This window comes from Nelumbo nucifera, chromosome 6 (assembly GCF_055504915.1).
Source record: "Nelumbo nucifera cultivar China Antique chromosome 6, China Antique-T2T, whole genome shotgun sequence".
Taxonomy (NCBI): domain Eukaryota; kingdom Viridiplantae; phylum Streptophyta; class Magnoliopsida; order Proteales; family Nelumbonaceae; genus Nelumbo; species Nelumbo nucifera.
In genome coordinates this window covers 28116862-28261040 of record NC_142654.1, presented here as the reverse complement: position 1 = coordinate 28261040, position 144179 = coordinate 28116862, and the positions used below count along the sequence as shown (strand labels likewise).

General features: G+C 38.1%; 8 protein-coding genes, 2 non-coding genes and 1 pseudogene across 19 annotated transcripts in view; 7 read left to right on the top strand and 4 right to left on the bottom strand.

Moving 5' to 3' along the window:
• The window catches only part of HINT4 (histidine triad nucleotide-binding 4), a 13700-nt gene extending 5691 nt beyond the window's left edge, over nucleotides 1–8009 (top strand). The window contains exons 5-7 of one of the 4 annotated variants that reach the window (XR_016077062.1): nucleotides 4348–4425; nucleotides 4548–4704; nucleotides 7400–8009. Coding sequence is in view for 2 of the 4 variants with exons in the window: in XM_010260643.3 (XP_010258945.1) it covers nucleotides 4348–4425; nucleotides 4548–4641 (172 nt within the window). In the remaining 2 variants the exon portion in view is untranslated. The other 3 variants (XR_735389.3, XM_010260643.3, XM_010260644.3) reach the window with 3 other exon arrangements.
• A 17717-nt stretch (nucleotides 8010–25726) lies between these two features.
• Nucleotides 25727–28512, top strand: LOC104598529 (putative aspartyl protease At4g16563). Its single transcript, XM_010260647.3, has one exon. It carries the CDS (start codon nucleotides 26885–26887, stop codon nucleotides 28328–28330), a length of 1446 nt encoding a protein of 481 aa, XP_010258949.1. The 5' UTR covers nucleotides 25727–26884; the 3' UTR covers nucleotides 28331–28512.
• Nucleotides 28513–45781: 17269 nt separating this feature from the next.
• Nucleotides 45782–48360, top strand: LOC104598530 (polyubiquitin). The gene is made up of 2 exons (XM_088889610.1): nucleotides 45782–45940; nucleotides 46573–48360. Exon 2 carries the CDS (start codon nucleotides 46573–46575, stop codon nucleotides 47719–47721), a length of 1149 nt encoding a protein of 382 aa, XP_088745736.1. The 5' UTR covers nucleotides 45782–45940; the 3' UTR covers nucleotides 47722–48360.
• Nucleotides 48361–57327: 8967 nt separating this feature from the next.
• On the top strand, nucleotides 57328–62312 carry LOC104598531 (cytochrome P450 family protein). Its single transcript, XM_010260649.3, has 2 exons — nucleotides 57328–57620; nucleotides 60983–62312. Exon 2 carries the CDS (start codon nucleotides 61033–61035, stop codon nucleotides 62038–62040), a length of 1008 nt encoding a protein of 335 aa, XP_010258951.1. The 5' UTR covers nucleotides 57328–57620; nucleotides 60983–61032; the 3' UTR covers nucleotides 62041–62312.
• A 5957-nt stretch (nucleotides 62313–68269) lies between these two features.
• LOC104598532 (LUC7 N terminus domain-containing protein) lies at nucleotides 68270–75472 on the top strand. Of its 5 annotated transcripts, none has more exons than XR_735394.3 (9): nucleotides 68278–68788; nucleotides 68992–69120; nucleotides 69214–69253; nucleotides 73958–74033; nucleotides 74124–74324; nucleotides 74406–74615; nucleotides 74709–75143; nucleotides 75238–75298; nucleotides 75397–75472. XR_735394.3 is itself a non-coding variant. In XM_088889784.1 (9 exons), exons 4-8 carry the CDS (start codon nucleotides 73616–73618, stop codon nucleotides 75099–75101), a joined length of 900 nt encoding a protein of 299 aa, XP_088745910.1. In that variant the 5' UTR covers nucleotides 68278–68788; nucleotides 68992–69120; nucleotides 69214–69253; nucleotides 73455–73615; the 3' UTR covers nucleotides 75102–75143; nucleotides 75238–75472. The 5 variants fall into 5 exon arrangements, 3 of the variants coding, with proteins under 3 accessions (XP_010258952.1, XP_088745910.1, XP_010258953.1); XM_088889784.1 differs by adding an exon at nucleotides 73455–73635 and having other exon boundaries at nucleotides 75238–75472; XR_735393.3 differs by having other exon boundaries at nucleotides 74709–75298.
• A 2222-nt stretch (nucleotides 75473–77694) lies between these two features.
• TRNAA-AGC (transfer RNA alanine (anticodon AGC)) lies at nucleotides 77695–77767 on the bottom strand. The gene has a single exon. It is a non-coding gene; the product is annotated as a tRNA-Ala (tRNA).
• A 7112-nt stretch (nucleotides 77768–84879) lies between these two features.
• LOC104598535 (vesicle-associated protein 1-2) lies at nucleotides 84880–95660 on the top strand. 2 transcript variants are annotated; one of them, XR_016077302.1, is made up of 9 exons: nucleotides 84880–85246; nucleotides 85394–85464; nucleotides 85713–85794; nucleotides 85877–85992; nucleotides 86096–86260; nucleotides 86422–86463; nucleotides 90188–90353; nucleotides 90565–90642; nucleotides 94521–95660. XR_016077302.1 is itself a non-coding variant. In XM_010260653.3 (8 exons), the coding sequence occupies exons 1-8, from the start codon at nucleotides 85195–85197 to the stop codon at nucleotides 94629–94631; spliced, it is 717 nt and encodes a 238-aa protein (XP_010258955.1). In that variant the 5' UTR covers nucleotides 84880–85194; the 3' UTR covers nucleotides 94632–95660. The 2 variants fall into 2 exon arrangements, 1 of the variants encoding a protein (XP_010258955.1); XM_010260653.3 differs by lacking the exon at nucleotides 90188–90353.
• Nucleotides 95661–96303: 643 nt separating this feature from the next.
• LOC104598536 (trihelix transcription factor ASIL2-like) lies at nucleotides 96304–97812 on the bottom strand. The gene has a single exon (XM_010260654.3). The coding sequence runs from the start codon at nucleotides 97461–97463 to the stop codon at nucleotides 96510–96512; it is 954 nt and encodes a 317-aa protein (XP_010258956.1). The 5' UTR covers nucleotides 97464–97812; the 3' UTR covers nucleotides 96304–96509.
• Nucleotides 97813–106165: 8353 nt separating this feature from the next.
• Nucleotides 106166–107373, top strand: LOC104598537 (small heat shock protein, chloroplastic). The gene is given in 3 exon segments (XM_088889334.1): nucleotides 106166–106485; nucleotides 106488–106601; nucleotides 106751–107373. Coding segments are annotated over 3 exon segments (624 nt in total). The 5' UTR covers nucleotides 106166–106394; the 3' UTR covers nucleotides 107170–107373.
• A 3742-nt stretch (nucleotides 107374–111115) lies between these two features.
• On the bottom strand, nucleotides 111116–112773 carry LOC104598538 (uncharacterized). Its single transcript, XR_016077170.1, has 3 exons — nucleotides 112016–112773; nucleotides 111463–111538; nucleotides 111116–111177 (listed from the first exon to the last, which is right to left on the bottom strand). It is a non-coding gene; the product is annotated as an uncharacterized LOC104598538 (transcript).
• A 1657-nt stretch (nucleotides 112774–114430) lies between these two features.
• LOC104598539 (uncharacterized) lies at nucleotides 114431–129299 on the bottom strand (annotated as a pseudogene). Its single transcript, XR_735396.3, has 3 exons — nucleotides 128199–129299; nucleotides 128036–128082; nucleotides 114431–114604 (listed from the first exon to the last, which is right to left on the bottom strand). The product of XR_735396.3 is annotated as an uncharacterized LOC104598539 (transcript).
• Between the last annotated feature and the right edge of the window lie 14880 nt (nucleotides 129300–144179).

Sequence of the window (144179 nt, the reverse complement as noted above, 5' to 3'; positions counted from 1 at the left end):
ATTTATGAGGGGATGCCACATGTCCTATTCTAACAAGAGGGCTATTTTCCCTCCTTTAGCCACTTGAAGTGGGGGGATACATGTCACCCTAGGGGAGAGAAAGTTATCTTCCCTCTAACAACTTGAAGTGGGGGGACACATGTCACCCTAGGGGAGAGAGTTATTTTCCCTCCTCTAACCACTTGAAGTGGGTGGGCACATGTCACACCCTAGGGGAGAGAGTTATTTTCCCTCCTCTCACCACTTGAAGTGGGGGGACACATGTCACCCTAGGGGAGAGAGAGAGTTATTTTCCCTCCTCTAACCACTTTAAGTGGGGGGGACACATGTTACCCTAGGAAGAAGGATTTATTTTCCCTCCTTTAACCACTTGAAGTGAGGGGACACCTGTCACCCTAGGGGAGAGAGAGTTATTTTCCCTCCTCTAATCACTTTAAGTGGGGTGAAACTTGGCACTCTAAGAAGAGAGGGGTGGGGAGTTACTTAACCACCTCCCTCCTCTATATAAACCCCTCTCCTACAAGGAGAAGGGGCTAATGCCTTTTTGTTGGCTATTACTAATTTATTTGCAGGATTTCTAGCATTAAGAAACAAGTGGGAAGAGAAAAGAGAAGAAGATTGGTGTGGAGAGCATAAAAGAAAAAGGAAGAAGGTAGGGAATCTGGTTTTCTTCCTACACCTCTTCAATATGATACTCCTTGTGCTTCCCACATGAGATGGAAGACCATATTCTATCTATTCCTCTCACTCCTTTCTTTTTTCCTTTTATTTTTCTTTTCTCCCTTATTTCATATTGAAATACATGTAAGGAGACAACCATCTACAGCCTTGTTCATGAAACTTGGCTGATTATGGTTCCTTACAACCTATTAACCTATGTGTGAGGGGAAAAACCATCTACAACCTTGTTCATGAAACTTGGCCGATTATGGTTCCTCACAGCATGATAATGCACACAACCACAATTTAAAGGCCATTTGTAACCTTATTGATGAAACATGCTTTTTATGATACCTATTTACTTGTTATGCATACAATGTTTGTTTTTTTATATGCTGGTTTTCTCTCAAACAAAGAGGGAATATATACCAGAATTTTCAAAGGAAAATTCTGTAGAAAAATGATACTTGGTTTAGTCTCTATTCATTGGTACTTCTGAATCAGAATCAAAAGGTTTTCTCTGCCCCTAGCAGAGATGTAATTAAGGGAATATCTACGTTATTCCCGAATGGGGCTTACCCAAATAACAAAAAACCCAGTTATTACTCTAATCGGGTGAATTATGTTATGTGAGAAATTATACTAAAAAAATTTCCACTTACAATCTCATGAACATTTTGGAGTAATTTGATGTGAAATCAGCTATGCCTAATGAAACTGTGAAATCACAGCCTTCGATAGATGGGGGGCTGTTAGAGAATGAAAATTTTAGATTTTCCCTATGAAACTATGCAAAAAATTGAACCTAGGCTACATGGGCTAGAACAACAATGGCAAAGAAACAACTATAAAAATATCTTTGAAACTAAACCTTTCTTTTCTTAAGGTTTTAGTTAGTTCTAAAGCTATCATTCATTTCATTGAAGGGTTTAATTTCTAAAATCCTGAAATCTTAACTTCAAATTCATTGGTCAGTCGTTGTAACAGCAGCAAGCTCATCATTGTACAACAGTCATGAAAACTTATTGTACATATAAAAGGATTCTCATTGTACATGCAAAATTACCCATACACTCCATGAAACTCAAATCTGGATAAAATAAAAATAGAACTACTGACAAATGGACATACATATAGATCCCATCAAAACATGGATTGAATCACCACTCCTCTTAATTGGTGCTTGTTGTTCTTTTTCCGTTTATCGTTCGGTGCATTCTAGTTTTGATCAACAAGAGTTGTTATTACCATAGCAGGATGTAACATTGTTCATCTACCTTCTTCAACCTCCTAATTAAGAACGAGAGCAACCCCGTTCTTCACCTCTCTCTCTCTCTCTCCCCTTCCTTCGTCCGTCTACTTTCTCCCCTGTTTAAGCCAAGAAGCATTATTACAAACCCAAACAATCAGTTTTCTATAGAGGGGCAATATTGGGTTTTTGAAAAATCCATCGATCTAGCCAACCTTTCTGTCCTATCTTCCGCCAGCTTTAGTCCAACTGAGGAGCAACCTTCTTCTTGTCCCGGAGGAGCTACCACTTGCAATGGTGTGACATCCTCCCACTGCAAGTCCCCACCTGCTACCAATGCCAAACTATCCTCTTGAGTTATGATAGGGCTCTCCTTGAACTTCGGCGAACCTGAGATCCCCATCTCTATGGACTGATCATTCCCTAACAACACTTCCTCCTCTACCACTGTGTTCTTCACTTTTCCTTCTGGCACAACTCTTGACTTCCCAAGTGACTGAACCTATGACCTTCGGCCTTCAAAGATTTTAATGTCTCTTGGGGACCTGAGATCCCCAACTCTCGACTTCCCAACTCTTGGGGACCTGAGAACCCATTCCTTCGAATTGGGTTCAAGGAATTGGTTGGGCCCAAGTAGAATTAGAAATTCTAGGCTGGGCTTTTCTCGACTCTTCTAGGATTCTATTTTTATTTTTATTTTTATTAGAATTCCAAGAGAAGACCCTACTTCTACCATGTACCCCAAAACCCAGGTCCCAGGCCGATTCTTGGTTTGTTGCTATTTTGACTCTTTAGATCACCTTTTCTAAACTGAATTCCTTCTCCCGGCCCAGTTCTTTTGATCCAAACCACTTGAGACAGACATCTCTTTCAAATAGTCATCTATCAGGGCTTTGAATTCCCTCATAGTCCTAGGAAAGACCAGCTCATGGTCAACTTCCTCATTCAAAAGCTTGGTTTTCTCTCCTTGGGGTTGTTCCATTACCGGCCTTCCCCATTTAAAATTTGAAAATTTCCCTCCTTAAGTAGTAGGACTTGCCTGGTCAGTCTCCTGACAACCCTTGTCATTCGATCCCCCTATCCAACTAGGCTATTGGACAGCCCTTCTTGGTTGTCCCTGAGTCTGAGATCTTGGTGAGAAGCTATTGCCAGCGGGCAATGAATCTCAGTGACCTTGCAACTTCTGTCTCCTCCTTCAGTTAACTTTCCCCTTCCTTGTAGGAATCGAAGAGCTCATCCCTCGAGGTTCTCCTCACCATTTTATGCCTTTCTGTCGCTGGCCAAACTACTGGTTCAAGTTTCAGCCAAATATGCACTAGATAAACCATATCATCCACTTTAATGTCAACCAAACCTGGTACCTCCCCTCTCCATATCACCTGCAACCACACCCACTCTCACATTGCTAGTTCCTTTACCAAATCATCAGTGCCTAGGAACTCCCCATGGTAATCACCTATCGCTGTAATAATTTTAGGGCTCCAAAGCATCAATGGGAGTCCATAGACTCGAATCCGAATCTTCTGATCTACACTCGAAGCAGAAGGTTCATCGTTGTGCAACCAGCAAACATGCTCCACCGGTCAATGAGCAGACGTTTGTCCCCCAATCTCCACTAAGCTCTACTTAGAATATACTCAGCCTCCACCTCTGTGGAAATGATGAAGGGGAATAAACCATTGATCAATTTTTTCACCTTCACCTCCTCCAAATGGTTCCATGCCTCCTGAACCCAGACTTCGACATCCACTACCTTTGGCACTTACCCCTCAAATTTCCCAACTAGACAGTTCTTCTGGAATCTCCTCCAAAGTTGCACCCCTTTTTCCTCTGTTTCAATAAACAATAGCTCACCATTCCGGTAGAACTGACAATCACCATCCATCGGCCAGACTTTGATTTCTGCTATATCTTACGAAACCCCTGTTTGGTGTGTTGCTTCTCTGCCACCCAACCTGGGATTTTTGGTGTCATTTTCATGGTGAAACTTTTAATTTTTAAGAAGAAAAATGACTAACATGGGGGGGGGGGGGGGGGGGGGGGGGGGGGGGCATTAAGCTCTCTACTAGTCATCACATGAGGGAAGCAATCACATGAGATTGGTGATAAATGGTTGAATTCTATAGGGTTTATCACAACTACCTTAGGGGGGGGGTGGGGGATATTACGACATTGAAGTATGTCACACCAATTAAACTTGATTTAATTTTCTAAAAGGAACTTAAAATAAATATACCACATAAATAGTAATTTCCAAAAACAATGATATATAGGTGTAGTTTCCCCATGCTTAGTATGGGGTCATTCTCTAGTTCATGGATCTAAAGAAACTCTGCCAATTTAATCTTTCATCAATTCCTTTTAATGCAGTTCCACAATTCCAGAAATTGCATTTTGTCTTAATTATACATGTAGTCTTCCATTTTCACCCTTCTCAGGTTTGGCTTTCATGCCCCTCCATTCAACAGCGTTAACCATCTCCATCTCCATTGTTTGGCACTTCCTTTCATACCCAAGTAAGCTTTTGATGCTTGAAAAACTCCTTTATTGCTTTAATATCTCTTTTTGAAACAATAACATAACCTTAGTTTGTTGCATAGAAGTCAAATAAAACTCCTTTCTCTGATTCTCAACAAAGAGCTTTGAACAGATGGAAACATGTAAAATACATGTCTTTGGGACCTCTGGGATTCATCAAGGCTGAGAAGTTGATGGAGAAGATAAAGCCATAAAATATATTCAGTCAATAATGTGACTACTTCCAATTGTTGTTGCTTAAGTTGCATCAAGCAATGGTAAATGGGACTTTACCCTTTTCAAGTATTCTTATTTACTATTGTTGGAAAGCAGGATGCTTGTATTAAGATCTAGGAATCTTTTATAAGCATATTAATACTTGCTATTGAATATTTTTTCAGTTCATTGACACAGTATTATTTTTGGGTTTACGAGACATTAATTCATCCATCTCAGAATTTATGCAATTTATATGCATGTGTCCATGTTGTATACATCCTATAAGTGTGTGGGTAATCTGCTTGGGTTGCTGCTGTTGTCTTGAAATATGTAAAATTCCCAGGTACTCTGGATTATAAAACAGTCAATTTCTACATTTCATCACCATGTGTAGCTTGTTTACTCTGCTCAAGGCTAATATATTAGTCTTCTCTATTTTTATTTTATATTTGATAATGCCGTATGTTTGGCCCTCTTATTGTGGTTTCAGGGATTTCATTAAGATGTTCTCTGTTGCAATTATGCAAACTAAGAATTAGCCATTCTTATAAACCTAACTGCATTATTTAGGCTTTTTTTTTTGACAATTGGTTTTCTTTATTTGTACACAAATAACTGAATACTAGAGGTTTTTTCGGTATCTCTCAGGTTGATATTTTACCGATCTCTATAATGAGGCCATGTGATGGATGTCACAAGTCCTTTACCTTGTAATACATTGAACGTAACAAATTGGTTGCTGCATTTCGTCCTTCCATGATGAACTTAAAGAGTTAGAGGTAAAGTTATCAAGAATTGAAATTAGTGTAGGTGCCAGTTCTTGTGTCATTTTAAAATTGTCAGATTGAAAGCCACTTGAACCATGCTTGATTTTGGATTAGTATGAATTATTTTTGCCACAAAATGGCAATTAAAAGGAATTATTTTTGGTGACAGCCCTTATCCCTTGATCACCCTAAGTGCCAAGGTTCAAAATTTCGCAATGTATAGGACCATATCAGCCGATACATATCGTTCTGGTACAAGTCCGATACACAGAACACATAGAAATTATCTGTAGCGTTCCTTTTCGTATGTATCGAACTGTTTTGGGCCATGTATCGGACTGTTTCAGGTCTGTATCGGCCGATACGGTTCCGAAACAGTCCGATACAGCCTGATACAAGTCCCCTTCTCTCTCATTAATTTCATTAAATTATATTTAGGGTCAAATTACCTCTCATTAATTTTATATTTACTCCTATATTTAGGTGCAATTTCTCTCTCATTAATTAGTTAATTACTCCTATAATTAATGCATAATTTTAATTTTGAATTTCAATTTTAGTGCCTAATTGGAATTCTCTTCTCATTTATTTCATTAATTAATAACCCTCTTTCTCATTAAATTTGTTTTGTTAGTACAAAACTACAAACTTAGAAATAGCAAGATTCGAACCCTAGCCATTAGGCTTTAACAACTAGAGGTTCACCACTAAGCCACACACATTTACTTGTATAGGTTTATGAATTTTTATTGTTAAGTAAATTTTCTCTTTTTCTTAGTGTATGCTTATCTTTAAAATGTTAAAATTAATTATTAAAATTTATGTATTAATAAATATTAAGATAAATTATATTGATTATTTTAAAACTAATGTATATCAATATTTTAGTTTTTTTGTTTTTTCACGTTTTAGTTATTCCATCATTTGTCAATAGTTACTAAGTGTGTCCCGATATCTCGAATTTTATATAGACCGTTAAATTACAGTTTTTTTTTTTTACTTTTAAATAACTTATTTACAATCACATAATACTTGTAACTATCATTATTAATATATTTTTTAGGATTTATTTGAGTTTTTTAGCATATTTATGTGTATATTGATTTTTCATCCGTATCCATACGTATCCAAAGCGTATCCCGATACGTCTCTTAAAATTATCTTTCCGATACACCTTGCGTTTCCAATACTTTAAACTTGACCCTAACTGGCACTATTTGGAATCAAGGCAATAAATGTCATTTAACATCTTTCCTTAGGGCCTTGGTTCTCAATGGAAGCTCATCAAAAGGTGTCAAATTTTGTTGGGGGCAAGTGGAAAAGTTGCTCATCCTAACAGTCGCTCCCAGAAGTGTCTTAAGATTTTTGCATCATGCACTGCCTCATTATATGATGGGGATTGCTTTGCACTAATCTACCCTTGTGTCATTTTCATCAACATGCCATTATCATAATGATCAACCTGATCATCCCTCAAATTCTTCAAGACCATTTTCATGATCATAATTATGATTTCTTTTGTCATCACTGCATCCTTCACACCACCATCTGGATTGTCTTCATTGATATTTTAATGCATCCAAACCCATGGCGACAAATTGGAACTCAAATCATTATTTGAAACCTTTAAGATTACAAAGATTTCAGAATTCTATGTGTTGGATTGAGTAGGCTGTATGTTTGTGGGTTTATCAGTCTTATTTATATTTCAGAACTCTTCATTGTAATGGGCCTAAACTGTTTTATTATTTAAGTGTCTAGGTGTCCCATCACTAATCAAGAGGCATTTTAGTCTTTTTTCCTGTAATTATTCAAATGTTAATATAAGATAGCTTCTAATTCTAGGACCAGCTGAGAACTCTTCTGGCCAACCATACACTCTTCTTTTCTCCTTTCTTCTCATCTCTTCTGGTTTTCCTCTCTAACAAACCAGCAAACACTATATTCACACTGAAGTTGTTAACTTGAGATGGTTAAATATGGCCAGGGTCATACATCTTATGTTTTATGAGCTGGTAACGAGTTGTGGTAAATGCCTGCACATGTATTTGGATGCGTCGATCAGTTTTGGCGCTTCACAACATATTCCATTCTTTTACTTCATTCTGGGTGGCTTCCCATTGTTGTCCAAAGATTTTGGAATTTGATTTTTGTTTGCACTAAAGTTGTTAATATCAGATGGCTAGATATGGCAATATTTGCAGATATTTTGGGTAGATCAGTTATATATTCTTGGTTAAAAAATGAGCATGGCTGAGGATGATAAAATGGATGAATAGCAAGAGTAAGAAAGAGATAATTAGAAAGTAATGCATTAGGAATAACTTAGAATTAGCTCAATAGGATAAGCACCTCAGTTATGCACCCTATGTGGCCGATGTGGTAAACCCACGGGTCATGAATCAATAAACAGGTTCCATTTTGAAGTGTATTAAAGAATAGAATTTTTCAGGAATTACAATATTGTCAGTCTTAAAAGTACAATGTATAGAAATTATTGAGCAAAATGGCAGGTTATTATTTCTGTAGCCGACCCCAAATACTTAGATTGAGGCTGACTTGTGTTGAATACATTAAAAATATTTATGCGTAGAAATGGTATACATAAATGTTCTATTTGGTCATCTAATTGATTGTATTTAATTGTGAGCCCTTTGTTCTATTCAATGTTCTGTTATAATGTCTATTGTGATCACTTGCGAACATCAAACTTAGATCATCATAAGCAATGCTTGATGACCCAAATGGATATTGATTACTATAATCCCGAATCTATTCACATCAATCTCTGAGATTTCCTTTAAAGCAAATAAAACTGCTTGCACACAACTATCAAGGCACCCTTATTTTCAGAGCGCACTAAGAGATTATGATATCATGGGAGGAAGAGAAAGGAATGACATTAGTTGATCCCTTGCAAAAGTGAAATGATAAGCTTTGCAACAGATTTGCTTACACAACAGTAAGTAGGAATGTAGATTTCCATCCATCCATTGTTTTGGGTGGCTTTAGATGCTAAAGACTGGCTCCATAAGATCGGCCCACACCACAATCCATGATTGAGATGTGTGCCTTTACCAGACTTGGTCTTACCTTACCAGGTTGTCTGTCGACATCAAAGGAATTGCAGATTATATATTGCCATTCAAATTCTAAAGAGACTTTACACTTTACAGGACAACTGGTTAAATATTGGGAAAATTCTACTTTAGTACTCCGAACTTTAGGGGTAGTGTGAAGTTAGTAGCCTAACTTTCAATCTTGTCACTGCAGTACCTAAACTTCCAAAAAGTGTCAAATTGGTCCTTGCCATTAATCAACCGTCAGTTATCTGTTAAAAATGTCAAAATTACACTTCAAAAGAAGATACTGTTCATTATCTTCTACCCAATGCACAGTTTCAATGCAAGTCAGATCTGCCCACAAGAATCCTATCCACGCCTACCCACATGACACTGCAGCTGTACAGTGGGAACTTCCCATGCAAACATGGAAGTGTTCTCAATGTACAGCTGTAATATGGCGTGGGTAAGAGATCCGAACTCACTGCAATGGCTTGTTGGTACTAGATCCAAACTGGTTACTGGGGGTGAGGTTTCTTGAAGGGTTGCTTCAATAATATTTGAAAGAAATAGAGACTCATTAGCCTCTTCTTTGAACCTTGAAGGTTCAGAAGGACCAGTTTAAGGCCAGTACACCCCCTGAACCACTTGCTGACCCAAAACACCCCTTATAGGAAAATATCGGGAAGGCTCCAATACGATACGGGTCAATACATATTGATACTTTAAACCTTGATTTGAATGATTCAAAACACCAATTTGATGTTTCTAATAATAACCTCTCTCAAAGGTATGCCTATTTCAACCATAAATAGATTCAAATAACAATCACATGCCAATTCATATTGGTCATCCCAAAACGTTTCATATAGAAACAACAGTGGAACCAAGCAGAACTACATGACCTTGCGGTGATTCATTCTCACCAACTAAGCATAATTAGCTAAGATTTATATTGAACCCTCGAGATCATGACTGCTATATTAGTTGAGATTCATGAACTCCATGAGCTCCAAGGAGAAAATTGCAATTGCACGCGAGAAAAAATGCATTAAATAGAGCAAAACTTGACAGCTGGCAAGAAATAAAAACATGAATTAGGTTGACAATAGAAAACCAGTTAGAGATTTCTATATATGTAATCATCTATGCATACTCAGTTTTCACTGCACAATGTTTTTAATAAAATTTTCAAAGTCCAAAGAGAAGAGGCTGTTGACATGAGGGATGAAGCAGCATTTTTTAGGGCTGAACTTGACCACCTTCCATTGCCCAACTTTTGTATCGTAGATATTAAGATGTATTTCAGTTCCATGGAAAACAATAACTTCACAGTTTCTCCAACTCGTAATAACCCGGAACAAATTCAAACTTACCTCCCAAGGCAATTGGATGTTGTATTCTTTAACATCTCCTGTGTAAAAATCTCTCAAAGTCCACACGTCCATTTGTCTATAGGGATCTCGATCAAGAAAGGACAGACAACCTCCTCTCTCTACTAACTCTCCATCTACAAAAAAGCGTTGTGTAGGGAGCTACACCACATGGAACTTTTCTTCCCTGAGGTCGATAGAAACAATATACCTGGAACTCACATTCCAGAGTTTCACTGAAACTCTTGTTCCCCTAAAGTTTTTATCATCAACTAGGTTTTTTGGCATTGAGTCGACCAATCGCCACGAATTATCACCAGCACTACTTAATGTCAGTATCTCACATCTAGGAGTGAGACCACAACCATAATCCTTATATAAGTGGACCCTTGAAAAAGTAAAATGGGAAGCTGTGCAACAGATTTGCTTACACAACAGTAATAAAGTAGGAACGTAGATTTCCATCCATCCATTGTTTTGAGTGGCTTTAGATGCTAAGGACTGGCTCCATAAGATCGGCCAACACCACAATCGATGATTGAGATGTGTGCCTTTCAGTGCGGGGTCGAGGTGAATGGTTTTTGACAGGATGGGGAGAGCCTTTACCACACTTGGTCTTACTCTTATCAGGTTTTCTGTCGCCATTAAGGCTCAGTTTGAAAGCAGTATAAATGCAAATATGTATAGCATAAATACATACAAAATATAAGGTTTTGCATTCTACATATTTGCATTTGTACTCTTTCCAAACTCAGCCTAAAGGAATCGCAGGTTATATATTGCTATTCAAATTCTTTATTAAAATTTTGAAAATTTCCCTCCTTAATGGTAGGACTACCTGGTTGGTCTCCTGACAACCCTTGTCATTCGATCCCCCTATCCAACTAGGCTATTGGACAGCCCTTCTTGGTTGTCCCCGAGTCTGAGATCTTGACGAGAAGCTATTACCAGCAGGGAATGAATCTTGGTGACCTTGCAACTGCTGTCACCTCCTTTGGTTAATTTTCCCCTTGTTATAGAAAAACACAAGAAAACAGATTCGAATGGCATTCAAAATGAAAGTAAAACAGAGATAAAGAGAAACAAGCATAAAGAATACACAGATTTACGTGATTCGGCTTATAACCTACGTCCACGGGTCAAGGAGGAACAGAAATCCACTGTAAAGTTGGTAATGGAGAAGATATACATAGTTGTGCTCTCACAGAAAACCCTAAGCTTCTAATACACCCAATGTCTCACTCGTCTCTCACAAGACTCAGACTCTGTGTACAAAAGAGAAAACCCCCGAAAATACCCAACTTTTCATATTTGGTTTAGACCTATAAGATGAATATGGATCGCTTCCATACTGCCAGCCCAAGCCCAGCCCACCACATACCACTATGAAAATTTGTCTTCAGGTTTTTTTTTTCAAATTAATTCAGAACGGATTCATGAAACGGGTCGCTACAAAGAATCCAAAGCACAAACACCCTTTCCTTCTACGAATCCAAAAGCTCATCCCTCGAGATTGTCCTCATCATTTTATGCCTTTCTGTCGCTGGTCAAAGTACTGGTTCAAGTTTCAGACAAATATGCACTACATAAACCACATCATCCACTTTAATGTCAACCAATCCCGGTACCTCCCCTCTCCATATCACTTGCAACCACACCCACTCTCACATTGCTAGTTCCTTTACCGAATCATCAGTGCCTAGGAACCCCCCATGGTAATCACCTATCGCTGTAATAATTTTAGGGCTCCAAAGTCCATTGACTTGAATCCCAATCTTCTGATGTACACTCGAAGCAGAAGGTTCATTCGTTATGCAACCAGCACACATGCTCCACCGGTCAATGAGCAGACATTTGTCCCCCAATCTCCACTTAGAATATACTCAGCCTCTACATCACATGAGGGAAGCAATCACATGAGATTGGGGAGAAATGGTTGAATTCTATAGGGTTTACCACAACTACCTTAGCATCAAGCTCAGAGCAGAGCTGGACTCGAATAATCTACCACATAAATAGTAATTTCCCCGTACTTAGTATGGGGTCATTCTCTAATTCATGGATCAAAAGAAATTCTGCCAATTTAATTAATCTTTCATCAATTCCTTTTAATGCAGTTCCACAATTCTAGAAATTGCATTCTGTCTTAATTATACATGTAATCTTCCATTTTCACCCTTTTCGGGTTTGGCTTTCATGCCCCTCCGTTCACACTGAAGTTGTTAACTTGAGATGGTGAAATATGGTCAGGATCATACAACTTATGTTTTATGAGCTGGTAGCGAGTTGTGGTAAATGCCTGCACATGTATTGGGATGAGTCAATCAATTTTAGCGCTTCACAACATATACCCACAAGAATGCTATCCATGTCTACCCACATGACACTGCAGTTGTACAGTGGGAACACCTCCCCATGAATAGTAACATACAAACATGGGAGATATTCTCAATGTACAGCTGTAATAAGGTGTGGGTAAGAGATCCGGACTCGCTGTAATAGCTTATTGGTATTAGATCCGAACTGATTACTGGGGGTGAGGTTTCTTGAAGGGTCGCTTCAATAATATTTGAAAGAAATAGGGACTCATTAACCTCTTCTTTGAAGTAACTCTTCTTTTTCTGCTTTGGGCTGTGGAAAATAAAATTGAGCTAAAAAAGTGTTTTGAGCATTGGATGAGAATTACTTTGGAAGATAAAACACTTTTAAGCCTCAAAGCAAAAAACCTAAAATTGGGGCGTTGTATTTTTGAGCAGTAGATAATGTAGATACAAGAAAATCAGGAACGACGGACCATGTTCGAATATGCGAGCAAGATAAGGCAAACTTGGCCACCTTGTGTGCTGACAAATTAGCAGTTTTAGGTACAAAAGTAGACCTGTTCATGGGCTGGGCGGCCCGGCCCCCGGACGGGCTTGGACAGGTATATGGGCCCGCGGGCTTAACCTCGGGCCAAAAAGCCTGGCCCGCAATAAAATCGAGCCAGGTACGGGATTTGCCAAAATAGCCCGGCCTACCATAGTTAAACCTAAAACCCTACTCGAGACATCTTTGACTCTTCCCATTCTTTTTTCCAGCCGAACCCTTCATCTCCATCTCCACATCCTCCACACTCCACAGACCACAGTTCTCATCCTCACACTCTCAGGCAGCCACAACCGGCGAGGCGGCGAACGTTTATCGGCGCAACAACTCCGACGACGGCGGTGAGCTCTCTCTCTCTCTCTCTCTCTCAGACGCGAACTGATCAAGTGATCATTGTCAAAATTGCAGGTCAGGCTCGCAGCTCACAGACCACAGTCACCGACTCACCGCGAACTCTCCGACGAATACAATCACCGGCGGCGGCGGTGAGTCCTCTTTACCATTTTATTCTATTACAATCTTTAGTGTTTACTGTTTTTATAACTGTTGGAGATAAATGACACAACCCACCTATCTGCCTATCTCATTATTCTTTCGTTTTATTAAGCGCTTTCTAAACTCTAAAAGTGTTTTGTGTTAAAAATCAAAAGTCAAAAAAGGAAGAAGAATACACAAGATTCAACATGATTTTTATCAGCGATTAATTCGTACCCAATTCACAGAATATTTCCTGTACGTGAAATTTATTACTCTCATTTCAATACGTGAAATTTATAAACTTCTGCAACTTCCAGTCGACCACCACCAGGTTTGCCTCTGCATTACAAATTCTGTTAGTATCAGAACTGCTATTAAAAAATATGAAAATGTTCTAGCGGTATAATTGTGTTTGCATTAAATATGAATTCAGTCAACTTCTCTGCATGAGGAGCAGAGAAATGGGAAGCCTTTGTTTAGATAAATGGTAACATGAGGAGCAGATCATTAAACATGCTCTGTTCCTAAATACTTATCATGGTAATATGAGGAGCAGAAGCCTTTGTTTAGATAAATGGGAAGCCAGGAAAGCCTTACAAGAAAAAGTAGAGAAAAGTTGCAAGGAAAAAGAGTCCAAAAGAATCATTTTCTTACTCTGTATACAGTTCAGCCAACACTGAGGAGTGTTTACTACAGAAAAGAAGATTTATTTTTATCAGTTCTGTCAAGGGAAGTGAGATATTATCATTCCTTTCAAAACTGATGAAGCCGAAGTATGTCGGATGAAAGTATGTTATTCTTTTGTGGGTGTCTTGAGATAGGATGAGCTGGTGGGTGCGCTTCTGCAATCCTCTCTCAATGTTGCTGGAGGACCAATCTTCCACACTCTAAAAAAAAAAAAACTCACCCTTTGATCTTTTCCTCATGGCAGTTTGTGCGAAGCTGTTCTGTCCTTCCAGTACTGGGTTTGTCCTTATTTGGAAGCTTTAGGCAATCTGATCTGGTGTAAGGGTGTAGGCTTTGGGCTGCCATTAGCATCTCAGACCTAAATTTATTCATTTAAATTACATTTGGCTTGATTTACTTCAAAATTCCTGCAGTGCCTCAGACCAGGAACAACACATTTACAGCCATAATCTGATCATCTTGATCCCCAGAAGATTCTGGATCTGAGTTTTTGAAGTCAGAAAAGAATAAGATTGCAATTTGGGCAGGTTGAACCAGGTTTAGGGTTAATTGAGGCCCATCCCTGAGATCTAGACTCAATTTAATCAATGCGACACCAGCCTTGTTAAACCTAACAGAAGTTGCTCAGAGCTTTGGATTCGGCAGGTTGATTAGGCAGGTTAATGTAGGGAAAAATTTTAATTTCTTTTATTAGGTCAGGCTTCAGGCTCAGGCTCGGGCTTCGGGCTTTTTATCAGGGCCAAGCTCGGACCCAAGTTCTAGGCCCGTTGGTCAGGCCGGGCTCGGGCTCGGGCTTGGTCTCGGGCTCGGGCCTATTATTTTTTCGTTAATGAACACTAAAAGCCCAGCCCGATCCAGGCCCGACCCGGCCCATGAACAGGTCTATACAAAAGTGACTGAGAAATGAGGCAATTTAAAAAACTCATACAACTGGTAATGAGTGTAGAAACACTCTAAAGAGGGAAAGAATTGTACTCCAACAAGAGTTGAATAAGGAGCTTTGCATTAACATCCAGAATAATAGGATTAAGTCCCCAAGAGTCCCAAAGAATCCGCAAACCTAATGCTTTCCAGTAACGCTGTTTATTACTCGTTGGCATGAAAATCATCAACCTTGCGGTTTTGTATGGTGGGTTGGGCATGAATAAGTAATAGGATTAATGTATTTCTATAAAACCTGGGAGTGAGTTTAGTCCTCCCAAGGAATCATGCGATTGTTGTAACGGTCTTCACCTCATGAAATACTAACGTTGTGCTTGGTACCATCGCTGTTTCTACCTAAAAGGTTTCAGGTTGATCAATACAAATGGTGAAAGATATGTATTGTCAATCACATGGACATGAAGATACTTAAATTAGATGATTAGACCTCACCCCGGACCAAAAAAAGACACTATTTTGATGTGTGGTCACATCAAATGTGTGAGAATTTCAGTTTGAATCAAGGTTTAAAGTATCGGTACCAGTCGATACGTTGGTAGGGCGTATCGGCCCGTATGGGTACTCTTTATTTTTGTTTATTTTTATTTTTTTTTTTCGAATCTGGTTCAGAGGGATCAGTTTAAGGCCAGTCTATCCCCTGAACCACTTGCTGACATGGAACATTCCCTATAGGGGTGTATTGGGAAGGTTCCAATACGATATATATGAACTGATACATATTGATACTTTGAACCTTGATTTGAATGATTCAAAACACCAATTTGATGTTTCTAGAAACAGCCTCTCTCATACATATAATTTTAAGGTATACCTATTTCAACCATAAGTAGATTCAAATAACAATCACATGCCAATTCATATTGATCAACCCAAAACGTTTCATATATAGAAACAACAATGGAACCAAGGAGAACTCCATGAGCTTGCGATGATTCATTCTCACCAAATAAGCATATATAATTAGCTAAGATTTAAATTAAACCCTCGAGATCATGACTTCTATATATATATATATATAGAAGGAAAAAAGGATGCATTAAATAGAGCAAAAGTTGACATATGGCAAGAAATAAAAACATGAATTAGGTTGACAATAGAAAACCAGCTAGAAATTTCTATATATGCAATCATCGACGCATACTTAATTTTCACTGCTAAATGTTTTTAACAAAATTTCCAGAGTTTAAAGAGAAGAGGCTGTTAACATGAGGGATGACGCGGCAATTTGTAGGGCTGAACTTTAACACCCTCCATTGCCTAACTTTTGTATCGTAGATACTGAGATGTCTTCCAGTTCTATGTAAAACAATAACTTTACCGTTTCTTCAAACTTACCTCCCAAAGCAATTGGATGTTGTATTCTTTAATCCAATCTCCTGTATAAAAATCTCTCAGAGTCCACACGTACATTATTCGTCCATAGGGATCTTGATCAAGAAATGACAAACAACACCCTCTCTCTACTAACCCTCCACCCACAGAAAAGCGTCGTGTAGGGAGTGGCACCACATGGAACTTTTCTTCCCTAAGGTCGATAGAAACAATATACGTGGAACTGGAACTCACTTTCCAGTGTAAGACCCCTTTCACTGAAACTCTTGTTTCTTCACCATCAACTAGGTTTTCTGGCATTGAGTCGACCAATAGCCTTGAATTATCACCACCACTACTTAATGTCAGTATCTCACATCTATGAGTGCGACCATACCTATTAAGTCTATAATCCTTATATAAGTGGACCACCTTATACTCTTGTGTACAAAAAACATAGACCAACTCGAACCAGAGGCCATTGGGTTCAGTAGAAAAGCAGGGAGTAAGGCTTAATCATTGACCTATAACAGGATTAACTACATAAAGATTTAAAGGATTCAATCCATCTTGAAACAAAATCATACCATTAGAGTAGCTTTTAAAGAGAGGTTGCTTACATGGACTCAACGCTTTGAGTTTGATGATTCGATTTATCAGTTTACTTCCAGTGCAACGCAATCATGCCTGTAAAGTCGTGGCATCGAAATGATCAAATATGGCCTACCATTGCAGTGTTGGTGTTAAAAAGATATTAAATGTGTCTTAAATCTAAAAAGAGGTATAGTTGCTTTTCTACTTTTTAGAAGATCTGAAATATATTGATTTCACTATTTTACTCCTAAAATATACAATTTGAAAATGTTGAATTCAATTTACATTATCTCATAAAAAATAATTTTCAACCTCAAAATAATATTGAAACAATATAAATAAAAAAATAATAAATTAAGAATTACTAATTAATAAATAAAACAATTAAAATTAAAAATAATAATAATGATTATAAAAATATTAAAATAATTAATAATTTACACAAATAAAAATTAAAATAATTTTTAAAAATTAATGAAATAATTAAAAATTATTAGTTAATAAAAATAATTAATAAATAATAAATAACACAAGTAAATTTAATAAAAATAATTAATGTTTAAAAAAATATTAAAATAATTAATACAAATATTTTATAATTAATAAAAACATTATTATTATTCACCGAAGTAGCGAACCACCATTGCTGCAGCGGCGGTGGCGGCGGTTGGAAGATAGGGGAGGGAGAGAGAGAAGACAGCGGTGGTGGTAGTGGTGGGAATATAGGGGAGAGAGAGAGAGAAGAAGGGAGGGGAGAGAGCCGCCGCTGCAGCGGCGGTGGCGGGAATACAAGGGGCGAAGAGAGAGAGTGAAAGCAAGAGAGAGAGAGAGAGAGAGAGAAGATAGGGGAGGAGAGTCGCTGCTGCAAGTTGCAGTAGCGGTGGCGAGAATACAGGGCGAAGAGCGAGAGCGAAAGAGAGAGAGAGAGTGTGAGAAGACAGGGGGAGAGGCTGGCAGGAAGACAGGGCGGAGAGAGAGACCGAGAGAGAGAGAGGGAGAGAGAAAGTCAGAGATAGAGAGGTTGAATGTTTTGGTTTTCTAGATTTGGGGTATCAAGGGTAACTCAAGTCATTTACGAAAAATTGTAAGGATATTTTGGACATTGGGCCAACTTTGAAACACATCTAAACACATTAAGAGCTAGCCTAAGGTATGTGATTTTCAGATCTGAAAATTAGTTTCAGACCTAGTTTAAGAGGTACAACCAAACAAGGGGTGAGGTCTGAAAAGTAGCATTTTCAAATTTAGACTTCTAAAAGGTGCAATCAAACGGCACCTAAGTCACGCCATCTCTTGCAGACCTTTCTGAACTTGTGAAGAATATCAGTCGGCATTCTGGTGAGTATTTTGAAAACAATGTCTTCACTTACACAAGGATTGGCCATCTTCTAGTTCTCCCTGTACGTTTGGCTTTAGTGATGAACATAATCCTCTAAATCAAAATCAAATAAGGAAAGTTGTGAATTTTTGAAGCCTAAATGATTTCTTTCTTTTTTTTTCCAATTTGAATTTTGAACTCGATATGTGATACATGATTTTCTTTGAACGCAAGTAAAAACTTCTCTAAAAAACGCATAGGAAAAGGAAAAAGAAAAAAAAAAAAAAAAACAAAATTTCCTATTAAGATTTCCACAAGATCCCTCACTTTCCTCTCCTAAATAATTTCTTCTCCTAAAAGTTTCCCCTAAATTACCTCTATTTCCTATTTATCTCCCAAATTATCTCTAATTTAGTAGAGAATTTTTCTCCTAAATTATCTCTAATTCTTATTTATCCTCTCCCCCAATTTTTATTTATTTCCACAAGATCCCCCAATTTCTATTTATTTCTATTTAAATATTCCAATAAAATTATATAATAAATTTAAAATACTTATTCAAAACACAAAAATAATTATAATAGATTTAATAATGTTCATATTATTAATAATTTATATTTTTACAAAATTCATTACGAAATAATATACTAACACTATAAATTATGATTTTTTGAATTATTTTATTTAAATTCCATTCAAATAATAAAATTTAACATTAAAAAATAAAATATTATTTAAATATTTTAACAACGAAGGGGTGTTCTGTAGTGTGGATGAGAAATTGGTGGGTGTGGACTGGTCCAAATCACACCCTATGACAAGGACCAATCCACACCACACCACAGTCCACAACTGTTCTAAACTATGGACAAATTGTGTGGACTAGACCAGTCCACACCCACAGTGGCGTTCTGTAGAGTGGTGTGGACCACACCGCACTTTTTTGACTTCATGTATCTCATATACATTTTATGAATGATATACATAGTTAATCATAAATATCTAATTTTTACATTTTATATGATAAATGTTTTTAAAAAATGCATCAATGAATTAATATTAACCAATAAATCATGGTTTTCAAAATTGAACCAGACCGAAAAACTAGGAACCGATCAGGTGATCGGTTCTGTTTTTCTCCAAAACCAATTTGCAAAAAAACGTTGATTTGGTCAGCAAACCGATGACCCGGGTGGTTCAACCATTCGAAGCGTTCAATGGTTTTGATTGTTTTTTTTTGTTTTTTGTTAGAACGGGCCAATCATTTGGTTCGAATGGTTGGACCATTCAACCCGGGAACCGGACCCTTGACTGGTTTGTTCTCCGAGTCAGTTTTAAAAACCTTGCAATAAATATTAATTTTTTATAAAACAATAGTAAAATAATTAAAAAATTAAAAAATATATTTTAAATATTTAAAAAAATTATTTTATTAATAAAAGCATTAAAATTTTATAAAAAATAAAAATTAAGTAAAATAATTAATATTTTAGATCATATAGCCAAAATGCAATTGTAGGAATTTCAAAAATAAAATTAAAGGTGTAGGGGTCACACAACCTCTGACCCCTGCTCCTTGAATAATGGGATCAAAAATAAACTGTGGATGGGATGTATCCATGAGTTTTTCCTGATGATGATATATTGGGGTGTGGTGTGGATCGGTCCCGTTCACACCCAACCGAAATGGGACCAAATCCCGTGGACAGGACTGAAATGGTCCCTTCCACGAGATATACGCGGTGCCAAACACCACCTAAATATCTTAAATAACAAAATAACATTTTTGAAACAACCAATGGCATGCTCTCTCTCTCTCTCTCTCTATGGACACTTCATTTAATAAATCAGACATTACCAAAAGACCCTACATACCCTAAATCCTTTGCCTATCATGTTTCGCCTTGAAACACCTTAGTTTACCCCTTGATCGAGTCAAGATTCTTTTTCAACTCATCTTATTGACTGGGACCTATGACCCTTGAATCCCTTGTTTCTAAGCTTCTTTCGACCAATTGGATCTCGCCAACAAGTCTAAAAGCCTCGAAAACCCCATCCTAGCAAATTTCACCTAAAAACTCCATCCCTAACCTTCAAACCAAACAAGGTTCTGAATCACAACTTGTCATTCGCTTGCATAATTTTTACCCTCTTCCCCACCTTTTATCTATATACTAGTTGGGACCCGTGCAATGCACGAGAAAATTTGAAAGATTTAATAATTTAATTTTTTATTTAATGTTGATTTATAAAAAATAATTATTGTTAATTGAATATGAATAAATTTAATTTTATTAATAATTTGTAGTAATTTTAATAATTTTTATTATTTTTAAATGAAATTCTGATTAGCTTTAAATAAATAAAAATAAGTATAAAAGCTAACATTTTTATTAATTCCACTAATAATTAACAATTATATAGGAATGACAACAAGGTGGGTTCAGGACAGGGCACCCCATCCCTTTCCCTGCCCCATAGTCAAGACACTCTACCCATCCCCGCCCCGTTCCTAATGTCACGCAGGTTCAGGGCAAGGTAACCACTCATCAATGTTGAGTGAGTTCAGGGGCAAGGCACCCCACTCCTCATCAAGGATGGAGAATCCTCAAATTTCCCTCCCCAATCCTTGGTTAGTAGAGCTTCCCCCGCAAGTCGAGCTCCCTGTGGCTCTGGTATAAGTAGATGACCAACAGACTAATGCAATGTAGCTGTGGCACCAAACTACTGGCCAATGCCAACAATAACATACAAGGGGAGCAAAACGTGAAGGACTAGCCCGGGCAAGTTTGAACGATCTGGCCCAGATTGTCTCCCAGCCTGAACTGCAAAGCCTCACTACTGATCGAGCCCTGTATGGCTCTTGTAAGAGTTGGAAGCGAACTGGATGTGGAATTGGCCTCACAGGTCAAACCCTTCGTGCTTCCCGTGAGAGTAGGCGACCTGCGGACAGCAGAGCCACCAATTCCATGTGAGCCTCCCATGACTCTAGTAGGAGTAGGTGCAATACATGTATGCCATGATCTCCCAAGTGACGACATAGAAGCAACCATCTTTAAAGGCACCACAGAATGACTATCCACCTCGGTGACAACGGAAAGATCGACCTCAAAAGCTTAGCCCACCCGTTTATATAGCTCAAACGCACACTTGAATCAATCTCAAAGGACGTCAACCACAAAAAAAAAATAAAGAAGACCTGATGAGGTTTCAAGCTTCGATCTCTTTACAACTAACCTCTACCTCGGTTTCAAGCTCCGCATCGACCTCAATGGCTACTTTGTCGAGAAACCGGCTCGAAGGACATTGCGTCAAAGTCTACCTAAGTGGAGCAACCTGACGAGGCAATCACACAGTTAGAACCCCCTCTTGAGGACGGCATGATGAGCTTCGCTCTTGAAGTACTTAGTTAGATTGCAAAACCCCTTGATGGTTGCATCCCTAGTAAGGTAGATGTCCTCGGGGTACCTGCTCCACCTCTCCTTGAGCAGATGAATTCGCTCCCATGCCCCGATAGTCAAGACAGCGAAGTCCTACGTAAGGCTGCAAACACTTGGACTCTTCCGACTTGAAAAGCAAATTGGATTGATGCTTATGACTACGAGCTTATCGAATCAGTCATTCTGGGCCAAAGGGAACAATCTACTCCCTTCGCCAAGCTACTCATAGCTTGAGAGTGAGGGGCAATTGACGAGGGCAGATTTGTCCCTCCAATGACATCATGACACATGGCATCTTAAAATAGTTGGATGACACATAAACACCACCTAAGCGATGATTTGGAGTCCCAGATCACAGTTCATCTTTTTCCCGACCTGGCGACCTCGACCACAACTTAGGCCGGCTAAAAGCACCTTGTCCAGGGCTGACCTATAGCACCTCGTCACCTGCCGAAGTGACCTCGACACGAGGAGCGACCTCCCTTGAGGGCTTGCCGACCTCATTGAGGTCCAAGTGAAGACCTGCGAGACATGCTCGCCAACCAATTCTACATGTACAACCTGTCACTATCGGGTCTCTCAGAAGTTGGCCCCCGTACTGAATGTTTCGGAGGAGACCGAGCAAGGCGCGAAGACTGGTCTACGTGTACGGCTACCTCCATGGACTTCGGACCTATTGGGCACAACCTCCTGGAAAACTCGGACGCGATGCGTGAAGCCCACGCCATGTAACACCTATATAAAGGCCTAACCTCCAACCTAACAAGGTGGGAAGGTAAGATGCGCAACTCAGCTCTCACAGCCCTCTAACTTCTTTTACTCTCAACTCTCTCATAAAATCTCTGATTCACTGACTTAAGCATTGGAGTGCCCACCCCAGGTAAAGAAACCTAGGGCACTCTAACATTGCCACCTTGCAGGGCTCTTTGGAAGGATATACAGTTCGCCGGTTTATTCAGCTCGGCACCCGAGTCATTTCTTGACGAGGAAATTCTCTAACTCGATATTTGAATCACCTCTTAACAAGGAAGCCACTAGCTCAGCCTCCGAGCTGCCGTCCAGTGCGGGAGCTGCCGAAACGCGCATCAACAACTATTATTATAAAATTATTACTAATAAATATAACTTTGTTGACAGTTATTTTCTATAATTATTAATTGATATACGTGAAATTAGTTATTTGCAAAATTATTTAGTTATTGAAATAGTATTTTTATTTAAATTCTTAAAATATTAATTATATATTGAATTTAATAATCCATAAAATTATAGTTGTACTATTATTACATAATTTGTTATTAATTTGGTAAAATATTAAATTATTATTAATATGAATATTATGAATTCTATTATAATTATTTTTCTAATTTTAATTTTTTTTAATTTATTACATAATTTTGTTATTTTAACTATTTAAAATTTTGTCATGTTAAATATTTAAATAATATGTAAAATATTTAAAATTTTTCATTATTGGAATTTTATTTATTTTAATGTTATTATGTAATATTAAATATTTTGTTATATTATTTAGCTATTTTTAATGTTTTTATTTAAGATTTTTAGTTATTGAAATATTTAAATAATGTTTTTTTTTAATGTTAAATTTTTATTATTTCAATAACATTTAAATTGAATAATTCATAAAGTTATAATTTTACTACATAATTTCATGATCAATTTTGTAAAAATATTAAATTATTAATAATATGAATATTATTAAATCAATTAATTCTTTGTGTTTTGAATAAATATTTTAGTTTTAGTATATAATTTCATTATAACATTTAAATAGTTCTGAATTTTTTTAATTGAAACCGTCTTTACATAGATATAGATAAAAAGTGGGGGAGAGGATAAATAGGAATTAGAGATAGTTTATGAGAGAATCTCTCTACTAAATTAGAGATAATTTAAGAGATAAATAGGAGTTAGAGATAATTTAGGAGATAAATAGGAATTAGAGACAATTTAGGAGAAAGTGGGGGAAAGTGATGCCACTTGGCTAAACATTAGAAAACCAAATCCTTCTTGTCTTTGTAGTTGTTATAAATAGTTAAGCATATGCCATTTCCTTTTTAATGGGTAATTATATGGAATTAAAAAATAAATAAAAAAAACAGAAAATTAGGAAGGAGGTTTGAAACAAGGAGAGGTATGGTGACATGGACAGACCAATTTTAATATTATATATTAAAATGTTATCCTCAAGAGTGGAGAAGTCCACCATGTTTATTACTCGTTGGCATGAAAATTTTTTGCCAATTTTTGCTTCAGGTTTTGGTTTGCTTAAAAAGAGAGTGCAATTTTTGAATAATAGGAGTGAAAATTTAGATGGCTCTCAATAGAGACAGGATTTATATAGCTAGCCTCTAATGGTTATAAGGTTTAGTTTGTGCAAGGTGTATAAGGTGTATGTGTGTGTGAGAGGAGAGAGAAATACTCCAGAAATTTTTTTGGTCTACCCATATCCATTCAAGCCATTGCCATGTTCGTTGTAATGCTTCTCACTTGATTTGGCATCTTTGGGAGTTAGGATAAACACCTCAGTTATGCACCCTATGTTGCCAATGTGGTAAACCCACAGGTCATGAATCAATAAACAGGTTCCATTTTGAAGTGTATTATTGAAGAACAGAATTTTTCATGAATTACAATATTGTCAATCTTAAAAGTACAATGTGTAGAAATTATTGAGCAAAATGGCAGGTTATAATTTCTGTAGCCGACCCCAAATAGTTTAGATTGAGGCTGACTTGTATTGAATACATGAAAAATATTTACGATTAGAAAGGGTATATACATAAATGTTCTATTTGGTCATCTCATTGTTTGTACTTAATCGTGAGCCCTATGTTCTATTCATTGTTCTGTTATAGTGTCTAATGTGATCGCTTGTGAACATCAAACTTGGATCATCATAAGCAATGTTTGATGACCCAAATGGATATTCTATTGATTCATTTTTTTCCCCGAGACTATGCACATCAATCTCTGAGATTTCCTTTAAAGCAAATGAAACTGCTTGCACACAACAGTAAAGTGATTATGATATCATGGGGGCGAAGAGAAAGGAACGGTTTTAGTTGATCCCTAGCAACTGTGAAATGGTAAACAGATTTGCTTACACAACGGTAATAAAGTAGGAACGTAGATTTTCATCCACCCACTGTTTTTGGTGACTTTAGAAGGCTAATCGGCCCACACCACAATCCATGATTGAGATGTGTGCCTTTCAGTGCGGGGTCGAGGTGAATGGTTTTTGACATGATGGAGAGAGTCTTTACCAGACTTGGTCTCATCTGTCGCCATCAAAGGAATCGCAGATTATATATAGAAAGCCTGGGCCCCAGGCCTTGATGTGAAGACCATTAGTTGGCTTACACATCGGGCCTGGGCTTTGCCATCCTCCATAAGTGGAGCTGCCAATGCCATACTGTCGTGAGCATATACCTATTCTTCTCTACCAAATTTATATCCTGTACTTTGGGTTTAGTGTTATTTTGGTCATCGAAATTTAAAATGTGACAATTCAGTATTTGAATTTTTAAAACTTGATAACCCAGTATTTGTCGTTAACTAATTATTAATCAGCCGTTAAGTAGTATTTCAAAAAGATATAAATGCCTTTCAAATATTATTTAATTTTATTTATCAATCTTATAAACGTTGACAAAAAATTAATAATCCTAAATCCTTGTTTTTTCCATTCAACAAAGTTAGGGTTACGTTTGAGTGGGAATTCTAGTGATCCCAATTTTTTTGAATAACAGAGAGAATGATTTGAGATTGTTAATTTTTTGTTAATGTTTGGGTGATTGATAAAGAAAGTTAGATAATATTCGAAGGATATTTGTGTCTTTTTTAAATGCCATTTAATGGCTGATTAACAACTAGTTACTGAATTGTCATGTTTTGAAAGTTCAGATACTGAATTATCGTATTTTAACGTTCGAAAATCAAAGTGACACTAGGCCAATTTTCCCAAATTATTATTATACTATAACAACATCAAACAAATACTTCGTAAAAAGAGGGAAAGAAACGTCGAGTTTTGTACCCAGCCGAACAGCTACCTCCTACCAAACCTGCATCCGAATCCGCTTTCCTTACCCGAATGCAGTATTCACTTGCCCTTGAGTCGAGAAAAATAGATGACGTGGAGTCTTCAACTTCTCGTCTAGGCCAGCGTTACAGCTGTCCTTGCCATGGTTTCGTACTTGACCACTCACTCACTCGTGTATGACTCGACTCGACTACGGAATTTGGTAGGACTTGGGCGGATCACGAGAATCTCTGGACCGTCTCTGGCCAAGTCACCACTCGCCGGTAAAAGGGTGATCAGTGTTCAGTGATGTCTTCCCCCTTCCCACTCACTCGTGGGTCCACTTAGGGATGGGCCCACCCTGGACTGCTGCGTTTGTGAAACACTTTGTTTTTGAAACTGCTGGCCAGAGGCTCAGAGCAGATCAAAGCTGAATATAATTTGCTAGCTTTTGGAAGCCGGAAACTGTTGGTAGGCTCGGCTGCCTTCCTCCTGTTTGACGAAAATACCACATGTTCTTCTGGCCATTGGTGTTGGGAGGTTTGAATCTTTGATTACCCTTTTGACAAAAGAAAACAAAACTGCAAGCCCACAACTTTCCGGTTTCCACCACTGAGTGACGCCGAAAGGGAGATAAACTCATAACTCATGTCATGGCCGAAAGATTCCTCCAGTTGAACAATGAAACCGTTCGATGTAACTTCAATATCAAATTATCAATCACATCACATACGTCAACAGTTTCATTTCTTTCTCCTTTTAAATTCGCCCTTGTCTTTTTTTAGGTAACACACTTTCTCTCTGCTCTGTGAATCTGCATTTTCTGTATTTCTGTACACTGATTCTATCATCCATCCAATTTGAATTACGTACCTAGCAAACCCGTAGATAAATGGTAATAAGTTGCCATTTGCTATTTTGCGCTGCAGGGTTGAGGCCACCCGTCCGTCATACAACAGTTGTCCTCAGTCTCTCTCTCTCTCTCGGTCCCCAATTCATCAATTAATTAAACCTTTTAAATGATTATTTATGAAATTTAATAGATCTGAGATGATCTCTCTCTCCCTCGATTCCGCATTTCTCTTTTTCTGCTTTTTATTAACAGTCCACACAACAGTCTTCGCTCCGCTTTGCTTCTGTTGTTGTTAATAAAAAACTTCAACCAGTAGGCAGAAGCTTCGTCATCTTTTTGGTTTCAGTGTTCACCCACCTCTTTTAAAACCCAATCAAAGCCCCCCCCCCCCCTCTCTCTGTCTGTATCGCACTTCCTCTACGGCGATACTCAAAGGCTCTGCCTGTCCTTGTTACCTCTGTTCCAGTTCTACTTCTAGTCTTCTTTCTATCCCAGTTCTGCATTCATGGCTTCCTTCCTTCTTTTCGCCATCATCGTTATGCACCTCTCTGTTTCGTCTTCGCAGATTGTTCTGCCTCTCACACATTCACTCTCAAATACCGATTTCAATCACACCCACCACCTTCTCAAAACCTCTTCCGTCCGCTCCACCACCAGATTCCATCGCCACCACTTGGTTCGTCGTCATGTCTCTCTTCCACTCTCTCCCGGTAGCGACTATACTCTGTCCTTCTCCCTCGGTTCCAACCCAACTCAAACCATCTCTCTTTACATGGACACTGGGAGCGACCTTGTCTGGTTTCCCTGTGCCCCATTCGAATGCATACTCTGCGAAGACAAATACGACACCACCATCACCGCCGACACCACCCCGCCCAATGTTTCCTCTGCCACCCGCGTCTCCTGCAACTCCCCTGCCTGCTCCGCCGTCCACTCTTCTCTCCCGTCTTCCGACATCTGCGCCATAGCTCGCTGCCCATTAGAAATCATCGAAACTTCCGATTGCTCCTCCTTCTCTTGCCCTCCTTTTTACTACGCTTACGGCGACGGGAGTCTGATAGCCCGTCTGTACCGCGACAGTTTCTCAATACCCTCGTCGTCTCCCTCGCTTCATCTACCAAACCTTACGTTCGGGTGTGCTCATATCGCACTCGCCGAGCCTATCGGAGTTGCGGGCTTCGGCCAAGGCCTCCTCTCTCTGCCTGCTCAACTCGCTCACCTCTCCCCGCAGCTCGGTAACCAATTTTCGTATTGCTTAATATCTCATACATTCGACGTTCATCGCATTCGTCGACCCAGCCCACTCATTCTCGGCCGTTACCAGAAAGAGAAACAATCCGGCGACGACGAATTTCAGTACACGCCGATGCTCGATAATCCGAAGCACCCCTATTTTTACTGCGTCGGGCTCGAAGCGGTCTCCGTTGGCAGTACTCGGATTCCAGCACCGCGGAATTTAAAGCGAGTAAACGGGGAAGGAAATGGCGGAATGGTGGTGGACTCTGGCACTACATTTACTATGCTCCCGTCGGGGTTGTATAAAACAGTGGTGACCGAGTTTGACCGCCGAGTCGGACAAGTTTACGAGCGAGCGACCGAGACGGAGGACCAGACGGGACTCGGTCCGTGTTACTACTACGATGACTCGGTGGACAAGTACCCGAGGTTGCCCAAACTAGTGCTGCATTTCGTGGGCAATACAAGTATGGTTCTGCCCAGGAGGAATTACTTCTTTGGGTTCACGAGCGGTGGCGATGGAGGGCAGAAGAAGAAGGCGGGGTGTTTGATGCTGATGAACGGTGGAGATGACGCGGAGTCGGGGGGGCCCGCAGCTACGCTTGGTAACTACCAGCAGCAGGGATTTGAAGTTGTGTATGAGTTGGACAAGCGAAGGGTTGGATTCGCTAGGAAACGGTGCGCGTCCCTCTGGGATAGCTTGAACCGCGGCTAACGTTCGCTGGTGGAGTCTCTGCTGGTGGAGGAGTTTTGACCGCACGTGGAGTCTCTGCTGGTGGACGAGTTCAGAGATTGGCTTTGCTGTAAAATTGTGAATAAAAAAAGTATGAGTTAATTAAGTGCTTTGTAAAGAATGATTGAGATTAAGAGTGTATAGAAAATATCAGTTTAATCTCACCCGTCGATTGTTGGACGTTAGAATTGTATTTTTCGGCATAAAGGGTGCAATCTCAGCAAGCCACGTGTTAGTAATGGTCCACACGTTTGGCTTAATTTAGAGTAGAGTCGAAGACCTTACACGCTATTGCCAGTTTGCCACACCTTCCTTGGATTTGTTAGAAACTAGCACACATTTGGCGGAATCTGGTTGGCGTGGAATTCAAATTTGGGCCGGACCGGGGACATCTCAACCGTAAACCGGTTCAAACTGCGACCACAGTATGGTTTTCTCGGAATCCTAATAATTTATCAATCCTTCCCACCGACGGGCGAGGCTGTCCTTATCCATCATTAGTGTGTTGTAATTAGGACAGATTTGGGTCGAATCCAATGAGATCCGATTGTAATCCAATTATCAAGAATCCCTTAATCCCATTTGGGGCCTTGGGGGTCTTGGGTCGGAATTTTTAATCCAATCAACATCTTAAAGAGAGAGAGAGAGAGAGAGAGAGAGAGAATTCGCCCGTTAAAACTATTTAAACTATAGGATCTGTTTGATTTACAGTCAAAATCAGAATCGGATTTAAAAATCTGAATTGGAATGATTTATTCCCTGCCTATCTGGTTTAAACCTGAATTGAAATAGAAATCGAGTGGAATGGAATTTTAGTAGTGGGAGGAGGAAAGAGCCACTCCAGGAAATATCGCTCCATTAATCAGAATGGATCATTTCAATTCCGATTTCAGAAAACCAAACGGGCCCTAAATCCAATCCGATTACACGTTGAGCATCCGAGTTCAAGATAAGTTGATCGAATCTCAAGCAGTCAAGCTTGACCAGTCCGGTGTCAACGGACGGTCGTTTTCTTCTTTTTCCTGAATTATTATCTCCACCGTCCAAAACAAACGAGCCACTAGATAGATGATGATGATACAAGTGGAACCACTCGCCTACTCCAATCACTGATAACGAATGTTCCTCACTTCCTCTTGAACCCTTTCCGATATTTTTTATACATTGGTATGTCTTTGAAAAAAAATCTCATCAGTAGTTTATGTGGTCGTTCAGCTCAACCACCATGGGTTGGTGTGTGGGCTGCCCGAATCCTACGTGATAATCTAACTTTATTTGATGGACCCACCAATCTTTCTTACTTTATGGTAGCCAATCATGAGGGACGAGAAGGTGGGGTTATATACTTATATTAATGCAAATGTCGTATTATATACTATACACTTCTTCTGCCCCTCAAATGAGAATGATTTCCATTCCTTAAAAAAATGAAAAAACAAACAAATTATTGAAGAGCCGATTGATAGTGTTGATTAGACTAATGACCTAGTTTAATAGTTAAATTAATCCAACTCGCTAATGGACAAAATCCTCCTAACCACAAATTTTATATTCGTTTGGAATGTTTATATTTGTCCACAAATGATCATCACCACTTTTTTTCTCCTTTTTCTTTTATAATTCAAATTTACCTTTTACATTCCATTTGATCTCATGTAAAAAGAAGGAAAATTAATGATTTTCTGAAAATTATTATTTTATGATGTGTGGTTCATTAAGGAAAGAAAAAGTGAGAAATAATTGTAGGTAAATGACAAATTATAGAAACGCAAAATACCAGAAAAATTAGAAATATAATTTGTTTTTTTAATATCATTTTCCTAGGAAATCATTTGTTTTCCTTTGTTTTTACATGCGCAACCAGATACAGCCAAAGTGTGTAATCCATCTACTGGAATTGTCTACTAGGAGAGGACCCACTTACTAGGTTAAGTCGAATTATAATTTAGGGAGTATCTTGGGTCAAAAGACCTACAATATTAATATTTGTGTAGTGTGTGTGTGCGCGTGTATATTTCATCCCTCCTCCTTAAACTCCTAATTCTAGTGGTAGCGGAATTTGATCCCAATCTCTACTCTGATAAATTAAAGATTCTATCAACTGAGCCACCACCACTTGGTGATCTGATTTGGGAATTCATTCAATATACTTAGGTTGAATTCAAACATTCAGCAAGTCTTAACAAATCAATTTTGAAACAGAAATTTGGATATCTGTAGTCACAGTGATGATTCCTAACATGGCCCAAACCACAAATTTCCAGGTCAGGCCAGGTCTGAATATTAGAAACTAATGATATTTGCAACTTAACAGGGTGTTTTACAATGTGAATTGTTTTTCTTCCAAAAACAAATCAAAACCAACTGGTTTCGAAACAAATTGGTTTTAAAAAGGAAAAATAGAAAACGTATTCATGGTGGTTATGTTCTTGAACCAAAAATATGTTCTTGAACTTTTGTTTTAAAGAACGTGTTTTTATCTTGTTATCTAATATCATGTTCTATAGCTTGCATAGCATCTGTACATAAAATTTGTTTTTGTTTTAAAAACCATCATTTTGATGATTTTAAAAACATGTTTTTTTTTAAATAAAAACAATCTATTTTTGCTTTTTCAAAACAGAAAACATGGTTTAAGAAGGTTTTCTTTTTTTTTTTTTTACTTTAACTAATGTGACAAATTGTCAATGGCAGAAATAAATGAAAACAAGAACATTCGTGTTGGATAACACCCTCTGAATAAAGCAATTTCCCAATACTAGAAACTAGTGAGATTTACAAATTAAATAAACCATTTTTTTCTGAATCAAATTAAGTATCCAGATATTTAAAATTTTAAATGATTCGAATTTGAATCTATGCTTCACATATCTGATAGATATCAAATCGAATTTATATCTCCCATATTCTTATCAGATTGGATTTTAGAAGAGGTCTGTACTGTTTGCAGCCTTAAATCCAATACCCCACCCAGTTCACATATCCAACCTGTCATGTATGGCTTTCAGGTTCAATATGCTTATCCATTCGAAGTTTTTTATTTTGCCTTGTCCTCAAGCACATAAACAAGGTGATGGAGAGAGAGGAAAAGACAACCAAAGCTCTCTCTTGGATAAGAATAAGGATGAGACTACAGTAGATATGAATATGAGCTTTGACCATAAACCCTAAAAATATCTCGTAGGAAACTTCACATTAGAGAGGAAAAGGAGTTGGTGAAGAAGAAAGGAGGAAGTTACCTATAGCTGCTATACCCTTTTCAGACTTTTTATTTTTAGCTTAAAATCAAAAGTTAGAAGAGGAAAGAAGGCAACCAGTTGGATGCATGTGAACTCATTTTCTTTGGCTGCATTTGGAAGCGATGCAAATGGAGTGTAAATACCAATTTAAAGTAAATTTACACTCTGGTTCACTTTTGTCTGTGTTTGACAACATTACATTTATGGATTGACAAATGACAGAAAATATATTTTCTAATACATATTTACATTGATGTAAAAGTACATCAATAAAAAAAAAAGAAGTAAATTTGCATTCATATGGGCTTTTGATAAAAAAACCATATGTTTTATTAGATTTCTTATTTGCATCCATTACAGCTAAAAGTTTGTTTGGTAAGAAGATAAATTTGTTACAAAACTAATTCAACTTTGCAATTTATATGGACTGTTTTATACTCTACATATTTGCATTCACACTTATTTGCATTGTTTCCAAACAATGGGCTTGCACATTCAATCATGGTTCAACATATTACCATGGTTTTGAAAACTGGACCAGACCGAATGGTTAGACCGGTTTCACCATAGAACTGTTATTGGGCCAAAAACCGTTGACTTGATCAGTGACGTGCTGATTCAGGAGGTCAAACCGTCAACCTGTTGACCCAAACAATAGTTTTGGCCTTTTATTTTAATGACTGGTTGGGTTTATATGTTTTATTTTTCGTTTAAGTATTGGTTAAATTGAAATGTGACTTTATTTGGTCATTAAATCCTGATATAAAAATATGTATTGAAAACCAAAAATTCAAGGATACTCTTTTAGTTTCATTTCTAGAAATAATAGACACATATGCAACCAACGACATGTTTACTGTGTTTTTATTTTAAAAACTAGTCTATTTTCAATTTAGATAGTTTTGATTTTTTTTTCGGATTTAGCAACAAGAAAAATCGGATTGAAGACACATTTCCTAACTTTCGACGCCTTTAATTTTGTCTTTCATTTTATAAATCAGGATTTTCAACAAGTTAGAATTCCAGAACTTCATACTCAACCTTTGAGTGTTTGTGTGTGAGAGAGAGAAAGGAAATTACTCGTTCTTGTATAATTATGTTCACAAAAGCATTTAATTGATATAAGGATATAATAAATTTTGCTAAGTACAGATTCCCAGCAATTAAGACTTGCATTGAAGACAATAATAATTACCTGTAACAACGTTTAATTTTTTGGTACTAAATTAATTATCCAACAGGTCGATAACAATTAACAAGTATCCCTATCTTGGGTGGAAAATCTACATCCATATTTGAATTTTCATTCAAGATTTATTATAAGGATATAATAAATCTCAATCTTAATGATCGTCCCTCTTAATTTCTATCAAAAAATATATATATTTGAATTTTCATTTCTTTGATTGGATACCTGGATTTTAGCCTCTGTAGTTTATTTGTGACTAGGATTTGGAAGGGGGGTAAGACAGATTAAGAGAAATTGAGGACAGGCTGCATATACAGTAATAGGGGTATAGGTGTATCGGGATGACGTGGTAAGTGTGACTGCTGACCTAAAGGAAGAATATAACAAATGGTTAAAAAGAGAAAGAGATGATGTGGCAAATTCAATGAAGAGAAACTTGGTGTCGGTTTGGCATGTTGTCGTTGCTTTAGAAAATGGCGCCACATCAGTGCCACGTTGGAAAAAATAGTGCTCCAGAAAATGGGTATTTGTTTGTAACTGTTTTTTCATAAAAAACGGTGCTCTAAGCCACACCTTGAAAATCGGGAAGGTATGCTTGAAGCAATGCCAAATTTGACGCTTCCTGGCATTGCAGCTCGTTGAATTTGCACAGCTTGAAAACATCCTACCTGACAGCAAAGATTCCAAACAAAAAAAGACAATATTTAAAAAGAAAAAAACAGTGCTTCCAACTCACACATCACCAGCACCATCGATGCCAAACATATACCAGGTTACAAGGAGGAGACATAAATATTAAATATAAAAGAAGAATGAATTATTTAAGCATGATAAGAATGATAAAGGAGAACGGATGGCGGTGGAGGAGATTAATGCAACTTTCAAGCGGTTGCTTCAGATTTCCTTCAATTCTTGTACATGACATTTCATCAAGCATGATCTAATGAATGAGCCTGGGGGCTTTTTTTTTACCTTAAAAGAAAAAAAAATTACTAAAAATAAAAAAAATAAAAAACATTGCCCAAAATCATATCCCCAAACAATGAGCATTTATAAAGGGGAGACAAGGGGTGGATAATATCATAATGGTGAGAGAAATCTTTCAATCATATGAAGAAGTTAGGGAAGGGATGAATTGCAATTAAAATAAACATATCATGTGCATAGGATAAAATGAAGTGAGAATTTGTAGTAAAAATGGCTAACAATATGGGTTTCTCATAGAATTGGTCTCAAATGGTACATTGTACCATAATTTGCAATTAAGGCAGCATTTGGAAATTATGCAAATAGATTGTAAATCTCGGTTCAGGGTAAATTTGCACTCTGTTTTACTTTTGCTTGTGTTTGTCAATATTACATTTATGCATTGACAAATGACAGACGATGCATATTTACATTGATAATAAGATATAGAAGTACATCAGTAAAATAGAAGTAAATTTGTATTTAAATGGGCTTTTGATAAAAAAAGGCATATGCTTTATTGAAATTCGTGTTTACATCCATTACAGCTAAAAATCTGTTTCATAAAAAAGGTAATTTATCGGTGCAAAACTAACTCAACTTTACAATTTATATGAACTGTTTTATACTCTACATATTTGCATTCACACTTATTTGCATCGTTTCCAAACACGCCTAAGCTGAATGGCTAGTCAAAAACATCTTTTTATTTAAACAAGGGTTTAATTAAGACAAAGTGACCTATTGTCACCACACCAATTTATTGATAGGCAAGTCTTTTCAACTTTCAAGCATGATAGAGAAGCCGAAAAAAGAAGGCAAAACTCAAAACTAAGGGTTTGAAGTTTGGAAGGAGACGAGTGGGAGTTTTCCATCTTCTATTTAATGATAATTGTATGTTATGTAGCTGATTTCTTCTTTACCGAAATAGGGTAAATGACAAAAACCCCCGTGTTGTGGGGTCCTGACAATTTGTACTCCTTAAACTTTTATTTGTGATAAATACCCCCTAAAATTTTACTTCGTAACAAATATCCCCTTGTTAGAGTTTCACCAGTTAACTTTGAAAAAAGATTCTTGTTCAGCTGTTTAATTTTTTTTTTAATTTCCAAATAATCATTTTCTTATTTATTTAAATGATTTAATGATTCAAGATATTAAATCCCTCTCAATTGCTCTAATACATCCTTGTAGATTTTTGGTTGGTGATGCGACACAATCTGGTTGTTCCTACATGGAGATGACTTGGCTTCCAGTAGACGACGAACTTGGTGGATCTGCACAGAGAGAATCAGAGAACCCGGGGCTGCTTACCCGGCGAGGTTGCTTCGATGCTTAAGTCAGTAACTTGTGAGCTAAAGGTAATTTAGAAAGCAAGAGAGCTAGTGAGCAGTGATTACGTGTACCTTTGCCCCCGAAGGGTTGAGGTCTTTATATACTGGAGTCCTCACGGGTTTCTCGGAATAGTTCTAGGATTCTTTCCGTGATGAGGCAGGCTACCGTACTAACAGGAGATAATGTTGCCAGCCGATAAGACATATCGCTGCCGTCCGAATCGGTCGGAGGAGATAAGGCCAACTGTTACGAGGCGTGATCCCGTGAAACGTGGAATCCGGTGACGAGATCTTCGGGGTTATCATGTGGAGGTCGATCAATATTACCCAAACTAATGCCCCTTGGGTCTGACCTATCACGAACGCCGAGGTGCGTAACCAAAATGATCTTGATGCAATCATGCCCCGAAGTGAACTTGTCCCAAAGTGGATTTGCTTCCGAGGTGGTTTAGTTATCCGAGCTCGGTCCGTCGCAGACTTGGGTACGTCGGGATGAGTTGTCGCCCTGTTAGTTAGGTCGTGTCCACGTGTCCCTCTATTATTAGGTCGGGCCAAATCACCCTACATCAATTACCCCCCACTCCCCGGGCTAGGGGTCTTGACCTGGTGCGGGGAGTTCATGACGAGCCAAGTGGATTTGGTCCTAGGATCGGGCAGCTAATCAGATGACTCACGGGTCGGATTTGGTCTGAGGTCGGACTTACGCGCGGACGTCACACAAATTATAAAATCCGCGGACGTCAAAAAACGCGCTAAACCGAATTTACCCTTGGGTGTCGCACAACCGATTTTCCCAAGAGCCGTCGGATTGCTTCGATCTCGACCGTTAGTTCTCGGACATAGCGGCTATAAATAGGAGGGTCTGCGACTCATTTTTCTCGCCACAAATTTTGCGATTGAGCTCTCCCGAGGTCGCGCCGGAGTCTTCCAACTGACCGAGGAGAATGCCAAGCACAAGGAGCAGATTTCTGCGATGGCCGCGAAGCAAGAGGAGCTGATCGCGACAATGACCGAGGAGAGGGTGCGACTTCAATGAGAAATCGAGAATCTCAAAGCAATGGTCCAAGAGCGTACTCAGATCTTCGAGACCGCCATCGAGGAGGCGTGGTCAGAAGAGAGGAACCAGGCCATTGAACATTTCAAGGAGTCCTCGGAGTTCTACGCTCTTCAGGTCGAATGCGGTTCAAGATCCTACCGCTCCGGGTTCAAACTGTGTAGGTATCTGGTCCGGCAGAAGTTCCCTGATCTCGACCTCAGTGCCATCATGACGGCGGGCTTAGCTCCAGGAGTGGGCAGGGCAGCAAACGAGGAACCTAACTCATCAGAGGAGGAGAGCGATGACGAGGTCGAAGTAGTGGACCCCTCAGACGTGGCCGACAGTCCTCTCGCTTGATAGTCTTTCCTTCTTTTTGTTTCTTTTTGAATCATGGATGTATACCCCGAAGCCACCGAGCTCGGGTCACAATGGAACCTTTGTACTTAAAATCACTTCATCAATGAAATATACCTTTTTTACTAATCTTTGTGTAAAAATATTCTAAGTGTGAGTGACTCCCGATCTGGGCAGCAAATGTATAGGTTACCCGAATTGTCGAGCTATCGAGCTGGACAATGAGTAAAGATAACCAAAAAAAATTCTAAGTGGAGATTACTCTGAATTGTCTGCCCAGGCTACTAGTAGGAGTAACTTCATGCAATGTACCCCGAGGTGAGCGGCATTATAAAGTATATACCCAACCTGTCCACGCACGGGCTACACATTTAGATGTCGGTTGTCCCTAACGGGTCCAACCTATTATTATATGCCAAAGCGGGCTAGACATCGTAGGGCTTATACCCGAGTTGTCTATGCCTTAGGCATTAGAGGTATTTTGCCTATGCCGAGGAGGCGACTATGACTTATATGCCCATGCCGAAGAGGCGACTGGGTCTTGGGTGCCCATGCTGAGGAGGCGACTGGGACTTATATAGTGACGAATTCGTCAATTCGGTACCTTAGCCCTTAGGCTTGGGGGCGACTTATTGTCCACCCTTCTTGATCCTGCCCATGCCGAAGAGGCGACTGGGGCTTATATAATGCCGAGGTCTTTTACCAGCTCGGCACTTTTAGTCCTTAGACTTCTGGGAGTGATCTACAGTCCGCTCTCCAGTTAGACAATTACAGATAGTACCGCCTTAGATTGCCAACATTCCACGCCCGAGGCACATGTTTTCCTTCTAAGGTTTCGAGCTCATACGTACCTTCCCCGAGCACCCGCTTTATTCGGTAGGGTCCTTCCCAATTCGGTCCGAGCTTACCCACGTCGGGCTCAGGCACCATGACTTTACGAAGAACCAGGTCTCCAATGCAGAAGTTCCGCTTCTTGACTCTGGCGTTATAGTACCGAGGTCCCGTACCTCTTCAACTAGGTCGAGGTTGGTGCATAGCTCGTCATCGTTTGCCTCTTCGTCGTATGCCTCCAGGCGTAGCGTAGGCACCTCGATCTCGGTTGGGATCACTGCCTCCGTGCCGTAGGTGAGGTTGAAGGGGGTTTCACCCGTGGCGGTCTTCACAGTGGTTCGATAAGCCCGCAGTACACTGGGCAGCTCGTCTACCCATAGTTCTTTAGCTCGGGCTAGGCGTGCTTTCAGTCCACAGAGGATGGCCCTGTTCGTGACTTCAGCTTGACCATTTGCCTGGGGGTGTGCCACCGAGGTAAAATTCTATTGTATCCCCATCTGTCTACACTAGTTCTGAAACTTGATGTCTTCGAATTGTTTGCCATTGTCAGAGATAAGCACTCGAGGTAGTCCGAAGTGGCACACTATGCTCCTTCAGAAGAAGTTTTGCACGCTTCGTGCTGTGATCCTTGCAAGAGGTTCGGCCTCCACCCACTTTGTGAAGTAGTCCACTGCTACCACTAAGAATCGCCTCTGTCCTGTCGCTGGCGGGAATGGTCCAAGGATGTCAATTCCCCACTGCGAGAAGGGCCATGGGCTAGTGAGATGCTTCAGGTCAGCAGTAGGCTGGTGGTGGACGTCGGCGTGCCTCTGACACTTGTCGCATCTTTTGATGGGTTCAAGCGCATTTGCCTTCATCGTTGGCCAGTATTAACCCTGTCGTAGCACTTTCTGGGCGAGAGCCCTACTCCCCAAGTGTTCGCCACACAGACCTTCATGAGTGTCGCAGAGGATAAGCTCGGCTTCTGAGGGTCGCAAGCAGCGCAAATAGGGGAGCGTGTAGGATCTTCAGTACAGGCGTTTGTCTATTATGACGTACTTGGATGCCTATCGCTCTACCCTTCTAGCTGCGTTACGATCTGCAGGGAGGGTCCCGTGAAGCATGTAGCTCGCGAGTGGATCGATCCATCTCGGCTCTGCTTGTGCAACAGGAGCGACCTCTTCTGTCCCCCCAAGAATGCTAGGCTGAGGCAGGTTCTCTATGTACATGGTCCTCATGGTGTTATCGCTTGTGCTGGCTAACTGGGACAAGGCATCGGCCTCAGTGTTCTCGGATCTCAGGATCTATCTGATGAAGTACAATTAGAAATTGCGCAGGGCCTCTCTGACTTTAGCTAAGTAGGCGACCATGGTTGGCTCGCGATCTTTGTACTCGCCGGTGACCTGGTTGACCACGAGCTAGGAGTCGCTGCAAATAATGATGCGCTTGGCTCTTACTTCATTTGATAGGGCAAGCCCGGCTATCAATGCCTCGTACTCCGCCTCATTATTGGACACGATGAACTCGAAGTGAAGCGCAATATCCAGCTTCACCCCGCTTGGGCCGTACAGAATGACACCGAAGACACATAGTAGATGGGTTGAAGTGAAGCGCATACTCCGCCTCATTATTTGATGTACGGTCGAAGCTTCTGAGCTACGGTGACTAGCGCGTACGCCAGCTTTTCGATCTCTGGATATCTCATCTCTGCATCCTACAAAACCTTACTAACATAGTAGATGGGTCGTTGAACCCGATCTACTTCTTTTATCAGTACCGAGCTGACCACCTCGTCACTCGCGGAGGGGTACAACTTCAAAATATCTCCCTCCTCGGGTCGGGTTAGGACCGGGATACTGATCAGATATTTTTTGAGCTCGTCAAAGGCGAGCTGGCACTCTTCGGTCCATTCAAAGTCTTTGCTCTTTTTAATCGCCTTGAAGAAAGGCAGGCAACGATCTGCGGACTTAGACATGAAGCGGCTCAGAGCGGCTATACGACCATTCAACCTCTGAACCTCCTTCAATTTACGGGGTGGTCTCATATCTAGGATGAACTTGATTTTGTCAAGGTTGGCTTCGATGCCACGTCGGTTAACGATGTAACCCAGAAATTTACCCGAAGTGACACCGAAGACACATTTATTAGGGTTTAATTTCATGTTAAACTTGCGCAAAATTTCAAAAACACAATGTAAATCTTTTATTAAATCATTTGAAAAATGAGTTTTGACGACCCTGTCATCTACATAACATTCTACATTTTTGCCGATTAGCGGCTCAAAAAGTCGGTTTCCAAGTCTCTGGAATGTTGCCCCGGTGTTTTTCAGTCCAAAGGGCATGACCTTGTAACAGTACAGGCCTAGCTCGGTTATGAAGGCCGTTTTTTCCTCATCGGCAGGGTCCATCCTGATCTGGTTGTAGCCTGAATAAGCATCCAGAAAGCTCAGCAACTCATGCCCTGAGGTCGCGTCCACCAGACGGACGATCTTGAGAAGTGGGAAGCAGTCCTTCACGCAAGCTCGATTCAGGTCGGTATAGTCAACGCACATGCGCCATTTACCATTGGCCATTTTTACCAGAACGGGGTTAGCCACCCAACTCGAGTAATGGACCTCCCTGATGAAATCGGCTACGAGAAGCTTCCCAACTTTCTCGTCAACTGCTCTCCAACGCTCTGGGGCTAGGTTGTGTTTCTTCTGTCTAACGGGCCTAACTACAGAATCAGTGTTCAACTTATGAGTTATTATTTTAGGGTCTATGCCGTGCATCTCTGCCGTGGACCATGCAAGCACATTTAAATTTTGAAGTAAGAAGCTTACCAACTGAGAACGTAAAGGCTCCTCAATCGATGCACCGATTTGGAGGGTCCTGGTTGGATCTTCTGCCGAAACAGGTATAAGGACCGTCTCTTCTATCGGTGAAATCGCTCCTCAGTGTACTTTGTAAGTCGCTCTAGCTCGAGGTCGTCTGCTACCTTGGCTTTCCCTTTGAGGGCGGCGACATAGCATTTGCGAGACTCAAGTCGATCGCCTCGCGCTACCCCTACTCCGAAGTCCATAGGGAACTTCATGGCCAGATAATAGGTGGACACCACTACGTGAAGAGCGTGGGTGATAGGCCAACCTATTATTGCGTTGTACGGGGAGGGAGTTGTGACCAATAGGAAAGTGTGGTTGAACCTCGCAATACTAGGCAAGTACCGACCTCTACAGGTACTGTAACTCATCCCAGAGGCCTGACTTCCTCTCCACTGAAGCCTACCAAGGGAGTGTTCGCGGGCTTGATGTCGCTTTCCTGGAGCTGCAGCTTGTCAAATGCGTCCTTGAATAGTATGTCCGCCGAGCTGGCTGAGTCAACCAGGATGCGCTTCACTTCGAAATCGTTGATCCTTATTTTTATGACGAGCGCGTCGTCGTGGGGGTATTGGATCCCTCGCGCATCATCCTCAGTGAAGAATATGAGCTCTTCTAACCTCGGCCGCTTCGGAAGATTTTGTTCTTCTCTTTCCATTTCACGAGTTGATGTCTTCACCGCAACTAATGTGTAGCCCGCGACAATTGAACCGCCAGTGATCATGTGAATTATTCCTCCAATCGGCCCCTCTTCGGGCAGCTGTCTCTGCGGCTACTCGTTCTTCCTGTTGCTGGATTTGGGAGCATCTCTAACTTGCTCTCCCTATCGATCTGTTTGATTTTTATTTTCTTTTAATACAAAGTTTTTGAGATATCCGTAACAAATGAGTTCTTCGATCTCGTCGCGGAGATTTTTACAATTCTCAGTGCTTTGACCGTGATCTCTATGAAAGTGGCAGTATACATTCCTGTTCCTGGTATTCGGATCCCCTCTCATCCGAGGTGACAACTTCACATAAGAAGTGCCCTTGATCGCCATAAGGATCTCTGCTCGCTTCACGTTCAAGGGCATGTAGTTTGTTCTTTCAACAGGAGGAGTTCGGAAAGGCTGATTCGGTTTACTTCCTCCTCTGGTTGGTTCATCCTTCTTCCGCTTATTATTCCCGTTAGTTGAGGTCTCACCTTCTCTCTTCCTCTTTTCTGGTGCACTCTCGCTTTTCTGGTTCATCTCTTCTTCTGTTCCAATGAATTGGTCGGCGAGCTTGAGGAATTCAGTAACATCTTTAGGCTTGTTGGCAACCACGTGCCACTTGAACTCTTTATGGGTGATGCCTCTTTTTGCAGCTGTGAGTCTCACGGCAGGATCTAAGTCGGGGATCTGCAAACATGAATCATTGAACCTCTTGATGTAGCTCCAGATTGATTCTCCCTCCCTCTAGACTATGTCGAGGAGGCTTTCCTAGGACCTCGAGCACCTCTTGCTAGTGATGAAGTGCGAGGTCAAGATCTGCACGAACAGCGCCCAACTCTTAATTGTTCCGGGCACGAGGTTTCTATACCATGTGCGAGCTACTCCTTTAAAGGTTGTGGAGAAAGCAACGTACATGCAGGGTTCATCAGCCCCGGCTAGGTGCATCTGTGATTGAAATGAGTCTACGTGGTCGTTCGGGTCGAACGACCCGTCGTACTTGTCCAGGGGAGGTACCTTAAAGTCTTTGGGCATTGGGACGGCCAGGAGCTCGGGGGATAGAGGAGACAACACGGAAAGGAGCGGGGTGGTCTTCATTGTTCCCGAGCTCGCCTCTTCTTTTCCTTTGGGCTGTTCAGGCTGACTTTGGACTACAGCTCGGTGAGCCTTGCAACGCCGCTTTTGTTGCTTCTTCACTGGCTCCGCATTAGTGCTGCTAGCTTCGGTGTTGTCAGGCACTGTTCTTGTAGGGAGCTGCTCAGACCGCTGGCGGCGGCTACTGTGGACTGAGGGGCCTTGTCTAGAATCCGCAGCCAAAACCCCAAACCAGTTTTCTACGAGCAGAACTTCGAACTGTGTGGGCCGAGGTGATGCGGCTTTGATGGGCTGGGTGTCTCCTGACCTATTCACTTGCTGCGAGGCGGAAGGAGTAACCTGTCTCTCCCTCCTACCGCGGGACGAGACCTGGCTCCCGAGAGGGTTCTGGATTTGGGAGGTCTCTCCCCGGCAAGGAGGGCGTTCACTCTGACGGCAAGGCTTGGCTTGCTGTGTTGCCGGATGCCGAGGTGGAACCGGCTGCTTATTCTGCTGATTCTGCGGTAGTGGGGGAAACTGTTGCTGGTACTGTTGTTGGTAAACATGATGCAGGACTTGCTGCTGGTACAACTAAAACTGTTGGACCTGTTGCATTTGAGCTTGCATAGCTCGCATGCAGTGTACCAGGTCATCAAATTGAGTTTGTCCGACCGTCGGGGGAATGACAGAAGGTTCGGTGAAGGTTACACCCACCGTAAGAGGGAGTAGAGCATTCACCGGTGCAATGACTTAAGGCACATTCAAAGTGGGGATCCTGTCCGCAGAAAGAGGTACGGTGAACTGTCCAATACACACTGTTGGGACCTGAAGTTGCCCCCCGGAGGTGTTCATGTCGGTGTTCTGTCCGGCGTTGCTGGAAGATGCCATTGAAGCTGAATTTAGGATGCTTGGTGGAAAAAGGTTTTTCGAAGCAAATCCCACAAACGACGCCAAATGATGCGACACAATCTGGTTGCTCCTGGCTGGAGATGACTTGGCTTCCAGTAGATGACGGACTTGGCGGATCTGCACAGAGAGAATCAGAGAACCCGGGGGTGCTTACCCAACGAGGTCGCTCCGATGCTTAAGTCAGTAACTTGCAAGTTGAAGGTAATTTAGAAAGCGAGAGAGCTAGTGAGCAATGATTACGTGTACCTTTGCCCCCGAAGGGTTGGGGTCTTTATATACTGAAGTCCTCGTGGGTTTTTCGAAATGGTTCTGGGATTCTTGTCGTGATGAGGCCTGCTACCGTACTAACAGGAGATAACGTCGCCAGCCGATATGGCATATTGCTGTCGTCCGAATCGGTCGGAGGAGATAAGGCCAGCAGTTACGAGGCGTGATCCCGTGAAATGTGGAATTCGGTGACGAGATATTCGGGGTTATCATGTGGAGGTCGGTCAATATTACCCGAACTAATGCCCCCTGGGTCTGACCTGTTACGAACGCCAAGGTGCCTGATAACCGAAGTGATCTTGATGCAATCGTGCCCCGAAGTGAACTTGTCCCGAAGTGGATTTTCTTCCGAAGTGGGCCTGCCCTGAGGTGGTTCAGTTATTTGAGCTCGGTCTATCACAGACTTGAGTACGTCGGGATGAGCTATTGCCCTATCAGTTTGGTCATATCCACATAACCCTCTATTATTAGGTCGGGCCAAATCACCCTACATCAGTTGAATTCATTATTTAGGTGAGATGGTAGAGGTTTTGATACATATAAATTTAAGGTTCCGTTCAGTTTTTCTTAGTCTATTGGCAGGAGTAGATAATTTGTATATTTTAAGACGAAAAGAGATATTCATGGATAATTTGTATATTGATATAAACTTGTTTCTCTATATCAATGAAATGATTATTGTTATTTTAGCTGGTTTTGTTTAAAAAAAGTAGAGGTATTCTTGGATCAATTAGGATTAAGAGAAAAGGACGAAGAAAGACAAATTAAAAAAAAAAAAAGTTTATTTTGATAAGACATGGTATGGGAGAGTTTTGTGGCACGAAACTCATTATTTTAATTCTTGCTAATTCTAAAAATGAATGGGCAAGAATGAATGAGATGTAGGTGTTCGGATAATCTTGTTGCAAGTCTCATTCTTCCCAGAATGAAATTTCAATCTCGGCAAAAAACTTAACCTATTCTAAAAATGATTATTGTTACTAATTCTTTTTTTGTTCGAGTTTGAAACTCGAGTCCTCTCAACTGAAGTCACTGAACCCTTGTCCCCCGCCTCTCTCTCTCGTTAAATCGATTGAAGCTAAGATCTCAATCTGTTGAAGTCCTAAAGATCAATCCAAAGAGCTCAAATCTAAGGTAATCTCTCTATCTCTCTCTTCGTCTTCTTCTTCATCTCCTTTTCAAGCTGAGCATAGAAGATGTATACCTCCTCCTCCCCCTCCTTCTTTTTCTTCTTGACATATTTTGCATCTCGTTGTTTCTTATTTTGAAGGCTGTGTTCACAACAAAATTGTTTTTGTTGAACTGCTATATCAGCAAAATTATATTGTTTTTGCTGATGTAATATTTGTTTTTGTATTCAAAAACGAAATGAACGATGTTGTGCAACACCCCCTAACATATTGTTTTATGGGCTTTGCAGTCAGGGCAAAGCCCATACGAGCAGCCTTTACTGCCTTGCATTAAGAATATTTTTATACTTGTATGCTTTATTTTATTTCATGGAGAGATATTCCCAATGCAAGATTGCAAAATGATGTTAGAACGGTGTGAGCCTGATAGAAGCCCATCTCAAATCAATACCTTTCAACGCCCCTCTTATTACACAAATATCAATTATTTTCTCTTTCCTTTAATACATAAATATCACAATTTGGAAATTCTACAAATGACCTTCTCAAAACTCAATAATGCACAATGTTTTTATACAAAATATGCCTTTTATGCAAAAAAAAATCAAGACCATGTTCGAGGGTTTCTGTTTTCACATTAGAGAAGCTAAAAGTCAGAAAGTTTTGTTGGGGGGGTGGGGGGGGGGTGGTTAAAAATTTGATGGAAAAGTTTGAAATGTTATAAATAAAATAAGGGTAAAATAGAAAAACCTCCTCTGAGATTTCAATTTCACAAAAACCTCCCTTATAGTATTGAAAAAAACCTGCAATTACCTCCCTTATGTTATTGTCTTGGATGGATAACGTTGGTCTAATGCATTAGTTTTTAAAAATACCCATTTTACCCTTATATCTATCAATTCATATGAGAATTTACTAAAATACATCCAAAAGAACTTTTTACTTTTAATTAAAAAATATTTTTCGTTAAAAAGAATAAAGCAATTTTATTCTATAAAAAAGTTAGGTCTATGAAGTCTAAAGGAGAAATCTAGTATTTTGAATTATATTGAAAATGCCCTAATAAGTTGTAAGAATAATTTCGTAAATTTGAAATGTACATTACAAGAACAAAGATGGAAGGGAGATAACCGAAGGTTTTCGTGAAACTAGAGGGGAGGTTGTTATGATTGTAAGAAAATTCAGGCAGAGGACATTTTATTTTATCCAATAAACTATTTAGATTCAAAAACCATTCATCCAAACACTATTTACTTCACATATTCTCAAATAGCTTTTTTTTAATAAGAAAATAACTTTCCAAACCCATTCAAATGAGAAAAATACACACACACAACACTCTAAACACGGCCCAAGGGCCAGGGGCCCAGGATCCATGATCATATTCCAGAAGGTGGAATCTCAGATGTATAAAGTGCGGGTGAGGTGAGAACACGTGAACCCGGTTACCCCGCCCGAATTTTATTCACCGACGTTGGCACTTCTGGCAACTTCTAGAAATGTCCGGTGCGGTCCATTCTGACAACTAGAAACGTGCATGAATCATCATCTCATACGGAGACCATAAGAACTACCGGCCTCCTCAAAGAAAGCCTATAAATTGCCGTCTCTTCTCGTCTGTGTGCAATATCATCGAATACGAAGAGATATATATAAGCTTCTTTCAGTTTTCTTCGGTTCTAAATTCGCTTCCAGCGCCCTTCGTCTCGGTTTGTTCATTCAGATTACACTACTACGTCAAGGTATGCATGATTTTTCTTCTTCTTCTTCTTTTCAACGATTCTTTCTTCTCTCCTGGTGCTTTTTTTCCTTTATCTTTTTCTTGATCTAAAATTCTATTCTAGATTTATTGGCTTTTGTTCATGTTTTTTGTTTAATTGTTTTCCTTTATTTCTTTCTCTTTGGGTTATGTGATTTTCATCCGCTTGGATGTTCTTTTTATTTCGATTCGAGCTGTGTTTGAATACCTAGGGTTTCCGTTTTCTTCTATCATATATTCGTATATGTGATTCTTTATGGTTTTATCGTTTCTATTTATTTCAGGTTTTTTTGTGCAAGACTTATTTCTCTTTTCGCTTTCAGAAGCTTTTGCAATTTACCTGTGTCAACTACTGCAACCTTTTATTTAAGTTCTAAATTTATGAAGATGTTGCAAAGAGAAAATTGATCGTTTTGTTGCCTTTTTTAGTTTTTACACTATGAAAATTTCCTCCTTTGTGGCTTAGGGCTTTTGGTTTTCCTGATTGCACAGCCTTGTTTGTCATAATGGATCTAAATAATAGTCTCTATTTTATGCCCTTCTATGTGCCTGCGCTTAGTTCTATTCTTTGATTTGCCTGTTGTGCTGAAATCTCTTTGCTCCCTGTGGTTACAGATGCAGATTTTTGTTAAGACTCTTACAGGCAAGACCATCACCCTTGAGGTTGAAAGCTCCGACACTATTGACAATGTCAAGGCCAAAATCCAAGACAAGGAAGGAATCCCCCCTGACCAGCAGCGGCTTATCTTTGCTGGTAAACAACTAGAGGATGGCCGAACCTTGGCAGATTACAACATCCAGAAGGAGTCCACCCTCCATCTGGTTCTTCGATTGAGGGGTGGAATGCAAATCTTTGTCAAGACTCTAACCGGGAAAACCATTACTTTGGAGGTTGAGAGTTCTGATACAATCGACAATGTCAAGGCCAAGATCCAAGACAAGGAAGGAATCCCTCCTGATCAGCAGAGACTTATCTTTGCTGGAAAGCAACTTGAAGATGGTAGGACACTGGCTGACTACAACATTCAGAAGGAATCCACTCTCCACCTTGTTCTCCGTCTCAGAGGTGGGATGCAGATATTTGTTAAGACCCTTACTGGGAAAACCATCACACTTGAAGTAGAAAGCTCGGACACCATTGACAATGTTAAGGCTAAGATTCAGGATAAGGAGGGCATCCCACCTGACCAACAGAGGCTCATTTTTGCTGGAAAACAGCTTGAGGATGGTCGTACCTTGGCTGATTACAACATTCAGAAGGAATCCACCCTCCACCTTGTCCTCAGGCTTCGTGGGGGCATGCAAATCTTTGTCAAGACACTAACTGGGAAGACGATTACTTTGGAAGTGGAGAGCTCTGATACCATCGACAATGTGAAGGCCAAGATCCAAGACAAGGAGGGAATACCACCAGATCAACAGAGGCTTATCTTTGCAGGGAAGCAGCTGGAGGATGGAAGGACCCTAGCTGATTACAATATCCAGAAGGAGTCTACTCTTCACTTGGTCCTCCGTCTGCGTGGTGGTATGCAGATCTTTGTGAAGACTCTTACAGGGAAAACCATAACACTGGAGGTGGAGAGCTCTGACACCATAGACAATGTGAAAGCCAAGATCCAGGACAAAGAGGGCATTCCTCCGGATCAGCAGAGGCTCATCTTTGCTGGGAAGCAACTTGAGGATGGGCGAACGTTGGCGGATTATAATATTCAGAAGGAATCAACCCTCCACCTCGTTCTTCGTCTTCGTGGTGGCATTTGTTGAGGCGTCCTGGACTCTCCTAGTTCCTGGCATGTCTATTCTCGCTTCATTGATTAGAAAACAATTTGACTTTACCCTTACAAGTAAAAAAGATGGGCCATTGGATTTAATTATCTATTTACATGAATAAGCGAACTAAGCAGCAGCTTCCGGATGTGAGCCCAGTGCATCTGTTTTACCCATGAACTTGGTCTGGTATGAATTTTGAATAGATTTAACAAAATTTTCACAATCATAATATATTGTTATATCAACTATATTGGTTGTTGAGTTGAGGATGCTTCTAGACCACTAGTTAAGGCACGAAGCTCCGCGTCATAATTGGTGTCATTTTTAGTTTGTTAAAAATGTGATAAAATTTTCTTTCGCTGAGTTTATGTTTTATCCTCCATGAATAGTTCAAGTTTAGTGGAGTGTCATAGAACTCTGGCAATTGCCTTTTTCGTCCATGTTTAAGTGATTTGGTCGAGCAACTCGTCTGTCTACGAATCTACGATATGTGCTCATATTTCATAGTCATTTCTGTGGAAATAACAGTGCAATCATGTAATATCTATGTGTAAATCTCAGAAGTCAGAACTTGCACATTGTCAAATACTATTTTGCTTTCAGGTGTTAATGAAAATGAAAAGATTTATGAGATGTCTTAGGTTTCTTTGGTACCCATCCTTTTATCCTTTTTGTTTGTTGTTATTTTTCTTTTGTGCTCAAAATACCAACTTCTGTATGCGGATTTGAGTAGTTGCCTTTCAGAATGTTTACATGGACTAAAGAAGAACTTCATTCCTGTTTTAGGCTCACTGTCTGTAAGAAAAAGATCCCATCTCACTAAGGGTGTTTTTTTTTGGATTTTGAGAGGGGAAAAGTTGATTAATGGAATTTTGATTCTTATTAATCAAGAAATTCATGTTCTGTTTTTCATATTTATGTGGAGATTAGGGAAAATTTATTTTATTGGGTATTATTTATTCCATCTCCTAGGTAGGTAAATACCCATATGGGAAAAATCACTAATATTTAAATGGAACAAAAATATTTCTTTTAATAATGAATTTTTATGATTAAAATGATTTGCTTTATTTACTTGGAAAATAAAAAAATATGAATAGATGCACTTATATTCTCTGGAAAATATTTATTCGGATAGGTACATACATTAGGTTAATCTTATGTTTATGGTCCAATTCAAGCAAGCTTCGCCTGGGGTCAGGTTGGTTCAATTTATTCATCCGCTCTTGTTTTAAAAAAAAAAATATTCTCACTTCTAAGATTTTGGATTTGCTAATTAAGGTTGACTAAATTGAATGCAAATTTTGCATTTTGATTTATATTTGCACTATAAATATGAATAACAGTCCATGATCTAATAGTTGAGATGGTTATTTGGTGGTGTCTTTTCAAATACGGACGTGTAGGATCAAAATCATGGGCCTGTTTGGTTTGTTGCCAAGTTCTGCCATGCCTTACCCTAAATAAAACTTTATTCTAACAACAAATAAGAATAAAAGGAACAATTTTGGAAGAAATGAAAAATGTTATTTGTTTTTAACTAACAAAAAGACAGCATTTTCAAAAAAAAAAAACCTAAAAAACAGAGTACCATTAAAAAAATAGAGGAATTTTCAAAATTGCTTTTGGTTCAAGAATTGACCAAAATATTTCTCAACTCTTTTTTTGCTTGGTGATTCATGTTATTTAAACCCAAAGTTATGAGCCCTACTTGACATTGCTTTCAGGAAATTTGAACATACACAAGAAATTTTTATAAAAAGAAATCGGTGGATCCCACTTGACATTGTTTTATAAAATTTGAAACATATAGAGAACTTTTTATTATAAAAAAAAGAAAAATTAATGGATCATGTAAACATATATGAGATTCAAAACTAGAATGGACGAAAGAATTGTTCTCTATTTTTTTACTTGGTATTGCTTCTTAAAACGAGGGAGTCATGAATTATGTACTATGTAGGTGAATCAATGCAAAGGTGTGTGTGTGGAGAGAGAGCACATCTGCTCTGGTGGTAGGTAGTCTCAACACTTCTCTTGTACGTTGTAACCTCCCAGTGAAAGACAAAAACATCACTAACCATGGTCATAGGGAGAGAACATTTGTGATCATGGTTATAAGTGAAATATGTATACATCAGCAATAAAAAGAGAAAATTCCCAATGGGTATCCTGTACTTTAAGTCGAGTGTCAATTTAGTATTCGAAATTTTAAAATGCGATAATCTGATACTCGAACTTTTATCTTGAGATAATTTAGTATCCGGCGTTAATTCACCATTAAGTGTTATGGGAAAAGACACAAATGCCCCTTAAGTTTTATCTATTTTTTTACTGTTCACCGCCACTGTTTATCGTCTCCTTCATTGAACACCGTCCCAATGTGGCCGCTATTACCACTGTGAAACTCCTCCTCTATAAGAATGAGACCGTGAAACTCTTCTGCCTATACCTTTACAAAGCTACAGAGAGAGAGAAAAGAGTCCCAAGAGAAGAGAAATACAGAGAGAGATGGAGATGGGACCTGCAAGTGCAAATCTGCATGCATCTGCTGCCACCAGATTCGGAGGATGGAATTCTCCACTACCATACCTCTTCTCCTCCACCAAGGGAAACCCATGAACCCAATGAAGAAACCAGCATTGGATAACTCGACTGTGATGATTGATGAGATCAACTTGCTTAAAGAGAAGTTGACAGAGAAGGAGAAGCAATTGGACATGGTTCGGGAAGAGAACGAGCTCTTGAAAAAGAAGGTGAAGGAGGCAGTGGTGAAATCTTCTTCTTTTCTAGTTATGGAGGAGGAATCCGCTCTGAAGAAACACCAGATGACCTGATCACTTTCGGCTACTTTCATCTATTTTGACCACCACTTGTCTAGCATCGTTGAACAACTTAAACGCGGCAGAGGACTGGAAACACTATCAGAGCAGAAGCGGGAAGTGGAACATGTGGATCAGTAGGTACGTCTCCGTTGTGATTTAGAAACACCAGATGACCTGATCACTTTCGGTTACCTTCATCTGTTTTGACTACTACCTGTCTAGCATCGTTGAACAACTTTATCGCGGCAGAGGACTGGGAACACTACCAGAGCTGAAGCGGGAAGTGGAACATGTGGATCAGTAGGTACATCTTCGTTGTGATCTAGAAACACCAGAAGAAGTTGAGGGTGCAGACAGAGCAGAGGAGGAAGGCAGCCGATGCAGCAGCGGCAGTGTTGGCCGATGGAATGGAGATGAAACTGAGAAAACAACAAAGCCCACCAGCCCATCGCCCGACACTGAGTACAGGGTTCTCGTCCTCATGCCTGGAGGCAACGAGCCAACATTCATCGCAAAGCCCGTCTCTTCATCCAACATCAGTAGCAGTGATGAAAAGAGCCCCAAGAGAGAGAAATACAGAGAGAGATGGAGATGGGATCTGATGCCACGACTTCCATTGCTTTGATGCCACAACTTTCTGAGTTGCGGCTTGACAAATGCCCCCAAGTTAAAAGAGCTGCCCCCTCTGTTTTTCTCCGCTGAAGCACTAAGAACACTGTACATCAAGAACTGTGCTCAGTTGACTTGGACGCCGTTTTCGCCATCGCCATGTCTTCTACAACAGCTTGAAGAATTGGAGTTAAAAGGTGACGTAGGTGGTTTTTCAAGATCATTTTCAAACCTTGTCGATCCGCTTTTGCTACTTTATTATGTCCATTCCTGTCGAGTTGCAACGTCTCACATCGCTATAGAAGTTGGAGATTTATCGTTGTTATCTACTAGAAGAACGTTGTAAGAAAGAAGTAAGAAAAGATTGGATGAAGATATGTCGCACCCAGTGGCGAGCCCTTTGGATTATGTTTCATTTTAAGGATAATTTTAGAATTTTCAAAATTTTTAAATTGTACATGAGGTCAAGTGATATACAGAACTGACGGGCATTAACTGTAGGTAGTAGATTGTTGCAAAATGAAAGTTTGGATATTATATTTGTTGCATTTTAAAGTTCGGGTACTAAATTGACATTCGGCTTAAAGTACAGGGTACCTATCCGAAATGTTTCCTAAAAATAACAAAGCAGTTTATTCTCTGCTTTGAATTTTATTTTCATTGTTAGCATATCCCTGTTTTACTACTGAAACATGGATATAGATGTGCAGTGTGGATCATGTTGTAGGGTGTTGTAATGTGTTTTGTAGGTAGGAGATCCCAACTAGTGATCCAAAGCATGGTTTTCAAAACTGGATCGGACCGGATGATCGGATCAGAAAAATCAGGAACCGGTCCGGTAACTGGTTTCAGTTTTCCCCAAAACCGAAAATTTATCCAAAACCATTGATTTTGGTCAACTAACCGCTGATCCGGACAGTTAACCGTTCAAACAGTTTTGACCATTTTTATTTTTTTGTCAGAACAGACTGATCATTCAGTTTGAATGGTCAAACCGTTCGACCCATTAACCGGACCCCTGACCGATTCGGTCTCCGGGTCGGTTATAAAAACCATGACCCGAAGAAAGTATTAAGAAGGTTGCAACTTGAATGTGGGTGGACTACATTTATATGGGTCTAAGAGATGTGGCCGCATATTTGTCGGGAAATTAGATTGCGAAATAGATCCATTCTAATTTTTAAGTCAAATTGTAAAATTAACAAAATAAAAAATAGAAGACTCACTCTCCAACTTCTGCATGATGCTTGATGTATGCCTTAACCCAAGTTTAAACACATTCTAAATTCTTTTGTATTTTATCAACTTTTAGGTCATTATCTAAGGAAAAATCTATGATGCAGAAAATATATGATATGGAGAGTTTTGATCAATCAAAATTCACCCATGAATTTTGATAAATAACATCTTATTAATTTGCTACCACGTTTATGATTTCAATTTATTGGTCAATTGTTTTCCTATATCGTATATTTTCCATATACCTCTTCACTTCTCCAATTCTCTTAAACTTACCCTGAGTTTTCAAAACCTTTAAAGATCCCTGCAAATAATTTTTGTTATCTAAAACTTATCTTCCATCATTTTGTTGTTAGTGACCATTGATGGAAGTTGTGCAATTAGGCCATTAATTGTTTTTAATGACCAATTTAACCTTAATATTTTGTTAAATAATTGTTAGAAAACAAGTGAAAAATAGAAAAAAAAATCATTTCTAGATGCTGCTGGAAGAGTCATCTCTCGGGCCCCCTAATTGCATTTTCGCCTAAAAAATAAAAAAGTGATGAACCCCCAAATCTCAGATAGAGGGGTAGTATGATAAATTCATTATTGCACAATTTTGTTTATGGCAAACTCAAAAAGAGGGATAATACATAAAATTTACAATGGTAATTCATCTCCTAATCATGGCTTTGAAAACCGGACCGGACTGGACAGTCAAACTGGTTGACCCATGAACTGTCCAGGTAATCGGTTCTTTTTCACCCTAAAACCGCTTTTGAGCCAAAAATAAATAAATAAATAAATATTGGCTTGATCAGTGACCTACTGACCGGGGTGATCAAACCATCGATCTAGACAATGATTTTTAGTCTCTTTTATTTTAATTATTTTTTAAATCAGAATGAACTGTCTACTTGAACCGAATAGTCAGATCATTCGACCTGAGTGTCACCAAAACAATTCTGTATCCAGTCCTTAATGGTAGATCTTTGATAGAGGAAGGTTTTCAAAAGTTAGAATAGGTGTAAAAGAAATGTGAAAAAAAGGTGATAAAGTTTTAGATAAGCAATCGTTATTTTATTTATATTTATATTTTTTTATTTGATATTATATGTTAGAGGCAAGGTTCAAAGTATCAGAAACACAATGTGTATCAGAAAGACAATTTTAAGAAATATGTCAAGATACGTTTTAGATAGCATGTATACAGACGAAAAATCAAGATACGCATAAATATGATAGGAAATTCAAATAGTTCATAAAAATATATTAGTAACAATACTTACAAGTTTATTATAAATAATTCATTTAAATGTAAAAAACCATAATTTAATGTTTATATAAAATGTGACATATCAAGATATAATTAATAACCGTTGAAAAATGATGGAATAACTAAAACGTGAAAAAGTACAAAAAAACTAAAATGTGAATGTATATACATCAGTTTTCAAATAATCAATATAATTTATCTTAATATTTATTAGTATATAAATTTTAATAACTAATTTCAGCATTTATTAATAAGCATCACTAAGAAAAGATAAAATTTACTTCAAACTAAAAATTATATAATTGTAACAAACAAATTGGAGTGGCTTAGTGGTGAAGGTATAAATCTTGTTAATTGTTATTGTTAACATTTGTAGTTTTTTTATACTAATAAAATGAAATTAACTAGAGAGAGGATCATTAATTAATGAGAGGATTGGGATTAGACGCTAAAATTCAAATTTGAATTTGAATTTGCTTTAAATATAGGACTAATTAACTAATTAATGAAGGAGATGTTAGACATAAACATATGAGTAAAAAACTATATTAATGAGAGAGATTCGGTATTAAATATAAATTAATCAAATTAATGGAAGAAGGGGAACTGAAACAAAAAGAAATGGAACAAATAATTTATACATGTTCCATGTATCGAGTTCTTATCGGAATATCAATCGATATGGCCCGATACATTACAATATTTTAAACCTAGGTTAGAGGTTACATAAATATAGGAGTAAGAAACTAAATTAATGAGATAGATTCAATATGAAATATAAATTAACAAAATTAATGGAAGAAGGGGAACTAAAACTACTCGGTTTGTATCGGCTTGTTTTGGGCTCGTACCGACCGATACATATCCAAAACAACTCATACCAACCAATACATACGAAAAGAAATGGAACAAATGATTTATACGCATTCCATGTATCGGGTTCTTATCGGAATGGTACGTATCGGCTGATACGGCCCGATACATTACGATATTTTAAACCTTGGTTAGAGGTGATAGAGAATTAGGGAAATAAGAGAGTATGCTATGCACATTAAGATTAATAGATTTTATTTAGGGTAAATTTCTTAAACTACCCTTATGGTTTAGCTAATTGACTAACTATACCCTTATTGTTTGAAATTGATTGATGCTACCCTACTATTTTTGACAATTGACTAACTCTATTCTTACTGTTAACCTCCGTCAAAACCCATGCAAAATGCCTAAACTACCCTTTTATGGTCCAAAATATCCGGTTTTGCAATGGCATCTAGAGCCCTGCGGCTTAAAAAATGCATAGCTCAAAGATGACCCTACAACAAGACTGTGAAGACAATCTTTAGTCTGGTGGAATCTCTTAGGTCTTTTTTCTGATCTCGGGCCCCTATCAAACATAGGTGGCCTCCTTTATCAACTAGTCAACGACGAAATCAAGAGTTGTCGCTACAACTTGGATGGTCGGTTTCAATTGGAAAGGGGAGACAAAACATAGGAGAATAGAGAGAGGAGGAGGAAAGAAGACGGGAGAATGGTCAGGTGATTCCGCCGCTGGGTGGAGCTATAAGGTAGTGTTGCCGCCGTCGCCCAGAGGAAAAAGAGAGAGCAAAGGAGAGATCTGAGTTCATAGGGGGTTGCCGCCGCCGTTGCCCAAAGGAAGAAGAGAGAGAAAGAGAGATCGAAGTTCAAAGGGGGTTGCCACAGCCGTCGCCCAAGGGAAGGAGGGAGAGAGAGAGAGAGAGAGATCAGAGTTCAGAGGGGGTTGCCGCCACCGTCACCCCTGTTCAGTTCGCTCATACCACTTTGGTTGCCACCACCATCGCCCCTATTCAGTTCACTCGTTCTCTACTTCTTCAACAGAGCACCCCCACTGTTGAAGAAGAAAGAGGATGAAGCCAGAAAGTTCATTCTGAGGAGCTCCAATGGAGAGCACTTCGAGGTCGACGAGGCCATCACCCTTCAACCTAAGATGATCAAGCAAATGGTCAAAGATGGTTGGTCGAAGAAGAAACCCCGCTGAAAGAGAAGGATTAATAGATACTCCTGCGAATCAAAAATTTGAAAGATACCAATAGCAAATAGTAGAGATTGGCTTTTTCTTTTTGGTTATTGATTGTGAAAAGATCGGACAAATGCTTTAATTTTTTTTTTGTTCTTTTATACAGTGTGAATACCATGCAATTGCTCCCCGGTGATCTGGTGTTAACGAAGATTATGGGAGGAAGATAGAGGGAAGAGAGAGGTAGGTCAGAGGAGTAAGGGTGTGCCGAGTTGAGAGGAAGGAGACAAGAGGCATTGGGTTGTAAAAAATTTTAAATGTTATGTGGTGTCACGTGTGTACGGATTTTGATGAAATATTAACGAATGTTAATGATAATAGTAGAGTTAGTCAATTGTCAAAAATAGTAGGAATAGTATTAATCAATTTTCAAATAATAAAGATACACTTAATCAATTAACTAAACCATAAGAGTAGTTAAAAAATTATCCTTTTACATAACATTTTTTATGTAAAAGGATAAGTAAAAGGACTGAATGAGTTGTTGGCCCTGACTACCAAAGTTTTTTCCTTAATTACCGAGTTATTGGCCGCCAGCGAGCACTGAAAAAACAAATAATAAAACTAGTGGGTCATCGACAAAGCAATTATTGTGCATATCATCTTTGCAAACAACATCTGAAGTACAGTTTTGATAAATGAAATTTACTCAAACTACTTTTTTTATTTTTTTGTAAAAGATGTTAAATACTAATACCTTTCCTTTATTTTCAAAATAGACTAACACCTCCCTTATTGGGTGATGTCATAAAACAAATACCTTCGGTTAAATTTTATTAATATTTTTAAAAACCCAATATTGTCCCTCTATGCCATACATGGTTTGAGTTTCTAAGAAGAAAAAAAAAAACAAAATGAATAGAGATGAAGGAAAAAGAAGACAGGAGAGAGAGAACAAACACCCATTAAGAGGAGTATGATTCAGTACTTCTCTGTTTATTTCATCCAGATTTGGTTTTCATGGAGAATGAAAATTCTTTTTTGGATAAATGTTCAATTAAAATCTCTGAGGCAAGAAACTTTACAGAGGCAAGTTCTTTTAGAGCTTGTCATCAATAATCACTCAATGCATGTTGATGTGTTTAAATTAGATTTCGCATCAAATTATCCAAAATATTCATGAGATCAATTTGTGAATAAACTTTTGTGAGCAGCCCTTAAAGTGATTCCAAGCTACAACAATCATTCTTGTTTCAAAATGATGAAAGCTAGTGGTACTCATTCAAAATTTGAAGGATAATAAAGGACAAAAGTGTCTTTTTATCAATTATGTCAAATATAACGGCATCTTATTTATATGGGAGGTTTAAGTCCTATTAGAAATTATATGGGAGGTTTAAATATTTATGACAAACCTCAAGGCCTTAGGTTTAAGTCTTTTGCCTTTTTTGGTAATAATATCTTTTGCCTTTTTTGGTTTCGATTTGAACATATTTTTAATGTGAGAAAGTGGAAAATTTTCTTATTTTTTAGTTTAAAATATTTTATATTTTAAGTTTAATTTTTAATAATATCATTATAATTATTGATTTATTTTGTTGTTTTAAAATTTTGTCCAATCAAACCCTGTTTCCTAGTTTAATAAATTAGTTCTGTAAACCATAAATCAAACCAAACCGATACGAGCTGAATTGATCGATTTGCACTGATAAGCGATCGGTTTCGGTTGGTCAACGCCCCAACCCGATTAGGTAGGTTCGATTGGCCAAATAACCTGCAATCGAACCGAACCGACCAGTCGACGCTCCTCAGTCTGAGACGAGGTTAATACAGATTCTGCGGACAATCATCAATAGCCCGTTATTCCTCAGTGCTGAAGACGCTTCCACTGATTCCCGAGTTTTAATTTTCAAACAATTCCAGGCTCCTGAGTTGAACTTCTGATTCTTAAATGGCGTTTTGAGAGGTGATTTTATATCTTGCGCCCTAATTCTCATCTTTACCAGTTTTTTTGTTTTGTTATTTCCCCTTTTGTTGATTTTCTAGAACTCGTTCGTGTTCTTTCTGAAATTTGTGATTTACGAATTTGTTCTTATCGAGGGTTAATTGCATATTGGTAATTGATTTCTTGATTTGATGTTTTTCTACGTATTAAGATGAAGGCAAGTTGTCATGAATCTAATCGTTTGCTCTCTGCTTCAAACGGTAGGGTTCCTGGGGAAGCAGATTTTTTCCTTTTACATCAACAATATCTGGTCCTTGGACTTTTTAGACATAATTTAAAGAAGCAAAGTATTCGAGAACCAACTTGAACTGCTAGTTCATTCAAATGGAATCCTAGTCCTAGGTCAGCCAACAGCCTTGCTGACCTCTGGCAAGGGAGGGAATTGTAAGGATTTAGTTTGTGAGCCCCAGGCCCGGGGATGGATTTGTAACTACGGTGGTTCAAATCCACGAAAACAGTTACCAGTTTGTAGCCTTGTCCATGGTTGTATTTTCTAAGATAATCAGATTAACTTGCAGAAATCGTTGTGGCGGTGTACCTTCGTGGGGGCAGCACAGTAAACACCTTGTGTCCTCCCTAATACCATCACTTCCATTCATTTTTTCTTAGTGAACTTACTTTTTCTTTCTAGTTGTAAAACTTTTCGATAGGTAAGATGGGATCAAAGCCAGAAATCTTCATGTTGCAGCTATTTGAACTATGATCAATCTTATTTGGTTTGAATTGTGTGTACGAGTTTGTTGGGGAGGGGGGAGGGGGACGGATGGGATTGAAGCCTAGTGTTAAATCTCTGTTATCGAAGAAGCTATTTGTTGGGAGCTTTTACTAATTGCATTTCAACTTAGGTTTCTACCTGAATGGTTGTTTAATTGTGACAATGGAGTTAGTTTGTGTCCTATTTGATCAAACACTAAACATAGTTATCGGCAAGTGTAGAGGGAAAAACATTGAATGTTCAACATGGAAATGATGAGCATTATTTTGATAAATGATGCAGGATCAGTTGAATAGGTTATATTTTCTTATGTCAAAGATACAAGGTTTTTACATGCAGTAGGCTTAACTTTGAGTAGCACTTCAGATATTATCATTATTTAACCTTACTTATTAATGGCAATTCTGCCAATCTCTGAGGTGATACTGTGGATGATGCCATGAGTGAGAAGAATTGGAACTGTGAATCATGATAGGTTCATTGTAACAGAAAATTCAAGGATAAGAATAGATGACTCCTGGACATTAACCTTCTGTGTTCTTACAGCTAGTTTTGAAATGAAAATAAAAACAATGAAGTAGTAGTTCCAGGCTGCTTGTTGGTTAAAATGTGACAGAAAATACTCTAGGAATAACACTCAGAGTTTGCCTCTAAATTATGTTTAATGAAGAGAAGTATGACATAGTGACCTCATTCATTGCATTCACGAAGGTAGCTTAGCTAAAAATTAAGTCAAAAAACTCTATGGAAAACTTCTATTGCCCCATATTCTGCACTCCCAGCTAGTACACCTTACTGAACTTGAGGGTGTTTGTTGTGGTCGCATGGCCACATGACCATAACTTACAACTCTCTTGCATAATAATCATATGTTTTAGAACGTGGAAGTGTGACACGAGGTGTTCCACTACCTAGAGGCGTGATGTTCAGAATGTAAGAGGCATAACCTCCTGAACACAAGGAGGCTTGTGCTTCCTTAAGAGGAGGGGGAGGAGGAAGAAGAGGAGGGAGGATCTCATTTTTCTTTGTTTTTAATAAAAATCACTTATATTAAGAAGAATGAAGATGCATAACACTAATTGGGGGATCTGGGGGGAGAAGCCCCCCAGCCAAGGGGGTCCGGGTGCTCTACTCTGCTCTCTCTCTCTCTAATTAATCTTTCTTTTCTCTTTTTTGTTCTCTTTCTTTCTTTTTTTCTTTCCCTTCCCTTTCTTTTCCTTTTCCTTTTCCTTTTCCTTTCTTTCTTTTTTTCTTCCTTTTTTCTTTTTTTTTTGTCTTTTTATATGAGGTGTGCGAGGCACATGAGGCTTCAGTTGTATTTTGCCACACCTTTTAAAACACTAATTGATATTTTAAATTTCTTTTTTAATGGATATTGCTATTCTAATTATTTTACTAGAATATGACTAGCGGTGACAATTGGGCGGGTTGGGTTGGGTTGAGCTTCAACCCAACCCATCTAACCCGCCAACCCATTAATGACCCAGTTATATAAAATTAAATGGGTTGGGTTCAACCCAAACCTGCTTTAACCCAATCACATTACATGCATGTTATTTTTACACAAGCTGCGAAGCCATTTGACTATGTTCGGGTTTCAGGTTTGATCGAACCACTTAGGTTCAAACCAGTCAGACCAACTTGGACTATCTAATTGGATTGTCTTTGAGCTAATCACATCAAGGGTGGTTGAACCGTTTAGATCTGGATCAGTCCGGTCTGACTAGACCAGACCGGTTCAATCAATGGCCGATTGACATGGACCGGCCAATATCAGGTTTGTGCACGGGTTTGGGACCGAACCGACTGGCCCCGAAGTGGGTCAAGAGAAGTAAATCGGACCTGTCTGGATTCAGGTCGGGTTGTGTGGATACAAGCCAGACCAGGGTCCTAGTCGAACCATCCCGCACCGTGCCCGTTTTGAATTCTAGTTGACCCGGATCGACCTGCCCTGGGTCAGTCGGGTTTTGGACTGGGCTGACCACCCTAAACAAACCAAACCGAGATTATTGGGTCTGTTCATATTTAGACCAAGTTGAGCTGGTCCGGACTCAGGTCAAGTTGATTTGGGTTTATGTTGATTTGGGTGAAGTGTGTTGATTCGAGACAAAACTAATTTTAGTTAATAATTAATAGAAAATTAATGCATTAATTATATATTATTTCATTCAAATGAAGAAAATTTAAAAAAATTGGCTAAGGAATGAATACTTATATCTTTAGTGGTTAACCCAATGGGTGATCAACCCATTTCCAACCCGCCAAGTAAATGGGCGGGTTGGGTGAAAAATTGCCACCCCTAAATATGACAACTAAGACACTAACACTGCACAATTGCTTTTAAGGAAATATTTACCTAGTTAAGTAGACTTATCTATGGTATTCCAGGATTGTTATCTATGGTATTAAGGATCAGTTGATCCAGTCTTTCATTGTTCTGCTTTCTTATAAACCTGGATAAAGGAACTTAGAAACTACATTTTATCAGCATATAATAGGAATTTTGGTAATATTATCATTCTGTTTCTATTTGGAAATCTTCCATTATAATTGTTTTTTTGGTCATCTTTGCATAATAAAATTTTCTTACTTTATTTTATTATTTCAGGAATCCAGTTCCAGCCAAATCGTCTGAAGTTTCAAGTATTCAACCAACCCATGGCATCCTTTGCACAGCCACCACAAACCATAGCAAACATCAATATTGCCCAACGCCGTCTGAAAAGCCTGCCTTACAAGTCATCAAGGGCACTATATAGATTCACCTTTCCCCCAATTTGCCTGAAACTGCAACCTATTTTTTGTACAAAATTGTCCTCTTGGGAACCATCTCCTTCAATCACATATGTTCATAATGAGGAAACTGATGACAACTTTTTGAAGAGTGGTAGCAACATATTTGAAACCATGACTGCTGAAAGTACAACTGAGACTTCAATTCCAAATGATACAAGTGAGACTTCAGCTCTAAATGATAGAGATGGTGTTCTAGATGCAAGTAATCAACTATCCATGCACTCCCAACTTCTTAAATGGCTTATGTGGCTTTTGGGTCCGTCTGTTTTACTTGCCACAGGGATGGTGCCCACCTTGTGGTTACCGTTGTCTTCTGTATATCTTGGCACTAATGTAGCTAGCTTGCTTTCATTGGTGGGACTTGATTGCATCTTTAATATTGGTGTGACCTTGTTTCTCCTCATGGCTGATGCCTGTGCTCGACCAAAGAGTCCAACCCAATCATGCAAAAGCCAGGCTCCTTTTAGTTACAGGTTTTGGAACATGGCTGCAAGCATCATTGGTTTTGTTATCCCATTGGCAATGTTCATGGCCTCACACAAAGGTTTTCTCCAACCGCAACTGTCTTTCATCTCATTCTCAGTTCTATTGGTTCCCTACCTTCTACTCCTGTCTATACAGATGCTGACAGAAATGCTGACATGGCACTGGGAGTCACCAGTGTGGCTTGTAACCCCAGTTGTATATGAGGCTTACCGGGTGTTGCAGCTTATGAGGGGATTGAAGTTGGGGGCTGAAATTGTTGCACCTGCTTGGATGGTTCATACCATTAGGGGTTTGGTATCATGGTGGGTGCTAATACTTGGAATGCAGCTCATGAGGGTCGCTTGGTTTGCTGGATTCACTGCTCGAACTCAAAAACAGGCTTGAATATTTACCATATTTGGTATCCTCGATCTCAATGATGGATTTATATGCCCCCAATGAAGATATATAATAAATAATATAAGTATTTTTTTTACAGTACAGTACAATTAAGTAACATGTATAGATAAATGATCTTTCCGCCCCCGTTTCATTAGCATATTATTAATATTCCCTTTCTTCGTTGTATACATGTAAAATAGAAACAGCAATGAATGAACATCCTTTTCCCCATTTCGTCTTTAGTAATACATGCAGGATCAGTGATTCTGGTTAGATTTGTTTTGTGTAACTGGCTTATTGAAAATAGCTGTTTGTCTAGCTGCATGATCTATCTTCTTCACCTTGTAGTTAATGGCCATATCCCATATGTTGGACGGCCACCAAACGATCAAGAGTGTACTTGGTTTGTGATTGCATTCATGTTTCATCTAGTTTTGGAACATACTAGAATTGAAATAACTGTTCATTTGATTATTGCTCGTTCTGGAACTGGCAACACATGGTTCCAGAAGCAAAAGATTGGTCATTTTTGTACACAACTGTTGATGGTCTTCTTAACTAGGCAACATGATTTTGCTTATTAATGTTTCTAAGGCTCAGTTTGGGAAGAGTGCAGATACAAGATTTAGAAATACCATAGGTAAGGTTTTGCATTCAACATATATTTGCGCTCTTCCTAAACTGAGCTTAAAAAGAGGACAAATACAAATATGTAGAGTATAAATACATACAAAATAATGCAAAATACAAGGTTTTGCACTCTATATATTTGTATTTGTATTCCTTCCAAACTGAGCCCAATGATCATAAGAGCAAAAGTAAATAGTGACGCAGGAGTCATACAATCAATACTCACATATTATGTTCAAGTTTTGGCAGTGTATTGAAGGGAAAAAAAAGGTTTTGGCAGTGTATTCGTTGATACATCATTAACTTTTTCTCTCTCATTAACTTCTGTTTGAGCCATAATTTTTGTAACACAGGAGGATTTGAAGCCAGGCCTATAGGTTACAACAAGCCTATCAGTCCACTTTGAAGAGGGCGGTTAATGTAAGGCCTGTCTAGTGTCTTTCTCTTAAAATAGGTCAAACTTCGAATCTCCAAGCACTTTGTGTATCTGTATCCACCAATACGACACATATCAACTGATAATGATACAGGCCAATACTTTGTAAAATTTTGCCCCTTGGTCGATTATTAATTTTGAATCTAAATTCTATGATTGTGGTGTTGTGATTTAACATAATAGCTGTTTAAAGTTTAAACATTCCTTAGATGTTTTAAGAAATTATCTCCTTCTAAATTTTGTTTCTAACACTTTCATCGTCTTCTTTCTGATAAGTAAGATTCCTAAATCTTTCTACCAATTGAACAGTAAGGGAAAATGCTATGATGATGTGGATGAATTTATCATGAAAATAACTTGACTTTGATCTATCTGATGTTAGGTTTCTCAAGAATCATGTTTTTGGATTTGCTATATAACAAGATTCAAGGAAGTATTCTGGAACAGATCACCGGATTGGATAATTTGCAATGGCTAGAACTAGGTTATACTGGGTTACAATGGGAAGGTGGAGCAGTTTGATGCTCCATCGTTCATCCAAAACTTTTGTTTGTGGTGGGGAGCATCTCTCCCTGACTACAAAGAAGAAATCCTAACCGTTATTCCTTGTTTTGATGATGATGATGATAAATAGAATGCTGTATACTAGAAATTTTAATTTTAACATGTTCATACTTGCATCAGCTACACCTACCATAAGAACGTGCTCATTTTGTGAAAGATAAAAAAAAAGGAGAGAGAAATCTAAATGACATGTTTTGAAAATTTAATAAATAGCAAAGGGCATTTATGACATCAAAACGCAAAGGACAAATGGTCCAAAACGTTTCACTGACGAGTGGTCTATTTGTGTCTGGAACCACCTCACAAGTAGTTAGTGTAGGGAAACCTCATGGTATATTTAAGTAATTAATTCTTAAAAAATTATTCCTCTATATCAAACCAAATGCTCTCTTATAGTCCATATAAGCATATAAAGCTACATAAGGTCCATTTGGTTCATGGGATAGGAGTTTGGAATTGAACCATGATCAAAATTGCATTTCCATTCCTGGTGGAATCATGGAATGGCATTCTCCATTTGAGGAAATAGCCATCCCCCTTTCCATTGGAAATGAGAATCCATTCCATTTGATTCTGATTTCCGTACGAACCAAAAAGGCTGAGGAATAGACTATTCCATTTCCAATTCTGATGGATTTTGATCCCATTCTAATTTCAATTCCAACTGTGAAACCAAACAGACTCAATGCAGTTTTGACATTAAGATAACTGAGCTTATTTAAATGTGGATAGGGGCACAGATGGGCCAGACCTGGGCCTGCCTTGTTAGGCTCGCTTGACCATAATTAGCATGATATAATCTCTGTCCACTTTGCAAATACATGCATTTAAATTTTCATCAATGTATTAAAATATTAATGTCTTAAGTTAATTTTTTTTAAAACAGTTTAAATTAAAACTTAAATATTGAAATAAGAAGATTATAAATATCTAAATTAATAATAAGAGAAAAATAGACAATACAATAACACAAATAATAAAAGTAAAGTAAATTTTTAATAATTAATAAAAATATTATTATAATTATAAATAGAACAATTACAGAATTAAATACAGTTAACTAATTAACTAGATTTAAATGCTATCTAATAATTGCTGTTATTCATTAAATACTTAATTAATTATAGTTATTTAGAGTTGATAATGAATGAATTAATTAATTAATGTTAAAAAATTAATCATAATAGCTAATTAAGTAAATTTATGAATTATTCAAATAAAATTTTGCAGTAATTAAAATAACAATAATTAAGCTCAATCCAGACCCAACCCTTAGTTTTGGGCTTAAAGCCCAAGACTAAGGTCAAGCCAGATCTGTCCAACCCTAGCCCAACGAGAACTAAAATAGTAAAATTTGATGCACTCGTGTTGGGTTCGAGCCTGAGCTACTGGGCTTAGGTTAGTCAATAAGCACACACTAAAGTTTAACCTAAACATCCATATCAATACTACTATTAAAAGAGTAAATGAGAGCATAGAACTTTGTTTGACTAAAATATCCCGATTTTTGAGTTTGGTTAAACTTTAACTGTAAGGACAAATTAAAAATGTAATTTGAACAACCACTTTTCTCCTGGTTCAAGTCCATCTCATCAACTCTTATATTTAAGGTATTAACTCCCATTAACATTCATTGAATCCTATTCTTGAATAAAATACCCCTATTTTGAATTTGATCCCTCTATAATTATAAGGGTACAAAATGTAATCTGAACTATTACATTTCTCCTCATTCAATTCCCTCTCGTTAAGTCTTATATTTAGGATATTAAATCTCATTATTTCATTGAATCCTATATGAATTAATCATATCAAAGAAAAACAAGTGTGATAAAGAATAATAGATTTTAGTGATGATAGAAATAAAATACAAATTAACCAATGCAAAAATGGAGTTGCTTTTCTATTTGGGGGCAAGTCAACAATTCAACCTTTTTTTGGGTCAAATGTGTAAGCCCTTGATGTCGTAATTAAATAATAATTATTAAAAATATATAAAACACACACAAATGTATAAAAAATACAAAGAAAAAATTGTATAAAACATTTGGGCACATCTCTAGCATCATATAATCATCATATTAAATAAAATAAAGTGTGACAAATAAAAATAATTTTTATAGACAGAAATATAAGAAGTTGTAGAAAAATTTGGAAACCTATTGTTTATTATCATCATTATCATTATTTGTGTGTGTGTGTGTTCACAAATAATGTGTCAATATGTTCATGTGCATATGTATATTGTTCAATTGGGCTCAAGTTGGGACAAGGTTGGGTTGGGCTAGCATTACATAAGGGCTAGGCCAGGGGCTTAACCCCCTAAAAGCTCAAACTTTTAGGCTTAGATCCAACCCAAGGACCAAAAATTCCTTGCCCATCACAGGTAAATTTATGGGTCAGGTCAGCCTGGTTGGGCTTGTCCAAGTTGCATCCCTGGGTATATGTTCTTATTTAAGTTTAGATTTTATATTACACATGTATCCATTAGTTCGATGCCAATTATACTACAGTTGTAAGTGCAAATTATTTAACAAACTTGTGATTTAAGTTACCTATTTAATTAGGCAACTTGTTTATGTGGTTAAACAATCCTAATTAACTTAATTAAATACCATAATTATTAATTATTGGTAATAAAACTTTAAAATTTGTAATTTTAATCAATCTAAATCATATTTAAAAAATATAAAAATTAATTCAAATTTGTTAATAATAATTGAAAGTCCAATTAAATTACTAACATTATAAATGTAATTAATTTATAATAAAAGCAGTTTTATAAATAGAAAATACTAATCTTATAAACTAAATTTTGATATGATAAATTTATTAATTTTAAAATTTTTTATTAATTTAAATTCTGTTTAAAATAGTTACATTAGTAAATCTTTATAATAGACTTAAGCCTAACCTTGTCCATAACCACAACTAATTAAAAATGCCATAGGGCTCTTTCTACTTCATTTTACTCTAAAAAAAGTCAATACATACTAAAAAAATAGAGCATGGGAGAATAAGGATATCAACCCAATAACCCATAAACCAATTTTCAACTTAAACTAATGGCTCTTAAGTTTTCAAAATCTATCACAAAAATTACAATTGAAATATTGCGACATGGGTTGGGTTAGTTTCAGGTCGAACTCTATAAGTATGGGTGGGTTGGTAAGGGTGGCCACAAGTCAAGCTTATGCTTAATAAATCTTAGGTCATGAGGCTCACGAGTCTAATCTCACGAACCTAATTGAATGTGTACATAGGGCGTCACCTCAGCCACTGAGGAAAACCTCGGCTCGACACCTCGTCAACTGAGGGAGACCTCAACTCAGCACCTCGTCAACTAAGGGAAACCTCAGCTCAGCACCTCGCTTGTTAGGGAAACCTCAACTCGACACTTCAATAGCTGAGGGAGACCTCAACTATTGAGGGAGACCTGCAATCAAAGGTAGCCGACCGAGCTCAAACTTCTGAGCTTTTGACTCGAGCCGAGCTTGAGCTCAAGTTTCTAATTTGAATCCAGCTTGAGCTCGAGCATGATAGTTTATGAGTGAGCCGAACTTGAATAACCAGATATTCGGCTCAGCTCGAATCCACCCCTATGGATTGGTATGAGTTTGACTCAATCTTAACCCAACCCTCCCATCTTTCCACTCAAACCCAACATGACCTAACTCAATACTATGCAGTTTTTGATCCTACCTCAACCTATAGGGTTCAACTTAATACAATCCCAACCCATCATGTAGTATTTCAATTGTATTTCTTGTGATACTTTTTGAAAACAAAAGAGCCAATATTTTAAGTTGAAAATTGGTTTATGGGTTCAAAGGTATCGATTCTCTAGAGTGAAAAAAAACAAACAGTGAAATAAATATACCTTAAAATTAGGGGTTAGAAGTTCGATCAAATTACAAGAATACCTTATATATGTATAGTGGTATTATGACACAGTGGGTGGGGGTTAGCCAAACCTAAACTGTGTTAAATAATCAAAACTTTAGCCTAACCCTACACCCAATTTAGGTTAAAACAAACATTAAAAGAAATCATAAACTTTAAGGTTAGTATGAGAATACCCTTTATACGTATAGGGGTATTATGACCTGGTGGGTTAGGTCAATTAAACCTATACCTTATTTGAATTAAATAATCAAAATTCTAACTTGACCCTACACCCTAATAAGCTTGACCATAACCTAACATGTAGGGGTGAATCAAGTCGAATTTATCATTTAAGTATTTAACTTAAATCATTGACATCCCTATACAAGATTAGTTCCTTTTACTAGGTTTTTGATTGCATTATGATCAGAACAACAAAACCCAACTCAAAAATCTAATATTTGACTTGGTTTGGATTGACTTGATTCAATTAAAAATATCATAAGACTCTTTCTATTTCAATTTCACCTAACAAAGGCGTACATGAAATAGTGAAAAAGAATTCATGCACGAAGCCCATAATTGGGAGAAGGCTTTGGCGATGATACAAATTCCAGGCCCAATGTTAGGTATTATAGGTCCATGTCCGGCCCAAGTACATCTTGTGGCTCTTATCCCTTTGATAAACCAAATCTATATCGAGGGTTTTAATAATCAGTATCCACGCGAATCTCCGCTCACATACACAAAAATTAGGGCAATGTTTGGCTATTTGGCTTTCTTTTGCATGCAAGTGAGCATCAGCAGAGCTTGATGAGTCTTGTAGTCTGGACTCTGGAGTAGCCTTTTTGTTTGTTCCTTACTTGGGATGTAGTTTATTGTCTTATCCATGCCCAATTCTTTCTCGTCGCATGGAATGGACACGATAGATTAGTATATATACGATAAATATATAGAAAGAAGGAAAAGCACACTCGACTCCGACTCGACGGATAATTCCTTTGTGAAACCCTAAAGGACCACAAAATTCCCACCATTTCAATTCCTCTTCGATCCCTTAGACCTCTGAAATCTCACAAGCCGAACCTAGTATTCTCTTTTGTTAACTTTTTTTTCTTCTCTTCCTGTTTATTTTGCTAATTAGGGCTGTTTCGAATCTACTTCGTTTCATCCGGTATTGTTCAAAGTTCCCCATGGATGCTCAGAGAGCTCTTCTAGATGAACTCATGGGTGCAGGTAACTTATTTAGTTTTCTTTCCTATCTTTTGGCTATTTGATTAGTTCCTGACTGTTATATTGCATTCAACAGAAAAATTTGATATAGAGAACTTCTGGGTTTCTGTTTTTTTATTGGTCTTAAACAAGAACAAAAAAGGAAAAAAGTCTCTCTCTCTCTCCCCCCCCTCCCTCTATCTAAGCATGTTTTTTGGCCTTCGTAGCTCGTAATCTCACCGAAGAGGAGAAAAAGAGTTACAAAGAAATTCGCTGGGACGATAAGGAGGTTTGCGGGTTCTACATGGTTCGGTTTTGCCCGCATGATCTGTTCGTGAATACTAAAAGTGATCTCGGTATGTCTCTGAAGATGCTTTTTTTTTTCCTATTATACTGTTTAAGACTTGGAATTCGTATCAATAATCGTTACTTCTTTGGTTTTGGATTAGGACCTTGCCCTAGAATTCACGATCAGAAACTGAAAGAAAGGTAATCCGTTGATTCCATTTGGGTGCTGTTTATTGTGAAATTAGTGCTGAAGAAATTTGATTTGATTGCTTCCATAGGGTTCCTTTCTGTACTTTGAAGTGTGGCTATATAATGTGAACAGAAACAAAGTCATCATTGACCCATTTTATTGTTTCACCACGAGCTTTCTATTAGAAATGCATTGGATGAATTTGTTTCAATGTTAAAAGGTTGAAAGAATCCTTTGAACTAATTGTTTGCTTTGTAGGTGTGCTGTAGGTCATGCTGGACTGGACATAATATAAACATAGTTATCAATGCGGCAGGGCAAGACTAGACATCTAAATTCTTAGGCAGCTGTATAGCAACGGTTAGGTGGTAGTTTTTTTTGACAAATAGGTACAATCTATATTAATATGTGACATATTTTCAATTTCTTTTTTTTTGTTTTTGAAAAATACTAAAAGAAATCTAGTAATAGCGAAATTTGCATATAAAGACACCTTATCATTAATTTCAGTAGGCACTATCACTTCTATCGTAAATTCAATGCCCTATGTACAATATAATCAACTCCATTAGCAAAATAGCAAGGCATATTTAAAATCATGATTTTTCATATAAGAAGAATTCAAATAAATAAGCAAAGCAACAGGTCAATAGCATGACGTCCAAGTAAATGCAAAGTTATAACAGATCGAATCCAAGCAAAGAAATATTGCAGCAAGAATCCAAGCAATTCAACAGTGTTTCATGGATTCTCCTAAGTGGTTGAAGTGCCCTGTTGGGCACATGTCAGATTTTGAAACCCTGTAGATTCTCAAGGGACACCTCTACAAAATATTTTCCTTTTCCTCCTTTCTTGTTTCACACAAGTGAACAGCTAATGTACATGATGAATGCAAACTTTAGACCTTTTTCTATAGGTATATGATGTTAGAATTCAAAATATATGGACCATTTTTTTTATCATTAACCACAACCATATTAAACAAAGGTTAAATAAAAAGTACACTGCTCAATAAAAGAGCCAGCTTCTTATAATTAAGAGCATAAATAAGCCCAGAACAGATGATCCCTAGAAACCCCTTGTTTGGCGAGAGAGTCTGGCAAAGAATTTGCAGATCTGGTAACCCATCTAAAGGTGGCCTAAACCTCTCTTGCTGTCTCCCAAGTCTCTTTCATGGCCTTTCTGTCTATTGCTGAATATCCACCCCACAACCAGTATGAGTCCCCCTCAACCTCCAACTGGCCTGAATAAAGAGCCACCATTTGCACCCAACTCACCTCTAAAGACTCCACATATACCAGGAGGACCTGGGTTTCCAAAAGAACTCCCATCAAAGTTCAGTTTGGTCTGTTGTTTTCTTGGGGGAGGGGAGGCCTACTGTTCTCGCACTGTCACTTTCAAGGTAGATAAGGCTGCTATCACCACCAACCTCTTAAGAAGTCATTCACTTTAAATCTGCAAGGTCTTTACCCAATGGGTCACCTTCAGCTAGATTCCCTCAATTAGAGCTTCCAAAGATTTACTTTTCTCCTTAAAACAGTCTGTTATTCTTCTCTTAATCCAAAGCAGCTCTTGTTGCTTCCCAGATCACCTTCCCTCTTTTAGGCTCATTTATATAGCGTGGGCTGAAGAGAATTGACTATTTCCACTAGAGATCCCACCCACACCTGAAAAGAGAGCAAAAGTGCACCCATACATGAGACACAAAAGAGCAGGAAGTTATTAGATGGGAGATCGTCTCACCATTAGCTTTGGAAAGGGTGCAGATATGGGGAGAGAGACAGGTGCTTGGTCTCCTTTTTCTGGAGCACGTCACAGGTATTGATTTTACCTAGGGGTTCTCACGGTTCAGTTAACTGAACTATGGGCCTTTTTTTTAAACCGAACTGATACTTTGGTTTTTGAAAAACCACAAATCAAAACTGAACCGAAAACAATTGGTTAACTGATTGGTTGGTTCGGTTTCTGACCAGTTTGGTTCTTCATTTTTTTCAGTTTTTTTAATTTATAATATATTATTAGTAAATATATAATTACATAATATACCGCCAGTTTTTCATATTGATTAACTGAAACCAAAACAGTACGACATTACCTTTGGTTTTTCCAAAACACCAAACTGATCGGTTTGGTTAATTGGATTTTTGGTTTGGTTTTTGTTGAGCACCCCTAATTTTATCATGTACACCCCAATAGAAAGGTTGCACCATACCTCTTTCACAGGAAAAGGAGTGGCTGTGGAGGGATCAGAGTAAAACCAAGTTGAAGAAGTAGGAGCAAGAAAACAAGTTGTGCAGCTGTAGGTGTGTCCATAAGTCCATATTGTTCTTGTCTTGCCAAGTCAAACTCTTCAACATATATTGGATTCTGATTACTGTTTCTCTGTCCATGTGGCGATAAAATAAGTAGTAAGGTTCCTGCCTTGTACCGTGCATGTATGTAAAAAAGGCATGATGTAAAGGCATCCCCAAAAAAGCTATGCTGGCTAGTCGTTGCTCAACAGTTATGAACATGTATAGGAGCTATGCTAAATAAGATCTTTGGAGTCTGGATATTGCAGGCTTTTGCCTGGGTTACTGGTTAAAGATTTTTATTTGCATATTTGCATGAAAGGGAATTCCCTACCTTAGCAACAGGTAGATTTCATTGGTGTTACCATTTGGTTAGTTATCAAGCTGCCCTCTTGTCTGAGTGGTGCTTACAATTCAAAGTTGTTGAGGATGGGGGAAAGAAATATTGTGTTAATCAAGCATATTTAACTAGTTACTCTACATCACAAATTATTGCCTTCTTTAGCTTGTATATTTTAACTTTATCTGTTGAAAGGAGATCATCTTCAATACTGCAGAGTCCTCTCATAGGGGTAAGAAAATTCAACAATATAATGATTGGTGACAGGTTTTGATACAGTCCTTTTCTTGTAGAACAAGGGGCAAGGGCAACTAGTGAGATCAAAAGTGACAAATCTTTTTTTGAAGATTCTCCATTTGTTTAATGAAAGTGTATATGGCTTTTTTATCAGTGATAGGGGGATATGTAAATGGAAAAATAGAAGGGGGTGGTCAACCAAGGCTAGCATTTTTTGGGTGGTTGGCATAACTTGGGTGTATACCATTATTTCTTAGAGATGTTAATAAAATTTAGTTTTACTGACAAAAGCATGGCGTGGCTTTAGAAAAGCTGTTTGTAGTTGTTGCACATTTGGTTTGGTATTTTATATGGAGTGGATTTTTTGGTCTGATTTTGGTAATTATGGCTGCTGATATATAGGTTGTACAAGTTCTGTTTTTGGATAAAGAGATCTTTTATACAGTATTGATACCTTAAATACAGTTCTTCAGTTATGGCAGTTTTTTATGGTCTAAGCTTTTATTATTCTATTGTTTTCTTTTGAGTTTTGGCCAATTCACTATGATTCAGAGTTCTTATAGGAAAAGATCTTGTATAGTAATTTTGCCTTAAATTAAAATCACTGAATTTGATTTATTATTTGATGCATCAATTTGGAGGGACCCATTGCTAGGTGCAATGGTAAGATCTCAGGCTGACTCACATGAGAATGCGTGTTTGAGACAAATGCTGAAGGTTAGATCTGTATCCAGCTTACCCCTCCTCTTACCCAGGATCAGTAGGATCATTATTAGCTAATGGTCCTTTAGAAAAGAATGTAAATTAGATCAAACCCAGGTCCCACAGTAGTAATCTTAGGCAACCTGAGATCATGTGATGCACTAGATTCTTACTTTTCTTTTTCTCATTTTGTCATTTCATTATAAACTTGTCTAGTGGAAGGCATTGCTTGTTCAATCTTGCTACAGCCTCCAAGTAGCAAATGGCCAACTCGTATATTTCCATGTTCAGACTATTAAGACCTCTGGTGCAAAGCATTATTGAGGGCCTCACGTTTTTATTAAAAAGTAAGCAAACGAGTGGAGTTTTAGAATCTTAAAATGATTGAATATGGGAAAAGATTACTATTGATAATTCATCAAAAAAAAAAGATTACTATTGATAGCATTTAATGTCTTGTTTACTATGAATTTAGTATTGTAATTCAAATTAATCAGAAAATTCAATTAATAAGATGGTATTTAATGCACTCTTTACTTGAAAGGGAAAAATGTCAAGGAGGATGAATAATAATTGGATGGGGAAAACTGTCCTTGACAAATAAAGGATGGATCTAATTACCGGATGCTGCTTTTGTATTAGGTAAGGGGCCATTGCCTGGTGCAATGGTGAAATTTCAGGATGACAAGTGTGAGAACACAGGTTCAAGTATGAGAGCCAACACTGGAAATTTTGCCAAAGGCTAGGACTATATCCAATCCACCCCTCCCAAGACCCTGGATATCCAGGACCAACATTGGACAATGACCTTTTTTTGTATAAGGTAATTAGATACACCGACTACCATAAACTCACAGTTGATACTTATTATCCACATATAGATGCATTTACAGCTTTTGATGTTGTGCATTCTTCAACTGGTGGGTTGTGGGCTTGAATCACTTCATGTCATGATATAGTTTATTAATCATACATGTAGTGGATGCATCTTGAAGTTTGAAAAAAAAATGCTCTATGATGCCTATAGCTTACAAACTGCTCTAGCTGTCTGCCCTACATATTATCTATCATTTGAAGGATTTTTTATGCCATGTTTCTTTAATCTCAGTGTTATCTTGATAAGAGTTTGACTTTCTTGGTTTTAGCTTTGAGAAGTCTCCAAGACATGATTCTTTTGTTCCCAAGTTTGAGGCAGAACTTGCTCAGTTTTGCGAGAAACTGGTAGGTTCCATCCATTTAGCTTTCCTCAAATTTGATAACACTTTGTGGTTTTAGATTTATTTCATTTAATCATCGTTTCTCCTATTGTAGGTATATGATCTGGATAGAAAGGTTAGGCGTGGTCGGGAACGCCTTGCTCAAGAGGTTGAAGTTACACCCCCTGCTCCAATCTCTACAGAAAAATCTGAGCAGCTGTCTGTGCTGGAGGAGAAAATTAAGAACCTGTTGGAGCAAGTGGAGTCCCTAGGGGAAGCAGGCAAGGTGGATGAAGCAGAGGCACTCATGAGGAAGGTGCTACAGTAATGCCTATCCATCCCTTCCTTTCTAAATGCAGTTTATAGTATGACTCATTTGGAGATTTTTTGGACACAGGTGGAGATGCTTAATGCTGAGAAGACAGCATTGACTCAACCACAGAATGACAAGGTCTTGATGCTTACACAGGAGAAGAAGATGGCACTTTGTGAGATCTGTGGTTCTTTCCTAGTAGCAAATGATGCTGCAGAAAGGACACAATCTCATGTGACAGGAAAGCAGCATATTGGTTATGGGATGGTCCGTGATTTCATTACTGAGTACAAGGTAAATTTCTGTTCTGATGGTGCCTTGCCGCACATGTGGAGTATTTGTTCTGCCTCATTTTTCTGAGTAAAACAATGGAATTTAATTTTACAGGCAACTAAGGAGAAAGCAAGAGAAGATGAAAGACTAGCAAGGGAGAAAGAAGCAGAAGAACGGAGAAAGCGGAGGGAGAAGGAATATGAGAGTAGAAGTAGAAGTGATTCAAGGGAGAGAGAGAGGTACCATGACAAGGATCGAGAGAGGGAGCGAGATAGATACCGAGAGCGGGAAAGATCCCGAGAGTGGAGTGGAAGAGCAAGCAGGGATGGGGGAAGAGGGATGGATAGGAATCACCATGGAAATGGAAGAGACTGGGGTAGGGACAGGTATCGCGATCGAAATGGAAGTATGGACAGGCGTGAAAGGGGCCGAGAGAGAAGCAGATCATGCTCCCCTTCTAGGCATGGTCACAGAAGGTCATCAAGAAGCCCAATCCACACAAGTTAATGGATAGTGTAGATAGATGACTGGTTTTTGAAATCAAACGAGGTAGACATTTTCTATCTCAGACTTCTTTTCTCAATGTGCGCTTTCGAGTCCCAAGTAAAAATGTCATCATGGGTGGAACTCTTTTTTTTCTCAGAGCTCTGTTGATAAGTATACCATCTCCCTGTCATCAATATTTTAGAGGACAAAGGGTTGAGGTAGGTATAATTTCATTGTTGTAACTTTTCTTATATTCTTGTTTGGGTTTTGTGGAACTAAACGTGTTTTATGGATCATCTCTGAACATCATCTTCAGAGCTTTTTTGTTTGGTCATCGTGTATCCCAAATTCTTGAGTAGTTAAGATGACAGATCCAAAATATTTGCCTGAATGATGCTGCTGCTGTGGAAGGTGATGGTTTTTTCTCAACCTTTTGGAGGTAACATATAAATCTCAACTCTGTCATGGGCAAAATGTAGAGTGAAATTCCCCAAACCATTAATAATTTGGGGTGCCTGCCCTTTCTGTCCTTGATTATCCTTGCTGCATAAAATGCCGTGTGCCCATGATTCTATGTGACAAGGGTTTATTATAGCAGTCACATGGATCCAGTAACTGTTTACCTATGGCATGCTGGGCATTAAAGCATTTTGTATTCCTCCCTTTTTATCTCCTTTTCTTTTTCTTATTACCAGCAATGACTTGTCATCCTTTAAAGATGAGGAGGCTTCTGCTTCCTCGTTTTATCTTAGAAGCCAACCTTGGGGAAAAGGCATTTTCAGAATGCTTTGTCTTTTATTGGCATGGAGAGCATGTTGTATCTTCAAGTATTGGTATACTACAAAGATTCCTTGTAGAACCTGAATTTTTAGCACCTTGACCATCTCTTTAAAAACGAATTAATACCAAAAAATGGCATTTATGTATCATTGTATTTGGCTCTAGCCTGCTTCATGTTTTGTGTCAAGGACAGATGAAGCTTATTCATTAGCCAGAATAATCAAATCGGTTGATCATGATATCTTGGCTCAACAACTTTATGTTGGCCCTCTCCCATATCTTTGCAGGGAAATGGGATACAAAGGTTTATTTTCAAAGGGGCTGGTAGAGCTCTTCTTCCTGAGAAGTGCTTTTTTTTTTTATGTCCTGGAGGTATATCCTTATTGTTCTGCAGAGTGGAATCTTTCAACTATTAGCCGCAGGCAAAACAGGTTCTCCGTCAAACCGACTGACATCAGGTTCTTTGCAAGTGTAGTAGTGCGGTAAAAATAGTTGGGCCATCTATATTTTGAAGCAGGCTTTCTGTTCAACCGCAATGGAATTATGTCAGCTGCTTTAATGAAGTGTGCTTATGTCAAGTTTTTAGTCTGTGCTGCCTGTTATCTGGGTTGGTTGTGCTCAAATCCTCTTTAATTGATATGTCCTCGCTTGCTTGAGCTCATGTAAACTAATTGGCAATATTCCGAGCAGCGAAGTACTAATGTTTAGCCCATGTTTTTCGAGGTTTTTAATCAAGCGCGTGGTCACTAAAATACACATTTGAAGTGTTGGGTACTTGCTCTGTTACTGCGATTAATTTATTTATTTTTCAGAAGTGGATTATGCTTGAGCAGTAGACCAGGATTAATGGATTTCATCTTCTCTGTTCCTCTTCCTTCTTTTAGATTAGGAGCTTCGCTGAAACTGAGATTGAATGAAATTATGTCATCCTTGCATTTTGCAAGCTTAAGAAATTCATTCACACCGTGTTTACAAGCGATTGTTAGTTTGTCGGACGCACACGATTACTAGTTTAAAAGAACGAAAGGGTGGAAATGGAAAAACAAAGAGGTACACGCAATTACTGGAGTTGCAGTTAAGATTGAAGGCTCCACTCTTGGAGTCAACCTCTGATCTACCCTCTGTATTATTCTTTCTTCCCTTGATGCAAAACAGATGGCTTGGTTTGTGAAGATAAAAATGCACTAAACGAGTTGGGCTGAGCGAGATCTGTGTTGTGCTTTTAGGGCGCTTGCGTACCCAGAAGGGGAAAAAGAAAGAATAGAAAACTGCAACAGTCTACGCTTATTCTTCTTAATCGTTAACCCATAAGAAATGAAAGGATTGAAAAAGAAGGGAGTAGATTTTGCCATCTTTCTACGATCAAAGATGACTGGCTCCCTTTGGTTCAAGTTGAAATGTGCATCTAGCATGATGATTGATTTGAGGTGGACACGCAGCCAGCCCTTCCAGTTGGGAAATTTGGAAGTGCGAGTGGTACATGATGCAGCCATGGCGCCTCCCAGTTTACATAAAAAATTGCCAGTAAGTTTCGAAATCCAGAGGTCATGTAGGAGAATTCATTAAAAAAAAAAAAAAGGCCTGTAGGAGAATTGGCAAATAAAATGATTCGACCCCCATCCACAGCAGCTATAGGATGCCATCCATTGTTTTATAGTTTGAAGCTTGTGGCTGCATAATCGAAGAGCTGTCCTTGTTACTGCAGTAACCGTCTCTGATCCACCAAGGCATTAGGCACCAACTTCGCATTTCCACCATTGTCTAGCTGCTGATGTATTAGTATGGCCAGGCCTGTCAAATTTATGCAAAATAAATGAAGTTTTATATAAAAAATTGGAGATGCGGGGTATCGATCCCCGTACCTCTCGCATGCTAAGCGAGCGCTCTACCATCTGAGCTACATCCCCTTTGTTACTTATTAACGTATATAGTTTTTATAAAATATCGATTCGCTTTCCAACCCATGATATTAATATTAGATGCTCAGTACTGGACCAGGACACGATCATCTCTCCTGAGCTTTGAACATATAAATACTTAAATGATGAATAAACTTTGTAGGGAATGGATTAGCTAAACTTGACATCAGGTTGTGGGAGTTGGGAGGGTGCTGGAACGTGTTTGGTTGGTAGTTGTTCCAAAGTCATTACTGTTTGTCAAGGTTGCATTTGTTTTCCAGTTTAAATGAGAATTGAGATAAATTTTACACTTCGTTTTGATTTTGTTCACATTTGTTTGTAGTGTAAGTTTTACTTCGAAAATTGATGATATAATTTTTTACATGCACTAATTATACATTTTTCACTTTAACGGTTCATTATATTTAAATTGATCCATTCACTTTTCAATTAATGTATTTTTACATCGTAAAAACTTTATACTAAAACCAAACATAGCCTTTAGAAAAAAAAAACTAAAAAAAGAAAGTATTACACAAAGTTCAAAGTCTCCCGATACACCCCTTTCAGTATATCGATACTTTGAATCTTGGAACCAATAATCCACACTTTCAAAACCAGCAAAATGGCATCTTTTTGAATGAAACTTTTTATCACTTTGCTAGTGAGGAAACATGGCTTGTTGATGTAAGCATGATATGGTGCAAGCACATGTACACATGAATCATACAATCAATGCCCGCATAATGTGATTCGAAAAATGAACCTTGAATAGAATAACCTCTTTAGGTGGTAACCGGCTCACGGTTCTAAAATGGTCCTTTCTTCTTTGTGAAAAATGACATTTTTTTAACCACACAATGCAAAAGAGGTTGTTTTATTTGCGGTTTATTTTTGAACGCTGCTATGAACCCAAATCTGATGTTCACTGGGCCATGTATCACTTACTACGTAATTAATCATAAGTGAATATGCCAATGTTCATGCCAAAGTTAGCGATAGATCCCAAGTGCCATAATACTTTTATCATGTGTACATGTACTTTTATTGTCTATTTTTTATTATACGGTCATACATTATCGGTGTATGAGACACATCATACTATTGCCATGCCATGTTACATCAAAGAAATAAAACTGCATTGAAATAGGTTGTATTTTGCAAGGTGCCAATTAACTGATTGATAAGGTTTTCTGCTAATGTTAGCGGAAACTTGGGATCGAATCCTGTCTGCACTTGAATTGGGGGATGGGCTATCTTCTTGAGTTCTTGTGTAGTCCTTTAAAATATATATATATATATAAAAAAAACATTGCATTTATAAACCAAATGAAATATGGGAACAATCACAAAACACAACCCTCAAAGGTTGAAACCCCCTTAAATGATTATTTAATTTTGTAAATCTAAGCAAATATTTATGAAATTGAAATGTTACCAATAAAATCACTTTGTTCTTGAACTCGAATCCGTCATTCTTTTTATCCCTTCTTTTACCCAAATATGTCCCACATATTTTATATTTAAATTTCAAATTTGGAAAGCCACCGGTCCACCACAATATCAAATTTGAGGGTTGGCAGAATTTGGTTGATTTCAACTTACCTAACGGCAAATTTTGAAATTCACTTTTTTCATCAACTTTATTCCACTCACTTTATATCCCACTACCGCAAATTTTGAACTTGATTTCGGCAGATTCTCATCTCTGATAAAAAGACAAAGAAACCCCTGACCGTACAATATGATAAAAGTTAAAAAGAAGGTCGTCTTTGTCTTTTTCATTATTCGGGGGTGTGCCCGTACTGAATGTGGTTTGCTCAAATCACTCCCCGGTCGGATTCGGTTGTTGGAGTGGTTGGATGCAGATCGAACTTCCACCCAGTTATGCCGTTGAAATTTTCACGTGGGAAAAAACTATCATTTTTCTTTTGAGATCATCAACTTTTGCGGCTTTCAATTTTCAAATGGACTTTTCTGCATAGTTCGGTAATCCTGACGCGTCGAGCCATCGACCCTCGATGGAGCGTAACTATTGACCCGGACCAAGTCCGACTTTCGAGTCCGGATCACCTGCCAATAAAATACAATAATCCTACGACCTACTAAGTGTGCGGTGTTGTATTAAGAAGTTCGGCTTTAGTCAAGGTAAAGCCCGTTCCAAATAACCTTTATAGCCTTGTATTGGGATATCTCTCTACTTAGTACTTTATTTCATGAATAGATATTCCAAATGCAAGGTTATAATAGGCTGTTGGAATGGTGTGAGCATGGGCTTGTCCTGACCGACGAACTTTGGATCAAATTGGTAGAGGGTTGGAATGTGTTTTATTGATCTTCAAATTTTCTCCGGTTTGAATTTACATATTAGGATTGAGTTTACCTTGTAATTTGGCCAGGTTCAGTCAAGTCATCTAATGCCGACAATTGTCATCACATTCAAAGGCAAAATGTATAGTGCATTTTATGAGAATTGTTGAAATATAAATTAAATGTGAGTGAACCAATAATAAAGTTACAATGACACCTTAATGATAAATATATCTTAGGGAAAAAATTATAATATGAGTCAGTTCAACATTTAAAATTAAGCTATATAATGGTTCAGAAACCAACAACCATTGTACATTCAAATTATAAAAACCCTTGCCATGTCATCAGAGTCTTATGTGGTTGTTGCTAACATAATACTCTTAACCCATGTTGGGCACGACAAAAAGCTTATAATGAAATTGCCCTTAATGTTGGATTATTTGAAAAAAAAAAAAGGTTTTCAATTTCCCGCCTACTCCATCTGTCTTTCGATCTCCCTCCCACTCTCTTACTATCACAATTGTCTCTCTCTGCTTAACGATTATATGATTTGAAAGTAAACAAAAAATGGTTTTCGGTTTCTATGTTTACATCATCTTTGTCAATCTTTGTGTTTTAGTGTGTATGTATGTGTCAATCTATCGTTCTTCTTCAATATCTCTTATTCTCATTCTTGCTCAATCTCTCATTCTCCCTCAATCTCTATCATTCTTTTTTAGCTTCTCTTCCATTCCCTATATCGTTCTTTATTTTTTTATTTTTCTTACACATTTAATAATGTATTAATCATACCATATAATAGAACATAAGACCAACTACTTGTATAATCAAATTATAAACTTTTATCAAGTTGGTGTAAATTTCATAACCAAGAGTTTCTTGTGATTTTTTATCAAATTTGGCTAAGGAAGTTAGAACCATACCAAATTGGTTTTATGTTCTTTAATACAGTCTAATTAATACCATATAAGTGTGTAAAAAAATAAAAATATAGTGAGAGAGGGAATATTAGAGAAGTCGAGAAAATGATAGAGATTAAGGGAGAGAGAGAGAGAGAGAGAGAGAGATTAACCAAGAAACAAAATGAGAGAGACTGAGGGAGAACAGATGATAGATTGATAGAGAGGGAGAGAACGAGAAAGACTGACAGAGATAATGTAAAACCTTTTTTTCAAATCATACAATCGTTGAGCAGAGAAAGACGGTTGTGAGAGTGAGAGAATGGGAGGGAGATCGAAAGATAGAGGGAGTGCGAGGGAAACTGAAAACCCATTTTTTTATTTTCAAATAATCCAACATTAAAGGCAATTTTATTATAGGTTTTTTGCTTTGTCTAGTATGGATTAAAAGTCCCATATTGGCAACTATCATATAAACCTCTGATTACATGATGATAGTCAGAGTTTTGTAAGTTTTTGAACCAACTTACAACGTATGTGTTTGGTTCCATTTATGTTTATTGGGTGGGCGTTTATTAAAAAAATGTTTATCTGATAAACGCCCACTTTAAACGTTTTTCACTTTGTTGTTTGGTTAAGTTTAATTTGGGCCCCTTTACACTTCAACAACAATAAACGTTTTTCCATTTTATGCTGTTTAATGGGGCGTTTCAAAAAACAGCCATATGATGTTTCAGTGTGACACTTTCATGGGAACTATGTAAAATAAATAAGAACATACCACAATCAGGATCCTCCACTTTTGACCCGTGTTAAGTTAAAGTTATGAATAAATTATTTCTTACCACTTTTGACCCATGTCCATCAAAACAGGTCAACAGTGTTTCATATTTGCCAAGCCATAGTTCAGTTGGTTCCTAATTAGTGGATGGGCTGGTGAATCAAATTATTATACATGATTCAATTTAACATTAATTGGTTTAATCAATCGTTGGTATTACTTTCTTACAAGTTACAACTTAAAGTTTGATAGAATTGAATTTCTTGTCAATTCATTTTATTCAGTGCAAGGAGCTTCCTCATATTCTTTTTCTTGGCCAAAAATCATAATTTCCCGGTCAACCATGAAAATTTGGTCCTCGAATTTACCTTCTCCTTAATTGACTTCCACACTTCTCCACCACCAAAAATATTGGTTACTTGGTGTATCCACCTAAAATCTTTTTAACTTAAAAGCATCATCCTGATTATTCTTTCTTTAACTTAGGTTGACAGCAGATACAACCAATGCTTGGATGAGATCCACATAGTCATATCTGCATTCCATGCTGCATCTAATGCTTGGTACAAACTACAAACCACATTTTGCGGGTAGCTAGCCAATGTTGCTCGTTGGCACAACTATAGGACAAATAGAGCTGGGTAACTCTAATTCAGAGTTTTTTTTTTTTTTTTTTTTTCGTGTTTCAGAACTGGGTTTCTATCTCTTGGAAACACATACATTTGTTTTCTCCAACACATAAATTTATTTTCTCAAACACATACAAGCTAGGCAACCTCTGTGTCACAAATACATACATTTAATTTCTCAAATCTTTAGCTAAATGCTACCTCAAAATAACAGACAAAAAATAGAAAACAATAACTGACGAGAATAGATCTCAGAGAACATATCGGCGGCAAACCAGAGATATAAATCAAAGATACGAGAAACACTCTCTCCCTCTCTCTCTAAAAAATCCAGCTGCGGCAACACTCGCTTTGATTCAAAGAAAACAGAGATATTGTTGAAAGTGAGGAGAAAAGAGAAAACAAAGAGAAATCAGAAAGAAAATAGGGAGAAAACAAAGACCTTACCGGCGGCAGCTGCTCCTCCCTCCGGCGAAGAATCCTCTCTCCGATCGTCGCTGGACTGAAGTATCCTGGTGTTCTCCTCTGGCAGTGAAAGACTTTCTCTTTGATGCTTTAAAACTAGGTTATCGAAGTGAGGAAGATAACCGCCTTTAGTATGGTAGATCTGGGTTGCATTGGATCACCACCTTTGGGCGACACGTCAGCAGACACATATGCTCCATGTCAATGCCTCGTTTCATGAAACGCCAGGCATTGAAGGAAGTGAGAAATTTTCACTTCCCCCAACAATTATTTTCACAAAAACCAAGAAAAATAAACGCATAAACGTTTATTTGCGTTTTTTTAATAAATGCACGTACCAAACAGTGAGTTTGAAGCCAAAAAACGTTTATTGCGCATCATACTGATATGACGCTAAAGTGGCACTATTTTTTCAATAAACGTAAACGGTTTCAAACATACCCAACATCATTTTAAATGTTGAGCTGGAACAAACTATAATTTTCCTATATCTTATGAAATATTAATCCATTAAATGAAATACATAGTATTTTTACTATAATTTTCCCTATATAACGATATAATATTGTTTAATAAGATTGATTGAATTTTGATTTTTTTGTATCATAAATCATATCCCAATCTTCTATACAAAACACATCCCGATCTCCATCCAATCAAAATAACATCCCAATGTATTTCAACATGATGATTTACGATCACGTCATATATAGTGGGTCCTAATCTTATGACGAGTAGATCTGTTTATGGGCCGGGTAACCTAATGGCCCGGCCCGCACCCCGGTCGGGGTTGGTCATGTAATTAGGCCCGCGGGTCTGATCTCAGGCCTAACACAATAAGTTCGACTGTGTTTTGGCCCGGGCTCAGGATTTGTTAAAAAAATCCAATCCGATTCAGCATTATATATTTTATAAAATACATAATGTGTATATTTATATATTATATAAAATATATAAATAATATAATATTTATTAAAATATATATTTATAATTTAATATATACATTTTTTATTATAATTTCTCTCTCTCTCTCTCTATTCAGCCGCTTCAGCAGTAATAACAGCATGGGCTAAATTTTATGCTCAGACTTAGGCCCGAGTTTCAAACTTTTTATGAGGGTTGGGCTCGGGCTTGGGCCTTAAAAAAATCTGTTAATACAGAGTGAAAGCCAGACTCTAATGACGAGATGTGTAAAGAAAATAGATAGTGTTGGAACAATACGGTTGTTTTGTTTGGAAGAGATCCCAACTCAACTTTGAAATGAACCGGACTCAAAACATTCAGTTATTCAATTGGTGGTGCCATTTCTATTAAAAGAGAAATGACATAGGCACATAGCACCAAAAAAGGTCATGACATCATTCATACCTAATTATGTTTGGATGATTTATACAATAATGAGAACCATAGATGCTGATGACCATCTTGAGGATTGGTCCCACAAGTAAATCCTTTCTTTTAGCTCAAGAATCTTTTCACTAACTACATCTATCCGATCTGAATTCTGATCGACACAATCAGAGAGATATTTTTATAGTGGGACATATCTCAAGTTCCTTATCCCTTGGGAAAGGCCCATCAACAATAACCTACATCAAAACTTCCTTTCCTTTTCAGAAAGGCGGGAATGCTTCTTTCAAAGAAGATTCCTCGGAATGTAGTGACGTGGCTTTGTTATCTACCGTCAAAAAGAGCACTTCCACCATTTTAAAGTAACACTCAAAAAGTGGTGAATTTCATTTGATCGCACAACTTTCTCAAATTCAAATAACGAAATGGCCAAAACACCCTCGTTTAAGCGGCCGGCGAGGGACGTCTCGTCCTCGATTGAATGGGTCCAGATTTTCAATCCCTTTTTCTGAGAATCTTAATTACTTGTCCAATGAGATGTAAGGCGGAATTGGACGGTTCGGATCGCCCATGGTACTGATTTCAGGCCGTTGATCTCTTTGGTGGGATCGTCAGGTACCTATTCAATGCTGCCCGTACCATACACAGCAAAGCAACAACAAATAAAAGAACAAAATGAAACACGAGAGAGAGAGAGAGAGAGAGAGAGGACTGTCCCACGACGTTACTTTGCTGCAATGTTCATTCTTCGCTTTTAAAACATCTCATTCTCCCAAGAAAACCAGGGAAAAAAACAGATTTTAATTAACAACAATTCCAGATCCCTCAGGTCTTCAGAGTTTCTCGAATTTCTCTGGTTTCAGGCTGGTTGTGGTTGCCGGGAAACCAGTTTCTCAGTTCCAGATCTTCGCCAGGTTCTAACTTACCCGCTTAAAGGCCGTTTTTCAACATCGAGAAATCGGTACTCCTTGCGGTTTTGATCAACAACGATCCTGCGGTATGAATTCAGGAGAGTTTCTCGGCATTGAGCCTCAGGAGCTCAAGTTTCCCTGTAAGTTCATCTCGCTTTGTTGTTTTCTTTAACTATTTCTTTTGGGAGCTCTAAAGATTTTGCATTTGTAGATCTGCCCTTCCTCTTTTTAATCTATAAGGTTTGATGATTTTAATTGTTTTGTTTTTGTTTTTTCGTCACGAGAAGTCGAACTGAAGAAGCAGATCTCATGTTCGCTTCAACTATCGAATAAGACGGATAACTATGTTGCTTTCAAGGTAATTCCATTTAATCATTTTTTCCCGAGATAGAATGCACCACCCGAAACAAGGCGATGATCTTAACAATAAAAAATTGTTCTTTATTCTCTTCGTTGTTCTTATATCTTCTTAATTTATCTATTTATTTTCGGTTATTTTGGCAATTTAACTTCCTTTGAAAATGTGTGATATTTATGGTAAGAAATCGGTCAATTTTGAACTTCTTGCATGTCTTGATACCTGAATGTAGAATTTCTGATTTTCAGGTGAAGACGACGAATCCAAAGAAGTACTGTGTTCGTCCAAACACCGGAATTGTATTGCCTCGATCAACATGCGATGTTATAGGTCTCTCTCTCTCTCAGACAAACACACTGTAATTGTTTTGATTAATTAGCCACTCACGTTTACTGTTATTATTGTTGGTCAGTTACCATGCAAGCACAGCGCGAAGCTCCCCCTGACATGCAATGCAAGGACAAGTTTCTCCTTCAGAGCGTAATTGCAAGTCCTGGTGCTACTCCTAAGGATATTAACCCAGAAGTGGTAATAATCAATGCATGTAATCATATTTAGTGCAATTTTTTTTTGTGAGAATTAGATGGTGTAATGCATAAGAGTTTTAATCTATGGGATTGGTTTTATTTAGTTCAACAAGGAATCAGGAAATCTCGTTGAGGAATGTAAATTGAGAGTTGTTTATGTTTCTCCTCCTCAACCACCATCACCAGTTCCAGAAGGATCTGAGGAAGGCTCTTCCCCAAGGGCTTCTATATCAGATAATGGGAACTTTAATACTTCTGAATTTGCTGCTGTGAGTAATTTTAATTTTTATTCTTCATGTTTTACCAAAGGTTAATGTTCTTTAATATTTCTATCTATCATGCAAATTGTTTTTATACAACTTGTTGCCTGGAGTGCAATCAGAATTTTTAGAAGCAGATTGATAACAGGTCTATATAACCATGCTTACAGGTTTCTGGAGCATATTCTGAGTCTCAAGATAAATCTTCAGAGGTAAGTTTTCTTTCAGGGAATTTTAGATAATACACTTTTACTTGGGTAGTTTTTTGAACTTGCAACTACTTCGTGATGCTAAGTTTTTTTTTCCCTGATCAGTATGTTGAAATTTTTTTTTAAGTTGGGAAAAGAATGGGTAGTATTTATAGTACAGGCTATTCCTCAGCATCCCACAATCCTTCTTGTATTTTCCTTCAGTCTCGCCCATGCTTAACCTTTTTTGCTTTTTTAGTTACATAAGCCTTCATCATCTGTTTAAGTGGTTCTCCAATATAGTTGGTCTCCGTTCATACATTGTCTTGCAAGTGAATCTGCCACTCCATTTGCTGATCTATGTGTGCAATCGAATATTGTTCTCAGCCCCCTTTGCAGTTGTCTGACTTCCCTTAGTTTATGCCTATACTGCCATGTTCATGGTTTGTTGTGCTTAAGACATTCAATAATTATCTTTTGAGTCTCCTTTCACAATTAAATCCTTGTAATTTAGCATCTTCTCTAGTCCTAGCCCCTGGAGTACTGCATACAATTCTGTTTTGATTGAGTTTCCATAAGCAATAGGTCTTTAGTCAATTGCCATAATTACACTGTCTTCATAGTCTCTAAAAACTCCTCCGATACCAGACACTCCAGGGTTGCCCAAGCTGCATCTGTCAAAGTCCAATTTTATGAAGTTTGTATGTGGCGGGAGCCCAAAGAAGTTTGATGGTGCTTCTAACTGTAGACAAAGCTGCAATATGTTGTCATCCCCTTAAAATATCTTCCACTAATAATTGTTCAAATATGGGCATTGTTTTTCCCCAATGTGACACCATGTGATATTCTCAATTAAGGCATCTTTAGTTCTAGCCTTTTCCTTGAATATTCTCAATTCTCATGTTCCTTTCTTCCCAAACTGCCCATAGAATGACAACCCTTCTGCATCTCCAAAGCATCTTCCCCCTTTTCTTGGATGGGGAATGGTGGAATCTTTAAATAATTGCGATTATTGTTGTATTAATATTATATCATTGTTCTTACAGTCCATGGTATGGTTCATCATAGGCTATGAGTTTGCACATAGTTCATTGTTTAGTTCAATATTTTAATAATAGGGTAGGAATTGTGGAATCTGAAAGATAATTTTTAGTTTTGAAAGAATATGGTCTATGTTACTCAGATATCGCAAAGACACAACAAGATACGGCATTAGATATGATATGAAATTTACACTAAAAATTGAAGTATGTGATGTAACTCAGCACCCTTGTGTAAGTATATGGATTTAGATCCTATGGAGGGTGTGCTATAGACACTCGAGTGTGCCCACAACGCACTCACGTTGTATCACAAACCCAAGCTTGGTGACTAGCAACGCAATCCCACTTAGTGGTTAAATCACAACAAACAGGCATACTCACTATGAGACGTAGTAAACCATTGTTTACAACACAAAACACAACTGAGCTAACTGCAAACATTAACATCGTAGTAATCCTCTACGTTGCAATGACATATCGCCAAAGTGTTACAGCACAACAGCATAACGTACTCGCAAAGGTCTATGACAATTGACAATTCATTACCTGAATGCCACAGTGCAATACTATAACACACCAAAAGAATTGCGATGATAAATCAACACCCCTAATGATGTAAGCAAATGTCAAAAGCATGATAGCAAGGAGAAGGGCAAGAACCCAGACCGTAGGATCTCGGATCTCTATAGTGACACGTGGCAAAACCCTACTTGTGGCCAAGGTTCAAAGTATCGATATAATACGAGTTTCGGTCGTACCGTATCGGTACTTAGAAACGGCTGATACATACTTTTTTTTTTTAGTTTTTTTTTTCAAAGTTTAGTTTTTTGGGAAGCTTATAAGATATTTTTTATTATTAAAAAAAATTGGGGGGTCCAAAACACATGGAAACAGGCGTTTCGGACCGTATCTTTTTCAAAAGATACGATACTTTGAACCTTGGTCACATGGAAACAGGCGTATCGATACTTTGAACCATACTTGTGACCTCTCTGTCCTAGATCTAGCTGAATAATAATAGACTTTCCCGCTTTGGGGAAAGTTCCTTTTCTCATTACGTATTTTCTATTCTGTTGAGGATCTTTTCTCTATAAATAGGGAAAACTTGAAGCTTTCCTCAGACATATATTACCCTCTCCTTGCGTAAGTTTTGTTGGACTGTGTCCTTAATCTCCATTACAACCTCCATTAAAGCTCCCTGCAACCTTTCTTCTTCCTCTTCTTTCCTCCCAAAGTCATCTACTGTCTTTCAGGTAGACCCCCACTGCTGCCTTACCCCCCTCCCCTCTCACACCTTGTACAGGTATCCATGTAGCATAGACTATGATCATAAAATTTAAAGTTCAGAACATTCTTTCTGCTAATAAGTTCTACCATAAGAAGTTTATTAGCTTGTAATAACATAGGGTACTTGAACTATTTCTCAGGATGGACCATTTGTTGTATAAAACTATATAAGTATTGAGTAGATTTGCATTTATATCCATCTATTGGGGTAGACTTATTTCTAGTTGATATTTCTATTGCATTATTGTTCTAAAGAATGAAGGTTTCAATGATTTAGAGGCGAATATATTATTTATGTGATCCTTCATGGTCAGTGTATTGATTTTACATTGTAGGGGTGGATCCAAGCTGAGCCAAGCCGGATATTTGGCTATTCGAACTCATCTCGATAGAAAAATATCAGGCTCGAGCTCGATGGTGAGCCAAGCTTCATATAAAAAACAAAAAAAAATTGCATATAAAAAATGAAAAATTATATCTATAAAAAATATTTGTTATTATATATATATAAGTTAAAAATATTATATATAATATAAGCTCGATTAGGGCCATTAGGCTTGCAAGCCTCACAAGCCGAGCTTCATTAGTCTCAAGCTTGGCTTGAAGCTTGGTTTAAACCAAGTCGAATTGAGCTTTTCACGAGCTGAACTCGAATAGCTTGTGAAAAGCTCGGTTCGTGTCCATCCCTATTACATTGTAGATCAAAGCATAGAGTTTTATGCTAATGCTTTGCTTGCATGTCTACTGTTGGTGGGTGGGGGTCATTGGTATCAATAACACATAGGTATAAGAGTCCTTTGAAATTAAGTCTGGTGTGGCAAACATAAGTGTGAAAAAGTACTTTTTTTACGTTGTACGAAGCATCAAAAAGGTCATCTGGAGAAGAAAGTTGTATGTCAACTTTGAATTCTAGTAACTAAACTGGAAAACATTAATCGAATAGAGAGAGGAAATTCTTTCTCTAAATCTTCCCTATCAAACCTTGGTGAAAGCCAAGTTTGATTTAGCCATCTGCCATATATTAGGTTCCTTTTCATCTCATTAAAACAGTTTTCAAAACTTCCCACTAAAAACTCCAGTTCTCAAAAGTTTCATATTTTGAGAACCCTCATCTTTTTGTGCCAAATCTTCTCAAAACCCTTCCAAAATTCAATCTCCTTCTTTGATTCATTTACCTGAATCATCCGCTAAAGAAATTCCATTCCAATCTTGAAAACATTGATTTTTTTTTTTATTTTATATATTCTCTCTGGAAATTTCTGCACATTGCAGGAATTCCACCACTAAGCTAGTTTTCTGATAACTTCATACAGCCATATAACCCTAAACAAACCTTCATCCCCCTTCTCTAGACCTACTTTTTGCCCCCCAACTCTGAACCTCGGAACTGATCTCTTACACTCATCTTTACTTTTCAGTTTCTCTCAAATTTGTTACCAGTCCAGCTTGGATCACAACACTCCTACATCAGATTGGTATCAGAGCAATTGGTCCTACATGATCCCCTTGTTTATTGATGACTCAGCTTGGCCTCATCATTCTTGTACATGGAAAAAAATATGAGTTATCTGACAGGTCATCCAAGTAAGCCCCTACTTGTCCTGATTTGGGACAGATTATGTATGTGCATGTTATGGGACTGTGTGTCTCATTCTCCCAGTTCCTGATGTTTATACACTAACATTTTTGGAACAGCATGCCTTTTTTTATATATATGAGCTTGAGGGTTAATTACTTTGTTTATGTCAAGTGGCATTGTTACTGCAGATTTGACTGATAATTGGTCTGTTTTCAGGCAAAGGCTCTTATTTCAAAGCTCACAGAGGAGAAAATTTTGGCTATTCAACAGAGCACCAAACTTCGTCAGGAATTGGTGAGGGATTTCATACAAGGAATTCATCTTTTAAGTTTCTGAACTTCTGCTTATGTGCATCAGATTAATGATCATCTTAGCATTGCACGAATAAGTGATATTTTTATATGCTCAGAAGCTTCCCATTCCTCTTTTATTAGACTATGTAGATGGTCTGATTTCATAAAGATGTTCTGCTGCTCAACTCTGTATCATTATCTTATATATCCCTTTGTTTATTATATTTCTTTGTAATGTTATTGTGACAATCTTCTTTCATCCCTGTAAGATATACAAAATTTTTGGATGGGATGACAGTAGAGTACACTTTTGGGTAGAAGAATAGTATGGGGAGGGAAGATTATGTGAACTATGTTTAAGACCAGATAAGCTGAATGCTAAAACATTAGGGTCAACCAGTGCTTTGAGAAGAGAGGAGCAGATTTTGTGGAGTCCTATATATGGGCACCCATTGCTCAATAGGGAATTAGAAGAAAACTTTTAGTAGGTAAAATATATCAAATGTAATGTCTTATGCCTGGGGCTTTCTATTCTTTCTTTTCAGTGAATAAATTCCTTTTTGTTTGTCAGAAAATATCTAGATTTTATATGTCAACTACATTTCACATGTATCTATATAAAATAATGTATTGAATATATTATTTATTTTAAAGCAAATTGGACTTTTGATTTTGATAATTTATGCAAAATCGTTTTGAAGTTTGAACATGATTCCATCTCTAGTTGAATTTTCTACTTACCCTATGTTTCTTTATATGTCTGATGAAACATATAAATGCTAGGGGTGCAAAAAAAATGCTGAAGGATATGTCTGTACATAGTCCACTCTTCCCAGTATAGCTAGGTCCAACATTGGGTAATAGCCTTTTTCTAAACATATAATATAAATGGCACACAACAAATTGTTGAGGTTAGTTGAAATGGAAAACTATCCTTTTTTCTAATAATAAATTTGGCATTCTATAAATTAGTTTAGTGGAGAAGGTATTTCTAAATTAATTGATGAGAATGCCATTGTGAGGTATGTAAACTAGCTACTAGTATTAGATTCTGACCAGTATGTCTCATTTTGGAGGTTGAAGAATGTGCTCCAGTTTATTTTCTAATTTATGGTGCAGCTTCAGAGTGACTTGCCTTCTTTTAGGGGTGTTATTTCTTATCTTGTCCTGTGAGGTTGGAGATGGTTTGACATCCTCAAAAGTAACTGAGAGGGCAGTGGTTTGCCTTCTTTAAGGATGTATTTGTTAATCAAGCAGGTTGGGGTTTTAATTCAGGGCTTTGTATATTTATCTGCTTTTAGGATTTCTTATTTGTTCTGATGTAGTATATGTGCCAATCAAGAACATAACTTTGATTAATCAGTTGATGGAGGCTGCTTTATTTAAGGTGGTAATCTTTGGAGGGAGATTTTTTTTTTTTTTTTTCATTATTAAACAATGTTCTAGAAAGTGAAAGGGTTGGATTTCTAGCTTATGGGGCCATTATGATGTTGGTCAGTTTTTTTTTTTTTTCAATAGGAAACAGTGACTTTCATTTAAATTAATTTAACAAAATATTACAACTGTCAACCACCCTAACACAAGGGTGCTGACCCCAAAAACGGTCTTAGGTTACAGCACTGCCCATTAGCTGACCTTCGGACCCAATTGAAAGAGACCCCTATCTCCCTTGCTAACCAATTTATTTCCCTCATGAGCTGTCTATAGACCCAGACCCCCAACCTTTGTGACTAAATCCAACCAATTACTAGCTTAGAATCCCCTTCTACCTCAACTTGATGAAGACCCAACTGCTTAGCCAATCTTAATCCTTGAAGTAAAGCCATCACCTCCGCTCTCAGTGAATCACCCACTCCTATTGTACCTGAAAACATAACAATTAGTCTGCCCTCTTCATCTGTCAGTACTCCATGTCTCCACCTATTCCAGAAGGGCCCCGGTTGCCTAAAGAGCTCCCGTCAAAATTCAGCTTCACCCTTCAAGGAAACAGAAGTTGCCAGTTGCCACTGCGCTCCAACCTCTTAGTATGTCATCAATTGAGAAGTCCCTGAAAAGCTCTAATGTTTTCAGCCAGTGGATAATTTTAATGGTTATTACATCAATGACTTCTTCCTTAGATTTTCCAACATCTCTAAAGATCCTCTCATTCCTTTGTTTCCAAATTGACCAAAGGATAGCTTCTCTTGTGGCTCTCCACATTACTTTACCCCTCTTGGTCAGTGGTAGTTTAAAGAAAAAGAGAAAAGGGAACATATTACTCCTTCCAAAGAGTGCTGGTATTTTTAGATAAATTTTATCTTTAAGATATGGTTGCCAAAGTGTCTACACAATTCTAGGTGACAATGGGGCACCTAATTGCCTAGGCAAAAGGAATGTTACTCTCAAAGAACCATTCAACCTAAAAGCTTAAGCTGTTAGATGAGGTCCTTGAATAGGTTGATATTTTCTAACATGCCCCCTCACACGAAAGTCCATTGGGCTTGAAGTGTGAACAAGCACAGGCCCACTCATACCTTGTGCTGAAACTTAATTATAATGGGGGTAATGAGGATTGAACACTAGACCACTTGGTAAAAAGTGGCTCTGATACCATCTCAAAGAACCATTCAACCTAAAAGCTTAAGCTGTTAGATGAGGTCCTTGAATAGGTTGATATTTTCTAACAGTTACAAAGAAAAACCTAAATTCTAGGTTTGTTTCCCAATTTTATATACCAATCAGCATGCATTTAAATTCAAAAAATAGTAATGCTTCTTTACTAGTAGCATTAGTTTTCCTATCAAAACGTACTAAATCATCACATCTAAAGACAATAGCATTTTAAGTAAATTATTTTTAATATTTCAAACATAACATCATAACATAGTAAGTATTTAATAGAGCAATTGCATGTCAAAAGGTTCTTAGCAAATAAAGAAGGTTGTGTTTTTATGCTCTAAAAATAATTTTTAAGAGTGACGGAAACAGAAAAGGAAAAAAGGGGAAACCCTTTTCTATTTGATGTAGGAGAGGGGAGAAATTGTAGGAAAAAAAAGAGAGAATTCATTATCCTTCTTTTTTCTCTCCTTAAAACCCTTGGATTTTTTATGATTTAATGGTAAAATCATTAAACAAAGCATAAAAAATATACATAATATATGATAGGGTGTATTAAAACACATCGTAATAATATGTTGCCATTAGTAATAATATTATAATAATCCATAAGCAAAGTTCAAAGTATCGATGCGTATCATTCCGGGACCCCTCCGGTACGCCCCTACAGTGGGTGTATCGGGGGTCTGACCGGTTCAGGGGGTGGAGGAGCCCTAAACTGGTTGCAAAAAAAAAAGGCATGAAAAGCTGTATTGATTTGCCCGTTACGCCCATACCAGCATATCGGGCGTATCGATATTTTGAACCTTGGCCATAAGCCATGACGGGCAAATGGTTGCCTCAACAAAGTGCCTTTTTTTATGGCATTCAATTGAGGTGCCTTATTGCATAGATGATCCCTAGGGTAATCCTACTAATCACATGACCATTTCATAAGTGCACAAGAAAAAAAATGATGTTGCCTTCTAGAGTAGAAGAATCAGTAAACTGGCTGAAGATGGTGGTATATTGCTCTGGTACATAAACTTGTGTAGAACAGCCATTTTGCACTTTAGATGTGAATCTGTGCATTTTTATGTTTTTTGTTACATGCATTTCCTTTTTCATTTTATGGCTAAATGCATTTCCTTTATTTATGCATATATACTAGCAAGCATGCAAACCATGTCCAAATTACAAAATCCAATGAAGATGAATAAGCTAATAATTTGCATGGCATAATTCTATCTTCTCTTTTATTTGTTTACAGAGAACAAATTATCATTCTTTGGTTTGGCTGTGCAGGATCTGTTGAGGCGTGAAGCCAACAAAAACCGTAGTGGTGTTTCATTCCTTTATGTCGTGCTTGTGGGCTTGCTGGGTATCCTTTTAGGATATCTTTTGAGGAAGACATGATCGTTGCATATTCTACTATGGCAGTAAATTCTCCTCTTTTATTTTTAAATCATATTCCAACAACAAAGAAGGAACAGAAAAGAAGAAACAAAATGAAATTATGACAGTTGGCGGTGCTTCTGTTAGTTGTAACAGCGGTCTGTGGAATTAGAAAACATTTTCCTTTGGAGTTGATTGGTTTGTTATTGTTCAAGCGGGAACTCTGAAAATGTAGTGTGTGACTAACTCCTGCCTTGTTTACAGGTTTTCATTCGACAACTCCTGAGAAGTTTTCTTTTCTTCTTAATTCTCTTTCACTTTCTTCAATTCTGTTTAGGTCACTATTTTCAAAACTATAGTTAGTCTTGTCTTAGGTTTTGAAAATATAGGTTTGTCATGTAGTATGTATATTTGGTGTTGAAAGTTGCTGGTTCTATCATTTGGCACATGGCAATCTATTCACGTATTGCCCCATGCAGTGGAAGATTAGAGTTCAGTGCGTCAAGAGCTTTGACACTGTTGCCCTTTAGCTCCAGGCTTTTTAGCCAGTATCAGATAATGTGGAAGCCCGAGACTTATCTATGGAGTTCACTGCTGAGTTCTGAATAGCCTGAATTCCAAGCAGTAGCAGCACAAGCCTGGAGAATTTTAAGTAATGGAGCCCAGACCAACTTTACCAGAATGCAGAAGAGGAAGTGGATATGCGGTGTACCCGCACATACTAAACAGGTAGACAAGAAAAGAATCAGAAGTTCTTCCACTTGGACACTGTCGAGGCGTCGGCCAAACTGCACAAATCTCCTGAGACGCAAGTGGGTCTGGGTGGACAAGTTTCTCTGCACAGTTGGGCTTTATCACCATGTATTTGGTTATAAACAGTTAAACACTCGAAAGTCGGTACTGCTATATGGCTTTATTACCATGTTTTCCATATATTAACGTTGTAGACTCAGTAGTCCCTCCAAATTGAGAATTAGGTGTAATCTCTTCCTATAACGCAATTCTGAACCATTGTCCAGAAGCTGCCACAACGTGATCCATGTTTGGCTCTAAGCATTGTAACTGTGTAAATCTCGAGATGATTTGATCTGAAGATCTATATCATCTATGATCCCGATGCAAATCGGTTATTAGTTTTTGGACTCCCAACCTCGTTGTAAGAAAGTTGTCAACTACCCGGCCTCCTTTTTTTTTTGTAAGGCTGTGCTTGGTTTGAAGGAAAAAAGTAAGGAAAAGGAAGGAAACGCAAAGAAGTATAAGGTTTCCCTACATTTTCCTTCCTTTTCCTACTTATTCCTTCTAGTCAAACATAGCCACATGCTCCATTATATTTCACGAGAACCCCACATCAATGCAATTGATTTTTTTTCTTTGTCAATTGATATATATATAATTTTTTTCGGTCTTGTAACAGAGATTGATGAGATTTGCCACCTAGAAATTGGCACTTGGCATTAGAGAAAACAGATGATGCCATTTCAACTTCAGTCTGCAACGTCTCATTATCTCAAAATACAAATGAACTTGTGATTTGTGAATACGAAATTCAACTGAAATTCAACCATTACTTTTGGTTTGACAAACAGAACTGAGCCACTGATGTGTTTTTGAGTTTGGTCGAGCTAATCTATCTTTCTCCGCTTTGATTTACATGAATGTAACATTGTAACTGTATCTAAAACAAAATTGCGACTGTCTTTAAAATGGGTACCATTTACCCAAATCTATTAAATAATTGAATAAAAACACAGTCGAGGAGATAAGATTGAGAGATCCTTAATTTAATTCATAATAAAAACTTCCACCATTTTTATGGGTGGTTTTTGTTTGATTTGATTTGGGTTTCAACAGAGGCAGTAGTAAGGGGCAATCCTACACGAGGGATCCATGGATTGAGTTCTATCCACTGTTATTACTGTTCCGTCGACCATTACCTACGACGACCCTTCTTCCGTGTTTCAGCTGAGACAACTCGATCTGGGTCTTCATGAAAAACCGCAACCTCTGCAACTCAAATTCCCTGGTCAACTCCATTCTCTGTTTCTCCATCTCCATCATCTGCTCCAGCTTTGACTTCTCCACTTTCTCGTACACTTCACCGAATTTCAAAATCGCCCGACTGAGCTCCCTCATCGAAGATTCGGACTTACCTCCCCAACCACTTCGAATTGATTCTCTCTTGAACCTCCATCTCTTCCCATTCACATTATTCGTCGCCGGGGGAAGACCATCCGTCGAGTCGCCCGAGTTGGTCGACTCCCGCTGATTTAACTGAGGCTGTCGCAACGATCTGAAGTTCCTAACGGCGGCTGCCGCGGATGACTTCGGGGTGGGCCCGGATGGGGTGTTATTGTCGAGATCTTCGTTTTTCCTCGACGAGGGTCCGATGAGCTGATAAATGCGGTCAAAGAAAACCCATTTGGTGGGGAATCCAGAAGAGATCTTGGCCTTCTCGACCTTATACTTCTTCTTCAACGTATCGATTCGGTTCTTACACTGAATATCGGTTTTGGGCACCTTCGTGTAGTCTTCGCGGCTGGTCACAACATCGGCTACCTCTTGCCAGTGCTTCTGCTTCAGGTTGCCTCTGTTCAGCTCAATGTATCGTTCACCCCAGGCATCAATTAGAGTCGATGTGGCACCTTCGCTCCAACAATCTTCGCGGCCGTGTGTGACGCCTCCGCCGGTGATGGTGCTAGTCATCCGGGGTTGCTGAATTGGAAGGGCTAGGGTTAGAGACTGACGCGCCGGCGGTGGCGGCGCCGCTACGGTTACTGGCTGTGATGGTCCTATTTGGTGGTCTGACGATGCTGGGGATGTTGGGTTTGATTCCATCTCCTCTTCGTTTTCCATTCTGAGAGAGAGAGGTTAGGGTGGAGTTTGCCGGCGGTGAGGATTTTGAGGTTTGGTTAGGAGTTTTGTGTGTATTTCCTTTTTGGTGGGTCAGACGGCGATCGGTTAAGATCGAGAGGGAGGAGGACACGTGTAAGGCGATTAAAGTACAGGTATTTTGATCGGCGACCGGGGAAGGGAGACACCTACCGGCGTAACGTGGGTGTTGACAATGACGCCCGTTGGGCTCAGTAACCGGTGTGACGTGTCTGCTTCCGGTCCGTCATAATTGGGCCGGCTTCTTTAACCCAGTCTACTCGATTAGAGAAAAATAATCTTCACTCTACAATAACAAAGCTGATTAAGACTTAGCCTTGGCTTCACGTCCAGACCATTCAAAATTCAAGTAGTCCATTAAAATAAGTATTTTATTTTATTGATCAAAAGCAAGGGTTTGACTGATTGAGCATACACACACAAGGTTGAGAGACAAAGACCCTCAAACTATCAAACAGGTGTCTCTTTCGTCCACGTGTTTAGGGCCTTAAAATAATTATTTAGAAAAATAGCTTTCACAAAGGTCACGTGGGCAACATTGGTATTTGGTAGCTAGTAGGGGTCCCATTAATGGCCGTGAATCCTTTTATGTTCCGACGGAGATGGGCTTGTCGAGTCTGTGCCCACACCCTTCCAACCACCTTTTGCAACCCTACAGTAGGAATATCACTCCGAAGCCGAACTCGTTCCGACGTGTTTAACTTGTTACCCAGGAGGAATGGATTATTTTGAACAACTGGCAAGGAATTGGAGTCAAATTTAGCCCATGGTTCAAGGTCGAAGGGAGAACAAATTTGGATCCTTGTCGGGCCCCAAAGCCCAAACCAACTTGCTAAGTGGATGATTACCTGAGCTGCCAATGGGCACTCCGGATCTCCTTATTACATATCTACCCACAAAACACCATTACACGAATGATAAATGATATATTTCAATGTACAGCTGTAATATTTCATGCAAAGGATGTGGAAACAACTGGTGGGTAGTATGGGAGACCGTCAATGGGTAGGTCTGATTGTCCTTATGAAACGATGTACTGGTTGAGTCGACTTCACATCAACGCCCCACAATGCCCCACAGCACATCGTAAACTCTGTCGAGTCTCGAGATCACATTGGCGTCTCACAGGCGCTCCACAACACATTCAAACCGTGCATTGAGAACATCTACCAATCACAATTACTGGAAGTGGGTGCAGATGTGATTTGATACTAGTCTTGAATCGAATTCTACTTTGATAGACCCAACATGACAGCATTCCACCATTTATTAATTGGGTCAATTGCCTCCGACCTGATTTTCCTTGAGGTCTATAATTACCAATAATAATAATAATGTTGCTGCCAAGGATAGGCCAAGGGCAACAAGATAAATCCGCTTCTTTAGCTGAGGGCTAATGTGTTCGAGGACTGTTGTGTCTGAAAGCTAATTTGTCCGATTTGAGAATGAGAGAACACATTAGAGGCCCCGGGTGTTATCTTAGGGGTGGAGTCTTTGATGGTCAAGTTAATCAAATGCATAAAGAGAGTTAGACGAGGTCCGAGGTGAAAGCTCAGACGAGGTCGCTCGAAAGCAAGAGAGCTAGAGAATAGAAATGAGCAAGGTGGCTCGAAAGCAAGAGAGCTAGAGAATAGAAATGAGCAAGGTGGTTTACCTAGAGAGGGGCACCTCTATTTACACTTGACTTGGCCCTGGGAGTGGTTGGCAGCGGACGACTAGGATTGCATCCAATCAATGCCATGTGGCACCATCCTGGGTCCTACCACATATGCCTATATCAAATAATAATAATTTAAAGTTTTATTTTTTATAATATGACTTAATAAAAATCACAATAAAATGATAAACTGATTATATGTTGATAAAATAAGGTGGCATTTGATAGCATTTTTCACACACACACATATATATATATATAATATAGCTTGGTTTTCAAACATTAGTGGTAGGGGTGGCCACGAGCTCGAGGTTCGGTCTAAACCGAGCTTCGAGCCGAATTCATCCCTAATATATAGGCTCGTTTGCTAATCGAGCCAAGCTTGAGCTCGAGCTTAATAAAGCTCGGTGTGTGAGGCTCGCGAGTCTAATATGGTATCACCTCAACTACTAAGGGAGACCTCGGCTCGGCACCTTGGCCACTATGGGAGACCTCGGCTCAACACTTTGACAATTGAGACCTCACCTCGACACCTTGACAACTAAGGGAGACCTCAACGCGGCACCTCGGTTGCTAGGGAAACCTCAGCTCGGCACTTTAGTAGTTGAGGGAGAACTCGACTCAGCACCTTGGTTGCAAGGTAGACCTCAACTCGACACTTTAGCAATTGAGGGAGACCTGCAATCAAAGGTAGCCGAGCTAGAGCTCAAGTTTATAATTCGAATCAGCTCGAGCCGAAAAAATGTTTGAATGCATTTAGACATGGTCTCGCATCTAATCAATTCTAAATGTATTTAAAAGGTTATGATGATAATTATTAATAATATTAAGTTGATAATAAATAATAATATTAAATAAATAGTAATATTATTTATTATTATAATTTTTATTAATTATTAAATATCATTGGAAAATAAATATTTTTATTATTTTGAATATTATCAAATAGTTTATTTCAGGGCTAAATTTGTAATTTTTGCAATTCCATAAATTGGAGAATTACTCCAACTCAAACCATCTTATCTTTTTAGAGCCTTTAAAAAGTAAAATAATTTCTACGTTTTAGTATTTAGATCTGAATAATAGCTTTTTGACTTTTCAAACATAGATTTCAAATTTATCAAACGTCACCTAAGTATTTTTAATCCAAATTATCTTATTGAAATATACCCTTTTGAACATAAAAATGTAACAAAAGTTACAAATTTTGGTTGACAGTTTGAATGGTGTTTCTTTTCCCCCTTGGTTGATTTGGTATTACTAACAAGCAATTCGCACTATTCCAATTTGATTCACTATTCACCATATTTATAGGAAAGGTAACCAAGTGGCAGATTCTTAATTTGACTATGTTAATTAAAAACTGTAGTTTTATTAAAAACTCTTTAGGTTAAAGTTCAGTTTTGCTTTTGTTTATGTTATTCATTTATTGCATTCCAGATATAATTGAACCAAATTTGGATCTGTTATATATATATATATATATATATATATATATATATATATATATATATGTTAATTAAGTCAAATTCACGAGCTTTCAAACTAAATTTGTATTAATCAAGCTCAAATTTAAATAATTAATCAAACTTTTTTCGAAATTCAAACTTGACCCGAGGTTAATCAAACTTGATTACAAACTATTCGGTTAGAGCTTGATTTGATTGCAGCCCTATTTAGAACCTTGTCATGAGAGTTAATTAATTCTTATAAATTTTTTATCAACTATTGTTTATTTGTTGCCTGGACTTGTTTTCCGGGTGCATTGAATAAGAGCATATTTGGTTATAATGGGTCACTCTATAACATCTGTTCGATGTCATACATTCAAGTAGAAGAGCCATTATTTCTGTTTGGTTGAACTAAGGACTCCCAAGATGGGTTGAATTGATTCAAGGAAAGCACAGAAGTGAAGGAGTAAATAGATTTATATTAGGGAGAATGACGGTTCAGTCCATGGTTAGAATTTATAGGTTTAAAGTACTGTTGGGATAGATGTCAGTTCGGAATTGATGTCAATTTACAGGCGGGCGTTGTTGCATAAAATGTGGGTTGATATTTTAAATGTTTATAACTCTATAGTAAAAATAAAAAATATGCATTAGGCTTATCCATACTTTTCCATTTATATTAAGGAAAGCACAGAAGTTGCTTCAAAGGAGGAAATGGATTTATATTATAGAGCATGGTTGACTTGGGTTTGAAATGTAGTGGCTGGACTTGCAGGGGCATGTTTGTGGTGGATGACAGAGTGACAAGAGAGGGAGACCATGGATGGTAAGAGTTGATCAGCGAGGGAGTAGATGGTGGAGGCAAGAGAGGGGAGACGACATTGGTGTCCCACGAGCGCTTCACATGCGCATCTCAGCATGTATTGGGAATATCTTTCATACTTATTAGGGGAGATGTTTCAATACATGTTGAGATGTGCATGTGGGGTGCCAATGTGATCCTGGAGAGGAGGGTTAGGGAGAATTAGCCTCTGCATCCTACAGCACATCCCAACTGTCTATTGGAAACATCTTTCAATGACAACTACGGGAAATATTCCCAATGCATGCTGAGATGTGTATGTGGGGGGGCAATTAAGGCTGTCAACGGGTTGGGTTTGGACCAGGACCGACCCGACAGGAAATATTGAAGGCACATAACTGAATCAGACCCGATAGGGTTTATAATTTTCAAACCCATAATCGAATCGATCAGTTCTCGAGATAATCGGATCCGACCCAACAGACCTGATTGTAATAAATAAATAAATAAATACATATATATATATATATATATATTGTATATCGATTTCGAACCAATAATAATCAGGATATTATATCAAGACCCAGAACCAACCCATCGATTCCAATTCCTAGAACCAGAACCGACCCAATCGGTTCAGGTCCATCAAATTGAACCAAAACAAAATGAATCAGTTTTCAAATCCATTCCCACTCCCATCGCTCTCCCCTATTTTAATGTAACATTTAGGTGCTAATTGATCCCACAGCCTGCTCAACAGCATGAGACGTTCAACTAATCCGAACTTGAATCAGCCGATCCTGATTTTCTATAATTTGAGATTATGATTCGATTCATTCAACCTAGGGAATTGGGGAATGATATGCCATTTAGTCCATGCCAATAATGTGGCAATGTGCAAATCAATAATATTGTGGCAGTTGTATGCTGTATTAAATTATCCTTATCACAGTTATTTATACCAAATACATATTATTAAAAATCAATGGTTCCTCAAAACCTTAGAAATCATTGTTTTTTGAGGAAATAGTTTTGACAAAATGATTCTTCTGACCTAACAACCACTTGGTTGGTGGTGTTTGGTACTAGTCTTTTTTTGTAAGGTATCTTTGCCATGTCAACACAAAGTAGGCATTTTGCTCTATCTCTCACTTTATCTTATTTGGTTGAATGCTTTCAATCCGTTTCAAGCAATACTGAGTGTCTCAAATTTTGTGGGAACTGCATTGGAAGAAAACATCATTTTAATGTTTTTTGAAATGGAAATAATGTTTTCATTTTTTTATCTTTGTGGTGACTAATGAGGAACAGGATCTGCTCCTCACACTTGGGCATCTCACATGCATATCCACTGTGCATTGGAAACATCTCCCGTGAAAAATAACAATGCATGATAGGATGTATGTGTGTGAGACGCCTTATTTGAGGAGCAGATCCGATCTTGACTAATGATGCCTAATTAGCACCAAATAACAATATAATATATACAGAGAGCTTGTAGTAATTTTGTTGAATTCCAAGGTGTCATGTTATCTAAAAAGTTGGCAATGATACGAAATACCACCTTAATTGTTTAGTAGCCTTTTTGAGTATTGGATGAAAACTTTGTGAGGCAAGAAAATCCTAATATTATAATCCCGAATGTATACAATTGAGTGCATTATACATGGCGTTTGGAAGTGTGGGCGTTTTTTGGGACCGATTTTCAAGAAAAAACTCCCATGCTTCAAAGACCCATTTTTCACAAAAAAAATGCTTCTATCACGTAGGCAATGAACAATACTATGCTGTTTGGTAAGGTGATTTTCATCACCGTTTTTCATGTATATGCTGACAGGTAAGCACCACATAGGATATACATCACTCAACTGTTGGGGGAAACAGTTCACCGATGCATGAAATGCCAAATTTGGCGTTTCATGCACCGGTGGGATCCCAATTTTCGAGACATGCCCGATTTTTAAATAATCGGGCGAACCAAACAATGAGATACATGGGCGTTTGTTGAAACGCCTATATGGATCCGACGTGACACCATTTTTTTGAAAAACGGCTATGGTTCCAAACATCCCCATAAAATTCGGGGTAAGGCTGCAAATGGATCGGATTGGATTTGACAAAGGGGATATTCGATCCTTTTCGATGATCCGATCGATCTGAATTCAATAAGAATCTATCGACTTTTCAAGACTATGATTAGAATTCAAATACAAATATATCTGATTTGATTTGAATTGTAATAAAAAAACTTAATGATATAATATAAATAATATATAATTATATAATTATATAAATAATTATATAAAATATACATATACAAATAATATAGAAATATAGAATATTTCATAACTAATCGATTAGATTAGCTCGGGATATATTTGAAATTGATTCATTAACTAAACATATTGATTTTTCCAATTCGATCCAATTTATTAAGATCAAAGGAGGTGTCCGAAAACGATTATTATCAGATCAAATTCGGACATGGTCTGACTTATTTGCAGCCCTAGTCTTCGGTTCTAAGAAGAAAAAATAACGATGATTAATAATGTTTTCCAATGTCATTAGTGAACCAAGGGGATTTTGTTTTTCTCAGTATTTTCAAAATTGGATCGGATAGTTGGACCGGAAAAATTGGGAACCGGTCATTTGAATGGTTCCGTTTCAACTTAAAACTATTTTTTTTTGCCAAAAGCCATTGGTTTGGTCAATGAATTCTTAATTTGGGCAGTTGAACCATCCATTCGGATAATGGTTTTTGTTTATATTTTATATTTTATTTTTTATAAGAATAAGTCATCCGTTCAGTCCAAATGATTGGACCATTCGACCAGGGAACCAGACCCAGAACGGTTCCCTGTCCAGTCAGGTTTTAAAAATCTTGTTTTTTTTAGTGGATTGGTTCTTTGGGCAATTCTTTCAGACTAGTCTAGAGACAGAAGTGGTTTCAATTCTCTGCTGAATGCTTTGGAAAGGTAGAAATGAAATTGTTTTCGGAAAAGTATGATCAGGCCCAATGCAAACTTCTGAATTCTGCTACAGATCTATAAAAATTCAAAATATCAAAACCCCCATTCTTTACATTAATGCCCCCATGTACTTTGGGCCTAATGCAGACTTCTGAATTTTACTACATTAATTCGGAATTGACACCTACACCAAGTATACTTTGAACCTAAAAATTTTGACTCTGGGCTATTCTCCCAATTGTTTTTGGTGGCCAACAGTCTAACCCCGTGGTGCAAAAATCTCTCTCCTCTACGAGTTGTTTCCTTTCCCATGGCCGGGGCGATTAGTGGCTGCAATTCACCGCGGATAGAAAAAATGGGTTCATCTATGGCTCCGCCCTCTGCCGAGCCCTTGGCTATTATTTGGTCAGAGCTGTGTTCTCTCCTGCGCCTTCAGGTCAATAGGTCATCATCTATGGCCCCTGTTAACAGTGGAACTAGCCAATAAAACCTTAAAGATGCGGGATTATAGGTAAAAGTATTCAAATTGTCTATTATTTTTTCACAATTTCATTCATTTACAAATTTTATTGCTCCTCTGTTGAAAAAATTTTAAGTGATTAATTGTCTAAATTCACCCATGTGAACAATAAGGTTTATAGTGAATTAGTTGAGTTTAAAAACAATAGTTCGATGAAATAGCGCCTACTTTCAAGTCCACGGGCTAGCTCGGCATGGCATGACCGAGCGGGCCGTGCCGCCTGCGCCTCGCAGACCTGCATGGCCCAGCCCACAGCCCGTCCCAGCATGGCTCGTGGCCCGGCCTATATATTTTTATATAATATTATAATTATATAATAATATATAGTATATAATATATTAATAAAATATATATATTTTTAATTTTATTATATTAATTTATTTAATTATTGTATATATAAACAATTGTATATACAAAATTCATATAAAATTAAAATTTTAATTTTTTATCAAATTTTTTTAAATAAATAGTTATGGCTCGATGCACAGTCTGACCTGGCCCAAGGCTCAACCCACGGGCCAGCCCAGCCCGCAAACGGACCTGTATGGGCCGTATTGAACCAACCCCCAAATTTTTCACTAGGGAAGATGACACGGTCCATACTGACCTACGGACCAACACAGCATGGCCCACTTTACACCTCTAGATGTCCAAACATGAGAAATGAGTAAAGGCACATTTTGTTCGGTACAAAACCAATGTTTGTCCTCTCTTATTCATAAACACCATAAGTACAATAGATGGTTTTGGCCCTTGAATACATTTATATTTAGAATATATCTATATTTAAAACCATAGTACTAACTAAGGGCTTTCCCAAAAAAAAAGGGGTGTTTGCTAATGTATATGATATTGTTTAGTTTATGATGAACTTTTGTTTAGTTGGAATTCCACTCTTCCTGAGTTCCTGTACTCCAACTTCAGCTGCTTTTCTCCCTTCAGCTTTCGCCTTTCCGCTAGAGCCTAGAGGTAAGGCTTCTTCAGCTGGGCTGGGCCTAATCTGGATCTTTGTATTGTTTCTCGTGTTCTCGTGTTCTCGTGTTTTTTCAAAATGGACGGAAGAACACGATGGGCCTAACTAAATTAGCAAACCCTTTATACAAAATATCATCTAAACGATACGGCCCATGATTATGTTGACTTATTTTATTCATTAAAATAAGTTATTCAGTTCAGTTGTCACCAAGAAACTGCTTTTGGTAAATCTCTTTTCCTTTGTCCATACAAAAAGTATCTCCGCGCCACATTCTCTCACTCTGTATGCATCCAGAACCTTCTGTAGTTTTCTCTGCTCTCGAAGCTTCTACAGACTCACTCCCCTGCCCCTACACCTACACCTACACCTTCGTTTTATATCTATATAAACCCTCTTTCCTTCGTCCATCATTTTCAGAAGATCAACAGATTTCTCGTCAAAACTCTAGCTATCTCGCTTACAGTCTCTCTGCTTTCGGTTGAGGTCAGTTCAGGTGCCCAAATTCGCTTCCTCTCATCTCATGGCTTCGTTACTTGTTTGGAGGCGAGTTTCTGCTCCAAGCCTTCTCAACAAGTTCCTCCACCCCCCCCGATCTGTCGCCGTCGCTCCTTCAACACTAATGCTCAGTTGCGCGATCATGACGACGATGACCGTCGCATCGATGTCAGCCGCCGCTCCGACGAGCCTGTTTCCCGCCGTCGTGACTACGTTCCTAGCTTCTTTTCAGGTAGTTGTGATCTCAGTCCTTGTTCTTTTGGTCTATGTTCACCATTTTCTTATCGATGTGTAGTCTTTTTGATTTCTAGTTTTGGTTTATAATATTGTCTGATTGCCTATCGGTTTCTCTAACGTGTCTATTTCAACTCGGTTTTGCAGATGTGGTTGATCCCTTCTCTCCGACAAGGAGCTTGAGCCAGGTTCTGAATTTGATGGATCAATTCATGGACAACCCGTTCTTGTCTGCATCGAGAGGGATGGGAGCTGGATCGAGAAGAGGATGGGACGTTAAAGAAGACGAGAATGGTCTCTATGTGAGGATCGACATGCCAGGGCTCGGGAAAGATAATGTTAAGATTTCCGTGGAGCAGAACACCCTGATCATCAAGGGAGAAGGGGAAAAGGAATCCGAGGAGGAGGAGAGCGGACGGAGGTACAGTAGCAGGATCGACCTACCTGAGAAGCTCTACAAGACCGATCAAATTAAAGCTGAGATGAAGAATGGTATACTCAAGGTTGTAGTTCCGAAGGTGAAGGAAGAGGAGAGGAAGGACGTTTTCCATGTCAACATCGAGTGATTTGGCTGAATTAACCTGACGAATTATCGGTAGTGAGTTTTTGTAGAAATCTTCTCTTTACTTCTGTCGTCAGTAGTGTAGACATTGAGAAGAGTTTATACTTAATGGGGAATTGAGGTTTCTGCCTTTTTGGTTTTAACAGCGAAATGTAAAGTGGGTCTTGTGACAGAAATGAATAATACTTTGGTTTCTTTCTTGGCTTTATTTATCTTCGACTAATTTTGTTTCTTCCATTTCTATAACCGACTGAGCTTCGACGAAGTTACTGTAACCGACTCAAATGTCAAGTGGATTGGAAGATAACCTTCCGTAGTTCCTTTGTACATTACTCTAATTGAATTTGCACCTATGGAGGGAAATAAATTGACCACAGAAATGGTGGTCTGGACGTGGAGCTGAGTACTGGCATTATATGGTAAATATAGTAAATGAACAATGCTTAAAATTGCTTTCCATCCTCTTTTCCCCTGTATCTGTCTACGGCAAATATAAAACAGAAATAATTAACTGATGGAATATATTTGCATTTCCCATCCTAACTCTACTCCTATGCTATCGGGTTATTTGCCCGATCCGAGTTTGTCGATTCCGGATCTCCTGCCCACAAAACACTACCAGGAAATCCGGACTCTAGAGTCATGGATATGGGATTATTTCGGTTTCGATTGGCTCCAGGTGGGTTTCTATAAATGTGTAATTTGTCCTATTTTATTGGTGATTCTGTAAAGGGCATGGTACACCTCTCTAATCGGGTTATCGATCAATTTTTGGATTACAGGTTGAGTTGCTACTCTACTATCGTTCTATCATTTCATGTATTTTGGTAATTTTTTGTAGTTTGTGTCAGACACCTCCTTCTCTTGCTATATGCCCTGAGCCCCTGACCGGCTGACCCTTGAGAATATTCGCGGGCAAGGCGGGTTTGGGTTAGGGAGGAGTCGGGTCGGTTTTGGACAAAAGCTAAAGCCCCACCTAATCCTGTCTGTCTGTCCTCATCTCATCTCATCGCTGACCCTGATTCCGTGCGGAAGCTTCCTGGAGCAGAAGTTTATCCGATCACCGAATAAAATTTTTCTGAAGCTTCTGGATTGTACTAGATGTCTAGACAAGTTTGAACCTTATCCGAATATCAAATAAATAAATTAAAAAAAATTAGGGATTTTTAGATTGCAATTCCCCTCAGAAATGTGAAATATGACAACTCCCTCTTAGTCTATATATGCTACTGAGTTACTCTATTCAAAAAGAAAAAAAAAAAGAGATTGTTTAAAATTCACCATGATTTTTTTTTAGCATTTCTCTTAAATTCATTACAACTTTTTAAAATATCTAAAACTCACCATATTTACTAATTTGACGTTAAACAGATTAATGAGCGTTAATATATTACCATTTTAACCTTCATAGAAAAATATAAAATAAATTAACGGGTGAATATATTACCATTTTAATATTAGACATGAAGAAGAAAAAGTTCAAAAAAATATTTTCAAATATAAAATACATAAACACATAGAGATTATAAACAAAATAAAAAATTATTTTAAAATTATAGAAATTGAAAAACAAAACCAGAAAATAAAAATTGTAGAAAAAATACCAAAAATTTATAGATTTTAGAAAATAGAAAAATATAAAAAAGTAGAAATTATAAAAAACATTAAAAGTGCAAAAAAAAAGAAAATTGAAAACTGAAAATATCATTTTTCTCTAACTCACCATTCAAGGGTAATTTGGTCATAAAAGTTGTTATTTATGTTGGCATGGACACCTCTATTAAGAAGCATTAACCGGTGCACTAATGGAAGGTGAGTTTTGTATAAAAACTTATTGACATGGTGAATTTTAGACATTTTGAAAAGTTGTGAGTTTAAGAGAAATGTTGAAAATTCAGTGAGTTTCAGACAATTTTCCAAAAAAAATAAGGGCCAGGGTCAGCATTTTTAGGCCCAAAGTACAGTTGGTGGGTGCCAGCTTGGAATTGATACCAATTCACAGGCGGACATTGGTGTATACAGTGGGGGATTTGATATTTTGAATATTTATAACTCTACGGTGGAAATAAAAAATCTACATTAAACCTGCCCGTACTTCTAGGGGTGAATTGAATCTTGCCGGATTGATGCCAAATTCATGGACAGTGATTTATAAGAGGGCTAGGAGGGGACTGCAATTTCAGATTTATGAGGTGGATCTCCACTTGTCCCAAAAAAAAATCGCCCTACTGACACCATGAGACTCGTGAAGGTGATGCTACAACACAAAAGAAAAAAAGTGGACATAGTCTTTTCCTGGGTATTTTCTAAAACTTGCATATCCATGGACCTAGCCCATGTGATTAATGGGCATTAAAATTAGACCCAGACCTGACCCAGGGCTTTAAAGTTGCCATCATAAGAGATTGAGATTAAACCATAAAGACCCAGAATTTAGTGGGCTTTTCTTTAATGGAGTTTTGGTTTTTGCTCGAGCTCCTTGTTTTATTTTTTTCTTCTTTTTTTTTTTTTTGGCTTCATTGACCCATCTTCTATCCCCTTAACTCTTCAACCCTGGTCTCAGCAGGATTTGATCCCGAGTCTCTGTTATAAGTTAGAGATTCTATTTCAGTTTTCTAATTAGGATTCATTTGATTCATATTTAGAATCGGAATTGGAATGGCCATTCCCTTGGCTCAGACTGGCCAGAATCTGTTTGGCTCAGACTAGAACTAAAATCGTAATTGGAATAAGCTGAAATGGGATTTCACTCGCAAGAGAGGGGGAGAGAAATGGCCATTCCCTTAAATAAGAAGAATGCCATTCCAGCAAGAATAGAAATATGATTCTAATTCCACCCAACGAAACAGTTGGAATTGGAATAACTCTAAGGATGCAGTTTAGGAAGGACCAACCCAAAGTTGAAATAACTCAGCCCAAAATCTTACACGTGCTGGGCTTGGGCCTGGGCCTAGTCCTTAGGTAGCCCAAACCTGGCCCTAACTTTATTCCCACTATATATATATATATATATATACTTGCATAAATATATACATATATAATTTTTTAGAGTGGATTCATTGGCCAACCCGAACTCAGCCCAAGCCCGAACCCAATCCAAATACATTAAATTACAATGTGAATTAAACTCGGATTAGAAAGGCTGGATTTGGTCTAGACTCAGGCCTTAGCCCAAATCTTAGGATTGGGCCTGGGTTGACCATAAATTCAGAGCAACCCGCCCAACTTACACAATTTAGCATACTTCTGTCCACTCTAATAAATGGGCTTCAAAGCATACATATTAAACCTCTTGACTCAGTTAAAAAAACAAGTTTAGCAGTTTAAACTAACCCATTTAAGTGACCAAAGCATAACATATTATATAACGTTTTCTTTATTCCTACGCCAGTAACTAAAGGGATGATAAGAATATTATTTAAAGTTTCCGTTTCCCCACCTGAAACCGGCAAACTTGTAATGAGTGCAGGTGAGTGATTTTTTTTTTTTTAATAACCACAAAAAGCCGTACAAATATTGCAAAAGCCAAATGCAATTGGAAACTTTGTTGACATTGATTGGACTTGAAATTGCACTCGGAGTTTGGTTGGTCGGCATTTAGCATTTGGTAACCCTTTTTTGTGTTGTTTTTTGTTCCGGAGACAGGAATTATTGTTTCCCCTTCTTATCTTTGGCGTTTCTTGTTATTTGTTGCCACCTAAACGCCCTATCCTGAAGTCAACAGAATGGGTAGAGAGGATTCCCTAAGAAGAGCTGCACGGGTGGGCCATTAACTAGATCTAACCTCTGTTTATATTATCAGAGAGAGAGAGAGATGTGTATGTAAATAATATAAGAAGCTATGCACTAAAGCAAGTAGAACCAAAGAGGCACAAGGAGAAAGAGGACTTGTTCTTCTTGGATTTGGTGGGAAAGTTCAGAAGCGCCATTCTTTCAGTTTGATCGGGGTCCGTTAGTGTCCCCTTCATGATCACTTGTTTATTGTGTACATCTACCACGTACTCCAGCAAACCTGTACCAACACCACCACCCAGAAACAAAATTAGGTTCTTGATTCATCAGGTTTCAATTTGATGCGTGTATGGAAGCTTATTGTCTAAATCACCCTGATCAATCTTAGAGTTCTCGGTCAAGGTGGGGTTCTATGTTCACCAAACTGATTGTAGGAATCACACCTGATTCAAAGGTGTAAAGCCACAAAATCTTATATATAATTAATGGTTTTGATGACTTTTGACAATTGTACATTGTATGCTCCAGAGTGAGAAAAAGCTCTAAAGAAACGTAATGCCCTTACCGTTCATCTTGGAAATAACTTGGGAGACCCTCTGGCGACAATGTATACAGCCCATGTTGGCACTCATCACAACCACCTGAAACTGCAGAACATCACCGACCAGACGATCACAAAAGACATCCGAATGAGCTTACAAGATATATAACCCAAAAGTGAATCTGTTCAAAGATACAGGAAAATCAGCACCCAAGATGGGTGGCTTAAGAATTGACACCTCCTCATATGCCATGCCGCAGAGAGAAGCTTTGATCGGTTCAAAGCGCTGACCAGCGTAACTGGGGCGCTCGGAATGATCTTTGCTTCCTTCATTGAAGGAGCGAAATTACTTTCTTGCAAATGAGTTGTTGGATTTGGATTTATACTGGTTTTACAGCTGGAAACCTTTTGAGATAGCAAGGCAGAAGAGAGGCGGAAACAAATGAAAATGAAGAACAAGCCATTTTTTCATCTCGTTGAGTCTCTGTAATACTTCTATATAAATTTCGAAAAAAGAATGATTACCCAATAAAAACGAGGAGTGGGGGAAGAAGAAGTATGCTAATTTTCAACTTACAGGAGGGAGCGTTAAATTCTCTGCAAATCTCAGAGCTTGCTTTGTCATCGTCTCCATAATCGCATTTCACTCTCTCTCTCTCTCTCTCAGATGAATAACAAAGATTAGATTAGGCTCCTGTGTTTGACAATTTATATGGTATTATAGATGTATTTGCCGAGTTAACAAAGAAGTATTTGCAGACTCGTGGAGCTACAGAGAATTTTAGAATAATATATAATAATAATTAATAATAAAAGAAAAGAGAAGAACTTTCACCCTTTGAAGTTTCGTAAACGATCAATTTATCTTCTCAAGATGCTGTCCTCTAACTGTTCTATTACACGTATTGACGCATACATACATACATACATAACGCTAGGACAGCCTTTACTCTCAATCAACGGTCCACGTGGCGTAATATGTGGGCCACCTCTCTCTCTCGTTCTCTCTGAACCTTCTCCCTCACTGTTGGATTCCAGAGCTCTACAGTGCAATTGTGCAAAGTGCAAACACAAAAGGATGGTGCCCCACTAACACTAACCGAAAGTTCCTGCTGACTGATGCAACAATAAATTGGCTTTTAAATACAACCTACTTTGATGGGGAACCCTAGTCGTTGGATCCAAAAGCTAAGCCATCAATTACTCAACAGTGATCTGATGGTATCATCAGATCGAATTATATCATCATAGCGAATACGTTTGAGGTATGGTCTGGTCTATGGGTTGAATAGTCAGTCCATTGTCCATTATGGCGTTGTTCAGCATTAATTAATAATAAACAAGGAAAACAAACAATACAGGGCAAGTTTTTCCCTTTTTTTTTTTCAAGTTATTTAATTAGAGATAAGCCGATTAAGATTAGGTACACTAAAATGGAGAAAAAAGTCTGGCAGCCTTGGCATGTTATAGCCAGCGAAAGCCTCCCCTAGCCCTGCACGTCATATGACAGACTATGGGCTTCACGTTCTCCTCATTACTCCCTTAATTCTTTATTATGGTATGTATAGATAAAAGAAAACCTAATACTCAACGGGTATAAGGATTAAGAAAGGTTGAAATGAAGATGCTTATAATTGGTTTCTAGAATTAGGTGAGACAACTGACAAAACATTGGATGATCAAAATATTATTTTGGGCTCTCTCCATCACATTTTCCTTTAGTTATTTACTATTATTATTTAATTGTTATGCACTTCATAAGATATATTCAGGGTTTGAAATTCATGTAGATTGTAACTATCTTTCCTGCTCACAATAAAATATTATCAAAAAGCATTCAGAAAAAGTGAGCTTGATTTCTTCTGTGAATGGACCACCTATAGGCTAGAGTCGGTCAAACTTTTTTGGTCGTCTGTCCTGGTGGCACAAGTTCATCCATAAACGGATTCATGGATATTAAATGGCTGCTTTAAGGGAACTGGCCAACCCGGGGTATATCTATGATCCATTCCAGTACGAAAAAGACCGCTTCCAAAGATTGTGAATTCGTGATGTTGGGTATCACTTGGCATATCACAGGAATAGAACCGATGGGGAAAACATTTGAGCCGTTTCATGTGAAAGCAACAAAATGCCAGAAACCGTACATTTCCTGTGGATATCTCAAAACAAGAGATTTCGAGGGGAAGACCCTGTTTTGGCCTCTCTGATTCATCACCATGAGACAATCAAAGTTTAAAATATCGATATATCACATCAAGGTTCAAAATATCAACATGTATTAGTCCATACTGGTCAATATTTATCATTCTAAAACCCTTTTCATTCGCCTCTATAGTGAGTGTATCGGGGTCTAACCGGTTTAAGGGGTAAAGGAGCCCTAAACCAGCCCCCTAAATCGGTTTAGGCATATCAGGCATATTGATATGCCTAAAACACCCCTATTGACATATCGAGTGTATCAATATTTTGAACCTTGCACCCAATATACCGGTAAAGACGTATCAGCTGAATCAGTACTGCTTTTTATTGCTTTTTTTATTTTTTTTTTAACTAGTTCAAGAGGACCGATCTAAGGCTCCTCTATCCCCTGAACCGATCAGACCCTGATACATCCACTGTAGGGATATATCATAGAAGTCCTACATGATACTTTGAACCTTGGATACAACCGAAAATCAGCCATAAAATAATTAATAAAAGTTTAGATGGCAAATCCAAGATCCTTCAATAACCAGAAGCTTCAGTTTGGATCTTGGATTGCATAGCGAAGAATGTGCATCCAAGACTAACCAACGATTACACAAAACCATGGTTCTGACTGAACATCACCTCTCTCCTACCCATCAATCACCATCCTCTTTGACATATTTCAATATAAGTGGTCTTGTTGATGAAACGTGTTAATTAAAGGGTTTGACAAAATGCACTGAGAACAAGTGAATAGAATAGAATAGAAAATTAAAAACAGGAAAAAGCAGAATGAAGCAGCTTGCATCAGTATAAAAGCTCTCTCTTGAAACTTGAAAGTTAATACAACATAAAAACCGCCTAACTTTTGCGGTCCAGATACCTTAATAGAATGATATCACTTAGAGAGAGAGAGAGAGAGAAAGAGAGCATCAACAGTCCGCCTGATATTTACAACCCACCTACCCCAATCTCCCTACACAAACAAAACAAAGAATCAGGTAAACTTTCTATATCTCGCAAACAGAGAACGGAAAAGCATACTATACCATAACCACCACAATAACAAATCTTTTGAACCAGGCTGGACCAAATGGCCCACCTCAGGTACGAGCTAAAAACATCACATCAGCTGTTGTTTCCTCATCAATCGTGCAAGTTTGGGCCACTAAGTTCAATCCAGAATCAAGTAAATTCAACAAGAAAAATCTCGATTAATGCAAGGCCCCCATACATTCCGTTACCAGAGAAACGTGTTATTCACATGACTAATGGAGAGAAAAAAATAGCATAGGTGCATGCTATGAACAAAATTAAGGCGTTATTATTCTGAGCCATCGATCGGATTATGAGAGATTTGACTTATACTGTAATGTAGCAGGAGACAAAGCCCTTCAAAAGGCTCATGATGTATCTACCATAAATCTATAATTGGATTTCGGAAAGCCCGATTTACAAGCTTATCCTCTCCCCCATGTAACACCTGATCCTGAAGTTACATCAGGATTGAGAAGTTGAAAACTCTTACACAGAAGAAACTGCTTGCAAAAATTTATTGCAATATCTCTCAACTAATAAACATACGGAAAAAGAGAAATCCTCCTCAACAATATAGAGTAATTTATACATCTACATACATATAACAGATTAGCATCACACGCAAAATGTAAATAGGCATGTATTATCAGGCGGATTTAAGTTCTTTGACAAAACACTTTGGATTTCCTAATTTTCCCCTCAACGTAATTTAGCTCATTAAATATAACACTGGTGTATATATCAAGAGAGTTTATACCGAGTATAGGAATAGAACCCATGAAAGAACTTTTTACCCATAGCTTTCATGCGAGTCACTCATTTTCCTAATGTCATTCAGCATTAAGAGGTGAGTGTAAACTGCATCCTACATCACAAATATTTTCTTTTGGGTGCAAATAGAGAAAGGCTCTACAGGAAACAATGGATACAGCAACTCCAAACATCTTCAAAATTTCAAATAATATTGATGTAGGCACACATGGCACGCCCAATGGAATAGGCACACATGGCAGGCTCAGGATGGCGACATGTGGCACAGGTCGGACCGCATCCTGGCCGTCCGCTCATAACAAACTCCAGGCAGGTTCAGGTATAAATAAGTGGCGTCACTCCTTAGGTAAGCTATCTTGGCATTTATTGCTTTAAGCTCTCTAGCTCCCTGGTGACCTCATCTGAGCTACTCTACTCAGGCCTCATCCGATCCCTCAGTACGCACTTACTAACTTGACCGTCGGAGTCTCTGCCCTTGGGATAACACCTAGGGCCTCTGACATGCTTCCCCCTCTACAGGTCAGACTTACAGGCCCTCGGCTCTATCAGCCCTTGGACACATCAGCAAGCCCTCGTCTACAGAAGTGAAAGTGCATTGTTGCCCTCGGCCCATCCTTGGCAGCAACAAAATTATATAGAATCTTTACTAGGGATTGATCACCAACTACCTTCTTTGAGTGATGTGGCCGAAATTAGCTAGGAAGTCAGCAGCTTTGTTCCCTTCCCTACAAGAGGTGAAATGTGATCAATTTGTTGAGATTTTTTTTTTTATTCTTAATGTGTCACCAAGAATGTTAACCATTGTCCATGGCGTTTAACTTCACTGCTTAGACAATGGTAAGTCTTGAGTCTCCTTCAATGATGATTCTATTATCTTCTACATTTCCGACCAGCTTGAGTCTTGAGTCTCCTTACACACCTTCAACAGGTGTAACAACAATAATTACCAAAGCTTCCATATGTAAAATTTTTCTTGTAAATAAATCAAAAAGAAAAATTCATTAGGAAGAAAAAAGTACAACAGAGGTGATAAGGAATCACCCCAAGGAGAGAAAAAGAAGCAACCCAACCCCCGAGACCAACCCTTACAAAGAAAAAACCCTCTAACTCCCTTACACTCTTAACCTCAACCTCAACCCACACTACTCCAACCCTTCCCTCAACCTAAAATTCAACAAAAAAAGATAAAACCTTCAAATAGAAGTATAGAACTACCTCCCCCTTCTACAACTGTTCCGTTCTTCTTCAAGAATTGGCCTCCAAAATCTTCAACTTTTCTAAAAATTTTTCTTGCAAATTCCTCACCTCTGATGAAATGTAATTGTAACCCCAAGACTTTACTCACCTCCACCTTCCTTATTAACCACCTCTTCCAAATCTAACACTCCCTAAACAACATGAGTTTTGCCAACTTTCACCTCTCTCTCTCTCTCTCTCTCTCTCTCTCTCTATATATATATATATATATCTATCTATCTCAAGAAAAACATCTGAATCCAAATCTCCTCTTTCTTCAACATCCTAATAGGTTTTGTTCTATACTTTCTAACCCGAAGGGATTAATCTGTGTTTTCCTTGCTCACCTCCCTGGCCTTGAAACCTTCTTCCCCTACCTCTTGTTCAGTGGCTTGACAATGAGTGGTGAGTCTGCTGACTTGACTATGAAGAACACCTTCAAACTCACTCCAGACAAATTTCTTGATTCTGGTAGAAAGAAAATCTGCAAACACCCCCATTTTACCTCTTATTTTATCTTTCGTTCTCTTATGTACCATTTTAAATTTATTGGACGGGCTAGAACCATGGATACCTACTTTTCGGGAAAACACTTGCCATGTCCACCAACTGACCAATTTTTGAACTATTCATCCTTTTCAGATTCACCTAAGTCTTATTTTTGCATTTATCTCCTTTTAAAATCGTAAGCTTGCAACTGTCCTTCCTTTTCCTACCTAAATCTTTGCCAAATCTCCCAACAACAATTTCTACAAAGTTACCTGGAACATTATCCTCCAAATCTCTGGCAACAAATTCTACAAAGCTTCCATATATAGATTGAAAAATAAACAACGAGGCAGGCTTCAAACTCAAGTATGATATCACCTATTCAGCAATGCTTAGACCTAGGGCTGTCAATGGCCTCAGTCTGTATTTAAGTCCTGATTATTAATAGGATTGGGATTGGTTTTACCTGTTTCAACCCAATTAACACCTAAACTTCTTTTATTTTTATAAATATTCTCATGGTTTACCTGTAATAACTTCATATAAGATGTCTAAACTTATCACCTAGTGGGGGATATATTAGATATTTTGAGAAGAGAGAGAGAAAGAGAATTAACAGGTTTATTATCAAAATACCAAGCTAAAGGCTTATCAAGTATAAGCCTGTCTTATTTGGTCAGACCAAATAAGCTCGATTAATAAATAGGGTCAGTTCTGGGTCTAGTAATTGCTAACCCACTAGATCAGGACTGGGTCTGTGTGTCTTATTGGGTTGGGAGCAGGTCTCCACACTGACCCTGCCCGGACCTATCTGAATTTCTTTAAGGAAGAATACACAATCCAAATCTACTAATTCATTTCATTTTGTCAGTTGCATATAAGAAAAACTGCACCAAAGAGACCATGAGATTAAGATAATACTAACTTCAGGTCTACTCACTTTACCCTAAATTAGATACTAATGCTTTGCTGGGGATTTCAGGCAACCTACTGAACTGGGGAGGGTCTTCACAGCTACAATGTAACCCTTTCCTTCAATAAACCAATAATTCCATGTTGTTGCCAGTGTTTTGAAAAGCAAGAGGCACAAACAAAGCACAATTGGTTCCTAGATTCTGAGGTTTGAGGCTAGGAGTGTGCCTGAACAAAGTGAGGCACCACTTATGAGATAAAAGTAGAAGATAACCAAATATAACAAGCAAGTCTAAGTTCTGAAAGAAATAAAACCTTGCTAGCTTAATTGGTTAGAGCATTGTATTATTAACATGAAGGTTGTAGGTTTGTAGGTTTAAGTCCTACATAGGCCTGACTATATAAATTCTAAAAATCCATTTATCACCTGGAACTGTGAAATGTTGCTTTCACCTTCTAGTTTTTGTTTTTCTTAGACCATGTAATGTTGTTTGATTCTACTTTCAATATTTAATTTGTTTATTTTAGACCACTTTTAATGTTTGGTAGCTGCTACTTCAATAGGAAAACTAGTTACCATAAAAGATGCTAGAGAAAAAAAATCTAAATTGCCTTTTTTTACTGAAAAACCATTGCCCAGGCATCACTTGGTTTTTGAAATAAGAAACAATCCCCAGGCAGTGCCTGGGCAGGTGACTACTAGTGACCTAGGTGACAAGGCACTCCCATGTTGCCTAGTCTCAGCTTAGTGCCATGATAAATATAGTAAGGCATAAGGTGAACACAGCATTGTCTCAGTGCTTTTTTTGCATCAGTTTGACAACTATAATTTAGAATTTAGACAAGAGGTGATGGATTCATCCTATCTCTGGAGCTTTTTCAAGGGAGCTCAGGCCTCCTTCAAAGAAAAGAGACAAGGAAGAGTAGGGTTTATGCACTCGAAAGGTATGTTGTATATATAAGGATTACATCACGTGGGAGGCTTTTCAGTTGTAACTAACTTGCTAACGTGGTCCTCTCACATATGTCTTCAGGTAAGGCTGGATGGGGGTCATGCTAGTGAGCCGATTAGTGGAGATCCCCGCCTTGACACAAACCTTATCCTCAAGGTTGATGTGGGAAAATTCTTTCTGAAGGCGAGAATACTCTTCCCAAGTAGCTTCTTCTTTGGGTAGGTTGTTCCAAGCAATGAGAGCTTCCTATATAATACTTTCCTTTACACAGCAGCAGAAATCGAGCAACTTGTGAGGCTCCATGAATAGAGATCCTTTGTCAAAGAAAGCTACAAGGGAGGCTTGGGTTTTCACTTTGTCTCCAACATGCTTCTTAAGTAGGAAATATGAAATACTGGATGGAGCTTGGAGGTGGAGGGAAGATCAAGTTTATAAGCAATGGGCCTGACCTTTTCTATGATCTTGAATGGCCCATAATACTTCCGTGCCAATTTTTCCATGCACGTCAAGCAACTGATTTCTGCCTGTAGGGGTGTAATTTTAGATGAACCACATCACCTAGATGAAACTCCAAGGGGTGATGTCTACGATCATAAGTAGCCTTCATCACCTGTTGAGCCCATTATAGGTTGTATTTGAGCTCCCTTAAAATGAGGTCCACTACTGCAACTGATGTGGAGCCAACTTTGTAAGGGAGAATAGCAAGGGGATCACACTCATATAAAGCCTTGAATGGTGTCATCTGTGTGGAGACATGGTAGGTGTAGTTATACCATAACTCAGCCCATGGTAGCCATTTTAACCACTGCTTTGGTCTCTGCTCAACAAAGCATCTCAAATATGACTCAGTGCACCTATCAACCACTTCAGTCTGCTCGTAAGACTGAGGATGGTAACTCGTGGAGTGGGCCAAGGAGTACCCTGAATTTTAAAATATTCTTGCCAAAACTTCCCCATGAAGAGTGGGCCCTGATCAGAAATGATGGACCTTGGGTTCCCATGTAACTTAGTGGTTTGTTTGACAAATAGTTCCACTATTTGAACTGATATAAATGGGCGAGACAAGGCCAAGAAGTGGGTGTACTTGGTCTGTCCACCACAACCATAACCATGGTCTTACCCTGGGACGGTGGTGATCTGGTAATGAAATCCATTGTGACATCATCCCAGACCTTCGGGTATTCGAAGAGGCTGAAAGAAGCCTGGCTGGTTGTTGGATGTCATATTTTTGCTGTTGGTAAGTGGGACAACTGGCCACAAATTGTTGGACCTGCTTCTTGATTCCCTTCCAGTAGTAATGGGTGGCAAGGCGCTTGTAGGTTCACAACACAACAAAGTAGCCCCTTCCAGCAAGTTATGAAACAAGTGTAGTCAAGTGAGGAGATGCCTGAGGTAAGACCAACCTCCCTTTATAGAAATAACAGGGAGTTCACCACTGAATAGCCAGGCACTTGTGTCAGATCCGCGGCCCATTTCCTCCTAATTTCCATCAGGCTCGAGTCAACTGATGCCTCTTGTCTAAGAGTCTCCAGTAGTGGATAAATGGGCCTGGACTCTGCCTTAGCATGCAGCTCCTCCTGCCTTGATAAGGTGTCAACCACCTGATTAGAGGCTCTCATTTTGTACTCTATTGTGTAGTCAAACCCTAGTAGTTTGGACACCCATTTTTGTTGCTCTTCCGTGAGAATACGTTGCTCCAAAAGGTATTTAAGGCTTCATTGACCAGTCTTGATAATAAACCGTCGTTCCAGTAGATAAGGACGCCACTTGAAATATTAAGACTATCGTGATCAGTTCCTTAACACAGGTAGTTTGAGTTTGGGCCCGGGGAGAGAGGACCTTGCTATAGTAGGCCAAGGGCCTCCCCTCCTGCATCAAGACGACTCCTATGCCTAAACCAAAAGTACCACATTCAACAACAAAGAGCTGGGAAAATTTGGGGAGTGCCAGAGTGGGAGGAGCCGGTACTACCTGCTTCAGGGAGTCAAAGGTGTGTTGGGCTTCCTTAAACCAGTGAAAAGCATCCTTATGTAATAATTGGATCAGGTGGATGCCATCAACCCTTAATGTTTGATAAATTGCTTATAATACCCGGTCAAGCCCAAGAAGACCCATAGTTGTTTCACTGTCCTAGGCTTGGCCCAATGTACTATACTGGTCACTTTTTCAGGATCAACCATAACTTCCCCTCCTACGACATGGCCAAGATACTAGATCTGTCCTTGTCCAAGAACACACTTTGAAAGCTTGGCTAAAAGTTCATTGTGCCTAAGAACATACAAGGTTAACCGCAAATGAAGGTGTTGGGTCCAATTAGGACTGGGATAAGAATATCATCAAAGAACACCATAATAAACTTATGGAGATAAGGCCGGAAGATGTCATTCATGAGTGATTAAAGTTAACAACGCATTAAATAGGCCGAATAGCACAACGAGAAACTTGTAATGGCCGTCAAGCTGTCTTGTGCACATCATCTTTCTGGACTCGAATCTGGTGATATTGGGACCTAAGATCCAACTTGGAGAAAACTCAGTTTCTAGCAGGTTATCCAATAACTTATCAATAAGTGGTATAGGGAACCCACCCTTGACTGTAATAGCATTCAACACCTAGTATTCTACATAAAACCACCACATGTTATCCGTCTATTTAACCAATAGGACCGGAGAGGAGTAGGGGCTATTACTAGTTTGGATGTAGTCCCATTGCAACAAGTCTTGCACCAAGTGTTCGATCTCTTGGCATCGATAATGCAGGTATCTATAAGGTTGGACGTTTGTTGGGGCCACCTCAGGCATAATGAGAATCCGATGATCCTATTCCTCTCCTGTGGGAGCCCATGTGGCTCTTGGAAAGCCTCCATGTATTCGGCCAAGATATTCTGAAATTGGTGATCATAAGAACCCATACTAACCTCTGTAGCTGTGGAGTGTGGAGTCCAATTGTGAGTTGGGGTGACAAAGGGGCCTAATAGCATTAGATTGAGCTGTTCTAGGCCCAAGTTTGACTTGAATAGTGAGTTAAGAGCAGTTGGTTGCAATGATAATGTCTTAGTCCCACTAAGAATGATTTACCGGTCTTTTTTTTGGAACTCCATGGTCAGATTTGACTAATCACAAATCACTTGGCCGAGCTGGCACAACCACTGTAACCCTAATACGATGTTGGTCCCACTAAAAACCAATGTATATAAGGCAACCCGAAAATCTCCCCTCGTATTTTCAATTCCAACCCTCTACGTATGCTTTCACATGTTAACTAGCTACCATTGGCAACCTAAACATTGAACCAAGAGGTGGGCCAAATTGACAAGCGCGCAAAGGTGGCCACACTCTCTAAGACAACCTACGATTCACATAGTCTGTGGAGAAGTGAGCCCAATGAGGGCCTACAAGGACACCTTAGGTGGGCCTAACCTGAATATCATGTCCTAGTTATATTGGGTGTCTTTGTTGGGCAGTCTTTTGTTCGGCCCATTGGTCTAGAGGAGAAAGACTTGTTGGGCCTTGCATTTGTGTCCTAGGCCGAACCGCTCATCACAATTATAGTAGAGACCTTTTTCCCTTTGGGCCTACATCTCAACCTAGGTTAATTTCTTATATGGGATGTTGGCTTGAAGCCACAGGTTTCTACTTTCTAGTTTAGTGGAGCTCGGAGGAGTTAGAGTCAGCCCCATTTTATCATCAACAGGTCGGCCCAATGGTGGTGTTTTAAGTATGGGCCCTTGGGGTTTAACAAGTGGTTTCTTAAGACAGCCCAGTTTCTCTTCATAAATGCTAGCTAGGCCCACAACGGCCATGACGGTAGAGGGTTGCATGGATTTCACCTCCACCCTAATATCATCTCTCAAACCACTGATAAAACAACCTAACAAAGCCTTTTCCTTCCATCCCTATACTTTGGTGAAAAGACATTCAAACTCCATTTGGTAATCCCTCACAGACCCCGCTTGGCGTAACTTAGAGAGCTGCTCATCTTAATCCCTAAATCTGGTGGATCCAAACACAAAGAGATTTAGTGAAATCCAACCAAACCACTAGGGGATGTGACTGACAAAACCATTGAAACCAGAGAATCACTTCTCCTTTGAGGTGTATAGTGACGATTAGGATCCTTCAATTGCTTGGAGTTTCATGGTACTCGAAGTACCTTTCAGCTCATAGTTCAAGATCCTCACCTGAGAAGTTTGGAAAGACCAGTTTGGTTTGCTTCTAAGGTGTTGCCCCACTACTGTGGTTGCTAGTCTAAGTGGAGCCTTCCCCTCCACAATCCATGTTCTCATTGATAGGCACCTTTTTAGCTTGGCCAAGACTGCAATCAAAGCGGCCTTAATCTCAGTAATGTCTTCTTCAATCTAATCAATGCGCTCTTTAGTTGAAGCAGGGGCAGAGCCAAGGGGTGGCGAAGGGGGGCCATGGCCCCCCTATGCCTTTAAAATTCCCACAAGGCCCATTTAAATTCCACTTATATTTTGACCTCCTTACCCATGTTTCTTAGCTTTTGCCCCCCCCCCTATCCATGTTTTCTAGGTTTTGGCCCCCCTCAAGAAAAAATTCTAGCTCCCCCCTGAGTTGAAGAGGACCCAGTACCCACCATGGCAACGTTCAGGTCATTGCTCTAATACCAATTGATAGGTTCAGCCTATCTTGAGTTTCTTCAAGGGAGATCAGGCCTCCTATAGATAAAGAGACGAGGGAGAGTAGGGTCTATGCACTCAAAAAGGTGATCCCCTCAAGGTTTTAAAAGTCTAAAGGTGTAGTTGAGGCGTAAGAAAATTAAAATAACATATAATCTACCAAATTAAAATGATAGAAAGTATACATATCCATAAACTAGAAGTTTATAAGCAATATGTTTCGGTATTTAAACATTAAATAAAACAATAACTAATCAATTAACAATTATAAACATTTTACATTTCATGTAAACAAACCAAATTAGAAGGAAACAACTTAGTTGATTTGATCTATAATAATAATAATAATAATGTTATTATTATTATTAAAAAGAAAAAAGATCCATTACTAGAAGAAATAAGAAAAATAACAAACTTGGGACATTACGTTTAGAATAATAAGAAAATTCTCACTTGATTTATCAAAAAGAAACTAAGAACTTGATTAGTCCTTTTTGCATTGAACTCTCTTAAACACTAAGAAAAACATAGTTGTCAAGGCGTCGCCTAGGCGACTAGGCGCCCTTGGTTGGGTGCCTCGCCCAAACACCTTGACTTTTAGCAACTAGGCGCCCTTCTAGGCGACTAGGCGCCCTTGGTTGGGCGCCTCGCCCAAACACCTTGACTAGGCAATTAAGTGCCCGTCTAGGCGACAAAATGACAAGGCGGGCGCCTTTTATAATATCATTTATATTGTTGTATCTTATTAATGTATGTGTTAATACATTTTATTATATGCTATATATATCAATTATATTTTGTTTTAATGTTTTACTATTGAAATTTAAAAGATCAAAGGGTTTTAAGAAGAGAAAAAGAAACAAAGAAAGAAAGAAAAAAAGAAAGAAAAGAAAAGAAAAGAAAGGGGAAAGAAACAATAGAATAATAAAGTTCTTTTTTTCTATTCTCTCTAATTAAATAAAACAGAAACTCCATCCTTGTTTTTTTTTCTGTTTTGCTTTCCATCTTGAATATTTATCATATAAAGTTAATAACCTTCTTTAGCTGCTAATTAATATGAATTTGCTCTATTAAATACTTATTATAGTAGTATTATTTTTGAAAATAATGAAATTAATATATGTAAAAGATTTTTATCTTTTAGATGTGATGATTTGCCACATTTTTAGAGGAAATTTAATGTTCTTAATAAAGAGAATTGCTATTTTTCAATTAACATACATGCTGAATGGTATATAAAACTAGGAAACTAGCCATAAGCCAGTTTTTCATATTATAAAATTTGTATCGCCTAGGCAACTAGGCGACTAGGCGCCCCAGTGTCGCCCAGAATCGCCTAGGCGACTATGAAGAAAAATTAATAGAATTTGATTTGTTGTATTGGTTTTTCCCTTTTCTTTACTCTATTATTTGGCCTATAATTATTGAAGTGTTTTTTCTATATGTTTAAATTATAAAAATGTACATTTTTTGTATTAAATCACTAAGTAATCATTCATACTTGAGGCTTAAGGCTTATGCCTTGAGGAAAAATTTGTATGCCTCGCCTCAAGGCTTAAGCCTTTTAAAACAATGAATCCCCTTTAATTCAGAAATGTTGTATATATAAGGATTACATCGCATGGGAGGCTTTTCAATTCTATCTAACTTGCTAACATGGTCCTCTCACATATGTCTTTATGTAAGGCTGGGTGGGGGCCATGCTAGTGGGCTGATTAGTAGAGATGGGCCTAGCAGTGTGCTTATCAAGAGGTCGCCTGGACAACCAGATCAAAGGATCAAATGTTGGAAATTGGAACTTCACAGGTAAGGACTAAGAAGAAGGCAATAGAATTGATAGAAAATTTCACAATTCTAGGTGGATACCATTGCTGATCAAAACACAAATAGATAAATCTAGGCGGATAGGCTTGACTGAAATAGAAATGAAGATTCTACCATTTATCCATGTCAATGATCTCATCTATCTGTCATTAATAAGATCTTGTATTAGAATTTGCTAAATCATATTCAAGATAAATAGAACATTTATGTTTCTAGAGACTGTTGTAACAGATTGTGATAAGATCCAAGTCCACAATGTAATATACTGACCAAATATATGGGCAGGAAGATCCAACTCGTACAACTCACAGTTTCCTTCTTATGCATCTACCAAATTTTTTTTTGCATAAAACTTATATCTTATTTACTAATGCTTTCACTAAATATTTCACTCCTCTATGATACAACTCTTTCTCATATAAAAAGTCACAAAACAATGATGTAACAATGTAAGGTAAAATGACTGCATCTATCAAAGACAAACTTAATATATAATCTCCCCCTAGAAGAGAATGCTCGAAATTTGTTGAAATAAAGACTCAAGAAGAGAGAATATGGGTTATACTAATCTAAATTAGGTAGGTACATAAAGCAATCAATAATATTTTGAAGCTTTTGATAAGTAAGAACATCCTCCAATATTACAAGATGCTTAAAATATACATAAGGTAAGGAAGAAGGGATGGAGAACTTCGCACAAACAGCATGTCAGAAGAAGAGCTGAAGCTGGAGAAGAAGAAATTTCTGCTAGAGGAATCAAGAAGTAGAGGAACCACAATTCTGAAAATCAGGGAGGATAGTAGGGAAACAGTTTTGACAGGAATGGAAGCTCCAGGTTGGCTTAAGGGCTTCATGGATGGAGCAACCCTTACAGTGAAAACTTAGGGATGGAGGAATGAACTGGTGAGAGAAGGGAAGAAATTTGTAGTGGAAGAGAAAAAAACGAAATAGAAATGGATGGTTCATCACACTTACAGAAAGTTTTGGATGGTTCATCACACTTACATTAGAAGAGTTTATACTAAGAACAGAAGCAAGAGATGAAGAAGAGGTTCCATCAGTCTCCACTTTAGCGGCACCAAAACTGACTTGTGAAGGCAGGACAACTGACTAGGGAAGTAAAAAGGTAGTCTCAATAGAGAAAAAAGAGTAAATGACTGGAACGAAGTCTTGGAGACAATCATGGAGAAGCTTCAATTAAAGCTTAAAGGTAAGGTCAAAGCTTTTCCCCTTTGATGATAGAAAGGCAATTTTGGAGGTAGGAGATATCCAAGCTGAAAAAATCCCCGAGGAAAGATGACAAAACTCCAGAAGGTGTTCGACCCTTGATTTCTAAGAGGACTTGTAAAGGTAAAGCAAAGGAACTCGTGTGGGTACAGTGCCAAGCAGAAAACTCCACCACCACAGGGGGGTCCAATCCACGCTTCAACAGAGAACATCCTGACGAGTCAGAATCAGAGGAAGAAATGGAATGGGAGGATCTCAGAGACATGGAAGACAAATAAGTGGATCAATCTTTGATCGTTGGAAGCATTGACACTAGAAAAGACTGCAAAATCCTGGAACTCAACCAGATGGGAACTGAGCTTATATTCGAAGAATCGTCCGCAATGGAATTTCTTGAGTTGAAGGAAGGGGAGATGGAAGAATGCGCCATGAATTTTGGGGGAACTCGGATGCACCAAATGGAGAAGGGATTATAGGAACAAACCAAATACAAGCACAATTAGGGGACTTTGGGAGGGATACAAGTGAAACAAATTGTGGTTATTTGAGAGAGTTTGTTTCATTGTACATCATGCTATGACGTGTTATTGGAATTTCAGTCAACCTTGCACCATCAGCAATCAAATCAGTATCTCCAAACTCTCCAACTCAAAACTCAGCACCAAGCATAAATTAGAACCTTAGTTAACCAACATAAATTGACTAGTTGGTAAGAATTGAAATTCAGTGAAGTAAGAACCTCAATGAGCTAACATCAAAGTTATGTTATCAATAAATGTGGTTATCTGAAGGTGCTGATAACATTCAGGAAGTTAAAGAACAAACTGGAGAGCCATCAACAACCATACAAAAGTACCAACTACCAAAACAATGCAGTCAACCATGAATTCAGTTTGATGCACTACAATGTTTATTTCAGATTCATAAGGTGCCTATTAGATACAATTGTGCTTGGTTAGAAAAGTATAGACAGCATACAGAATTCAAATGTTAATACCCAGTTTAGCAAGCCTCAAATATGATTGGCTTAGGAGGCAGTGATAATGCACTATTTTTTATTCCTCTTTTGTTATATAGAGGGAGGGTATAGATGTATATGTTTTAAATGTTTTTTGTGCTTTTTTAATGACATAAATGTTTCAATAGAGGGAATCTCTCCCTCCTGTTCATAGTAATACAATTACTATTTGTCAAAAGGAATTCCATTTTAGCAGCAAAGATCATGAAAATTGCTTCATATTGATCAAATTGCATATAATGCAGAACTTCAATAAAACTTTTCCTGGGCTGCAGATTAATCTGTTGAATGAAACCTTACCTCCTCTCCGCACCCTCAATTGCCCAGGCCTGCTTCAACTAGATCATCTAGAGAAAAAGCAGAAATAGAATATCTTATATAATTTCCTCCAATAATACAAAATGTGCAAAAATAATAACAACAACAAAAAAATATGAACTTTGCAAATTCCAAAATACTTTACCTAGAAAACTTCCTCGCTTTTGTAGTGGCTGCATCTCTTCTATTGTTCTCTAGAACAAGTGCACGTTCCCTCTCTTTCTCTCGCTTCTCTCTCTTCAGCCGTTCCTCCCTTAATTCCTCCAACGTCGTCTTGCCAGATTTCGTACCCTCCTCCTGCTTCTGTGGTCCCGATGGAGATCAGCATTTGTATCGGATGGCCTCGACATGTACCAGGGTGCTTTTACACCTTTTCCAGCCACTCCATATCCTAGCCTGTATTTCTCATCCTCTGGAAGAATAACTTTTGGCACTACCTTCTTCTTCAGCTTCTTCTTCCTGGAGCTCTCCTTTTGAGCATCATCATTCTCTTCTGCTTCACCACCAGAAGCAGGAAAAAATTCCAATCCTTCAAAGAGATTAATGTGATTCGACTTTGGTTCCGATGCAACAGATGAACTGCTTTGAGCAGCAGTAGGTAAACCACGAGCGCGCCTGAGCATCTCGAGGCGGAATTCCGCATCCCTCTTTCTGGACTGTTCTCGCTTAAGCTGCTCTTCTTTTGCCGCGGCTTCCTCATCTCGCCTAACTTTCTCTCTGTTTTCGTAGTTGTAAACATTCCAGCGCTTCCGAGGAAGAATGTTCAGACCTCCATGACCTCCCATTCCTTATTGTCAGAGTGCTTCCGAAAAGTATATGTTCAGGTAATTCACGATTTTGTCTAATTCACACAATGTAAAGACGACAAGAGCTTGGAACAAGTTATGTGAAATAGTATTTTCCAAAGAAGAAATAGTAGGAACCAAAAGTTCAGGTGGAACTCCATGTCTTACAAGTTCTACGACATCAATAATGAGTTTTCTTATCAGACCAAGGGAACCCGCTAAAAACAAATCAGGGCGCCAAGATAATCAGAGAAGAAATCCGTAACTTAAATTCATGTTCAGAAGAAAACATTACATTCGTGAGTAAGGTGCCGAGGGTGAACCTAGCTTTGTTCCAGTCCCAACTCTCCTCTGGTAGCGAAAACGAATCTCGTACGAGAATAGGAACACAGGCACAAAATCCAGGCACCTTCCGTTGCATTGTCGGCTGTCGCACACTCGCACTCTCTCAAGTCTCTATATATATATATAGTTTTTGCTCTGGGAATTACTCGCAGACGCGCAATTGATAATTGAGATTTGAGAATGATGCTTATTGGGTGCAACTTGGTGGGTTGGGTCAGGTACTCAGGTTTAAGATCGATCAAAGCAGGCCCATTTAGGGTGTCCATGAAAAACCGAATCGAACCGAGAAAATCGAATCGTAAAATGCGGTTAATCGAATCGGTTGGTTCAGTTTCGTTCAGAATTTTTAAAAAATTGAAGAACCGGTTCGATTTTCGATTAACCTATAAAAAATTGACAGCTAACCGAATCGATCGATATATATTTACATATATATTTTATAAATATTTTTAATATATGTGACATATTTTTTATGTATTTTATATAAATATATATTCATTATATATAAATATATACTTATATTATATATATAATGATCAATTTACAAATATATTATATATTTTTATAATATTTATAATATTATATATCATTTATTATTTATAACATAATATTATACATATATTTATATAATATATATTATAAATATAAAAAACCAAAAAATCGAAGAACTAAACCAGTCAAAAACCAAAACCGGTTGACTGGTTAACCAGTGGTACTGGTTCAGTTTCGGTTTGGCAAAATGAAAAAACCAAAACTACCGGTTCGATTTACAAAAAAGGGGCCATGGTTCGGTTAACCGAACCGTGGACACCCCTAGGTCCATTAACTCTAGCTTTGACCTGGCCCAACAAAAGGTGAAAGCCCGAGTTTGTCAACTAAAGCTTAACTTAGGGTATGTTTGGCAAGTCTTTTTGAGAAGATCTTTTCGTAGCTCTGATAGTCAACAGGCGCATTGAGCTTTGGACATAAGATCTGGGCAACTTGAAGACCGTGTGGCAAATGCACATCTTTTCATGCGTCATTTTGGGTCTTTCCACGCAAGATTAAACGTGAAAGACACGGGAAGCTACATTATGAAGCTTCCCGAAATCAACCCAAAATGGGTTTCGCGCGTCTTTTCGGTGTCATGTCTTTTGGCAGCTAAATCTTCCGCATGCCAAACGGGAATAGACCGATTTTCGGTCTTCTCGACTTGTAAACAGCCAAAAGACCACACAAAAAGATGTGCCAAACGATGCCTTAGCTTAATAGTTTGGTTACTTTCACGCTTCCTCAGGTTTGGGGGCCCAAATAGATTGGTTTGATATGAATGGTTTCTAGCATGTACTTAATACATTTACTAGTAGGCCGATGTGATACACGAGAAAAAGATGTTATGACTTATTTGGCTTAATTCAGGGATAAGTGGACCGCAATCTACCTCGGAAATTTGAAATTATAGCCCCTCCTAGTCTACTAGTAGCCCCCTCCCCCCTATAAATCGCATCCTGCCCGTGAATTTGGCATCACGAGCAGGATTCAGTCCACCCCTAGAAATCTTAACTCCACCCTAGGGGTGGACTGAACTATAACCCCTAAAACATATTGCTCTATAGGGCTATACAACTCGGGGGTAGGGCTATCAATTTTTCCCAACCCTGTCAAGTACCTAGCCTCCCCAACCAAGCAGGGATAAGGATGGAGACTATCTAGCGGGGGCAAGGTGGGGATAAGATTAATAGGAATATCCAATTGGGGATGGGATGGGGTAGGGAGTGAAGTCTACACCTTCCCCCAACCTTGATTATATATATTAAATATGTGTATATTATATTAAATATATAATATTATTTATAATATTTATAAAATTGTTTATATTATATATTAGAATATATTTAAGGTATTATTTTCATTTTCATTTTTCTTTTATTTTAAATAAATACATTTCTTAAAACAAACTTTTAATTAAAAAATTTGGGATTTAGATCCTCGATGGGGAACCCATCTCCATCGGGGACTAAATATGCAAGCTAAATTTTTTTTCTAGATGGGGATTAATTTAAAATTTGGGGCCAAGACGGGGAGAATGATCCCAGCCCCGAACCCACCGGTTGCCATTCCTACCCAGAGGGTCATCCCCTAAACCCATAAATATAGTTCCAATAATTATAGTAATTATAAATGTAGAATCTAATACTTATGAAAATTATTAAAATTTTCCAATTACTTATTTGTATAATTGGAAGCTTTATAATTTAACTTTCACTAAATTAAATTACCAAAATCAATAATTTTTAGTAATTAAATTTCCAAATTCACTAAAAAATTATTATTATCTAATAATATCATTAAATATTAATAAAATGACCAAAATTACTGAAACCATCAATAACTACTAATTGCTAAAAAATTATTGATAATATCAAAATTAGTGAAAATGTAAAAAATAAATATGTATTAATTTCCACTAAAAATTTTTAATTATTATTATCGGATAATATCATTAAATATTAATAAATTGACCAAAATTACTGAAAATATCAATAAATACTTTTTTTCTACAAGATTACTGATAATATAAAAATTACTAAAAATATAAAAAATAAATTATATTTATTGAAATAAAATTTCCAATGAAAAATTACCGATTAATTTTAATTAATTATTAAAATATTAATTTTAATAGTTATTTATTTCAATAATTAATTTTCAATAAATTTTGAAATTAAATTACCAAAATCAGCAATTTTCAACAAGTAATTTTAATAATTAAATTTCCAATTTATCAAAATTACAAAAAATTATAGTTTAAGTGTTAATATTTACTGAATAATATTCGATGATATCAATCATTATTGAAAATATCAAAAACATTTCACAAATTAATTTAACCATGTTTTTGGTTTTTAAATGGTTTATTGGGCTAGAAAATTCCACTTTAGTACTCTGAACTTTGGGGGTAGTGTCAAGTTAGTACCCAAACTTTCAAATGTGTCACTGCAGACCTAAACTTTCAAAAAGTGTCAAGTTGGTCCTTGTCGTTAACCGACTATCAGTTATCTATTGAAAATGTCAAAACTACCCCTCAAAAGAAGACACTATTCATTGCCTTCTACCTTAAGACTGAACCGGTTGAGGTGTTTGAGATTCTAGACTAATGAAGTCATTGTCTTCTACCTTTAGATCTGAAACACATTTTTGTCTAGTTATTTCTTTGCTTTCAGTTATTGTTTCCCTCTATCATATTTCATGTTTTTTTCTCTCTTTTTCTTTAAAGGTAACGAGTTCAGTCTCAAGGTAGTTTTGACATTTCCAATAGATAACTAACGGTCAGTTAACGACAGGAACCAACTTGACACTTTTTGAAAGTTTAAGTACTGTAGTGACATGTTTGAAAGTTCGGGTACTAACTTGGCAATACCCCTAAAGTTCAGGGTACTAAAGTTGAATTTTTCCTATAGATTAAGTGGTGTTTTAGGTGGAATTTTAGGTGGGAGAGATAGTTTAGGAGAAATTTTAGGAGGGGGTTTGCTAAGTGACTAGGCGCATGAGATCTCTCTCTCTCTCTCTCTCTCTTTTCCTGTCAATTAATAATCTCTCATAATTAATCATGCTATTAACTCTCTCCTTCAATAACTCATGCCACTAATTCTCTCTCATCTCCATTATTCCATTAAATTGCATAAAATTCATTAACTTTACCTATATATATTCATTCCCATTTAACTATATATAATAGATATATTTGCATTCAGCTGTAATTATTAGTAGAGATTAATTACATTGAAATTGAAATATTCAAGGATATATTATTACGCTAAATAATCTACTTCCATTAAAAATTATAATCTATTTATATTCCATTTGAAAATAATAAAAATTAATTAACCATAAAAATAATTTAGTAAGTAACTTAAATAAAATAAAAATAATTATTAATATTATTTTTATTGATACAATATTTTTATTAATATAATAAAAGGAATAAGATAAATTAAAAATGAATATCAATTTAAAATTAATACACAACTAATACAAAATTGTCTAACAATTATTAGTTTTATAGTTAAATTTTATTAATTTAAAACCAACTTAAGTTCCACTAAAAATAAAAATTTATATAGTTAATTAATTTCATAAGGGATTTAAATTTAATAAAAACTTAATATACTTAAATAAATTCAATTTTTACTAATTTCAAAAATTAATAAAAAATGTTAGTTTTAAACATAGTTTAATTATTTTAAAATCAATTTAAATTTCATTTAAAAACAACAAAAATTATAAAAACCTCGGGTTTTCTAACTATCCTATAAAAGTCCCCAATGTTTTGACCTTAACAAAAACCTCCCCTATTGTTTTGAAAACAAAAGTGCAAATACATTACTTTAATCACCATTCCAAATAAATAATGTTGATGTAATGCATTAGTTTTACTTCACTTCAGCCTATTTACATTTGTCCAAGAAGAGTAAGGAGAATTATTCTTTGGAAGTTGTCTAGCAAAATAGATTAATGGAGGGTAAAGGTAAACTTTAAATTATATATGATAATGCATTAACAATGATAAGAGTATTTTCGTAACTTTGATGTCTTTGTTACTTAAGAGTCAAGGGAAAGGAAGTATTTGCACTTTTTTTCATAAAACTATAGGGGAGGCTTTGTTAGGGTCAAAATGTAAAGGTGGTTTATAGAATTGTTATAAACCAATAAAAATCTTTATCAAAAAAATTAATAAAAATTAGCATTAAGATACAAAAAAAATACAATTTTATCTAGAGAATAGGTATCTGCCACTCTCACTAAAGTGCAACTTAGATTGTGATTAAATAAACTGTACTTAACCCCAAAAAATAATACATGAATTTAACTTAAATGAACACCATTTAATTAGAAATGTCATAGAACTCCATCTTCAATTTTGCTGATAAATAAAGCCCATGCATCACACGGGTCCTGACTAGTATTATAAAATGTTCCATGGGCTTGGATTGGATCTAATTGCGCTGAGGTTGGGCCTACCCAAGTTGTAGCCCGACTGTTAAGAAAGAGTTCTATTGTTTCTCTTTCTCTCTTTTGAAATTATATTTACACCAACCAACACCTCTCCTCCCCTTTAGCTATTAATTTGCTCATGCCGTGTTGGTCACTCATAAATTAGAATCCTTTTTTCGAGGAGGCACGGGTTCAAACCTATGGAAAGGCAATCTGTCTGTCTATGTTGACATCCCTGCTAGAACCATGCAATTTGAAGTACATTAGTAATACTGTAATAGAGAAAGTAAAGATGATTCTAATTAAAAAATGCACTGCTGCAGTATGCAGAATACAAACCTGATGAAAGATGAACGAAGCACCTCTTTTATGATACTGGTTGGTTGATTGCAAGGTTCAAAATATTGATACAGGTTGATGGTAGGGCATATATACCGGTAGGACATATCGGCCTGTATCCTTACTATTTCTTATGTGTTTTTTTTTTGAAGCTGGTTCAAAGGGACCGGTTTAAGGCCGGTCTACCCTCTGAACCACTTGCTGACCCGAAACACTCCCTATAGGGATATATTGGGAAGATTCCGATATAATATATATCGGCCGATACAGACTGATACATGATGAAATATGCCACACTTATATTTTCTGGATTGCTTGGTTCTAAAACATGCCACACTTAGGAGTTTTTCAGGAGTGTGCCCTGTTTTGAACCCATCTGTGGGTGTTTTGAAACACAAAACATCACAGTTTTCGAGGGTTGTGGGTTTGGGTTGGGGGATGGGTAGGATAACCCCCGTTGTGCAGCAATATCAATTACAACTTAAAATGTTTTAAAATATTAATTTTAAAACCAATATACAGGTGATATTCTTCTTTTTTTTTTCTTTTTTGAAAACATCAATATACAGATAATTCAATGGCTAAAATTTCACTAGTGGTTTCAATTTGAATGAATCTGCATAATTTGTATGTAGAAGATCTGGCCGGGCCTATGTTTTAGGCATAGGGCCTAGGTCCAGCTCGAAGCACAAAATCTTAGACCTATGTTAATGTATGATTCATAAAGGCTGGAGTTGGGCCGGGCCCAACCAAATTGCAGCTCTAACTGTGTCATTGTTGATTCCAAAATGTCGTTCCAATACGGCTTCATAGAAAATTACATCGAATATCCACTTCCTATCTTTAATACAGTAATGTTCACCTTGTGCAAAAAGTATTTATATATTATGAATGTATTTAGTATAGCTTCTTCTTATTAAATAAACTTTTGTATTTGATTTGTTTTCAAAATCGAGAAAAAATATTTGATAAATCATTTATGGACAATCAAGCGTCATTAGGTGCCACATCAACTGAATAATGAATAAATGTTCAATCATTGGGGGAAGGTTAAAATGAAGTTTCCTCCAATGGTTGATAAGTATATAAATCAAAACCCACTTTTGTGAATATCAATGCATATGGATGAATATAATGGGAAAAATGCTGATTTAGTAATGACATGGCAGCGTTTTGATAAATGTCTATCACAAAACGCCCACGAAACAAAACACCTGCTATATATGTGTAATCAAACATTGAAAAATAACACATTTTCACTAATTGTTCCCATTCCTTCAATACAATCAAACAATAAAATTTTCAATTATTTGATTAAAACATCTCAAATGCATAAATTATTAATTATCATTCACATAAAATTCAAAATATTATTATATTCTTTTTTTGAAATAAAATATTATTATATTCAACACTTGATACATAAAGTTTATATGCTTTCCAACAAGGTGTGATCAGGAATGGTCAGGTTTAGTCTAATACTATACCATATCCATACCTATACGAGTTATAGAATCCAAAAACATGTCCATAAAGTTAAAAAAAAAGAACACCCCAACCCACCAAATAGGGTAGAAATTGCCACCCCTACTGATGATCTACTACTAATAAATGCTCACACATTGTTCCAACAAAACATGACAATCACACATCAGGAACATCTCCCCATAAATAACAAAGAAGATATTCTGAATATGCAGCTACAATAGCATGTTGGTACATTGTTGAGAGTATTTTATTGATAACAAGTCTTGATGAGGGGTAGTTTGGCACGACCTAGTAAGTAAAGGTCACGTGAACCCGAAGAATGACAACTCAGCAGGGGGAGCCTAGTCAGCAGTTTTCTGAGCTCGGATGTTCAACCACCTCGGCATAAAGTCACTTCGCCACCTAAGCCAGTTTGGGGCTCAAGAACCTAAGTGACACATAATCGACTCCAAAAGCTTCTCGGCATACTCCGAATATCACAGGATCACGCCGCGTAATGGTAGACCTTATCCTCTCCCTGCCCGAGTCAGGCGGCGATGATAAACTTCATTGATTGATACGTTATTCTCCGACTAAAGTGGAAGTGGATCTCATCCACTCAGGCCGCAGATCCCGGAACCGTTTCGCGAGACTCATGATAGCTTACCTATATAAGGGTATCAACCCCTCTAGGGTCCAGGTATGCGCGATTACTTATATTTAGGCTCTTTAGTACTTAAACTTTAGCTCACAACCACTACAAGAAAACTGACTTAAGCATCGGAGCGACCTCCCTGGGCCAACCACCCCGGTCCCTTTGATCCCTGTTTTGTAGTTTGATCCAGCTCACCACACAAGCATGTACAAGCAATCCTCCAGCTTGGAGCTTCCAGATCGTGCATCGTCAGTTGGCGCCGTATGTGGAAACGATCGAAAGGTCATCCCAATTCTATTTGTAGTCTCATACTCAATTTCAACCTCAATGGCATCATCAAACCACAACGGAAAGAGTGACATGAACATTAATGGGGGGTAAGAGCAGTAGATAGTCGCTCCCCAAGGATCCTCGGTGACTATCGGCCAGTTCACCATTCCTCTGACTGCCTCCGGGGTTCCATCACAGTCTGTGCCACACACTACCCAACAAGTGAGTGTCCCGCTCCCCCAGGTGAATGCCATGTTCTCAGAGCCTTCCAAGCACTCCCAGTTCAACGACCTCATCCAGAGCATTCAAACGATGCAGATCCAAATGTAGTAGATCCATCAGTTCCAACAGTTTCAACAGTATTATTTTTATCAACAATATCATCAGCAATTCCCACCACTGCAACCAAGCCAACTGACAAATCATCATCAAGGGAAAATTTAGAATCAAAATCAGCACTGGGCTCACCAGATCGTCCGCCAGTATCCCCCCCCCCCCCCCGCGCGTGGGGACAGAACTTCATAGGTATCGGTCCCTCCCTCAGGACGGACCCCGCCACGGGGTATAGTAGGCTACCGACGTACTCCCCCTGCCTCCCGAAGAGAAAGCTTAAGGGATAGGCCCGAACCCAGCTAGCCCGAGAGGCGCAGTCAGCAAACTTCTCATGGAGATCGTCAGCTCGAGGCCCGAGGCATAGGCTCGAGAAGAGATCCCTCATTTCCGTGCAACAGCCAGCACCGAGCATGTGGCGAAGAAGAAACGAAGAGGAGAATCCCTGAACCACCTCGCCCTACTATTCGAAGTAAGATCAAAGTACCTGACAACACAGAGGCTGACAATACAAATGCCGCTCCACCAAAGAAACAACAGCGGCGACGTCGCAAGACTCGCCGTTCATCAGCTAGGAATGATCTACCAGCGAACCCCAACCATCCAGTAGACCAAGGTCAAGAAAGAGAGGAGATGAGCTTGGTGGCCACAAGAACAACACATGCTCTCTTGAGCCGGCCTTCCCCTTATCACCCAAGCTCCTAGCAGCACCAATGCCGAAAGATTTCAAGGTACCACCGCTAGACAAGTACGATGGGTCCTTTGGTCCAAACGATCACGTAGGCGCATTCAAGTCCCAGATGCATCTCGCTAGGGCTGATGAGGCTTGTATGTGCGTGGCTTTCTCCACCACATTCAGAGGAGTAGTTTGGACCTGGTACAGAAACCTCGCATCGGGTTCCATCAGGAGTTGGGCGTAGTTCGCAGATATCTTTACGACCCACTTTATCACTAGTAATAAGTGCCCAAAGTCACAAGGAGCCTTCTGAACATGGTGCAGAGAGAAGGAGAGTCAATTCAGAGCTACGTCAAGCGCTTCAACGAGACATGTTTGCAAATACCAGACCTTGACCCAGCAATACATCTTACTGCAGTGCACAAAGGAATCACCCACAAAGAGTTCAAGTGGCACATCGTGGCCAACAAAGCCAAAGAACATCATTGAGTTCCACAAGTTGGTCGATCAGTTTATCAGCACAAAAGAAGAGGTAAACTAGAAAACCAAGAACCATCCAGGAGAAAAGTGGAAGAGAGAGGAAGAAGAAACGAGCAGCAAGAAAAGAAAAAAAAGCAAGTCCCCCAAGTAAAGAAGCAAGTCCCCGATCTCGAGGACTGAATCACTTCCTGGTTGAGCCAAATGGACAAACAGGTCTGATCAACGATCCACCCACCACATCACCTAGACTTCAGGCCAAATCCACCTAGGCTCGTCATGAACTCCCCGCGCCAGGTCAGAACCCCTGGCACGAGGAGTGGGGGCAATTGATGAGGAAATTTGGCACGACCTAGTAAGTAAAAGTCACGTGGACGTGATCTGCCTAAAGAATGTCAACTTAGCAAGGGTAGCCTAGTCAGCAGTTTTCAAAGCTCGGATGTTCGGCCACCTCGACATAAAGTTACCTCGGCGCCTAAGCCAATTCGGGGCTCAGGAACCTAAGTGGCACGTAATCGACTCCAGAAGCTTCCTAGCATACTCCGAATATCACGGGATCACGCCGCATAAAAGCAGACTTTATCCTCTCCCCACCCGAATTGGGCGGTGACGATAAACTTCATTGATTGATACGTTTCTCTCTAACTAAAGTGGAAGCGGATCTCGTCCACTCAGGCCGCAGATCCCGGAACCGTTTTGCGAGACCTATGATTGCTCACCTATATAAGGGCATCAACCCCTCTAGGGTCTAGGTACGCGTGATTACTTATATTTAGGCTCTTTAACACTCAAACTTTAGCTCGCAACCACTACAAGAATACCGACTTAAACATCGGAGTGATTTCCTCGGATCAACCACCCCAATCCTTCTTATTCATATTTTACAATTTGATCCAACTTACCACACAAACATGACTAAACAATCTTCCATATAGGAGCTTCCAGATCGCACATCATCAAATCTCTTTCCATTTTGAATTGGTTCTCCGTTAAACATCCCCATATGCACTTATATGCATTAAGAACATCTTCTATAGTAATAGAAAAAAAAATGACTTATCGAACAAAGCCAGTTGAGCGCTGAAGCTCAAAACAAAAATATCATAGCTTATCTGAAATGATGCACCCCAAATCAGTCACATAACATCAAGTGGGCGAATATTCGCATAATGAAGATAGCATATTCTTCTATCTTTCATTACCAACTGATTCCATAAGATCAAATACCGACAGTCGGTTGGTCTTGGATGGTTGCTTTGGGTATTTTGGCAGCCCCCAACAATCTTTCTTTATATCTTTGTTTATTTATTTAGACTTTAGAGGATTGGATCAAATACAAGAGACCTCATCCGATGTATTATTTTAAGCAATTCATTTGTTTATCAATATAATTGAAGTCGGCCCGGCCGTCAAACTGGAGGGACAACCTAAGTAGCTTGTGACGTTGTGTGGGACAGAAAATCCACTAATAGCTGACCTTTTCTGACCACCCTTCATGGTGGATAGAGAGTGGGTAGGAAAAATTGAGTAAGAAAGTATTGATATGTATTGGTTTATATATTGGTTGATATGTATTATATCAAGAGATTTTTGATATCTCCCTACAGAGGGTGTATCAAGGTTTTGATCAGTTCAGGGGATGGACAGACCTTAAACTAGCCTCTCTGAATCAGATTTAAAAAAAAAAAAAAAAAACGAAACAACTAAAAAGAACTATCAATACTGCCAGATATGTCTCTACTGACGTATGAAGCGCATTGATATTTTGAACCTTGGATATTACCCACATCACTAAACATTGCAGACGTTAATCAGGAACATTTCTCTTTTATTTGTACATTGTCATTCAGTTAGTTTGGAAACGATGCAAATAAGTGTGAATGCAAATATATAGAGTGTAAAGCATATGCTTTTTTATCAAACAGACTTTTAACTGTAATGAATGCAAATGTGAATTTCAATAAAACATTTGCTCTTTTTATCCAAAGCCCACTTGAGTAGAAATTTAATTCTTTTTTATTAATGTACTTTTACATTTTATTTTCAATGTAAATATGCATTGGTCTATCATTTGTCAATGCATAAATGTAATGTTGCTAAACACAAGCAAAAGTGAATCAGAGTACAAATTTACCTTGAACCGGGATTTACACTCCATTTGAATCATTTCCAAACATAGCCTCGCTGAAAATATTCAAAATGTATAGCCAGCATATTCCAGGACAAATACAATAATACAGTAATGATAATAACTGTATTATTGGTACATTAGCTGAGTAGTCCCAGCGGAGAAACGGATTCAAGTCATGTTACCCGTTACCAACTAATTTAAATGTATTTCGTTAAAATGCCAAAAAAAAAAAAACTCAATATATCTAAAGCCAGCACAAATTATAGTTCTAGAATTGTATGAATTAATGTGCCATACGAAGAGAGCCCTATTGACAGTCAAGGCCAAATATTTTTTCAAGGGGATTGGCATGATATGAGTATATTCATATATGCCCACTTTCAGGCCTCCTACTTTTCTCAAGATCAATTACCAACCCAAAAAAAGAAAAGAACCAACAAACAAGCAAACAATTAATAGGGGTGGGCAAATGGGTGGGTTCTACTCAAAATCAAATGGAACTATCTTTGAACTGATTCTACCAAATCTGTTATCGGGTAGGGTCTTTAGAATTGACCCCCACCCAGGCCAGTTCTAGAATTAAGGGTTTATCTACCCAAACTAGCTTGGATAACTGTCTTGATTGGCCTTGAACCAAACTTATCTTAAAATGAATTCCAAAAAAAAAAAAAAAATGAAGATGTAAAGATTTAAATCCAAACACTCATAATTACAAAAACAATGGTCTCAATTGACTATAGTATATCACTTAAAGTGATTGACCATTTTTCTTCAATTAAATATTTGAATTTGTATAATAAATAATGCAAAAGGCAATATTTATATTATTTAAATTATAATGATTAGTGTTGGACTATATATTAACATAATATAACAGGCCAGTTCTAGAGTTAAGGGTTTACCTACCCGAACTAACTTGGATAACTGCCTTGATCGGCCTTCAACCAAACTTGTCTTAAAGTAAAATCCAAAAATAAAAATTGAAGATGTAAAGATTTAAATCCAAACACTCATAATTACAAAGACAATGGTATAAGTGACTTGATCATTTTTCTTTCAGTTAAATATTTGAATTTGTATAGTAAGTAATGTAAAAGACAATATTTATAAACTTTAAATTATAATAATTAGTGTCAAACTATATATTAATATAATACGCAAGGTTTTAAAAATCAACCCGGAAACGGAACCGTTGAAGCCACCGATTCTTGGGTCAGTGGTTCGACTGTCTGGGTTGAATGGTTTAGACAATTTGGTTTAGATTAGGGCAAATATTTGTCGTTGTCTTTCTTTTATGAGAAGAGAGGCTGAGACAAAGGTGGTTATCGGCTAAGAAAGAAAGAAGAAAAAAGGAAAGAAAGAAAAGGAAGGAGATGAGGGAAGACGAAGGTGGAGGAGGATCCAGCATTTATTAATGATGGCAACGACGATGGTGATGGAAATGGCAGCGACAATAGAAGCATAGCAGAAAATCGACGTCTATTCTCTCTCTCTCTCTCTTTCTCTCTGGGATCTCAGTGATCTCTTAATTCTAATGTGAGAGTCTCTCTCCATCTTTCAGTATCCTTTTTGTTTTGTTATTAAACGGTGAACCGTTGTCCGAGTCGATGGTTCAACCACTTGGGTCAGCCGTTCTTTGACCAAATCAATGATTTTTGGCCTAAGAATGAGTTAAGGGTAAAATGGAATTGGTTGCTTGGACAGTTCCAGGTCAAATGGTTCAACCATCTGACTCAACAACGGTTCGAAAATATTGATAATATGATAATCTATAAATTAAATTATTTGATTTAATCAATAAAAATAATACAAGTTTTGAGTTATTATTATTATTATTGAAAATTAAGTTTTTAAAAAACAGTTTCCATTTTTTGAAAGGGGTAAAGAAAGGATAGATTCCACAATATAACTTTAAACTGATGATGAAACCACCAAGGCTAGAACCAACTAAGAATCAATCTTGATATGATAAGTTTCAGTTCTAAAAACTTAGAATCAAACCCTTATAGTATATGTTTTAGATTTTACCTTAAAACTAAACCGAACTAATCTATCATCACCCGTAAATTTGGCAATCAATTTTTATCAATGAAAGATATTTTTCTCACCGAAAAATAAAATAAAACAAGATTAAATACCAGCCGCCTGTTGCATACTTGGATACCTGGGATAATCTTTATCAGCTCTCCACTCTTTTGTTTTTTTCTCTAATGGAAATTTGCGGTGGAGAGAGAAAGTGATTGATTTGATGGGTGGGTACTGTGGGATCATTCATCCCATATATAGCCCACATAAAAAGAATAAGGATGTCGTCGTAGAATTATTCCGAAGAGTGAAGCTGAACTCAAAAAGCTAAGGATGGGAACCCAAACACATATATACCCCACAATATCCCGAGACAAATGGACGATAACACTACTTCATCTTAAAAATTAAATTATGAAAAATGTTTTTAATAGAGTAAAAAATTTGTTCATCATAAATTTGAATGATTACATGTATTATATATGTAAGATCCCCATCCAATTCGATTATTAAATGGATATCAACAATGGTAAATCCAGGACCTTTCATTAATGGAGGTAGGCATTATGTTTATGTTTGGTTATCACTTCAATGATCGTCAATAATATTGGTTGATTTGGTTAATTAAAAGTTTTTCCAATATCATGTCCTTTCAGTATTATGTCACGCGTGTCATTATTTGACCCATGGTTTTAAAAAACGAACCGGAAACAGAACCGATCAGGGATCAGTTTCCGGTTAAATGGTTCAACCGTTTGAGTCGAATGGTTTGACCCATAATGTTATAAATAAATTAAAAATAAAAAATAGTATAAAATTAAATAAAAAACAAAAAATACAGAAAATAAAACTATCTAAATAAAATATAATACAATACAAAATACATAAAAAATATAAAACTAAAATACAAAACAAATCTAAAAAATACAGAATAAAAAACCAAAAAAATTCAAAAAATAACAGAAAAAAAAACTCTAGAATGTTAAGTCCTAAAATGCAAAAATCCTTGACCTAAAATCAAGATTCACAGAGATAATTCCCTTGGCACCAAAATAAAAGGGGAGAAATATGAGCATTCACTCTAGAATGTTAGATTGCTATGCAACCAAGATTGATCTGTAAAAGACTTCAATACACATTAATTTTACCTAATTGATCAAAAAATTACACTAATTTTTACCTGGAAGTGCTGCAAACTTGCTCGTCGTAAAGCTTGGAAGTGCTGCAAATTGCAAAAAACGCTAGCCGTCGTCAATCACCATTAATCACGGCCGGTCGGTGTGTGTCATCGTCGAACGCCGAAGGTGCTGGCCGCCACTGCAAACTCGCCTGCCGCAAAGCCGAGAAGTGATGCAAATTGCAAAAAATACTGGCCGCCACTACAAACTTGCCGTCGTTAGTCGCCGTTAGTCATGGTTAGTTGATGTGTGTCGCCATCAAACGCCAAAGGTGTTGGCCGCCACAGGTGGTCGGTTGGGTGTGCGGGATGGCCGCCGCTGCAAACTCACTGTCGTCGGTCGGTGTGTATCACCGTCAAACACCGAAGGTACTGGCCGCCGCAGGTCATCAGTTGGGTGTGAGGGCTGAGAGGAGGGAAGAACGAAAATGGGGTTCTAACCCTACATTCGATTAATTGATTTGGGATGGGGATA

Excerpts from the sequence above, each read along its gene's own strand:
- LOC104598532 (XM_010260650.3), top strand. The coding sequence starts at position 68,746 with ATGGATGCTCAGAGAGCTCTTCTAGATGAACTCATGGGTGCAG. Across the intron at positions 74,034-74,123 it reads CTCAGTTTTGCGAGAAACTG|GTATATGATCTGGATAGAAA; the intron begins GTAGGTTCCATC and ends CTCCTATTGTAG. Across the intron at positions 74,616-74,708 it reads ATTTCATTACTGAGTACAAG|GCAACTAAGGAGAAAGCAAG; the intron begins GTAAATTTCTGT and ends TTAATTTTACAG.
- LOC104598536 (XM_010260654.3), bottom strand. The coding sequence starts at position 97,463 with ATGGAAAACGAAGAGGAGATGGAATCAAACCCAACATCCCCAGCATCG.
- LOC104598529 (XM_010260647.3), top strand. The coding sequence starts at position 26,885 with ATGGCTTCCTTCCTTCTTTTCGCCATCATCGTTATGCACCTCTCTGTT.
- LOC104598530 (XM_088889610.1), top strand. The coding sequence starts at position 46,573 with ATGCAGATTTTTGTTAAGACTCTTACAGGCAAGACCATCACCCTTGAG.
- LOC104598535 (XM_010260653.3), top strand. The coding sequence starts at position 85,195 with ATGAATTCAGGAGAGTTTCTCGGCATTGAGCCTCAGGAGCTCAAGTTT. Across the intron at positions 85,465-85,712 it reads ATAACTATGTTGCTTTCAAG|GTGAAGACGACGAATCCAAA; the intron begins GTAATTCCATTT and ends TCTGATTTTCAG. Across the intron at positions 85,795-85,876 it reads ATCAACATGCGATGTTATAG|TTACCATGCAAGCACAGCGC; the intron begins GTCTCTCTCTCT and ends ATTGTTGGTCAG.
- LOC104598531 (XM_010260649.3), top strand. The coding sequence starts at position 61,033 with ATGGCATCCTTTGCACAGCCACCACAAACCATAGCAAACATCAATATT.